At 36.1% G+C, this 108,011-nt stretch overlaps 4 protein-coding genes across 5 annotated transcripts; all 4 read left to right on the top strand.

Annotated features, from left to right (window-relative positions):
- The first annotated feature begins 2,675 nt into the window (after positions 1–2,675).
- Positions 2,676–21,773, top strand: LOC121413798 (dual specificity protein kinase TTK-like). Of its 2 annotated transcripts, none has more exons than XM_041606755.1 (20): positions 2,676–2,734; positions 5,452–5,553; positions 6,206–6,431; positions 7,565–7,671; positions 8,209–8,349; positions 9,078–9,129; positions 9,365–9,457; positions 10,588–10,728; positions 11,310–11,621; positions 12,174–12,387; positions 13,108–13,206; positions 13,450–13,607; positions 14,998–15,149; positions 15,938–16,158; positions 16,745–16,921; positions 17,770–17,854; positions 18,449–18,552; positions 19,226–19,300; positions 20,037–20,258; positions 21,343–21,773. In XM_041606755.1, exons 2-20 carry the CDS (start codon positions 5,484–5,486, stop codon positions 21,352–21,354), a joined length of 2,661 nt encoding a protein of 886 aa, XP_041462689.1. In that variant the 5' UTR covers positions 2,676–2,734; positions 5,452–5,483; the 3' UTR covers positions 21,355–21,773. The 2 variants fall into 2 exon arrangements, with proteins under 2 accessions (XP_041462689.1, XP_041462688.1); XM_041606754.1 differs by having other exon boundaries at positions 2,683–2,734; positions 20,034–20,258; positions 21,343–21,772.
- Positions 21,774–33,168: 11,395 nt separating this feature from the next.
- On the top strand, positions 33,169–35,395 carry LOC121412637 (tubulin alpha-8 chain-like). The gene is made up of 2 exons (XM_041605414.1): positions 33,169–33,406; positions 34,026–35,395. Exons 1-2 carry the CDS (start codon positions 33,205–33,207, stop codon positions 35,150–35,152), a joined length of 1,329 nt encoding a protein of 442 aa, XP_041461348.1. The 5' UTR covers positions 33,169–33,204; the 3' UTR covers positions 35,153–35,395.
- A 7,766-nt stretch (positions 35,396–43,161) lies between these two features.
- On the top strand, positions 43,162–68,386 carry LOC121413799 (transmembrane prolyl 4-hydroxylase-like). Its single transcript, XM_041606756.1, has 10 exons — positions 43,162–43,396; positions 44,543–44,624; positions 48,070–48,352; positions 50,419–50,652; positions 52,058–52,115; positions 56,360–56,496; positions 64,112–64,202; positions 65,479–65,605; positions 66,643–66,751; positions 68,037–68,386. The coding sequence occupies exons 1-10, from the start codon at positions 43,166–43,168 to the stop codon at positions 68,320–68,322; spliced, it is 1,638 nt and encodes a 545-aa protein (XP_041462690.1). The 5' UTR covers positions 43,162–43,165; the 3' UTR covers positions 68,323–68,386.
- Positions 68,387–98,830: 30,444 nt separating this feature from the next.
- On the top strand, positions 98,831–102,516 carry LOC121412638 (biogenesis of lysosome-related organelles complex 1 subunit 3-like). Its single transcript, XM_041605416.1, has 3 exons — positions 98,831–99,223; positions 100,630–100,880; positions 101,397–102,516. Exons 1-3 carry the CDS (start codon positions 98,977–98,979, stop codon positions 101,514–101,516), a joined length of 618 nt encoding a protein of 205 aa, XP_041461350.1. The 5' UTR covers positions 98,831–98,976; the 3' UTR covers positions 101,517–102,516.
- Positions 102,517–108,011: the final 5,495 nt, after the last annotated feature.

A 108,011-nucleotide genomic window follows, 5' to 3' on the forward strand; every position in this document is an offset into this window, starting at 1 on the left:
TAATCTTTTTTATTCGTAAACACCAAGGAAAAACCCTGGCTATGGAGCCTCCAAGAAGAATTACAATGCATGTATATAACGGTAAGATTAAGACCAACTGTCACTCTGGTACATGTAACAAAATAAGATGACAAGAAGGAATGACACCCTGTGATGAATTTGACAACATACTGCAGGAGTGATGTGTACAGGCAACTCAACACAGAACCCTGTTTGGGAGTAATCCGATCCACTCTTTAGGAGGGGGGGGGGGATTACATTAAAGGGATGGACTGCTCTTGGAGTGTAATCTGCCATGTTACACTGCAATGGGTAGTAAAATGTATCACTAATTTCTAACATGAAGTACTTTTTGTACTCGGACATATCTATTAAGAATGTTTGGAAATGATATGTAAACCAGCATTTACCGGTAATTGTTGACCAGAAAACCAGATGCATATTGAAGAGGAATCCAACGTCATAATAATAATTTATGTGAAAGATGAAAATCAGGAAAACAGAATGAGTGAATCATGATAGAAAGAAATCAAAACTGGGGTGAGAAAGTTATGACTTAAAAAAATGAGATCACCAGTTTATTGTGAGTTTTTGAAATTGGCTACTTTATGAGTAAATTGTGACAGTGGGGCAGTAATCAAAGTCATGATATTGTTATATCATTAAAGGGGAATGAAACCTTTGGAACAAATAGGCTTGTGTAGAAACAGAAAAATCAAAGAATAAGAATTAGGAAAGTTTGAGAAAAATCGGACATATAATGAGAAAGTTATGAGCATTTGAATATTGCAATCACTAATGCTATGGAGATCCTCCTATTGGCAATGCGACAAGGGGTGTGTGACTTCACTGATCATGAACAACTTTCCCTTTGGTGGACTGTAAAATACCCTCAAAATGTCTCTCTTTGCTTTTTCTTACGATGATACAAACTTTTTATCCATGATGTATTCTTAAAAAAATATGTATTACATGACCCCATGTAGAAAGAACACATGATCTATGGATAGAAGTGATAAAAGAGGCAATTCAAGTGAAATATATACTAAAGTAATGGGGAGAGTTGTTCACAAGTGACATCACACATCTTTTTCGCATTGCCAATTTGCTATCTCCATAGCATTTATAGTGATTGCAATATTCAAATGCTCATAACTTTCTCATTATTTGTCCAATTTTTCTCAAACTTGATTTTTCTGTTTTCACACAAGCTATCTTGTTCCAATGCGGGCATTCTCCTTTAAAGAAAAGTTTCCTTTTGAGTATGTTATATTATTAAAGAAAAGTTTGCTTCTGAGTATGACTTTGTTAACTTTTTACTTTATAGACATCTCCTTTGTTTAAGCAATTGCAAAAAATAAATAAGTATGGATTTACCTAACTACCGGTAGTCCTATGTCACAATGACATCACTAGCTTTTTTTTCATAAACAACTTTGTATACATTTAGATATTCATGATTTGTGTATCGCTTGTCTAATTTTAGAACTTTCACCTACCTGCCTTCTCTAATCTCTTTTTAGTATTGAAACATTTTTTACATTTGGATTTGGTGGAAAGGAGCAGTCTACTTGATAATATATAATTGTATGTGAATACACCTGATTAAAAAATATAAACAGAAAGAACTTTTTTTTATGTTGATTACGATGGTGATTATGATGATGTTGATGATGGTAATAATGTTTATATTGTCGATGATGATATAATGATGTTGAAAACATGATGGCCACAATGAAAGGGCTAACTGTCCCTAGCAAACTGCACCCTATTATATGCTTTTCGAACAAATTTGCCCATCTTACACAAAAGGTGTTCCATATATTTAACTTAGATTTCTGATTTTTTTTAAAATGCCCTCAAAGCATAATGAAAACTCTACTTTTTTCCCTTCTTCTGCTCCTCACTCTGTCTCTTCTGTCTTCAAATTCTTTATTTTTCTTCTCCCCTCTCCCTGGATCTCCCCATTTTTCTTCTTGGCCTTCGATCGACCGTCTCATCCAACTAGCCTCTTTCTCCCCTCTTCCTTTCCTTCTCTTCTTTTGTTCTCCCTCTTTGCTTTCTTCTTCTCAATCACCTTCTTCCTAACCTTCCCCTAGCTTCTTACCTTCCTTCTAGTCCTTGTTTTCCCTTCTCCCTTTCTTCTTGTTCTCCCTGGCTTGTCCTCTCTTTTTTTCTTCTTGTTCTTTACCTTATTCCCCTCATTATTTTTTCCTTCTTTTTCTTCTTCTTTTTCTTCTCCTCCTCCTCCTCCCCTCCTCCTTCTTATTTTTCAATAATCAAAATTGTAAGGGGATGGTTGATTTTAATTTGTCGTGTATGAGACAACACTTTTTTCAAAAAATGAAGTGATATAAAACAGTAAAAGTGGAGGGACAGTTTAAAAATCAGAATACATTAAATTTGTCTCTTTATGCATGTTTATGTTTCTTCTTTGAATAATAAAAACATTCAGACCCATGAATGATTTTAATTTTCAAATAGGACAATATTCCTGAAAATCAAATTCTTGCGCCAAATTATGGTCCAAAATCTACAACTATGGCGTGACATGGACGAGGACCAAAAAACTACAGCGCTAGCGCGGACTGGTCGTTAAAGACTACGAACAACTACCAATCAGATTCGCTTATTGATATCACATGACTTTTTCAATCTGCGGTGAATTTAAATCGCCGACGGTAAATAAGACTTGATTGACGAAGCCAACTTCTTAGAGAAGAGTTCTCATCATGTAAGTGCACTTTCCTTCTTTTAAAATTTAAATCTAAAGAGTTGTTTTAGATTCTACATTAACTGGGTTTTGTTTAACGTCGGGCCAGATATGCATGTACCGTATACAAGGATTGTAATTTCTGAGCTATTATTTTATTGTCAGCAGCATGCATCATCCTGTGCGATTTTATGGTGATGAGCGACGCCGTCGCCGGGCGGTTTGCGGGCGGCGGCTGGCGGGTGGGTGCCGCAGGCCGGGTGGATGCTATAAAGGCCGGGATGGGGTATTTTTATATGATTTTTAAGTTAACTAATTCAAGCTAAAATATGGATGGCAAAATGTTCTTAGAATTGGTATAGACCAATCAAGTTTTACTAACAATATTTGGAATTCTCATGCTGAGCTGAGTGATCATGATGGCTGGCTGATGGCGTGATGCTGAAGTTGAAATGAATGAATGATGAAAAATTCACTTTTTTCCAGAAGGGCGCAAAATAAGATGACAAATTTGCCGCTCTTTTGTCAATATTTTCACGAATACCGATCTCATCCCATAGAAATTTGCATCATATGATTATAGGGTGATTTTTTAGGTCGCTTTTTGTTTATGATATGAATTATGATACTATAGATAGGCCTAGCGTGCGCGTGTGTGTACTACAGTGTAGGCCTATATTATAATTTAATTAAGTTCTTTTTTTCTAGCGTCTAACTGTTAACTAAATTATAGCCTTAGGTATATTCGAGGACGATGTTAACCCAGACGATTATATGGATGAAGGTCTAACGAGTGGCAGTTTCCCGACATCGAGGCGCAGACTGGAACATCAAAAAACGAAGTTCTGTCGCTGTAGCTCCCCTTCTTCAAAATTCAAAACAAAATGGCCGATCGAGCCCGGGGGCCGGGGCTATACGCGTGCGCAACAGCCTCGGTACCGGTCTCGATCGGCCATTATGTTTTGAATTTTGAAAGAAGGGGAGCTACCGCGACAAAAATGGGTTAGGACGATGTTAGAGAAATTGAAATATTCTAGGTCTAACATTAGGCCTAAAATCCTAAATATGACCATCCACAAATGGCACAATATCCGCGAAAGCTAAGTGTGGAGTTTGACACACTGCCATGAAATAGAACCAGGAAAGGAGTGAGAAGTGAGTTAGATCTAGCTACATCATACCATGATGGGGTGACCATAATTTGCGCACATTTTAAAAATTATCATGAAGTTGATTTTCAAGCAAAAAATTCTCACAGCTCACACAAAATTAATCAAACCCATTAATACCAAAAGGAAGGCAAGATCCCAAAGTCAAATTCGCTTGATGGAATTATAAAGTAGGTCAAGGGTTTCACCGGTATCGCGATCTCAAAATTCCATGGCGATCGACTAGTGCGCGCTCGGCTGAAAAATTGTCATTAAAAAGTGTGACCTTAATTTACGCACGATCGTTTTGCAAGGATTTAGAAAAGAAATCAAGCAGACAAAGGTAAGAGAATTATATCAGATGGAGGTTAAAATGTCATAAATTCGGTTGGTACCACATTTTGTTCAAGTAGAAGATCTAGTAAAGTTAGATATTGATGCCTCGGCTGCATCAAAATGAAATTACAAAAAATTCAGACAAGTCGTAAATTGATGATGGTCCAATTATTGACTCAACCTAATGTCAAAATGTTTTTGTTTCAGTTTTAATGGTGCTCTCGGTCTCATTAAAAAAAAGGTCTAGATCTACATGTAGACTAGGCACCATTCAAAATCACTAGCCAGTGCAGTGAGCATGGGTAGACATGCTGGTCCAAAAAATTTGGAATGTTTCAGACTCGGTGTCAGAAAACAAGGATCCTCAAACTGCTCTTGTCCTTGGTTTATGACTTTATAGATGTAGGCAGGTCTTTTTTCCACTTCCCCTTGCAGGACTTCACATCTAACATGTATGTAGACTGTAGAGGTCGATTACGTGTACAGGAGTTGAGGGTGCCTAATATAGATGCAGTGTCCTCAATCAATCCACTGTTTATCTTTTATTTCTTGCCGTCTCCAAATAATCATGTTACTATAAAACCTGGAGCGGTATTCTGAACTTTGTCTTTTCTCCATATTTTATCTTTTCTCAGAGATAGGACAAAATCAGTGTTCTGGTGGATGTCATAATTTTTGTCACAAAAATTTTCATAAAATTTGTCTCTTCTCTTTTGCGCGCACCAAAAATATGTGGCTTTAATTGCGTGCAACCCCAATATACAGGCAAAAGATATGATGACAAAACTTATGACAGGGTCTACATTGTAGCAGTCATAAATTTGGTCATATCTTTTAGTACCAAATATCCCGATACCCTGCCAGTGTACATTGACTAGCGCATTCGATTGGTATCAGCACTTGACATGTAAATGAACTTTCCTAGATTTCTTATGTCTTTGGAAACTAATGTGAGATACATGTAGGCAGTAAATGGACTGGTACCATAGAACTTAATTTCTGTGATCTGCATGTAATACCTAAATATGTTAATATGCTCTGCCACCATTATAGCAAAGTCTCCAGTTACAGACCTAGTGAAACTACAAGTAATATATATATTATGTAGATTCTACATTATATACATGTAATGTAGTTTGAAACTGTAGATGAGAAAATGAAAATATTCCATATTAAGGTACTTGAAAATGAAATATGTATTATTTTTGTTTTACAAACAATATTCTAAAAATTCCATGTATATTTCTTTAACAGTTATCTGCGCATCATCTCAGGAGACAACCGAGATGAGCGGGAACACACGGGATAACACCACTGGCAACTTGACCAGTCTGGCCAGCTTTCACAGTATGACAGGCAAGTTCAAGTTTAATAATGAATATTATTCATCATACATGTGCCTGCTATGGCCAAGTGTGTATGTTTTCACAGGCCTTCACACTAGGTAGAGCTATATCAAACTGCTGTATCAACTGCATGAGCATTGAGCACCTTTAAAATCACACACTTGACATTTTTGATGCGCTCATTTTTAGAAAATCAGCTGAAATGTCAAGTTTTCATATACTGATTATGTGACACTCATCGTATACCAAACATGCAATATTGTTATCAGCAGCACAGTAGCCCAGGGACACAATGTAAACATTTCATGAAACAAATAATCAGTGATTTTAACTGACTATTTGGTCTGAGCCAATCAGCTGCAAGGATTTCAGTAGCTTACAATAAAAAAAAATCAGTGACAACCACTGACTATTTCATGAAGCTTATGCAATGTTGATTAAAGAAAGGCATGTTGCACTCGATACATGTTAAAAGTGTTATGGCAAAATCAGGCTTCCAAAAATCCCTAAGCATGTTCATTGGTTTTTTTTTTTCTTATTAACACTCATCCAAAAAATAAAAGAGGAAACATTCAAGGTCTAATATGCCTAAGGATATTTGCACCATATGTTAAATATTGTATTGATCAATATAAAACATTAATGTTCTCTTTCATTCACAGACCACACAGAATGGATGTCAGAGCTTGATAGGCATGGCAACAAACCCAGTGAATGGCTCGCTTACCTCTCCCTGGTAGAATCACACACCTTACACGCAGAGGAGACCAGTCGCTTCAGGTTCCTGAGTCTCGCCTACAACCGTGCCACCAAGCAGATCCCCATCGACAAGTACCGCGACGACCCGGCCTACGCCAGGATCTTCATCAAGCTTGCTCACCTCAAAGCGTAAGCATCAGTTGCTCTGACCAAGGAGATATCACCTCTTAGCACTTGCCTGTTAGAGGTGATATCTCCTTGCTCTGACATTCTGGGCCCCATAACACAAAGGTTGGCGATTGATCGCTAATTTGAAAGAGCAATTCTAATTGGTTCTTCGTCGGTCTACTGAACAAAATGTTCATGCAACGATGATCATGACAGGCCATTTCATAGCGATTAATTGCTAGCCTCTGTGTTACAGGGCTCTGTACGTGTATCAAACCTGCCAACAAGTAGGTTTTTGGCATATTTAGTATGTTTTTGCAACGAAAATATGGCAGTAAGTTTTTTCTTTAAAAAATATCTATTGTTTTTTTACAAAATTGTAATTTATTGAGAAAAATCATCTCTATGTCTCTATTTCATAAAACTTAAACAAATATGATTATTAGATCAATGTAATTTCAGATAACTTGTTTTTTTTTTTTTCAATCATTTTGTGAAAACCAGAGTGAGAAATACATTTGTTCCAATGTTTTTTTTTCTTTCATCTGCAAGAGCAGTGCGCATTTTAGCTTGCATGCATCTGAGCACCGCGATGAGCGAGTGCGCCACATATTTTATTATGAAATACACTTTTTTGGGGAAAAATACATTTTTTTTATCACAGAATACAATTTTTCATTCCCAGAGGTTGGCAGGTCCGGTGTATACTCACACAGAGATGCCAAGTTCAAAGGCCAGCTATATGCATGACATTTTCGTGTGGCTCGGCATGAGGTCACAGGAATTGTGTATGTGTATGAGAATAGACTGTGAATGTGATACAGGTGTGAGAAGAAGATTGTAGGGAAACAACAAGAGTCCCAAACTAAAAGGGGGGATACTTTTGCCTTAAGTGTGAGACTACATCTGCTCACAGGTTATGATAAGTTATGATAAGTTATGTTTACCTTACCAGGTCGATGGGAATAAAAACATGTAGAGAAAATCAAGCAGGCATAATAGTGAAATTTCAAAAAAATAGGATGTAAAATATGAAATTTATGTTTATTCTGAAGTTTAACTAAATTTCATAAAATAGTGGTAGATGATTGCACACCGCAGATGATATGTTCAATAAAACGAGGCATAAATCCTAAATCTTGTTTCTTTTCTAGCACCCGTGATGTGGATGACGGACGCTTGATGTTCAAGTTTGCCCGGGCCAATGTTAGAAAGCAAGCCATTGTTCATCTGGAAGCTGCAAAGTTTGAAGAAACCCATGGTAAATAATATTAGAATGGCCAAAGTCCATGATAGTTCATTTCTACATGTGGTAAATCAAGAAAAATTAAACGATTTTCATGTCAGTCCAGGAAGAATTTGGTCATATAAATTACACATGGAATGGGCTCTTGTTTAGGCAAAAAACATTTTGGTATGAGCTTTCTGTATTTTATTTTAACTCTATTTACCCTGTAGATGGACTTGGGTTATTGTTATTTTCATGATATACTCAATTATAAAATGATCTATGAGTGTTAAGTGTGAGATGCATGATTTGCCAATCGGCAATGGCCCACGATCTAAAAAATCATTGCTGCATGCACACCATGTTCAAAAGACCATCCTTGAATCAGTCAGAATCATCGTTTTCTATCAAACATTCCATCGAAACCTTTAACGAGACCCAGATTTTGTTCAAGAATGAGAAGTTGCACATGTCTTTTATTCGTGTTAATTTGGTTCATGCACAATACAACATTTAAAAAAAATGACTGATCAATATTAAATACTGTACTTCATGTTTCTGTCTCCACAGGTGATGTTAAGAAATGTCTGAGTATCCTGGAGAAGGGTCAGAAAGTGACCTCTGACCCAAAGCTGACCGAGGCCATTCACCGAGTCAAGAACGGACTTCCCATTCTCATTGATTCACAAGAACCTATGGACTCCCATGATGGTCAGTTATGTTTTGTTGCATCGACTGCAATCGAGTTCTATATCATTTGTATATCGTCATGTTCGTGCAGGATCGCCTTTAGCATCACACTCCCATGCACCCTATTGGTGCAGAAACGCGCTAGCGTATGCCTTTAAGCGGGCAACTAAGGGAGTTTCTGCGTGCATGCAATGCGTCAAAATATCGTGCCAAGGGCATTCCTGCAACAACACAACAATATAATATATGTATGTGCTGTTGAGTCATTTCTGATGACCTCATGGACAAAATTTTCCCATGCTGCTTCATCTTGAGCTAGCATGCCGCTTCTCCTAAAGATTTGCCATACATACATGTTTTTGCATTTTAATGCATGCAATAGAGTACATCTTATGATCAAGATATAAATGTAATCAGCAATATTAATAAAATTCATTTACTGAAACTTATTACTATTTTTTGGATGGAGAGTGAAAATATGTTCTTTCTGGAGGGTGAGCAAAAGGTATAGTATTCCCGATGCACCCAAATAATTTGGTGATTTTTGGATGACTGTGGGTGTAAGATATAGTTTGGGATCATTCGAGACTAAACTTAACTGTAAATGAATAGGTACAGAGCAAACAAGAAAGAGGGAGGTACTAGTATATGGAATGGAATGAAAGGAATAAAAGAAACTGATGTATTACGTGTATCATATTATTGAAATAGATAATAAATAAATAATTTGTTCTTTTTTTCTTTGTCAGGGCCACAAATGATTAATGTTGTCCCGCCAGCCTTGGTACATCCCTCTCACAAGTGAGTATCTCATAGAAAAATAGATAGTCTCGAAGCTCAGATTTGTTGTAATCTTCATATTTGGATTCTATTCATAACCTGACAAGAAATATCTGTGTTATTTGTATGTAAGAATGTTATGAAAATTTTGTAAATGGAAAGGAAACAAGATTGTGTTACATATTTCTCAAAGAATTTAAAGAATTTCAAGGCAATATGGTAGCATTAAATCTGTCTTCACCCTGTTATTCCACAGTGAGCCGGAAGAGAAGAAATCCAGTCACGTGCCTTGTACTATGGAGTATGTAGACACTACTGTTAGTTTCAGAAGACCAGAGGTTGGATCAAGGTAAAACAATCATATGATTGCTGCTATATACTTTCTGCAAATGATACTTGTTCTTCTTTTCCAAGCTCATCTCCTATTTTTTATAATTTTTTTTACAATATTGTATGAAATAGGTTGTTGGTCTCTTGTACACAGGACAATCGATTGTGTTAGTTTTAATCTATTTGCAATACTTTTCACTCTTACCATTGAATGACAAAAATAGATATATTTACCAAAGGGTAGCCTCTGCAGGTATAGAACAGCTCCAACACAACATTTTTATTTAGTACCCATTTCTACTGTAAATGGTGTGTGCCTAGCTAGAAGGCCGAAGGTGTGATTTTTACAATTCTGTTGTTTGACTCGGTCAGTGATCAAACCCACAACCTTCTCATTCAAGTGCTCTGCCACTGAGCCACTGCCCAGTCAGTCTAAAGATTCAGTGTTGTTTAGTGCTGTTATCATTAAGAAAATTCTCTGTCGATTTATATAAAAATATCTTACCAATATCAATTAACAAAATCATAATCAATGCATATTTTTTATGAATTATAGCGATATCACATATGTTGGTCAAAATTTATATCTGCCATTGTAACAAGAATGCTTTAAATTCTGCGTTCATCAGATATAAATGATTACCGGTACATAACATCTTTAAACAAACACATATGGCATAATTACCTTTCACGTTATTAGCATTGTTTTAGGGTTGGATGAAGTTGTATCGATAATTGGGGGCTTTTTGGACTTTGTTCTGAACAGTTAACGTCTTTTGCCTATCCGCCATTTTGATATTGGGCTATATACATCTATTTTTGGCCTATCTGCCATTTTGATATTGGGCTATATACATCTATTTTTGGCCTATCTGCCATTTTGATATTGGGCTATATACATCTTCGAACGTAGAGGACAGCAACACATGGCTTTGACACACGGCTGTGTGCCAAAACTGCATTCAGATTTGATAAGTGAAATTATTCTTCTGATTTATATGCTTGATAGTAACATAGTTCATTCTCAAATCAAATAGCATTTTGTGTTCTGTAAAACAGAGACATGTATCTTTGACCCACTATTGAGTCTTTTTTTATTATTGTTTATTTATCCTTGGTATTCAATATTGTTTCTGACTTTTGTTCCAGGATTCCTTCCCAGCACAAGTGTGAGAGTAGTGATCATGAAGGGGATACAATGCCTATAAATGCTGGAAGGTACTCTGGCCTTCAGACTCCTGATGTTCAGAACAAGATGAATGTGTTTGGAAGTAGCAGGCGCAAGAGGAGGTAAGCACAACACGCAAAGAATTGTGTAAAAGAAGCTTGCTTTGCAGTATATTTTGAGATTAAAAAGTCTTATTATAGAATAAGGATGGTATGGTGAATTTGGGGGTAACAAGCTCATACATGTACATGTAGTTCAAAGATCACAGAGGTAATTTGAGATATCTAGTTCTAATAATATCTGAAGAGCCATTTGATGGATCAACTTTAAACTTGGCCAATGTTTGTATATGTAAGGATCAGTAATCCAACTTGATTTGGGGCACAAGTGCAAAGGTAATTATATCAATGTCTCATTCTTGTGGTAATCAAATAACCAATTGATTACATCTGGAGGTAAGAAGTTCACAGAGGTCGCTATTCAGAAATTCCAATGGTCGGATATGCGATATATTTTTTTATCTAGCAATTGCAGAGACAAAACTTTTGAGTACCTGCAGCTAAGAATTCATGTTCATGTTAAATTTGTTAACTATTAAAACTAAAAGAAATTCATGTTGATGATGGTTCACCTTAATAATGCACCTCATTTTTTCTCTTTTTTCTCATTTTTCCTTTTCATTTTTCTCTTTTTTTTATCACAGCAACATTGGTATGCCTATGAGAGTCAGCAGAACCAGCCTTCCACAGCTCAAGAAGGAGTCATCCAAGGATGATGACGATGATGATGATGAAGACGACGATGACATCAGACCCCTGAAGAGTAGCCCACCAGAAGTGAAACCTGGACCGCTAGCACCGATCACAGAGAAGACCAATGAGAGCGATTCAGGCGTCCAGACGACGCCTCGTGATATCACCCAGCAAGAGAGGAATCCTTTCCCCTTCAAAGGAAGGACCGTGGAGACGCCGGTAGAATCTACAGTGCCAGGACAATGGGCGAACTTTATGAAAAGGTGCATTATTAATGTACAAAACTTGTTCAAGTTATACTGAATCTATCTGGTTTTCACAAGAACTGTATTAAAAATTAATTGTGAATTTATAATTTAAAAAACAATTACAAAGAAGCAATCATTTCGTACAGAACTCTTTCTTCCAAGCCTACCACAACAGCAACTTTTCATTCAATCACAATACTTATGACTGATTTATTGACCTAAAATAGACTCATAGATGTGTGTAAGACAGTTGATTAATTGATCTGAAATTGTCTTGCAATTAATTTAAATTTCTTTCATCAGCCCCCCCCCCTATTGCGTTTATTCTTTACTGTCGTTTGCTTCAAGTATATCTTACATGACATTAAGGCAGAGGTATTGGTAACTTTGCCTAAGTCAAAGCCATTAGGAAATCTGTTACATGTAGGACCATAGCAATAGGTTTGACTTAGAAGATGTGTTTTGCATAATCAGGTCAATAAATTGTCATGACTTTGTGGTAAAAATTTGATTTTCTATATGGAGGTTATCTGTACATTTGACTATCTTATTTTTCAAATTTTCTAGACAAGAACCTGCAATGCCTGTTCAACAAATGGGCTATGATCAAACGCCACTTCAGCAACAATGGCAACAACAGCCTCAACAGCAACCACTACCTCCACAAATGGGCATGCCACATGTGGATATGCAACAGTTTCAGCCACTCCAGCAACGCCTTTTCCAGCAGCCCGCTCCTGCTGTCATGCAGCCCAGCCAACAATATCCAGCACCACAGATGGTAAGTGATTATATTGTTTATCCTTGTACACCTTTGTTATGGTAACTCCTGCAGAATCACAACTTGGCTGGCCGTCACTTTGCTGCGTTTTGTATAGTCAGGAGACGACGGGAACACACTTGTTTAAACATCCATTTTTGGGTGGTCCTTTTCAGGTCCAACAGTTGCCCAAGAAAGAAAGATACATGGTGTACCGTGAAATCAACTACAGTCTTCTTCTTCGCCATTAGAACCTTCAAAAGTTACATAAATTTTTGCTAGTAACTCAAAGCTGGTTTATAACCACTAACATATAAAACATTTATATCTTAGATATTAGGCATAGTGGCTGACCTTACAGACAACAGAAATTACTCTCATATCTTTTAATCAAAGTGGAGACAATGGCAGAGCGGTTATTCAAACTCGCAACCTTACTATCGTGAGTCCAATGCTCTAACCACTAGATCACACGACCCTTGTATATGTTATCAAAGATATTTCATGAAAATTACAATATAGCCATTGTCCATCTCATTCCATAATTCCCATAGGAATCCAGTATTAACTGGGTTGATTATCAATGTAACAGGAAAACTGACAAACTGACTTCTACCAGGTGCATACTTACTTAAAAATTCGTACAAGCTTTTCCTTGCATGAAAAAAAAATGCCAAAAGTAATGAAATACTAACTCTTAAGTCATATTTGTTGTTGTTTTTTCCATCCATTTGCCTTCAGGTGGCCCCAGCCCCCCAACCAAAGTCTAAGAATATTATACAGGTCAATGGGAAAGGATACTCCATCATTAGACTCATTGGCAAAGGTGGCTCATCGAAGGTGAGGAAATTGATGATTGTGATGATATTATTAAGAATGAATATTATGGTAAAGAAAAATGTTGGATGATGATAGGAGATTAAAGATGATGATGAATTGGTGTCATAATGAGGAAGATGATGATGATTTTGATAATAACATTGATGATGATGATAATAAAAACATTGATGATGACGACGATGATTAATAGTTGGCTGCATTATATTTTCATCATTCCTTCTTTGCCCACATATTTTTTTGTAGGTTTTCCAGGTTCTCAGCGAAGACAGTAAGAAGATATTGGCCTTGAAGTATGTGAAGCTGGACTTTGCTGACGAGATGGCTATTCAGAGTTACATGAATGAAATCACTCTACTTGAAAGACTCAAATCATTCAAAAGGATTATCCATCTCTATGATTAGTAAGGAGACTATTGGAGAGTTTCAAGTAAATGGGAATCAATCAGGGAATGCTATTCGGGGGAGCGTTTCACGAAAGGACTTGTCAGACATTTTATCCGACGAGTCCTGTTTTACCTGACAGTTATTATAGTAACATTGCCTCTCGGTCAATCAGAATGAGGGACAGTTGTCATATTTGACAACTTGTTGAAGAAAAATGTTGATGAAACACTCCCCTGTTATTACATTGCAATTTGCCCCACATTTTCAAAAAATGCTGCACAAAAGTATTCTGTGGAGCGGATTTTTACATACAACTTAATAGAAATTATAATTGAGAGCTTATTTTCTTTTGACCTAAATGCTAATAAAGTTTCATAAGCAAAATTATTCCCTATCAATTACAAATTCACTTGAGGTTTCCAAATCATATATGTGTGATGGTGCAAATTGCTGTTCTGCTTCTTGCGACAAGAGGAGTGTTAACTGATTTGCCCCAGCTAAAATTTATCAATACATTGTTGAATTGCAACACAATGGCACGTATTCTGAACTCGAGTATAAATTAAACTCTGGTTTAAAGTTGTGGTTGTGCTATGGAGAGCCAATGGGGGCACAAATCCCTAACAATACACATCCAATTTTTTAACTCATTTGACACTCAAATTGTTCATAATTGTCTGGGAATGATAACTTCAGTATTTTTAAGTATTTTTCCTCATTATGAAAGAAAAAGGAAACAAATTAGTAAACATACGAAATACAACATAAACAGAATTTTTGAATTTTTGGCTTCCCATAATTTTAGCACAGAGTTAGACCGTAGTCTAAATTAAACCTGACTTCAGAATACGGGCCAATGATTGCAATAATTTTCTTGCAACACCTAAGACTCCTTATCCAAAATTCTAAATCACATTTAGCCCCTGTTTTACTTTAGTTTGAATTCTTGCTCAGCATCTTTTCATTTTCAATTCTCCATTAAAGATGTTTGAACAAAAATCTGCACCATGTTTATTTGCAGCTTTCAGCAAGAGTTCTGCTAAGCCTGTTTTCCTTTCCAACCCCATACCTGCCAATTGTCCCTGTTGAATAGGGACAGTCCAGGGCCCCATTGCATAAATGTTACTACTATGATAACTGTGTCATCCGACTACCATGGTAACGCACAGCCCAACAGCCAATCAGAGTCAAGGATTCTATTCAAATTACCATTGCATGGCAAAGTTACAATAATGGTTGCTTTTATGCAATGGGGCCCCAGATTTTCTTTTTTATCTCTCTTTTTTTTTTGAGAGAGAGAGAGCAAGCCACCCCAATCATTGTGTTCATATTTTTCTGAAAATATATGTTATTAGGAAATTGCCAAATTTATTTACAAAAAAAAACTTTTGCTGCTCTTCATTTCAGTGAGATCACAGAGGACTACATCTACCTGGTCATGGAGTGCGGTTCCATTGATCTGGCTACCTTCTTGAAGAAGAACAAAGATAGCTTTTCTGATCATATGTGGGGATACTGGAAAGAGATGCTGGAAGCCGTTGATGTCATTCATAAACAAGGTAGGTAATTGTTGTTATTATATTATTGTATGATCTTTACTCTGATTTGTGTACAATAAATTGTCTATCAAGATTGTCTTGGTATATTAGGGGTGTGGTGGTGTATGGTTCAATGACCGGGGTTGATGGTATAACTCATAGATCTCACAACTCTTGTTCCTTGAAGTTAGATGATGTCACTGAGGGTGACTATGATCAATGATTAGGAGTAAAGTGTTACTAGCGGTATCTGGGGTCTGTTTCATAAAATACAGGTTACAATAAAAATTGTGCAATAACAGTTACAAGCTACTAAAATCATTCAATCTGATTGGCTGATTCTAAATTTGTCATAGAAATTTCTTTAAAATAAAACAGGACCCTGGTATCTATGAGATTTCCTTGGGTTACATGGTAAAGGCGAGTGGCTGAAAGGCTAACAGGAAGTTTTTTTTATACACACTACATAACATTCATGTACTACACACAAATGTATACAAACACTTCGGTTGTTGTGTTAATGGATCGTATTCAAACTACATGTAATCTTAATATCATCACCACAACTGGTATATATGTGGTGACACAACATTTGCTCCTGCGATAAATTGTTCCAGGCTTTGTCTAAGATATACTGTAGGGTTGAGGTAAGGGTTGCAATTTGGTTATGTTTAGGATAGGGTATAGTTTTAAATCCAGGGTTGAATTTAGTCATTCAATTAATGTGTAGAATTTACAGTGGAGCAATTTTCGTTGGAGCAAATGTCATGGAACCATTTATGCATGTCTTTATCTTTGGTCACTATCAGGCATCGTCCACAGCGATCTGAAACCCGCTAACTTCATCTTTGTTGAAGCCAGTCTGAAGCTGATAGACTTTGGTATAGCCAACGCGATTCAGAATGACCACACCAGCTTGATAAAGGAATCCCAGGTTGGGACACTCAACTACATGTCGCCAGAGGCCATTCAGGACACATCCCCGGTCACAGAGGTCAATGAGTATGGTCACAAGAAACCTAGACTCAAGGTAAAAATAAATTTATTCATGGTGGAAATGTCTTCACACTGTTAATTTGGAGCATTTGAACAGTGTGAACGGTATCTTGATGTAAGTGAATTTAGATTTAGGAGGAAAAAAACATGACGGCAGTCAGAATCGGGTGCATGTACCACTACCAGTTTGTGTGCTGTAAAGTGTCTTAAATTGCACAGGAAAACTTACAGCAAGTAGACCATTATCGTAATTAGTTTTTGCCATGATTTGATATTAGTGATAAAAGTGTTATGTAGCTATGTTAAATCTTTCGATAAATAATATAATGTTTGCAAAGAATGAATTAGGGCAATTCCATAAAATATGTACATCCGACCCCTTTACATGTATATGGGACTGAAATGAAATTTTCTGTCTCTGATTTCTGGTTCTTTTGAAAGTCTGTAATGTTCTCAAAGGACCATCAGTTAATAAAGTGAAGTAAGTCTTGAGAAAAATTGGGGTCGAGTGTACAAAAAGGTTGATCATTCTATGAAATTGCCCGGTAATACATACATGTAAAAAGCAGGATTATCTATGTTGACATGAATGATCCATCTTCATCTCTCCATTCTTACAGATCAACTGTAAAAGTGATGTATGGTCTTTGGGTTGTATCCTATACTCCATGGTCTACGGTCGCACACCGTTCCAGCACATAGTTCACAGGCTTCTCAAGATGCAGGCCATATGCAATCCAGATCATGTCATTGACTTCCCGCCCATTGAAAACAAGCTGCTCCTTGATGTGATGAAGGTATGTATGATCTATTCCTGTGCTAGAAGAAACCAGTTTTGCTTTGAAACTTATGTTTTTGTGATATTATTATCAGTATGTTCATTGAGTTGTTTCAGTCTTTAGAATAAAAGACAAGAAAGCAAGATAAGATATTTCTAGATACACAGTTACATACTAACAGAGAACAGGGGAGTGTTTCCCCATATCCCATTTTAACCGACAGTTACCATAGTAATCATGCTTCTCAGCCAGTCCACTTTAAGGAAAGTTGTCAGATCTGACAAACTGTTGGATGAAAATGTTGATGAAACATTTCCAAGGGTTTTGAATTATATTTACCGTGGGGCTTGTTGCTCAAAACTAAGTTTGCCATCTCAGAATAACTTTCATGCTAACTATGCTCAACGACCAATCAGAATCAAGGTTTTCAGGGAAGTATTAGACTGCAAAGTTACCATAATAATAACTTTTTTGCCCTGACAACCTCGGCCCAATTAAAGTAGATCAGAAACTGAGTGCTAGGAGTATGGTAATATAATATGGTTGAGATCTGGGAAGTGTTTCATGAATGGACTTGTCAGACGTTTTATTCGTTAAGTCCTGTTTTATCTGACAGTTACCATAGTGACAGTGCTATTCAGCCAATCAAAATCAGGGAAAGTTGTCAGATCTGACAATTTGTCAGACAAAAATGTGAAACGCTCCCCAGGTAGAAATCTCTTGTTGGAATGATATTTTACTTGACGTGTTGATGCATCATGTTTGCTTCTTGTGCGTTTACTATCTGCCATTCACTCTCCTGGATGTCGACAATCTCTCGAGATGAAGTTCACTTTCTGTAACTCATTTAATTGATTTCCTTTCAGAAATGCCTTACTAGAGATGTAAAGAAAAGGCCTTCAATTGAGGAGCTGCTCAACCATCCATACCTGAAGAAACCATTTACTGCAGGTAGGATTTGTGTTTTCATTTTCAATGTATTAAATTCAATTCACCTATGAATTTCATAAAATGCTCTAATATACAATAAAGTGTTCCTGGAGGATTGGCATAAAAACATGTGGCTTGCAAAAAAAATCTCAAGACATCACAAAATAATGAATCAAGAAATGTAACAATCAATTCTATTATAAGTCAGTTATGAACAAGTTAACAAACAACAAAACAAACAGGATTAAAAATATTTTAAAAAAGAACCGTAAATCGTATAATTATACAACTGAGAAAAAGAGATTTGTTAGATTCAGATTTAAGACATATTTTGAATGTATACATTTAAAAAAAATCCAGATACAAGTCAACAAAATAGTACATTTGAAGATTTGTCAGTTTCATTGTGTTTCATTTTTTTATTCTTCTTAAGTTCTGGCATTTTATTTCACTATTTTTAATTATGTGTGTGCCTTGCAGTGGAGCATTTCTAAACATTTTTCTAAACACTGCATACTGTTTATACCCTGGCCACTGTTATCAAGTGCTTGAGCATTTAAGGAATTCCTCCCAACCAAGTGAATTGTTTATTCTTATTATGTATCTACTCTACAGAGAAGCCAGCAGCAAGCCTAACCACTGAGCATATTAGTGCTCTTGTCTCTCAGCTTAGCCAGAGTCAAATCAACTCACCTAGGAGTATAGCAAGACTAGCACAGGTAATATATACACATATCTATAGTTGCCAATTGTTCTTAATTGTTATGTACTATATTCCACATACTGAGAATCTTGCTTGCTAGTTTTCTTTCATTCTAAAGCTCTCTCTGAAACCTACAAGGCCTTATCTGCTAATGAAATTATAAAACAGTAAAGTAGGATCGTTGTATAATTTAGAGTGTTGCATATTTTAATGAGAGCAAAGTTAAAAACTGAAAATCAACAAGAACGTCTTGCTGTAGGATTTGTCGAAGGCAATCATGTGATAAAGCATAATTTCATCATCAAACCTGTGGCGATAAAACTTTTGTTTTTTGCTGATAATTGACATCTTGATATTTAAAGTCAATCATGTGATAAAGCATAATTTCATCATCAAACCTGTGGCGATAGAACTTTTGTTTTTTGCTGATAATTGACATCTTGATATTGTCGATTGTCGATAGAACTTTTGTTTTTTGCTGATAATTGACATCTTGATATTTAAAGTCGTTCCTAAGAGCGGAAAACATGGAACTGTTAAAGTAGAAAATTCGGTGTCCAGATGAGGTAACGTAAATTTAACTTTATAAACTTGTATGGACAGTATTCATGTGCAAAAAAGTATGTTATTGTTTCTTCTATGTCAGTGCAGGCTTATATGACAGCACATTCCTCTTATATATTTGACAGGGTGTGGTGGAACAAATCAGTAGAGGGCAGCAGATAGATGTATCCAGTGCAGTGAAGGGCAGTGAGCAGCAGCAGGTAAAAAGTGATATTCCAACATATTTTCCCCTGGAAAGAATAATTGCACCATGTACATAGACTTCTGTTTAATAGTGTAACTGATTATTCTTATCTGAGAACATTGTCAGATTATCAACGTCAATTTTTTTTAAAGTTTTCACTGAAATAAACATTAAAAATTTTACAATATTTTAAAAAGGACTTACGTGATTACAAAAATCATGGAACATTAAAAACATTTTTTTTTCTTGTATTCATACTTCATTTTGTCCCCATTCAGATATTCTAGAAATGTCATTGCCAAAGTATTTGATGTGGCATTTGTGTGCCATTTAGACTTTTAAAAAAGAATGATAATTCTGCGTTTCATGGACTGTGGAATCAATGAATACATGAATAATTATTGTCTTATGGTTGTGATCATTAATCTTTCACATATATGTTGTAAAATCTGTAAACTACTATATCATGACATATTTTAGTCATGATTGGCAATGTGCAATATCTGTGAGTGTACAGTGACTATGTAACACATATAAGCATGAATCCAATACTTGTTTCCATGTGGTGGAAGATGTGTTTTCAGATATCCTAGCTCTATCTTTCCTTGTTGAAGATGTAAACTTTATTACTGTACATCATCTTTGAAGAAATTAATGCGAATGGTGACATTTCTCCGTTGTAATATTCCTATGTCTTGCTCTGTACTAACACTCTCCCATTCTTCTTGGAATTTGCTTTTTAATTACAGCAGATTCCACCAGCTCATCAGCAGTACCAGTACTCAAACCAGCCACACCCCCAACCACACCCCCACCAGCATGGGCAGGCCTCGGGACATGATGGGGGCTATCGGTCACAGCGTGCTCCTCTTCGGGTTATCAACTCATCAGATGTAGCCTCTCATCACTCTCTTCTCAAACCTCTTTCTCAAGCTCCCAAGTATGATATCGGATCCTTTCAAGAAAATAACCAGGTTCGTACTATAATTTTTCCCACATTTTTAATGCATTATTAATTCATTTATTTTTCCATGTCTTTATTTGTTTATTCATTCAGTCAGTCATCTACATGTATTTCATCCATCCATTCATTCATTCATTCATCCATTCTGTGTTTGATGTGTGAATGTATTTTGATTACGTTATGATTATTAGTGATTAGTAGAGTACACTTTGAAAGGGGCAACTGCCTACAAGATTTTAATCTTTTTGGTTGCCTCTTACCATATGTTGATTTTTCCTTTACTTGAATGTATGAATTGTATTTATTAGTTGTATATTTATTTGTTGTATGCGTTGTTATATTTATTCACTTATATATTATGTTATTTTATATTGTAATTTTTACACTATATTTTACATTGTATTTAAATATTTTTATATGGTGAATAAATGAATTGAATTGAATTCTTTCGTTCATTCATTCATTCAATCATACATTTATCCATCCATTCATCATCTATTAATTTATCTTTTTCATTCGTTCATTCATTCATCGATATCTTCATTTAGTTCATTGATTAATTAATTGACTGATTCATTGATTAATTTGAATTACATGAAATCGTTAATGACCCCCCCCCCCTCATTAAATCATGGGATGACATGGGAGGCAAGGCATCTATATCAGCAAGGCTTGTTTAAATTTCTAATGCTCTGAAAAGCTCTGATGATAACATTGAAAAGGTACTACATGTACATTTTATGAAGTTTCTGAATCTGTTGCTTTTATTAGTGATTCTGCAGCTTTCTTGTTTTTCTACCTATTTTTTTTTGGTTAGTATTCACTTTTTGCAAGATTTCAATATCAATATAATTAGATGGTGAATGGTTAATAAATGGAAGAAAACCCAGTCTGATTCAGTATAAGACTGAAAAAAAACACTATCAAGAAATTTGTGATTCTGACTGGAAAAAACAACAATAATTTCCAGTTTTTTTAAAATATTAATAATTCAATTAAATTTATTGAAAGAAGGCACATCTTCATTTGTATTCTTTAGGTGGGAAGCTGTTGATCTTTCTTAATCAATATTTTACCTTGTCTTTTCATTTTAGATGAATACCTGAGTGGATCTTCTGTCTTTTCAACACAATAGATGATTTCAAGTATGGTGGTGTCCTCATGGTGTTGATGTTGGCCATATTTTATATCAACACAGCACCAAACTTACAGTGAAGCTGATGCTACGACTAATCTCCATCAACGTTGTGATATGGATCATATCGTAAACTCAAAGTGGGTGTTGGGGCTTTTGAAGGCAATCTAAATTGTGGAACACTGACACCGACACTAACACCAAAATTGGAAACTGTCAATGGATAAAGGGTGCTGGGCCGTGATCACTGCCTTCAAGGGCAGAAACTATATCTTTAATGTTTGAAGGAACTATTACCCCAGGGGCTTGTCTTACAAGGAGTTATATTTGATCCAATCAATCGTAACTCTATGGAAATCCATCAGTGTCATGATATTTTCTACAGGAAATTTGCACAATGTCCTTTATAAACAACAGGTAATTTTCAAGAAAGCAATGAATGCATGAATATACACCATAGCTAGAAAAATATTTTGAAAAAACATGCATACATGTATTAGATGTTGATGTTGCAGGCCGTCCGTAGTTGCATTTGATCAGATCAATCGCAGCTCTTTGTAAGACAGGGCCCTGATGAGTTCATTGCTTTCATTTAACTTGCACTTCCTAATATATTTGAATGGCAGGAAGAAACAATGACTTGTACATCATATATGCTAGATACATATTTGACTGTTTGGTGAACAGCTACGGGGATAACAAGTTTTCTGAAACAGGGCTCCTGGTAGGCACTTCGTAGAGCTATTTTTAAGTTACGAGCGACCATACAAACAACTGTTGATCCTTTGTTAGGAGTATGAAGCTAATGAAATTTTGGTGCAAATGAATTACCACAAGATTGGATTACCAGTCGTTCGTAAAGACACTCTTAACTAGTGAAACACCAACCCAATTTTATGGATCTGTTTGCACGCTACTTGTATCTATACTTAAAAAAAGGCAGTGTAATGCTAAACTGCAATAGTTACTTGACCAGAGAACACTCTACAAAGTTGCTGGGTGATTTTAAGTTTAGTGTTGACCTTCTGGTGTTAGTGTTTACCAGTTTTTACACCAGCACAGCACCAAACATAAAATGAAGTTGGGTTCTGGAACAAATCTCACTCGGTGTTGAGTTATATCTCTCATCTTTGTTCCATTTCATAAGAGTTTGAAAGCTACCGAAGTAATTTGATTTGATTGGCTTGTTACTTGTTACAGAAAATGTGGATTTTTTTAATATAACAAGTCATTGTGAAATTGGACCAAGGTGTTTGAGTCAGGGAAGGCAGTCTAAGACATCATTCTCACTACCGTCCTAAAACTAGTATACTGGAAACTAGTTTAACATGTAATGAGTCGAAGTGGTCTTGGAAGCGATCTTCCAAGCCAGTTCGGAAAACCACCTCGCGATTTAGTTTTCAAGATTGCTTTGCCTTGTTAAACTGGTTTTCAGTGTGAGGACACAACTGTTCTGCAGGAAACGATTTTACACATTTTGAGCGTGTTACTCCACACACTGTGTGTAGAATGTCTACGCTGCGGTTTCAATTTCGCGTGAAACATATCAACCACTATAGGCTTTCCCATAGCAACAAGACCACTTTCCGTGAAGTGGTTTGAAAACCACTTTCGGCTGATCAAATGGGAACGCTAGCATAGCGATCTTCCAACCTGGTTTCCTGAACCGGTTTCCAGTAATCTAGTTTTAGAAAGTATAATGAGAACGGTGTCTTAATTGTGCTTCCAAGTTCCGACACCAACACTAGCACAAAATTAACACTAAACCTGAAAGCGCCCTCTGTCATTGTGTGCCCATGTAGTGTCTTTGTTTATTTGAATCATGTGCAGCTATTCAAGAATGTACAGTTATGTGTTCATTAATAGAGAAATATATGACTTACCAGTAACCATAATAATTTGGAATAATCAAACAGACGATGCTAAAGGGGGAAAAGTATATGGGGTAGTAGAGTACCACTCTCTTATACCCTTTTTACACAGGCTAAAATTTCCTTAACCCCGTACTATAGGTGGGGCTAAATTCCCATTTAGCCCCACCTATAGTAGTTAAGCTTAGCCCACTTTCTTTTTACACAGCATTTTTGCAAAGTGGGCTAACCCCACCTTTAGTACGGGATTATTTGGCCCTGCAAAAAAGCAGGGTTATCCCAGCAATTGCGGTGCTAAGAGCGATAGTACGGGGTTAAGATTGCTAGTGTAAAACGAAAGTGGGCTAAGCTTAACCCCGTACTATAGGTGGGGCTAAATGGCAATTTAGCCCCACCTATAGTACGGGATTAAGGAAATTTTAGCGTGTAAAAAGGGTACGAGTGAAGTACTTGTACTACGAAGGATCGACAAAAACCACTAGTCTGGGGTTAGCGAGTTTCGTGTGTGAAAAGCAAGCATTCCTTATCCGGGGTTAGCAATAACAATTTGGCATGTGTGAAAAGGAAAAAAAAAGTACGGGGTTAAGGATAGTACGGGGTTAGCGATAGTCCGGGGCTAAGAAAATCCTGTGTAAAAAGGGTATTATAGAGTTGTAGCTAGGCAAGAAAGCAACATGCATGCTGCCTATTATATGTCATGTAATTTACTGAATATCTACAAGCATATCATTATGGATTTAAGCAACAATATTAAGATATAAGGGGGCAAATATTAATGGTCATTTAGAAGCAAATACGATACATTTTAGCCAGTATTCTCAAGTTTTCAATTGTGCCGTGGTACAAAACCATGGACTTTGCAGATTTGTGTACATGATATTTATATTATTTCGTACATTAAGAAAATTCAGTTATGAGTGCGCGTCTGGTTGTATGGGACTCCAACTCCAACCAAGAAATAAAAAGCATCTCCTAAGACTTGAACTGATTGAAAGCAGCGAAATACGAGACCCTATTTTTCTTTCAAATCCTTCTCAATTTTTTTTTGTTTGCTTAATGTTTCAACTTTGTCGATGATGCTCATTTTGGATTCTCCAACAGAATTCATTATAAATGTTTATTGGGTGAAGCTCATATAACAATGTTAATTGATTGCAGCTTAGTAGAAAAACAATAAAATATATCATTAAAAAAAATTGGTAGTATTTATTGAATGTACAGGAATCCATTATGACCGACTGTCATATTTCACAGTAAATGAAGGTTAAGCCCCTTTTACACCTTCATGGAAGCAACACGGATCATCCCGGATTGTCAATCCGGGGTCATCCGTGTACAGTCCGGGACTACCGTGTACACTCCGGCTACTCATCCGGCGCCATCCTTGATGTACCGGCATGTCCGGGAGAAAAATTGAACATGTTCAATTTTTCATCCCGGAGTACATGGACTGATAATCATCCGTGTTCATCCTTGTAGACTCCTTGTACTTCCGTGTAGCTACCGAATGCATCCGGGAGGCTCCTTGTAAGAACCGGGTGATCCTTGTTGATACCGGCTTTATCCGGGGTCAAGTGTTTGTATTGTTTGCGTACATGAACAATAGTCCGTATTCATAACCAAACACGAGCATGCTCCAGATGCTGCAAAAAGGGACGAAACTTCATTCTAGCAAGATGCCGGCGACAAGAAGTGGTAAGGTCCGTGTAAAGACCCAGTAACATCCGTGATCATCCGGGTATTCCGTGTTGGCTCCGGGAGCATATCAAACAGGATCCCTATTGCTACCTTGCCTATCCTTGTAGACTCCGTACTTTTCCGTACATATCCGTGTTAATAACCAGTTAACTCCGTACTCACTCCGGGAATGCTAGGAAAATACAAATTTGGCACCCCGGATCATCACGGACTGAGATCCGTGATGATCCGTGTTGCATCCGTGAAGGTGTAAAAGGGGCTTTACTGAGAGCAACGGAGCCAAGAACACCTTAACAAAAGGAATGTCATTGAAACAATAGAGAAATTAAATTTCATCAAATTGAATATGAAAGTTACAATATTTATCTAGTATTTACATTGTGTTGCACTCAACCCAGGTGAGGTGAATGGGAACCTGGCAGGAATTTATTCCTTGAAACGCAGAGCGTGTAACAGCTGCTCTGCTAAAGCCAGGGTAATTATGCTGTATTACTGTATAGCGCTGAGAGACTTCTGATAAAGTAAGTGTTCAGTGTTGAGCACTATGAAAGCAAGTATAATTACTATTACTGTTTCATTATGGCGTATCATACATGACATGAATTGTATGTAATTTATTTAGCCATTGAAGTCATGAGATTTTATCATCAGCTTATAGTTTTGCTGATGTTGTTTATATTAGTTACCACAAAGTAATGCTTTTAAACATCTGTAACTTTCTTATTTCACATCAATTTTGATGTTTTCAGTATTTACTACCTTTAATTTCACTTTATTAATTATTCCCAATTCAGAATTCATTGAAGTTAGCCCTTGAATATTAGGCAGACATGCACTTTTCATATAACAACTACCTGCAGAAAGCAGACATGGTACACAGACGCCCATACGCTTTTGTTGCAGCATTTTTTGGGGTAAACAACACTGACGTGCTTTGGCAAAAGGAAGCAAGTTACTTATAATTTGTTGTAAATGAGCAATGTGTTTTCGTCATTAACTAATACCGTGTTTACACAGTGACACGGCTCGGGGGTTCGACACGCGAGCCGTGCTCAACACGGCAATTTTATGCTGTGTAAACGCGATCAGTGTGATCCGCGAGCCGTGTCGAACACGGCTTTTTTGATCCGCCAAAATCGTAGGTTTCAACCCGCGAGCCGAGTCAGACTCGGCAATTTTTTCGTGTGTAAACAGAAAGCCGTGTCGAACTCTCTTGACCAGGTCACTGCGCGCGCTTTCACTTTTGGCATTGTTGTTGTTCGCACGGACAAGATTCGATTCCGGCGGTGAATTTCCCGCGTTTAATTTGCGACGTCATAATTCTTCCGTTCGAGATCCGCGAGCCGTGTTGAACTCGCCTTTTTATATGTACGTATAAACGCGATCTCTGATCCCTTCTTCGCAGTGTTCAACCCGGCTCGCGGATTCAACACCCGAGCCGAGTCAATGTGTAAACACGGTAATAGGCATCAATGCAGCATATTTTCTTCAATATCTTTCCCTACAACGATCATTTCTTCCTAAAATTTTGCCTGAACAAAGAGTGTTTCAGAAACAATAATAACTCAAATTTGACTGATGTGTCACTTGCTTCCTTTGCCAAAGTTGGGCAGAATACACGCTTAATTAGTATGCAGTCATTATAATATCTCTTTCAATTTTGTTAAGCGAACCAACATTCAATTTGCCTGACAAGTGGTCAATCTGTCTGTTGCAACCTTTTGGATTGACCTATAAGACATATTTCTCGGATATGATGGATACTGCATAATTGCCATGGTGTTACTGTAATATCGTGTTGGCGTACTTACAGGAAATAATCATCTTTCTGAAAAGAAAGTCCTGAATAGAAATGGAAAAGAATAAACATATTATATCATGTATCTGTGACATAATGTAATCATATGTATACAATTTGTAAAATATATATATAAGCTTTCTACCGATATATCGCAGTTTTTTTTATCATTGTTATTGCGTATGGTATCTGTTTTGTATGTGAGAAGAATGAGGGTTATGATGATGATGATAGTGATGGTGGTGATGATGGTGGTGGTGGTGATGATGATGATGGTGTTTATGATTATGGTGATGATGGTTATCATGATGAATATAATCAATGTGGTTATGTGGTTATGATGGTGATGATGATGGCAGTGATGATAGTGGTGGTGATGATGATGGTGATAATGATGATGGTGATGATGATGGTGGTAATGATGATGGTGATGATGGTGGTAACGATGATGATGAAGGTGATGATGGTAATGAAGATGGTGGTGTTGGTGGTTGTGATGATGATGTTGATGATTATGATGGTGGTGATGATGATGGTGGTGGTATTGGTAATGGCGGTGGTGCTGGTGATGATGGTGATGGAGGTGATGTAATGATGATGGTGGTGGCGATGATGGTGATGATGATTATGATAATCATGGAATTGATTATTGTTATGATGTAATGATGATTATGATGACGGCGACGATAAAGATTATAATGATGGTTAGAAGAAGAAAAATGAATTTAAGATAGAAGAGAAAGAAAGGGGGTAAATGAAAAAATGACGAAATATGGAAAAGAAAAGAAAACGACAAAGAAAAAGGTATGAAAAGACATAGACAAAAAAAATAAAACAACGAAAAGAAGATGAAAAGTAGGAAGCCCGTTGACCCTGTTTTCAATATGGAGAAATGGACGCAGACTTGAAAAAAATGTAAATATATTATATAAAAATAAATCCTGCTTGAAATATTTGTGCTTGTTTGTATGCTGGTATTTGCAATAGACGATGTATTACATGTAAAAACGAGAATGAATAGTCTGTAAGGAAAATGAATGAAATACAATGGAACTGAAACACGTGCTCCTGTTCTCATAGGTTAAGTGTTAAAATCCATATAGTTTCCACACTCCTTAATTATTGAACCACATCAGAAACTATGAAATGTATAATCTGGGCGCGTCCCTTACAACGGTGAAGGCTCATCTACTGATGATAATTTCCTCGAGATTTTTAGGATATCTTACTGCCGGAAAATGGTGAGTTTCATTTTTTTATTATAGTTTTGTTTTGTTTTGATGATTACGTGATTTAATCCTGAAATTACATTTTTTCCCGGTAATTTTTTCATGGCAATATAACTCTAAATTGCTAGATCGGGTTGCGAGAAAATGAATCATGATTCGATTAGATTCACAGTGATCATGACAACTTTATCTCAGTAGTTCTGTAACTATTTTCTAAAAAAATGTTAAATTGCTGAAAATGACGTTTTCTCTTGTATTGTGTATAGGCCTACCAAGAATATGTGGTGTTGATATTCATGATAATGATACTAGATTATATTACACCACGTCGTGTTTGTGACGACACTGAGTGGTAATTTATTTTTCTTTGAAACTTTTTCTTGATAAAAAATCGGTATATACAACAACAATAATCATCACATAAATCACATTTGCAATGGTATAGGATACAACAACATACATTACAGTACATGACAAGTGGGTTAAAAGTTATCTATGTATCAAGGATATAATATTTTTTTTTCAACAGGGGGTCCATTTTTTATATTGCAATCCTTCAATATGCCTCTGTTTTGCGATGAAAGATATTAGACCTCTTAAACATGGCTGTTTGTTTTTACACTTTTCTATGTAAACATATCTCTTGAACATTAGTATCAACATGGACCTATTACATGGACCGTAATAGGTCCATGGTATCAAATGGTTGAGTAGCTAAATTTATGGGGCCTTTCCAATCCATAATGAATCCAAATATCATTGGATGGTCATTTTCATTACTTCCCACGTGATGGGGACAATATTCGGCGCAAAGTAACGAGCAGATTACTTTCTTTATTTTTTGCAGTGTTTCTCTGCATTCACTAAAAACAACAACTAAAAAACAACAATTTCCCATGCTGAAGTAGCATGAGCAAATTTAAAGGTAGTGATGAGATTCAGTGGCGAGTAAAGAGGCAAAAGAATTGAGGGGGTTAAGCATTATGTATACACAGCAAAAACTGTGGTGTTAACCGGTGTACATAGAGGACCACATCAGTTATTTTACACCGGTGTTAAATTGGTGGTGTTAGTTTTACACCTATAGGTGTTATTACAACACCTATGGTTGTTACATTTACACTATTTAGTGTTATGTTCAATCTCTAGGGTGTTATTTTAATACCTCAGGGTGTGGTCCTCTATTTGTCAGTTTTAACACCACCTGAGTTTTTACAGTGTAGAGCAAAACATTTAGCGAGTGAGCAAAAAAGTTACCATTTTATTTACCGTCTACACCTACCCTCACTAAAAACATGACCATGTAACACCTACTCTTAAACATATTGTACTGGCTCCCATTAAATTTCGTGTACAATTCAAAATTCTACTCCTAACATTCAAATCTCTTCATGGACAAGCTCCAAAATATCTCTCTAATTAATCCAGGCATATACTCCCAGTAGGTCCCTTCGTTCTGCAAATCAAAATTTCTTAACATAAAAAAAAACGAAAACTAAACTTTTTGGTGATAGGTCCTTATCAAGCTCTGCCCCACGTCTTTGGAACACTCTTCCAGCTTCCCTCTGTTGTATCCCAAATATCACATCATTTTGATCCAATTTAAAAGACGTACCTCATATAAAGAAAGCATATTCAACATAGCCCCATTTACAGTGTCCTTGATATTTTTTATTTTAGTTATATGATTTCTAATTTCATTTTTTGCTTGTATACTTCGTATGTTCTACATTGTAAAGCGCTTTGATATGGATTTCATGAATAGACTAAGTTATTGATATTATTATTATTATTTATGAGAAGCTAATTTTGACAGTATACATGGTATATTCAGTGGGAAAACATATCGTATTTACCTCTTTTCATTTTTCCCTTTTTATTTTCTTCTCGGTGTTATGACTTGTGTGTGTGTGTGTGTGTGTGTGTGAATGGGAGCATGACCCCAATGCCCAGGCCCGAAACTATATAATTTTAAGCAAGTACAGCTAATACCTAGCGCAAATTACAAGTAACCAATAATTCACCTGTGAAACAAATATTCCAAGCGCTCTGCATTTTTTTTGTCAGGAAAGTATTGGAATTCCCGTTATATACTCGGTGCATAGGCATCTTTTGAATTCTCAAATATAAGTTAATATAAAAGAAGATACATATATATACAGTTTTTTCTTCTAAAAAGATTTTTCAATCGTAAATGATTATAACTTAAAGATATATAAACATATTAAATCGATGAGAAAAAGATTTCAGAACCCCCCTCACATACAACTTCTCAACTGTTAACCATGATATGGTGTGCATGTATATTATGGAATTAAAAGGATTTAAATGACAAGTCAACCGAAAAAAAAAACTCGGGCTTGAAAAGAGAAAATCGAACAATGATGGCGCAAATATTCACTACTGAATGATACGCGCCGTATAAGTTTAAACAACAACAGCAAAACTTAAAATTTCATCGAACTCGAATGTTCAATTGTATATAAATATATTTACGAAATTGTATGAATTTGTATACAATATCTTCACTCCATGGGAAGCATTCCAAAAAGAATTTCCACACTCAATTGCTAGGCATACTATTCATGCGTCCGTATCATACCGTTTAAGCCATTGAATACCTAAGTGGAGAATGGCAACTTGTGAGTTGACACCTTGCCAAGGACGCTGGGCCGCGGTGTGATTCGAACTACGACGTCATAATTATTATATGATGTCCGATATTAATGATATGCTAGCCTGATTTGTCTGATTTCGTTCAAATAAACAGAATATTAGACTGCAGTACAATAGAACCAAAACCCATCTATGTAACTTAACTTATGTATTCTGGTTAATGAAATATAGAAGTATGCCTACATTATGAAACATTGCATATTTTTTTTATACAGTACAAACACAAAGCTTGCTACTTTAGCGAAATTATTGTGAGATCACTGAGCGTATTCCTACATTATGAGAACAATGCATATTTTTTAGACAGTTCAAACACAAAGCTTGCTACTTTATAGCGAAATAATTGTGAGATCACTGAACGCATTATTATCATCGATTTTGACCTTATATCATTGTGAAACTATTGTTTGCAATCACGCACAGCTGTTAAATAGGAATCACGTATTTATAAGGTTACGGGGGGAACTCATGAAAAAGTTTATTCAGTGATTGATACTAAGTCGTAATTTGCTTTAAGCCAATCAGAAGCAAGGATTCACAGTAGCTTATAACAGAAAGTGAAAATCTCTCGCTGAATTGTGTTTGGACCAAAATCTGTTTTGTTACAATAAGTTCGGACTTGTTTGTTGTAGGCCTACTAAAAATAATTTTTGATTTATTTAATTTGATTTATTCTAAAGTATTGATCAGGATTACCAGATCAGTTAGAAAACTGGGTTACATCATGGTCCTGACATAAAATATATTATCATGTAGTCCAGGTATTTCTGGACATATGATTGTCAGCAGTGGCGTACCTAGGATTTTCTAAAGGGGGGGGCAAATTCAACCACAAATAAAGGATTTCGGATTTCGTACCAGAAAAAAAAATTGACAAGCAAAAAAAAAAGGAAAAAAGAAGAAAAGGTCTTCAAGATCAAAGGAGTTCGTCAGGGATCAGCTGTGACTCGTCAGGGGGGCAGTCTGCCCCCCGTAGGTACGCTAATGATTGTAAGACATAATAACTTCGTGTTATAGTATCTCGGGATGAGGTAATATTTTTAACACGGGTCCCCTTTTCGTATGATATCCGATAATCAAATCACTAAAATGTATAGGTTTGGCGGCACAGTACGCCCTGGATGGAGGGGGGGGGGGGAGGGGGGTGTGGTGGTGCTTTACTCATTTCTGTATATGGCTTATTACAAAATTTCGTGTTTGACGTAAGAAATGGTCTTATTTAGCTGAAATTTAAATCCATTCAATTTCGGTTCATTGAATATAAAACATAGGCATCGCTCTGCTTTTAAGACTAATAATGTAATGCTTAAAAACACGAGTTATATCGATTGCACATCGACATTTACATTTTATAGGTTTTAAATCTTGACATTATTAAAAATTGATTGATTGACTTTTAAATCATTAAAAAAAAGAATTACAATTTCCTCCTCCTCTTCCTCCAAAAACGGATTGCACAAGCAAGGAGGGGGGGGGGGGGGGGTTGAGGCGAGGGGTAGTGGTGATGCATTATTTCATAAGCGAGTCACTTTGTTATGTTATTGAGGCATACATGATGCCCCCCCTGATGTCTTAACAGAGTGATATTTTTTGTGACGCTAACAAATTTTGGGCAAATAACCTTTTCACTGATTTTTTTTTTATATAGGCATATATATTCAAATTACATAAAATCATAATTCAACTTCAACTGATTGATACAGCACAAGAACATGTTTCAATGTTCTTAAACATGTAGCGTAACTTACAATCAGCCTTTGAAAACAGCCTTTTTTCCATTCATTTCAGGCACTCAATGTGATTTCAATCATGTTTTGTTATCACTCTTTTTTTACAGCATCTTCCGTGAAAAAAAATCTGGATCTAAATATTCTATACCGTTACGATATTGATAATAATTCAACCGTGACCAGAACCTGTTGTCAATTCGCCGCTGAGACCCCCAAAAGATGGCGACGAGAAAACAGGTTTGTGATAATATAACCCTTAACCCAAATAGTCATAGGTCCAACGATGAAACTAAAATCTTAGTTAACATATCTGTAGGTCTTCTAACATTTAAATGATTTCAGAGCTTCTTCAGACAAACATAGTATAAGAATAAATTATTAACATAATTATTGTAGGCGTATAAGACTTTCACAATGTGCAACCTCAATAGAGACATATGACTACACATAGGCTCGTAAATAATATTATTTTCATGCCATTGCTATATATATAAATAAAATAAACCCTTAATAAAGTGCAAAATGCAGTTGTAGAGTCGATCACGAGATCATGTGACATTCATCCTGAAATGTCCCCTAGACAAAACTTATATTGTTTGTGAATAATATTTTAAGAATTTGGAATAGAACTATTTTACATAAGAATTTATGTATTGACATTTCGATCTGTTTCCTCTCTTGCAATTTCCAGAAATAGAGTATAACATACATGCCTCCTTCTCGTGTCGCTAGTTACATGACATACGAGCAATATTATCAATGCCTTGTATCTTTTAGAGAGAATGTATTTCAATACACATCGGGCAAGCAGGAGTTCAGATGGGCAACTCGTGCTGGGAACTCTACTGCATTGAGCATGGCATCCAGCCTGATGGCCGACTCATCGACAACAGTCGTACAGCGGTGAGTGACGACGAGACAGAGGGCGAGCCTCAACCTTTCACCACGTTCTTCAGTGAAACAGGATCTGGAAAGCATGTTCCAAGGGCGATATTTGTCGATCTTGAGCCTACTGTTATAGGTAATAATTAAGATTTTAGGCATTGTCGTTATAATATTATTTAACGTCATGTATCTTTATCATTATCGTTGTCACCATCGTAACATCACTCATTGGTGCTATCACCATCTTCATTATCACCATCGACCTCATCATCAATATCTTCATCATCATCATCATCATCATCATCTTCATCATCATCCATAGAGTCTTCGTCACCATTTTCACTCACCATCTTTCATACATGTAATCATCATAATTGCTCATTATAAAAAACATCATCGTCATCGACATCATTATCATCACCATCGTCTTGACCCTCATCATCATCATCACTTCCACCATCAACATCATCATCATCATCATCATCACCACCACCAAAACCACCATCATCGTCATCCCCATTACCATCATCGCTAAAATTTTAAGGACACGAGTAAGGCCTACGCTCTTTGAGACTTTTTGTTGTTGTTATGTTGTTAATGTTGCGAAGACTTTGTTAATTGTAAATGGAGAATTCCATACTCAACACAAATATCAAAATCATATGACAATGCGATCTTCATAAAAATTTTGCTGCTTTTCATTAAAAGTCATAACCCCCAAATTCCTGGTGTTTCTTATTTTTCTGACATTGCAGACCAAATTCGCACCAGTACATACCGAGAGCTTTTCCGCCCAAAGCAGATGATCACCAGCAACGAGGACGCTGCTAACAACTACGCAAGAGGTCATTACTCGAACGGGAAAGACGTCATCGACAAAGTCATGGATCAAGTCAAAAGATTGGCTGATAACTGTGAAGGTCTTCAGGGTTTCCTCCTGTTTCACAGCTTTGGAGGCGGGACAGGTTCGGGATTCACGTCCCTGCTGATGGAGCGACTGTCGGTGGACTATGGAAAGAAGACCAAGCTGGAATTCGCCATCTATCCCGCACCCCAGGTTTCGACGGCCGTCGTTGAGCCATACAACACCATCCTCACCACACATAGCACCCTTGAACATTCTGACTGTGCCTTTATCGTTGACAACGAAGCCATCTACGAAATTTGCCACAGAAACCTTGATGTAGAGCGTCCGACGTATACAAATCTAAATCGCTTGATCGGTCAGGTTGTGTCCTCCATAACTGCATCTTTGAGATTCGAAGGCGCCCTCAACGTTGATCTTACAGAGTTCCAAACAAACTTAGTGCCATATCCACGTATACATTTTCCCCTTTCAACTATTGCACCAATTGTGTCGGAAGAAAAGTCTCATCATGAGAGATTTTCCGTGGCTGAAATCACGAATGCTTGTTTCGAGGCTGGAAACCAAATGGTGAAGTGTGATCCAAGGGATGGTAAGTATATGTCCTGTTGCCTGCTCTATCGCGGAGACATCGTCCCTAAAGACATTGCCGCAGCCATCAGCAAGATCAAGACGATGCGCACCATCCAGTTCGTTGACTGGTGCCCAACAGGCTTCAAAGTCGGCATCAACAGCACACCTCCTTCGGTTGTTCCTGGTGGGGATCTAGCCAAGGTCCAACGGGGTGTCTGTATGCTCAGCAACACCACTGCCATTGCCGCTGCCTGGGCACGTGTTAACCATAAATTCGACTTGATGTACGCCAAACGAGCCTTTGTCCACTGGTTCGTTGGGGAAGGCATGGAAGAAGGGGAGTTCTCGGAGTCTAGAGATGATCTGGCTGCGTTGGAGAAGGACTATGAAGAAGTAGGAATGGACTCAACAGTAGGAGATGATGAAGACTTTGATGCCTATTAATATCTTTCAAATCACTTTCTCCAACTCCTTACACTGCAATAGTTCCTTAAATTTGTTTTCATTAGTTAAAGATTATTGTAGATATTTTGGTTTATTTATTCATTTCACTCTTAGCATGTTTAGATTGTTCTAGACATAAGGACATCAGTACTAGTAGGCCTAGAATGACTTTCAAATAGTGTTATATGTATGAAAGGATTTGGAGTTTAAAATGATTTCTGGACATTTAATCAGTAAATTTAGAAGAAAATAATGTTAATGTAGTTAAAACTTTGTCGCAAATGTTTTATTCCCAGACTTTCTTCAAGACATTTGATGGGATTGCTTAAAAGAGTTTATAAACCAACTATGTAAGTTTTTAGAATCAATAATTTAAGTCAATTTGAGAACAAGACACAATTTTGAAGATGATATTAGCTGTGATGTCCATCTGATGTGACACTGGAAATCTCCGTCTGTGACTAAATCCATGTTTAAAACTGTCTAGCGGAGATCCGAGCTCAGATTATCATGATTTCTGTGTAGCATGGAGGCATACTAAGTTGACTACTCGTCAATATTCTATTTATTTCAAGTGTCAGGGATTCCAGATAGAAATGTCAAGCGATTATTAAGAAGTCAAGAAACCCATTTTCTGTAATATATTTCATCGAAAGTTGGTCAACATGCCAAGCAAATTTCTCTTAAGAGACCGTTTACATGCCACTTTAATATGCATTGAAAAAATAGTAAATTTTCTTTTTGATCTTTGAGATAATATGAAAAATTCTTGCTTGGTGTGAATAAGTGGAGAGTAATTCTACAGACACAACACAGTGCACATTTGGTTTTAAATGCCTGTTTTGCTAGTATTAAAGAGAAATGATTTATTACGACTGTATAGATAAGAAGTACAATTGCACGAAAACGTGTCCGTGGCACGCTATGGGTATAAATTAAACATTAAAAGACGCCACAAATCTCATAGCTATTAATGTAGGCCTTTTAACTTTCAAATTTTAGCATTCTCAGCAATAAATTTTTAAACGAGTTCATCGTCTTATATAAATAATAATGATGCTGCCCTCTATTTGAATTATAAGAGATCATGGATTTTTATTTATTTTGATGGTGGAACTAGCTATAAATTGGACAAAACAGAATACTTATGCAAATCGTGTTATTCATCAAACTCTGATTTATCTTTATCATAATTGGAAATATAATATGATACTTTCATTGTTTGTTACTAGGCATTATGGCCTATGGACGAACTCATCAACGGTGGGAATAAATGAAAAGGGGACAAAGGGAATGAAGGACAAGGAAATAATTAAATAAAATAGAGAGAGAGAGCAGAGGGAGAGAGGAAAACAGAAAGATGGAAGAAAGAGTGGGTGGAAAAGAAACAAAGAAAGAAAGAAAGAGAGCGAGAGAGGGGGTATGGGAAAAGAAAATAAGAAACGGCATGGGAATAGGAGAGTAGAATAAAAAGAATAAAAAGACTAGAACTGCAATCGTTTCAGAACGATGTGCATGCATTGACGCCTCTGATTTAATAGAGGGCAAGAAACAGAAGGAGATAGAGAGAAAACTCTAGATGATATACATTCTCAAAATATTAGAGGGCGCTTTTTCTTAAAGGAATGGTCACTGATGCGTAAAACACAGTTGGATTATGTGAAATGATACAATTGGCAAACCCTGAAAATATGAGACAATATGAATTCAAACAAGGAAGTTATGGCAATTCAACTATTTTAAGACTTTGCAATAGAGGGCGCTATTTCTAAAGTTATGGTCACTAATTATGGATAACATGTCTACCAAATTAGAATGAATTTGGATGAGGAACGGTGGCAGGGGAGGACTAACAAAAATTACATGTTAATCAAATTGAATTGTAGCACATTTTGCTCTCCATAGGAAGTTACATTCTGGAGTAAACAATTTTAGACCATATGGCGCCCCATACGTTGTTGTTGAAAATGTGTGCATTGTGAGCAGTATACCATATGTTCAGATTGACTTATCTTGAAATTTTCTATTGTAACCTATGTCGTATTTGGTATCACTGGAAAGAGTATTCCAATGCGGTGACATTGATACCACTTTTATTTGTGCGCAGGCAATAGACCGGAAGTAAATGCCATATAAATAAAGACATTAAAAATGAAGGTTTTGCACAATAATTTTAAGCTGACGTCAGATTTTTGTCAGTTTCTGTTACAAAAGGTTGACGAACGGTTGAAGTATATATCAATACTCATATCAGCCAAGTTAGAAAGAATAAGCTTCAATATTAAGGAAATAAGAGCAAGTTGAAGTTGTGCTGGCATTAAAGTGCATTTTGGGGTATTTTGCTGATTTTTTGGAGCATTTTTCAGATATTTCGTCAGTTGTAAGGTAAATATTTTTTTAAATGGCATGAAAGGGAATATCTTGAAGACCCTAAATTCAAAAAAAGATAATGGTTTGGCCATGCATGACGCAATGAGGAGCATTCGAATGGAAGCGTTTTTGAAACTTTAGAGGGTGCTTTTTCGATGACGGAATATCAATGATACGTGAAAACTCAGTAGCATGTATGTTATGATACCGTAATAAATTCCTTAAAAGATGAGCTCAAAATGAATCAAAACAAGAAAGTTATGGCCATTTTACGATTCTTTTACTTTACATTTCAATAAATATGAAGTTTTTTGAAGGAAGGCTATTTCGGATTTGAATTAAGGACATGAAAATGGCATTTTGGAAGGTCAGGTTATGCATCGCAGATGATAAAGAAACTCTTGGACTATCTATCAGTGGCGGATCCAGAGGGGGGCGCCCCGGCGCGCGCCCCCCCCCCCTATTTTCGCCGGATTTTTTTTTTTTTTTTTTTTGATGGTTATATTTACTGGATTGGTACAATGTAGTCAATTTCAAGGGCTAGATCTAGTCAAAACTATATTTTAACTTACGCTCATGGCCTTTGTGTTCGCACAAATGCACCTCTGTCATACTGTATTGCAATATGTAAATTCCGGAATTCCAGGGCGCGCAAGTCGATTGGTTGGAAAGTTGCACCACTTGTAATCGGGAGTTGCAGTGCAGTGACCAGTGTGAAGATGTTGGATTGGATATCATTTTTCCCCGAAATTTTGTGTTTTTTGTAACATGCGTTTGTCCGTCTTTATGGCAAATACATGTAAATTGTAACAGATCGCGAGAGAAAGTGTCAAATATGCGAATGATAATGTCTATCCCCGAGATTATTCTTCACTCAAAGATGAAGCCCTATATCGGGCGCCACGTGCGCAGCATTATCATTCTGCCTTGGTCATGTACGTTTTCACTGAAATGTATAGGTCAGACATATTTGTATTTAATGTAAACTAACTTTTACACTTTCTGGTAGATTCAGAGGCATATTATCCAGGGCGCCCCAACTAAGTTTCGCCGAAGCAATCATTCCAACGAATTATCAAGGAGCAAAATTGTATATTCTCAATCACCAGTCGACCCCACTCCGCGTTTGCTGTGTATAGGCAGCTATATGTCAGCGTAAGGAGCGAAGATTTTATGAGACGGGGGGGGGGGGGGGGGGGGGGGGTTGGGGGAGAATAAAAATACTTTCGTGCTGGGGAAAAACGTCCCGAGGACACATTGTGTATTGTTAAAAAGTAGAAATTGTGACATTAACCCCCCCCCTTACCCCATTTTTAATGTTTGATAATCTATAGGTTTGCTGATTACAATATATCTTTTAAAAAAAATGCCAGCAAAATCGAAAAAAAAATAGTTTTAAAAATCTAGGGGGGGACGACCTCCCCCGAAATATTTGAGGGAGAACACGTCCCCCGTCCCCCCCGATCGCTGCCGATGATATGCGCGTAAACCAAATCCATCTGACCAAGGAGGTTGGTGGAAGACAGATTTCCCCCTCCCTGATGTGTTACAGTGATTTAAGTGTGCATTTTTCTTCTAAAGGTGCTCTCAAAATACGACTTTTGGACATGATTTTTTGAAAAAGTCCTTGCCGTGGGAGGGGGTATCCCCCCTTCCACACCCTCCCCCCGCTCGGTCGCTTCGCTCCCTCGCCGCTGGCGCCCCCCTATTTCAAAATCCTGGATCCGCCCGTGTCTATAGCAATTTGTTAGAAGTCTGTAGCATGCAGGATAACTGAGATATGAAAGAATGAAGAATGGTATGCAAATGGACTTTAAATGGACAAAATGGCGCCTGGATGGTCATGCATGAGTGATTTTGGAAAATGGAAGACGAGAGGCACAACTAATGATGGTGGACAACATGTGTACCAAATTTGGATGAAGTTGGATGAGGGACGGAGTCAGGGTAGAGCTAACAAAAACCATGTGTTAAACAAATGGGATTTGGTGGAAGAAGAAGAAGAAGATTACGGAATAGGAATATGGAACAAGAACAATGCATTGTCGCCATTGGGCGTCAATGCAAATAAAGAGATGGTAGATAAGAAGAGAGAGAGAGCGAAAGATAGAGAGGGGGAGAAAGAAACGGACACCCGCACCTTTTTTCTTTGTTTTATATAAGGCTTAATTTCTTATTTTCTAAAAACGGAAAATTATTACATTAAATCATAAACAGTAATCAATAATTATTATTAAATTATAAATGTATGCATATTTTCAGTCGAAATATACAATATACATAAATTGTGCAAAAACTCAAAATTCGTTTGTTTCCTTTTCAAATGCAAGACACATTGACAAATGTAATCGTAGATCTATTTCTAAAAAAATGATTCATTATATTATACATGTATATTTGTAAAAATACATATTTTCAATTTAAACATTAGCGAATTAAGAGAGAAAGTTATGAAAATATATTATACGTGAATACAACTCCCCTAATATACCCATTCCCCTCCACACTATCATTTCACTCCCCCTTCATCCCCCATCCCAACAAAAAATATCTATTTCACAGGCCTAATTTATTTCCCATAGACTCGTGTGTTAAAGTGGCACTTTAAAAAAAGTTATAAAAAATAAGGTGGAAATTTGAGGGTTGAGTGTTTACTACCAATTGATAGGATATATGTCTGACATTCCATATCTGACCAGAAAAGGGTTCCTCGACCGGCTCATTTTAAAAATAAATCGGCATTTATGGAGACTACACCTGACGGGATCATGTAGGCCTAAGAAATTTGAAACAGTTGAGCATTTCTTAATCGAATGTCCCAAATATATAACAGAGAGGGCCATGCTACTTACAGAAACAAATCTTTCAACCTCCCAAAAAATAATGGATCTCTTAAAGAGTACTAATGTAGAAACCCAATCTGCACTGGTCCGTTTCGTTCTCAGAACGAAACGACTATATAAAGTCTGAATAAGGAGGAAGAAAGGAGACTTTTGTCCTTCTTTCTTACCCTTGGCTGATTATCCGAGTTTTTTTTTTAATTTGGCGATTCGCCAGGGGGACAGAAAGGAGATAAGGATGAAGAGAGAATTTTCGTTGTTAATTTGTTGGTTTGTTTAGTTCTATTTTCAATTTTTTTTGTTTTGTTTGTTTTTTGCACTTTGCACTTTCATCCTATACTTTAGTTTCGGTTTCCAGAAACCTGGAGTTTTATCAGGCCACAAATCCAGTTTACTTTTGCTTTTTCTGTTGCAGCTTACTGTAGCAGAAGAAAGTCAAACGTGTTGCAAGAATCAGAACGTAATCAAAAGAAAAATAAATTAATTTTTTTTTAAAAGGAAGGGAAACAAAAAAGAAATAAAAAGGAAAAAAAAAGAAAAGAAAAGAGAAAAAGAATTCATAAAAAGAAAAAAAAAGAAGAAATATAAGAAGAAAAGCAAAGAAAACAGAAGAAAGAAAAAGAAAAGAAAAGAAAAGAAAAAAGAAGAAAAAAAAGAAAAGAGAAGACAAAAAGAAAAGAAAAAAACATTAAATGAAAAAGAAAAGAAAAAAGAGAAAAAAATACAAAGAAAATAACAGAAAAGAAAAGGAAGAAAAAAAAAAAAAAAAAAGAATTATAGAGAGAAGGAAAAAAGGAATGGAAAAAAATATATAATAAGCTACTGAAAATGAACAAAAGCTGTGGCAAAAATAGTCAATCCTGACTGGTTGCCAACCAAGGAAAGAAGAAGAAGAAGAAGAAATTCGTCACTTGAGACAGTAAAATGGCCCAAATTCTTCCGCCAGTAAAAAAATAGTTCCATTGTAGTCATACATTTTCCAATATGGAAACAAAGAAGTTACCCTCCCTAAAATCAGTGTTAGATTCTCGGTCATATTCATTCATTTTGGTCAATAAACAATATCAAATTTATAAATTGAGAATGGGTTGGCTCGAATGAATATCTTTTGCCTGCCAGTTGTAGATAGGTCCGTGTAACCTCTATCAAACAAAGACACACACGCACTCTCAAAATAACAACCAAAACAATTACCATTGTCGTCACATATCCAACTCTATATCCAACCGCAGTCACACACGCACGCACATATACACAAATACAATAATGAACCAATTTACTCGCAAACAAAAATAAAATTACAAGGAAAAAAACAAACACAAAATAGTGTTTAACCTTCCTAATTCAATTTTTTTTTAACGTTTCACTAGGAAGGTAAAACAACAAGGAAAGACACACCAAACTGAACAGAAAAGGACACAAAAAGCACATTCTTACACAACGGGATACAAAAATCACAATTCGTGTTGGCTTACATGCAATGAAGAAGACGAAGAAGTAGAAGGAAGAGGGGGGGGGGGGGGGGAAAAGGGAAAGGAAAAAGAAGGAGATAAATATAGATGAGGAATTATTGTTGGAATATTAACCAAATCTTCTTATAAGGGGGTGTATCATTATGCAAGAAATTGCGGCGAGTGAGCGTAGTTAGCGAGTTTTGAAAAAAGTCGCTTCAGTCGCTTAAAATAATATGCATATAATACAGACTGTAGATGATAAGGATAAATTATCAATAACCTAAACGAAAGTACAGTTATATGCACATTCTGGTTGGTATGCAAATGAGGAGACTGATGACGTCATCCATTCACTATTTCTTTTTATTTTTTTCTATGAAATATTCTAATTTTCTCCTCATTATCAAGTGAAACAGTGATTAATTCCTCCCTGAACATGTGGAATAAGCATTGTTTAATACTGTATGATTCAGTCAAGTCGGTCCCTATGGTCAAATCTGTGACAAAGGAAACATTGTATAATTCAAACAATAAAGAAAAAAGGAATAGTGAGTGATGGACATCATCGACTGACTTATTTGCATGTCACTGAGTTGTGCAAATCACTGTTATGTGAAAATATGCGAAACTTTAAAATTTTCAGTGTTATGCTAGTTTGATTTTTCTCTCTTTATTCAAATCAACCTTTTGTTGAGGTGGACTTGACCTTAAAAGCTGAATTAGCTCTTCCTTTTTTAGGGTGTAGAAATGTAACAAACCAAAATAGCTGCTATTGGAACGGGAGGGGGGGTTATAGACAATTCTTTCAATTGTTTCAAAACTAAATCCATAATGGTCCGTAAGCTAGCTATGTCTGACAGTTATTGAACACGTAAGATCATAGTTCTGAGTTACATGTACCTGTTCAACACGTACATGTAGCTAGAATTATGATTTTACGAGAAATAATTTAAATATCAGAGATCATTTAATTCAATTTCAATTTCAATATTCAATTCAATTGTTCCAAAACTAAATCCATAATAGGCTCTACATGATTAGCTATGTCTGACATTTATTGAATAAGGAAAATAGTAGTAAGAACTATGATCTCAAGAGAAACATTGTAAATATCAGAGTGCCCACTGCTGTTTATCGTTAAAATAAGCAGCGATTAAACTCTGCTTCAAATATAATTGCTCTCACTTTTTTCATTGTAATCAAACCTACGCTTGAAAACCTCGCCCGCAACGTGAAGGCGCGCCTTGGCGGACGGTGTGCATATATAATAATATTTTATTAATTGTCATATTGATAAAGATCAAACCAAGCACGAGAGTGACACCTGATGCGACGAGCATACCTGCAAAATGGATTTCAACTTCCTAATGGCAAAGTTATGGTTGATGCTCTGTTTCCTAATGCTCTTTTCTGTAGTAGCCGTTATGTCTGAGGCCGTCGTACTCGGTATCAATGACATCGGTTTAATGAATGAAGGTGTAAGGAAGGACGGGAACGATGTCGATGTTGACAAGACGGGTGACTCCGTGGTCGACGAAGAAGAGGAGAGAATGATTTTGCATCAGTTGGATCCGGTGGAGGTTAGTTCCTGTTGTTAACTCAATAAACACTTTAAAAAAGAACGGTAGTAGAGTTTTAAAAAATCAATGTATTACATTAAAGAAAACTAAATGCAGTGCAATATTGGTAACTGTATTTAATGAAACAGAATAATTATATTCACCGAATAATTTGTTCTGAGTCAATAAAATACAACGATTTGCTTGTAACAAAAGTCATTGAATCTGCCAATTTCATATGTTATTATTATATGACACGGTCTACGCTATATAGGCGTATTACCCCCTCCACACTCATTTAAAAAAAAATCGCGGCTTCTAAATAAGAAGAATAGAACTATATGAGTCTATAACAAATCAGTCTAATTGTTTCGATGCATCATCAACTAAAAGGTAGCAATGAAAATGCACCTGTATGATATTTCTCTGTCTCCTTGTTTGCCAATATTTTTTCTTTGATTTTTATTTGTATAAGATATTATTATCTGGGCCTTTTCAGCGCAGTGTTCATTTTCTGAATCACCTATTCTCTCCTCACTATTTCATTTATTCTTATGGACCTCGATGAATTAATACATAAGCATGTTAACTAATTATAGAAGAGAAAACTAATATCCTAAATCGGACTCTGCCACGCATGGCTAGTTCGAAGTATAAAGCGAACGTAGTCTATACTGCGTCTCCATAGCAACGTTGTGACAAGTTGATATTAATTAAACAATGATAGTGATCGAGCTATTTGAGACCAGTTACGTGTATTCGTAATAAAACAACTTTAAACTCTTTTACAACATTTAACACGTGGCCTAAGTCGCATGCCTTGATACTAAATGGATCGATACTCGATAACAGCCGCGGAAGGTGAAACAATGCAAGAATGGTAAAAGGACTCCCGCTAACTTTGAGCTCTGATTGTCAGTTTTTTTAATGCAATAACAATCATTGCAGAGAGATCATGAATTAACAATGTGTCATACTGCACTTTTCATTTTATTACGACAATTGAACAGAAGTCAGTCAATAGTTGTTCAGAAATAATCAATATTAGTATTTCAATAAACTTAAAAATACCACCTTGCAAAGATCATAATTATACCATTGTGGTGAAAGCCAGGTTCAAAATCTTTCACAGCGTTTATTTCTGTTTGTTTCTCTCAATATATATAGATTGGCTACGTAAGGAATGTAGAAGTTTCCCCGGGTAGAACAGTACAGATGAAGACTGTCGCTACTAAACCACCAGTTTTCGGTAAGTTTGAATTTCAAATATTATGTTTATGTTTAGGAATGAAGTATACAAGACAATTAAAGAGGGTTGCACGGAATCGATTGATTTCAATGATGGGGGGGTGAATGGAATCTTTATAGACATTGATTTTAAATAATTTCATTGAAAAAAAATGCATTGCATCGGTCTTGTGAATCTTGAAGATATATTGCACTATTACCTTGGAAACCAATTTGCTACAATTAAGTAGATTCAATTAAGACTTAAGGAAAAACTTTTTACATCGTACACAGCCTTTATGAACTGCTCCGTCGTAAGAAAAATATATATACGTCACATTCTAACATAAACAGATTTTTATTCTAACAAGCTCAAAATTTTTGCTTTCATGGGACTTTTCAGAAATTAAATCACACACGCCATAATGCACCCATTTTTATTACGTTTTTTTTTTTTTTTTTTTGGGGGGGGTCATAACGCCACTGGTTTACGTCAAAGGCGATCTTCATTTAAGGATTGAAAAATGCCGGTACATCCGATAATGATATATAGAAAGCTAGTCAGCTTTAAAAATATCGCATGCTGATGTCCATCGTATTGTGGGATAATTCAACATATACATCTTTGAAAAAAATAAATCATAAATTATAGGCCCTACGTGATTATCGAGTCAGCTTAATTGAGCGTGATATACGCTCAGACCTTGTCTTTGTCATTGGGAAGACTACCCTGTTTTTTTACAAAACTGAATAAATGAATAAATAAGTATAAAATACAATCTAATCCTCTTTTGTACAATGTGTCTGTTAATGAATACTAAGCATTGTCTTTCGTTTTTCACCACTAAAAAGGCGCTAAATGCTTAATATTATGAAAAAATTATATATCGATCATTAAAAATTGGATGTATAATGGTTTCTTATTTTTCCCATTAGAGATACAAATTTTTACTTTCAATATATCATAATTATGTTAAGGGCAAAGCACAACCATATTTAAAAAATAATAACGTCTTACATCGTAGATATCCAATACTTTGACCTTGAAATGTAACAAATTTTCAAATTAAAGTTCCAAGATTAAGATTCTTTCCAATATTCTATTTCAGATGGGTTAGATTAAATACTCTCTTTGTTCACTAAACAAGGGATGAAAGTTTTAAAAATTTAATTAATGACATACTATCACCACCTGTTTGGTTTAATGAAAGTCATTCGGCATAACAACACTTCCCAGTCACCATCATGTTCTTTATAGCATGTTTATTAAAATTGATGCATGGCTATGTACTAATCAGGTTTTGTACATTATAATACACACATGTATACATCTGAATATTATATGCATGATATATATTCATAGCTGTTGAACGTATGCTACTATATGTATATTACAGAGATACTATCAAATCTTGTCAGTTATATATTGATTATTCTATTTATTAATTCATATCTTAAGTAATTTGATTGATTATTAATTTTTATCTAATTATTTATTCATTTGGACGGATTAATCTGTCATGCCTGTCGAATAACAAATAATGCATTTAATAATATATCATTTTTTGACAGGGCTCTGGTTAAAATTGAACACAATATTGATGGGAACGGCCCAAAGATACACACACCCACTGCCACCCAAACGCCACTTGATTAACACGTCTACACACACACACACACACACCCTCACACATACACACCCTCACTCACTCATCCATCGCACTTGCACAAATTTTATGCGCAGTCACACCAGTGAAAGCAAATCCATATCCATCAAAGCTCTTTACGTTAACGTAATGGTCAATTATCATACATAATGGGTGTGACAGAAACATTACACACACACACCCCACTCACATACACTCACACATGAAAGAAAGAATCTCACATCTATTCTCAACGCTTCCGTTCTCCCCTCTCCCTCTCTGTTTCTACTCCCCCTCTCTCTCATCTCTCTCTACCGCCTAAAATCCAATTATAAAATTGATAATTATCATCAAACCATTCTACCGAATGTAAAACCATCCGTTCAATTATTTGTTAATTCATTCAATCATTCATTTATTTTTCATTACACTAATGATCACTCATTAAAACAACCTTGGAAAAATATAGTTTGAAGTATATGTTCACACTGTTGATAATTTGAACACATGTCCTTTTCATTTGTATGAAAGCTTTGCCAGGAGCTATATCATATACCGCTATCGAACAAAGTCATGACCCGTGCCAATGTTTTTACTTTGATGCCTCACCACACAGGAGGTCGGAACTCTTATAATTATGACGATCATTAATATACTGCTGATTTAATCATGAAAATACAATTGTAATTTAAATAAAGGAAATTTCAATGAGGAAAATAGTGAAATCACAGTAGGGGTGCCACAGGGTTCTAATTAGTGCTTTGTATTTTTGATTATATTGTTGCAGAATGCGCATCTGGGGGATGAGGTGGGGTGTGCTCGCGGGCCTGATCAGAGTATATTCTATTTCAAGCAATAGAAAATGAAAGATATATTTCTATATTAGTGATAAAATGCAATTATTTGATCAACTAATAATAGAAAAAGCTCCAACTTCAGAAGAATTCACAACAAGCAACTAGGTATGCAATAATGTCCAATGAATTGCGGATTGTAAATACGCGCTTGCTTACGCTTTCAGTTTACGAATGAAGTATACACAGTGCAACGACATTATATATAAGATAGTAAGCAAACAATAATTATGTTGAAAGTGATGATACGAATTATCATGAATGTTTCAAGGCATTGTTTGGATGCGAATCTTATGACCCTTGCATAAACTCGCTAATTGGAGTGGGTTATTACACAGTGAAACGACCTTAAGGCGACCGCACACCTTACGATTGGTCTGCGATCCGATTTATAAAATGTAGAATTTGATGTTAATATTGAGACTTGGAATATCTTACTATGTAATGTTCTAAATCATCGCACGAATTCGTATGTTCAAATCTGAGACTATGCAAAAGCGAATTTAATATCTAGTCGTAATGACGTCATAGCAGTCGTACGATTGGCTACGATTTGAAACTAATGTGGTATTTACTCTAAAATAAAGGCTTGTTATTTTTCAAAATGGTTATATTAGTATTCTTTCAATTAATTTCAACTTCAAATAAATCAAAATGTTCCATTCACATTTTAAGAAAATGAGCAAAATGCGATATGTTCCAACATCGTATTGCGAACAGTCGTATAAGGTGCGCGGTGGCCTTTAGATATAATTTAAGTTAGTGAACAGTCTAACACACTCCTGCGCATACCAGTAATCTTGTTATCGATAATGCTGTCTGAAATTGAGCACTCTAAGTTGTTTACTTGAGGGGTAACGTGAGGGATCAGCGAAAAGCAGAGCATTGCCCAAGGTTTTTAGCGCAATTCTACATGTTCAGTTCAGTATTTACGTAATATGGAACACGATTATCTTTATATCAACAGAAATATTTAATTTATTGACCCCTGAAGAGTGTGACCACATGATAGAGCTTGGTGAAAAGAAGGGGCTTCAGATCAGCAAGACTATCACAGGCAGTTTCATGAAGAAGTATGGTCTTTACGCTGATGACGGGATAACGCTGGTGTACAATGTTTCAGAATGGAATCAGACATTTAATGAATTCGATTCCAATCTTGATGGCTTCATAGATTATAAAGAGCTTCACAGATGCTTACCGGTGCTAAAAGATCGTCATGTTGAACTCACCCTGGCACAAGTAGTCAAGTAAGTTCATATTCGGTGGTTGGTGTTACCCGGTGGCACAAGTAATGAAGTAGTCCATAACGGTGTTAGGTGTTACCCAGGGGCGCAAGTATAGTGAAGTTCATAACATTTTGTGTTACCTAATTACACAAGTAATGAAGTAAATTAAAAAAGACTTGGTGTTACCCTACGGCACAAGTAGTGTAGTAAGTTCATAACGGTATTTGATGATACCCAGTGGCACAAGTATAGAAGTAAGTTCATGACGGTGTTTTTGTGTTACGCAATATTGCACAAGTATGGCAGTGAGTCCAAAATTCGCGGACGGTCATTATCTCAAAAACTAGCCAGTATCCTTAAAATCTGACATCATCAACGTGAAAAGCGACCTAAAATTACCCTTAGTTGAAAGTTTCTTTAGGATGAGTTAAGTTTTTATGAAAATATTGGCAAAAGATCGGCAAATTTGTCACCGTTAGCGCCCGTTTTGAAAAAAGCAACAAACATCACGATATCACCATTTTGCAAGCAGAAATCATCAAAAATGTTAGTTAAATGTGGTACTAACCAATTCCATAGCTTTTTGCCATCAATCTGATATAAATATTTCACTTTTTGAGCTTGAGTTTTTGTTTAAATCTCCACAAAAGCTTTGGTGCGCGAAGTTAAATCACACTTTTCCTGAACGGTTTTCCAGCACAGCCCGCATTCGCCGATCGGAATAGAATTTTGAGATCGCGATACCGGCGAAACCCCTTGACCTTCTTTACATTTTCGTCCATGATTTTATAGATTCCGATCTTGCCGTCAATTATGTGGTAACTATTTCTTGAATCGGTTTTGTATAAATTATGAATAGTTTGTGAACAAATTTAAGCCTGATAAATATTTTTGAAAAGCGCGCGAAGTTTGGACACCCCATCATACTAGTGAACTAAATTCACAAAGATTTTTGTTGTTAGGCCATGGCACAATTAGTGAAGTTCATAACGTTGTTTAGTGTTTACAAGTGGCACAAGTAGTGAAGTTCATAACGGTGTTTGCTGTTACCCATTTATATGTAAGCTCGTATTTAAGTATGTTACGATACTGCAAAAAATAAAAAAATGAAAATTTAAATTTTAAAATTTGATTTCCCTTTCTTATATTAGAGGAAATATAACAATCATAAACTAACAAAACATAGATACATATTTATCTTACATCTCTTGAAGTGACAGATCTGAATTTATTTCAAATGATAATATCCAGGTTGGCTGGCACGGTTATTTAAATTAATGTCCACAATGCTGGCGATGATTAAATTCATGTTGAAGCACAATGACGAGAGTCACTGTAGCAAGTTGAAATCTGTGAAGGCGATGTTTGCGATGAAGGCGATGATTAAACAGTCAATTTCAGAAATCCATGGGTTGAAAAGTGTTCATTAAAACAGGTTGATGATCTCGATGAGAACTGAGAATTCCTCTCTCAAAGTAAATGCAAACAGTTCATTGATGGCGTGCAAACATTGGCGGCGGAAGCCAAAAATTAAGGGGGTGTCCACCTGAAATTTGGGATGGACACAGGTAAAAAATTGGAGAAGCGCCCCAAAAAATTTTAGACAAGCAAAAAAAAAATTAAAATAAAAATAAAAAAAACCGCCCCCCCCACCTCAAATTTAGGGGGGACACGCCCCCCCCGCTTCCGCCGCCTATGCGTGCAAATAGTTCCACAGAAGATAAATGTTGTATTTCATTCGGAAATAAACTATGATCTGACATAAAGTCTGGCGTGAAATTTTAAGTTCTGATCTGATATGATCTCTTTGAAGAAACTGCCAGCTTATGTACAAATTATGCACTATTCTGGAAGGTAATTTTCAGCATGTGGTTGCTTAACAAAGAGTTAATTGTGGATTTAAAATCATATAACACGTTGATGATAAGCAAAAATAGTCGACTGCTACGTTCTTGTAATTAAAGTCTGTTTCTAAGTGACACTTTTAGAATTCCATTGAATTCTTTATTTATCTTTTATTCAAACTTTATACTTTGTAAAACTTTACTCTTTGTTAAACTGCCTCCTGGTTCTTATTTCTTTTAAAGGCTTATGGTAGATCTTGACCTAGACTCTGACTCAAATGGTCTCCTTAACCTCAACGAGTTTTACGCAATGATGACTAGGAGCCTGGATGATCTCGTTACCCAGTGGTTGGAGAAACTTGAAATAAACGAAATTAAAACTGAGGAAAAGGTTAGAGGTCGAGATAGGGTCAGTGATCAAACTTGGCTTTTCTTTCTCACTTCAGATGACCAACTTTTGAAAGAGCTTCCATACAGGTGAACACTTAAATATGTGTAGCGCCATTTTCCATTTTAGATAACTGCACACAAAGCGTTATGCATGTCTCTTAAATTAACATGCAAGTAAAATATCGTCCACTATTATTGACGAAATCCTCTTTGACAATCCTTAATGGCGTTTTCTGATTTTTAGTCATACATTATGAGTTTAAGTTTTCAGAAAGTTCTTCTGTTTCAATGTTGTTTTATTACTTTATACAAATATATTGCTTTATATCTTTTCTCTTCCATCTTAACCTACAAAGCAGAATCATCGAAGTAGAAATCAAAGAGCAAAAAAAAAAGAAAAACGAGAAACTTACAGTTTTAAATGGGTCATATCGATACAAGCCAAACACAATTATATACCATCATTACATATTGATTAGTTCAGTACATGTCGGTATAAATAAATTGAATAAACAGAGACGCAAATTTCGTATAAAAAACACAATTGATTTCAATGCAAAAAAATCACAGAAAAAAAGAAAAATGAGAGTATTCTAAAGCAAACGTTGGAAAAGGAGGATTTGGATTTCAGGGAGGATTCACTCATGGTCTTGATGATATTGCTGAAGAAATATGTGAACATTTAAGCACAATCCTAGCTAGATCAATAGTACTTTGGTCCTTGAAAAAAAAAATCTATTCTTGACAATGTCATTCCATTGTAGGCATTGGTTTAATACCAATACTATGTATGTTTTGCATGAAATGGACATATAGGGGTGGTGTTATTTACAGGTAGGGCAGGGGTGATTGCTTCTATGATTTCTGAAATACATGTAGAGAAAAAGCGAAAGAAAACTAGAGAATAGTGTCGAAATAGACGGAATTTTTCGTGTAACTTTATGTTAACCAAGTGTTTTAATTGAGAAAAATAGATAGTCTCTCCACTTTGTCTCAAATACCACTGGCACAACTAGTCATCTGTGCAAACCCTTCACTCAAGTTGAGAGGTATGAATGGACAGCCTTCAATGAATTATGCACTGTAAAAACTGTGGTGTTAAAACTGACACCAATTGGTGTTAATAGAGGACCACACCCTGAGGTGTTAAAATAACACCCTAGAGATTGAACATAGCACCAGAGTGTAAACGTTAACAACCATAGGTGTTGTAATAACACCTATAGGTATAAAACTAACACCACCAATTTAACACCGGTGTAAAATAATTGGAGTGGTCCTCTATGTACACCGGTTAACACCACATGTTTTGCTGTGTGTAAGAAAACATTTCGTACTATTTTTGTGAGAATACCCACTTCTGGATCATAAAGTTTTAATCAGCATGATCAGGGTCTTTATGTATGGATTAGGCACAACCCTGCATCGATCTCAACGTAATGGTTAAAACCACCATTGCTAACAATTTCTTTAACATTCTTTTTTTTTCTAGAATAGCGACATTAACAGGTCTCCACTCTGATATAGTTCGGTCAAGCGAAAGCATACAGGTAAGCATTGGTAATTTAATGGAATATTCATCAAAAGAAATTTTTGGCATATATAGCTTGACAAAAAAAATCGAATATACTACCCCATCCCCAATATGTACACACATAGATTCACACACACACTCACACACACACACACCCACATTTACACACACACACTAACATAAATATATTATATATTTGGCAGAGGGAGAGGGGCGCGCAAATTAAACACTTCAAATTTACGTGAAGCAATGTGTCAGAAAAATTTCCCCAATAAAGCAATATACAAACAAGAAGAGCCTCTCAGTGATAAAACTTATTTGTATGTTATTTTGATCATTTTTTCAACACATCATTTACTTATGTCTAGTATTTAATCCATAATTATGAATAAAGTGTCACTTTGCAGTAAGGAAATTACGACATACCACCCCCCCCCCCTCCTCTATAAACTTACGTGTGAGTATGATGAATTTTACAACCCAGCATTTAAACCCTATTAGTTAGCGATGTTCCAAGTATGTCTTGAGCAATGCTTACCCCTATTTTACACAAAAACGTAAACATTAGGTTAGATAACAGTGTATCTTTCAGTGAATTGGATATGGTAGATCTTAAAAATGATATTGATAACTCTGTTGATAATAAATGCAGATGCCACGAGTGTGTACAAGATGACCATATAATAACAGAAGAAGAGATATGTAATGCAATAGCTACGTTGAATGGGTCGAAAAAAGACGATATTAGTGGATTAATGTCTGACCATTTAATTCATGGTAAAAAGGTTATCAGTAAATATGTTGCTATGTTATTCACAGGGATGATCTGGCATGAAATGACACCTGATAGTATGCTTCGAAGTACAATGATTCCAATTCCTAAAGGACGTTGGGCTAATTTGGGTGATTCGTGTAACTTTCGAGCAATTACGTTAAGTAGTATAATCGGAAAAGTGTTGGAGTTGGTGATTATGAAAAGAGAAATTAATAATCTGTGCACTAGTGAGCTGCAGTTTGGCTTTAAAGAAGGGCTGTCAACAACTATGTGTACCAGTATGGTAAAAGAGACAGTGTCATACTTTGTTCATGAGAAGAGTAATGTATATGGTCTTGTATTAGATGCAAGTAAAGCCTTTGATAGAGTTAATTTTGTTAAATTGTTTAAAATCATGTTATGCAAAGGAGTATGTCCCATGTTCTGTAAACTTCTATTGAATATGTATTTGGACCAAAAGATCCGTCTAAGATGGAACGGTGTTTATTCTGATTATTTTACTGTCTCTAATGGTGTAAAACAAGGTGGAATATTATCGCCCAGTCTATATTGTTTATATATTGATAGACTTCTGTCTAAACTCCAAGATAACGGTGAGGGTTGTTTTATGGGACATGTATTTGCAGGTGCTTTCTCTTATGCTGATGATTTAATCCTATTGTCACCTAGTGCTGTTGCCCTCAACAGAATGATCCTTATTTGTCAGGATTATGCTTCAGAATATGATATAAAATTCAACAGTGAGAAGAGCCAGCTTATCATATTTACATGTGATAGAAAAAAGGTAGTTGACCCACAGATCAAAGTCAGTGGTAGTCCAGTTTAGGTTGTGGATAGAATTTGTCATCTTGGTCATGTCATCAATCAGGATATTTTTAGTGATGATGACTTGTTTCCAAACCCATAGGTGATTTTAATCGTCAGTGCAATATGGTTTTGAGCAATTTCAAACATGCCAAGTGTTATTTGCGTAATATTCTGTTTCAAAAATTTTGTTGTAGTTTTTATGGAACACAGTTATATGCACTATTTGATTCATCTTTAGATGCTCTATTTAGACACTTGGTAACTCTGTTGATAATAAATGCAGATGCCACGAGTGTGTACAAGATGACCATATAATAACAGAAGAAGAGATATGTAATGCAATAGCTAAGTTGAATGGGTCGAAAAAAGACGATATTAGTGGATTAATGTCTGACCATTTAATTCATGGTAAAAAGGTTATCAGTAAATATGTTGCTATGTTATTCACAGGGATGATCTGGCATGAAATGACACCTGATAGTATGCTTCGAAGTACAATGATTCCAATTCCTAAAGGACGTTGGGCTAATTTGGGTGATTCGTGTAACTTTCGAGCAATTACGTTAAGTAGTATAATCGGAAAAGTGTTGGAGTTGGTGATTATGAAAAGAGAAATTAATAATCTGTGCACTAGTGAGCTGCAGTTTGGCTTTAAAGAAGGGCTGTCAACAACTATGTGTACCAGTATGGTAAAAGAGACAGTGTCATACTTTGTTCATGAGAAGAGTAATGTATATGGTCTTGTATTAGATGCAAGTAAAGCCTTTGATAGAGTTAATTTTGTTAAATTGTTTAAAATCATGTTATGCAAAGGAGTATGTCCCATGTTCTGTAAACTTCTATTGAATATGTATTTGGACCAAAAGATCCGTCTAAGATGGAACGGTGTTTATTATGATTATTTTACTGTCTCTAATGATGTAAAACAAGGTGGAATATTATCGCCCAGTCTATATTGTTTATATTGATAGACTTCTGTCTAAACTCCAAGATAACGGTGAGGGTTGTTTTATGGGACATGTATTTGCAGGTGCTTTCTCTTATGCTGATGATTTAATCCTATTGTCACCTAGTGCTGTTGCCCTCAACAGAATGATCCTTATTTGTCAGGATTATGCTTCAGAATATGATATAAAATTCAACAGTGAGAAGAGCCAGCTTATCATATTTACATGTGATAGAAAAAAGGTAGTTGACCCACAGATCAAAGTCAGTGGTAGTCCAGTTCAGGTTGTGGATAGAATTTGTCATCTTGGTCATGTCATCAATCAGGATATTTTTAGTGATGATGTTTCCAAACCCATAGGTGATTTTAATCGTCAGTGCAATATGGTTTTGAGCAATTTCAAACATGCCAAGTGTTATTTGCGTAATATTCTGTTTCAAAAATTTTGTTGTAGTTTTTATGGAACACAGTTATATGCACTATTTGATTCATCTTTAGATGCTCTATTTAGACACTGGAGAATAGCTATTCGCAGGGTGTGGAAAGTTCCTTGGCAAACACACAATGTGTTCTTACCTTTTTTGGCCAAAACGATGTGCATAAAATTGTGGTTTCATAGAAGATGTTTAAATTTTGTCTTGTCATCTCTTAAGGCTAATAACTTTACCGTATCATATATAACAAAAATGAGTCAGTTTGGTTCATTCTCTGTGCTTGGGGGGAATATCAAATACTTGAATAGTAAATATATGATGGACCCTAGACAGGTGAATAGGCAGTGGAATAAGGTTCAGTGCAACTTAGCTAATGTGGATCGCATGGTTGAGCAAATTAGGGAACTCATTACAATGAGGGATGAAAAGGATGTATCCTATTTAACTGAAAGTGAATTGAAGGAACTTATTGACTTTCTGTGCCTACAGGCATATTGATTCATGGTCCCACCTCGGTTTGGTTTTGTTTGTTGTTGAATGGATGTTTTAAAGTGCATTTTTTTTTTTTTAATATACTGAATATGTTTGTTTTGTAAATTGGAAAACACGTTTTTATGTATATGTGCATTTTTATGCGAATAAAGAAGACTTTGAATTGAATTGAATTAGCCTTGATAGACGCTCATACAGTATACAAAACTTGACAAGTGCATATATATATAGTGAATGCATGGGTTTATTTCAAATTCGTCTAATGCCAATTCGTCTACTATCATTTGGTTTACCATCAGTTGGTCCACTCACCACATGGTCTACTTTCATTTAGACTAATGCAATTCCGTCTAATAGCCATTTAGTCCATATACAATTTGGTCTCATTGGACTAGGTGTTAAATTGTGCAAAATGAATGAAAATGAAATGGATATTAGACCAAATAGTTACGAGACGAAATGGTTATATACGAAATGGTGATTAGGAGTGATATGATTGGACCAAATGATTGTTAGAATAAATTGGCAAGTTATCCTTAGACTCACATTTACATTCTAAAATGGGTTTACCCAATATTGGATAAAATATGAACATGCATGTTTGCTCAGTAAAATGATACCAAATACTTTGTAAACTTTACGCAAAGATGCGTTGAAATTCACCCTTAAAACATACATTTTGCCCAATATGGGGGTAAAAAAATACACAGCGAACATGCATGTTCCCTATCTACCGCCAAAATTGATAATTTTTTACTCATTTTTTTTCAAGATATGTGTTCCCTAATTTGATTGGTTAAGAGCAGGTTGCGCGCTACTATCCTGGAGGCTACTACCACGCCCACTACGACTCTTCACCAATCGATCCCTCCACCAGCTGTATTCAAAGTATGATGACTCTGGAGAACGTTAGTCATCTTCATCCGAAAGGAAGGATATGCAGGTAAGACTATACATTTGAAAATCGAATTTCCTTTTCTTTTTAAATCAAAATCATTTTTAAGCTACTGAAATTCTTCAATCTGATTGGTCGATATAGAAGTTGTATATTTATTATCATGACTAGTCTTTATGAAAATGGTACCCAGATATATTCCGGACAATGGACTTCACTTTATGGTTGTTTTTATTCAGTTCCTTGGTACTTCATGCCAAATCCTTTGAAATAAAGATTTAAAACGACACACAAAACACACACATATCCTCTCACCCTCACACACCCGATCACACACACACTGAGCCTACTTCAAATGAATAAGTATTCGAAAAAAATATAGAAAATAATTACTGAAATCTTCAAATTGGCAACGCGATTAAAAGCTCAAATGCTCTACAATTTACATGCATATTTGTTGTTCCTTTAAAGACAGTGTTTATCAATCTCTAGTATTTTTCCTAATCTTCAAAATTGTTTTAAGGTGGGGGGGGGGGCTGTTGCCAAATTGAAAAATTAGAAAAGGATCCGAACTGTCCTTGATGAGATTACAGCAGTGAATTCTCACTAATAATCCTCTGATTAAAGTACACTGACAATGTTACTTCAAAAGAGGGTTTGGGATAATGACAAGAAAAAATGTAATCATAAAAAATACGTCAATTCCCCCTCCCGTCAATTGCTAGATATTTCAAAGAAACGAAAGGAATGAGCACTTAGTGGGGTATGGTGTGTCATCCCGTAGGACTAGCGTGCCAAAATTGATTTTTTGGTTGTTTTGGCTTCAATAGGGTCCCCTTAGACCAAAAACGATGGGGTTCAAATTTTCAGACCCCTCCTTCCCTTTGTGGGGGGTCCTTTTGGGCGCCATATTGGCCTGTACAAAGTCCAATAGGATAATCCATGGTTTTCAACCTTATTTCTCACTTTTCCTCGCCAATTTTATTTTTAAGTTGTCTGAGGTGTACAAGAATGAATATTTGATGATGTTGTGATGTCAGTATATTTTCACTTTTACCATACGGGGGGCGGATTTTGCGAAAAATGCCCCAAAATTGTAAAATATTACCCTAAAAATATAATTTCCCCCTTTTTGGCACTAGAATTAGGACAAAAAATTACAAAATGAAGTGCATATGTCTTGTTGTACAGTCCAAAAACAGAGAAATACATCACATGTAATTTATATGATTATTCTTAGTAAATTAATGTAAAAGTCACCCTCATTTCAGGATTTTATGCAGTGAAATCCTAACTACAACACTAGAGGGCGCCATAACTTATCGTGATGATATTAGTGTGGTACGGTATATCATGACACAGGTCCTGCAGGATTTTTGTGCCAAAATTGTTTTTTTTTATTCACTTGGGTCCAGTCTATCAGGAAATGGTAGGGTTCCAATTTTCCCCACCCTCACCCACTGCCTGAGGGGGGGGGGGTCACCTATATCAAGACTCACTAAAATCAGGAGTATTAGTAATTTTGCGCCCGGTTAAAAAATGAATTGTTTTATGGTATTTTATCATCCCTAGACAGCTAGAATGCCTATATCTGAAGGCTTCAAGTTAGACGAGCATCCTACCAACCATATCCCTTACCCCCCCCCCCCACTGACTGGCATACAACTTTCACCATTCGGCCACTCGTTCTAGAGTACAATTTAAGATTAAAGGACTTCAATTCGAATTGTCAATTATATACTTCTCGGCTAATTTCCAATTACTGATAGACAGAAAGAAACACATAAAATATATTTTGCCCCCCCCCGCACTCATACACGCACACATGCACATAATCATTATTGAAATAACATGTGGTGTTTAGAGAACTTCCGAACTTACCTTGTTTTCAACTGTTTTTAGTACTAATTGATCTCAGGAATAATGTACTAAAAATCTACCAAAATCTGCATCAGGGAAAGTGGTTATTTTCAAGATAGTATCCAAAATGGCCACCATTCACTTAAAATTAATGAATACGACTCACTCATTATCCACCCTAGAATCCTAATTAGTTTCATACTCCATGGTCTAGGAGTTAAAATAATTTGTTGACACAGGATAGAGTGAATATAAGGACCCCAGGATACCTTGAAAATATAAGATGGCATCAAAAAAGGCTACCGAGTGCTAAAAATCCGTAATTTGATTCAATAATTTTAAGGGTAAAGTACTCGTAAATTGGAAAAAGTTACAAGGATAGTGAGTGGTCTGGTGGGTCCAAAAATCCATGATGGCTTCAAAAAAATTTATTCTGAAATGGCTGCTATCTTTAAGCAGACATATCTTATTTCATATCGTCCATGGAAATGTGATTTCAATGTTTAATTTTAAACCACCGGTTTGGGTCAAGTAATATATATAAGGATAAGTTACAAGGACAGTCAGTGGTCTGGTATGTCCAAAAATCAAAGATGAGTTCCAAAAATGATCTTAAAATGGCTGCTGATATTTAAAGCGGACATAGTTCATTTCATATCGGCCTGGGAGATATCAGGTGGGTGTTTCATAAAGCTGTTCGTAAGATAAGAACAACTTTAAAGGTCAAGTCCACCTCAGAAAAATGTTGATTTGAATCAATAGAGAAAAATCAGACAAGCACAATGCACAATGGAGCGTTGTGGCCCAGTGGATTAGTCTCCGGACTTTGAAACAGAGGGTCGTGGGTTCAAATCCCAGCCATGGCGTAATTTCCTTCAGCAAGAAATTCATCCACTGTGTGCTGCACTCGACCCAGGTGATGTAAATGGGTACCGGTAGGAAGTAATTCCTCAAAAAGCTGTGTGCGCCTTAATCGGTTGCCTAGCTTAGCCGGGGTAATAATAATAGCAGTGCCTTTTTAAAGCGCCATGAGCACCGAAAGGTGGACCTGTGCGCTATATAAGTAGCCACCATTATTATTATTATTAAAGATTTCATCAAAATCGGATGTAAAATAAGAAAGTTATGACATTTCAAAGTTTCGCTTATTTTCAACAAAATAGTTATACGAACGAGCTAGTTACATCCAAATGAGAGAGTCGATGACGTCACTCACTCACTCACTATTTCTTTTGTTTTTTTATTGTTTGAATTATACAATATTTCAATTTTTACGAATTTGACAATTAGGTCCTCCTTGCCTAAAGCACAAAATGTTAAAATAATGGAATTTCCACGTGTTTAGGGAGGAATGACAATGACGAGAAAGTCAAAATATTTCACATTTCATATAATAAAATACAAAAGAAATAGTGAGTGAGTGATGTCATCATCTCTCATTTGGATGTAACTGGCACGTTCATATAACTATTCTGTTGAAAATAAGCAAAACTTTAAAATACCATAACTTTCTTATTTTACATCCGATTTTGATGAAATTTTCAGTGTTGTGCTTGTTGAATTTTTCTCTTTTCATTCAAATCAAGTTTTTGTTGGGGTGGACTTGTCCTTAAAGAAAGACTGGTGATCCTTTCTTTTGGTAAATGGTATACACCATAGGCGATGGTTTAGCACGTAAGAAAAGATCACCAGTCGTTCTTAAAGTCACTCTTAACTTACGAACAGCTTTATGAAACGGCCCCCAGTTTGCTGTCTAAACCAATGGTTTCAAGGGTCAAATAAGACATTTGGATAAGTAAATAAGGGCTGTCAGTGGTCTGGTATGTCAAGAAATGCGATATGGCCTCCAAAATGCAGGGTCTAAATTGACTGTGGTTCTTAAAAGTAGACATAGTTCATTAGAAATGCACATTGTGGATTTGATTTTGGTGTCTACACTAGCATTTAAGGGATCAAGTATTGTTACAAGTTGAAAGAACAGTCGGATGTCAAGTTTATCAAAAATCCAAGATTGCTTAAATGACTGCTATTACTTAAAAGTGGATATAGAACATTAAACATACACCTGGGGATATTATTTTGGTGTCTACACTAGTATTTCAAGAGTTGAAATTAAAAATATTTATTAAGGACTGGCTACAATGACTATGCAGTTATCCATTTTGCCTTAAAATCCCGGTGGGCTTAAAAAAAATGGGTTCCAAAATGACTACTGTTACCTAAAAGTGGAGACATTATTCAAACAATACCAACCTGTGAGAAATATTTTGGTGCCTACACTTATATGTATGGGATAAGTTATCATATTGATTCATGAGTTTGTAATAGCACCCACTTGATTTGTTTTATCTACCGTGGATTTTAGACAAAATGGAAAACTAAATATCCTTGTTATTTGTTGAATGTATTATCTAACCCTTTATACCACCATGTAGACATCCAAATTATTCCTCAAATATTAATATTGTATAAACTCTGACCATTATTAATGAGTTTTAGGAATCATTTTAGATGCCATTTTCAAAGTCAAAAGACCAATCCACTGGGCCACAACACTCGAACGGTTGTAACTAATTTTCTGACTTTAAAAATCATGGTTTATACATCAAATCATATATTTGATGGATATTACATGTCCACTTGTAAATAACAGTGGCTATTTTATACTCTATTGTTTAACATACTCGACCAACGACTTTCCTTGTAACTTTATATTCTAATGTACTATTAGACTCACTTTTCCATGGTATTCACACACATTCATATTCCCGGATATTGAACAAACTATATCGGTTTTTCAAGCAGCAACAGCAATTTCAAACTCCATTTTTGGAAGCCATCTTGGATTTTTTAACATACCGGACCACCGAGTGTCCCGGTATGTTCAGTCCAAGATGGCCTCCCAAAGTTAAATAAATAAAAAAGGAAACGGTATTTTTGTCCCAATTTTGATCGTTGAAACCATGGTCTAGACACCGATTCCATCAAGTATATAAAATGTGCTATGTCCATTTAAAGTATCAACAGCCATTTTAAACTCCATTTTTGGAAGCCATCTTGGATTTCTGGGTCCTTGTAACTTTTCCCGATATACTTCTTCACCCTTAAAAATTTTTGAATAGAAAACAAATTAAGTAACAAAAAAAAGGAATCCAGGACTCTTTTATTTTTAGCCTAAGGCGGGGGGGGGGGGGGGGGGGGGGGAGTAGAATCAAACAAATTAGATGCCCATACTATGAATCGGCATTGGAAATAATTGCTCTTGAAATGTGTCAGCTTTCAAATTTATTGATAAAATTACAGTGCCTAGAATTTAATTTTTAAGGGAAGTGCTTATCATAAGTTATGGCGCCCTCTAGTGTTGTAAGGTTTTCACTGCATAAAATCCTGAAATGGGGATGATTTTTACATCAATTGACCAAAAATAATGATATACATTACATGTGATATAGTCCTCTGTTGTTGGATTGTATAAAAATACATATTAATTTCATTTTGTAATCCTTTTGTCCTAATTTTAGTGCCAAAAAAGGGAAAAATAATATTTTGGGGGCAATATTTTACAATTTTGGGGCATTTTTCGTAAATTCCGCCCCCATATGGTAAAATTTAAAAAACATTGACATCACAACATCATCAAATATTCATTCTCATACACCTCAGACTACTTGAAAATATAATTGGTGAAGAAAAGTGAGATATAAGGTTGAAAACAATGGATTATCCTATTGGGCTTTGTACAGGCCAATATGGCGCCAAAAAGGACCCCCCACAAAGGGAAGGAGGGGTCTGAAAATTTGAACCCCATCGTTTTTGGCCTAAGGGGACCTTATTGGAGCCAAAACAACCAAAAAATCAATTTTGGCACGCTAGTCCTACGGGAGCTGTGTCAGTGACCTACCGTACCACACTAAATGGGGAGGGATGATATAAGTAAGAAGATTAGAATAATAACAACTACGACAATCAATTTACTCATTTTCAATGTTGTCATCATTTCATTATACTGGCTCAGGTATAGATCTAAACTTACCGAAGTATGAGCGAATTAACGGTATGCTAAGGGATTACACTGCAATAGTGTTAGTTTCATTGCGATTAGAATTGCACTTCGAAATATGTATTATTTAGGTCTGTACTCTATTTGTACAAAGGCACCTTGATTGTTAAGTCACTTTTACGTAAAGGATCAGTCCTTTTCCGTTTAATAAAATACTACAATTAATGTCTCCTATGAGAGCAATCAATTGTTCATGAAAGTAATATTCCAAGATATCCTCTTTTTTAAAAAGGGAATTAGATATTATTCATAAGGCACCACTCGTGATTGCCTGAATCTAAATGCACGAAAAAATTCTCTGTTTTTAAAGTATGCACAGCATTAGAGGTCAATTGGGACAATTTTCCATTGTTCCACTAAACTGATTTGCCATAAGCTTAAATTTTGGACGTTAGTTTTGTTTTAATAGGGACCACGCCTTCCCTTTCTCCGTTGAATCTAATTCAATTAAAGGGTTTAGGAGAAAGATTGATTAAATGTATGACAAGAGGATAATAGACACCCATCTGTCATATGACACCTACTCCAACAACCTGATTACCAGCCAAATCTGTATATTGACGTTTGTTCACTTATGTTTCATAAAGACTTGTTATGATAAGAAAATCACAATTTCTAATACGGCTTTGCTATCAGCTAATCAAATTGAATGATTTCAGTAGTTATAAATGTTATTGCATATTTGTTATAACACGTTTTGTGAAACGGATCGGGGCAATAGGGGCCTACTCATGACCGATTATGAATAAACATCACTGAACCTTGCCAACATGTAGAATCATTTATTAATGTCATCATCGTGCAATCATTAAGTGTTTTACGTGTGTACCTCAAATTTGATGAAGGATGACAGTTTATTATTATGTCGAGCCAAACCTTTGACGAATAAAAAGTGATTGATTTTTCAATTAGTCAAGTGGATTATTAAATTCGGTCGAATGCAAATAAAGTTACATTATTTTTCATGTGCGTCGCTGGCTGCATATACATCTCTTGGTAAAAAGCTCATGTTTGGATTATCAAATATTTGCATATTGAAAAACGAATCCATCAAAATGTAATGACAACTGTAAGAATTAAACCTACTTTATGTGGCATCTGATGTGGTATTCCTATAATAATTCGCATTTCTTTTAGTACTATGAGGTCATAAAAATGATTGAAACATTTATTTCACAAAAAAATTAAATCTGTAAAACAAATCGCCTTTTCACACGGTAAAAAATATCGTGATTTGAATGATTCCAGTGAAAAATAAAGCTAATGACGAATACTTAGCACGTGTGAAACCAAACTAGCCCATGATTAGAATCACGAAAGGTAATCACAGTCACAATTACAATAGCAATCGTCATTACAATGATTCAAGATTAACGTGTGAAAAGGCCCTCGTTTGGTTTCACATCTGCTAAAAATTCGTCAGTAGCCTTGTTTTTTCACCGGAAGCATCATTCAAATAACGATTTTTTTTACCGTGTGAAAGGGCGGTATATCACATTGGATCTAGACCTGATAAAGTTTATACATCAGCTGCACTTTGTTTATACATCAGCTGCACTTTGTGGAATATTAAAGTCTAACATGAAAACGATCATACTATAGATCGCCAACACAGATATGCAAATTGGACTGTATGTAATTATATTTTGAAAAAATACCAAGTCAACTTTCTAAAAATCAAATTTAGATTCCTTCAACTTGTGTTTAGAAATAATTTTATTATAAATAAAACATTTTGAACAGGTTCATCACCATAATGACATACTTAACAGACGTGGATGAAGGGGGCGAGACGGCATTTCCCTATGCTGATAATGACACATATAGTTCTGAGGTAATTTATTGACCTATATGATTTTTACAAATATAGTACAATGATTCATAACGACAAACGGAAGATTCATTCGAAAAGGTGATATTTTGATTTATTTTTTTATTCAGTCCAATCGAATCCAATAAATATATATAAATGGCACGTTATGAATTGCTGAATTGTTTGAACTTTGATTGTCAACCCACGATATATGATGGGGGTGTCCAAACTTCGCGCACTTTTAAAAATTATTCATCAGGCTTACAATTTTTCACAAAATATTCATTAATTTATACAAAACCAATTCAAGAAATAGTTAACACATTGACGGCAAGATCGTAAACTATAAAATCATAGTAAAAAATGTAAGGCAGGTCAAGGGGTTTCGCCGGTATCGCGATCTCTAAATTCCATTCCGATCGGCGAATGCGCGCTGTGCTGGAAAACCGTTCAGAAAAAGTGTGACCTAACTTCGCGGAACAAAGTTTTTGTGGAGATTTAAACGAAAACTCAAGCTCAACAAATGAAATATTTATATCAGATTGATGGCAAAATGCTATAGAATCGGTTAGTACCACATTTAACTCACATTTTTGATGATTTCTGCTTGCAAAATGGTGATATCTTGATGCTTGTTGAGAAGATCAGATTTCTTCAAAACGGGCGCTAACGGTGACAAATTTGCCGATCTTTTGTCAATATTTTCATGAATACCGTACTGAACTCATCCTGAAGAAACTTACACCTAATGGTAATTTTTGGTCGCTTTTCACGTTGGTGATGTCAGATTTTAAGGATATTGGCTAGTTTTTTAGATGACCGTCCGCGAAGTATGGACACGCGCGAAGTTTGGACTCACAAAAAAAAAATGTAGGCATGCGACTTTCACTGAGTTTCCAAATGCAGGGTTACCAGCGGCGTATTGAGTGAAACATTTAGAAGGGGTCAGATCATATGGCGGATATAGCCAAAATTATTAAAAGACAAGAGCAAGCGAAGCGGGTGGACAAAAATGTCGACCATTCATCATAAAAATCATTTCTTTTAAAATAGATTTTGAAATAGTATTCAGAGAGTAATTTTCCCCTTTCCTATTTATGTTACCCCTTGTTCTTGTCGTTAAACCCCATCTCTAAGCCAATGACGGCTATATAGTTTTTAAACAAAATATCATTTATGAGTAAATTTGCTTGATGACAAAGTAACATCGGAAGAAGTAATAGATGAAATCAATAAGTTGTACTTGTAAGAGTGTATTTGTCCAATCATGATTTAAAAAAAATCTTGACTCATTCAGGTTGCCCGGGAGCAAGATTGGAGAGTGACAGACCTAAAGAACCATTGCCACGACGCCAACCTTGTCATACACCCCGCCAAGGGAAAGACTGTTATGTGGTATAATCATCATATAGACCCCGAAACAGGTATATAATGGTTCCTTCACACCCTGAACTCCCGATTCAATTATATTTTTGTTTCCAGACTTAGTGGCCCGAATTCACAAAGGTGGTTTTGAGAACCTACGGTTGAGTCCATGGTTTATGCAGATTTCCTGCATATATTACGCTTAATTTAGCGCGTATCGGGCGCGTGTATAAAACATGTCCAATGCTGATACGCGCATTTGTCACAGTGCGCCAAATTGACGTTTGTTACCATGGTTAGATACGCCATTTTATTCACGAGTCCACTGTTTTTATTCATGAGTCCATTCTTAAAAAGTGGACTCCTGGGGACCGTTTCATCAACATTTTTGCCTGACAAGTTGTCAGATCTGACATCTTTCCTTGATTCTGATTGGCTGAGAGGCACTGTAACTATAGAAACTCTCGGATAAAATGGGACTTGTCGGATAAAACGTCCGACAAGTCCTTTCATGAAACGCTCCCTGGGGAGCGTTTCATGAAGGGAATTGTCAGACGTTTTATCCGACAAGTCATGTTTTATCTGACAGTTACTATAGTAACATTAGTTCTCAACCAATCAGAATCCAAGAAAGTTGTCAGATCTGACAACTTGTCGGACGAAAATATTGATGAAACGCCCCCAAGAATGAAATTGCGTATGTAACCATGGTAAAATGATGTTACGGGATGTTTAGTGATACTTGATTACTCTAAAGTTTTATGAACTAGATCCATAAACTTCCAATATTATGTTTCGTTGGAATTCAACTTGGTCAAAGTTTTTTGATCATAACTGACATTTGACCTTGGTCATGTCATGTGGCCTGGAACTCAAGCAGGATATCTATAGTGATACTTGATTAACCTTATGTCCAAGTTTCATGAACTATGGTCCATACTCTCTTAGCTTTGATGTCATTCCAAAAACTAGTAAACCTTCAGTTGAGATTTGATGTTGACGCCGCCACCGTCGGAAAAGCGGTGCCTATAGTCTCGCTCTGCTATGCAGGCGAAAAAAAAAAGGTTCAGAAAACGTATTCATTTAAATGTTTCAGGATGGCTTGGAAATCCAAATAACTATTCTTTACACGGAGGATGTGAGGTCACTCGTGGTGTCAAGTGGATAGCAAACAACTGGATAGCCGTTGATGACATTTACAGCCGGTGAGAACTATTTTTTTTTGTCCTATAAAATCAACAAAATTTTATATATACATGTGTATAATAATAGTAGCTGGATTTATATAGCGCTTTTTGCCTGAGGATACAAAGCGCTTACTATTATTACCCCGGCTTTAGCTCGAGCTACCATCACCGGCGCTCAGTGCATGCAAGAGTCGAAACTAGAGATGCTCGGCGGGTCACGCAGCCGAGCACATGTATCCCCGAACATACCGCGTCATCCGTCATTGCGATATATAGAGCTCAACAAGAAATTTGACCAAAAAATACAATTATCATGGCGACAATGACCCTAGTATGCAGGTCCCCCAAGTCCATCTACCATCCAAATGTGGTTGAAAAGTGACTCATGGTTGCGGAGAAAGAGTCTTGCATGTTAACTTCAACGTTGACCTGAAAATGACCTTTGACCTTAACATGTGACCTCCGTCCACCCCAAAATTAAAAGGCTTCTTCGCTATACCATACTCAACCTTCGTGCCAAATTTGAAGACGATCGGAGAAGGAATGCAGCAGATAGAGCGCTCACAAGGAAATCTCTGCGGCGGCGCGACGAGGCCAAATCCGTATCCTCCGAACTCTGTTCGGGGGATAATCCTGCCGGGTACCCATTCAACTCTCCTGGGTCGATTGCATATATCCACATCCATCCAAACTATAAGAATTGATAATAATCAATTGCTTAGTGTTTCATCGAATAGAAATTTATTATGCAGGTTGACGAAATCACAATTAGTTGACCAACAAGATGTATATAGAAAAGTATACATGTATATTTATCAGAAAGTCAATTCAAGATAATAACTACACCACATATTTCGCTTTCAATTAATTTTGAACATACGCAAACAACGTTACGGTAGTAAACACTCTTCAGCGTACAAAAAAAGTGAATTGTCACGTGCATTGTATTTATGAATCAAATCAATGCAATAATTTTTTTTTCTTTTTTCATGATTTTGATTGAGAATTTTTGTAATTTATAAAATGAAAAATAATAAATTACAATTACCTTTCCGAGATATTATTCCCTTTATGAGATTCATGTCAACTTCGAATACAAACTTCGGTGATGTGATCTGATCTGGGCAATGTATATCTACTAAGGCATGTCCATTGTGGTCTCTTGCAAAACGACCACAGATTGCCACAAGCTCAGCTATGTCGGGTAATTTACCTTTTAAACTGCCCTATCTGAATAGCATTTTATTTTCTAATACATAACACATGTGACATCATTACATGAAACTGAATTTTGCATTTGCAGACAAATGAAGTTCCATAAGAAATATTTCGAGAAGCATACACCATCATCGAAGTCGACACAGGCAATGGCTACAGATGAGGTATTGAGGACTGGCGAGGAGCCACTTACCAGCACATCGGCTGATGATATCAATGCTGCAACTTCTTCAGATCCGTCAATCGTAGCGTCAGAGAAAACTGAAGGGCAACGTGAGGGCGCTTTCCAAGATAGAAAACTAACAGATGCTCCCGTTGATGAATCCCATGATACATCTATACGATCTGATGGTGTAAAGGGGGAACTCTAATCGTGTCGGGATCTAGACATGGGTATACACACACACACCCTCACTCACACACACACACACATATATATATATATGGATAAGATAAGACCCATTGAATGCTAAAGCACTCATGTAAACCGGTGTAAAATTATCGATCAAAGTCGAAAGAAATCGCTGAGAAACTCACTAATCACCACCGAAATAAGAACTGAATAAGAAGTGACTTTCAAATATTGTGTCATTTGCAGCTTTTGAATTTTGACCTAGCCCTATATTTCAAGGCACTGCACATCCATTGGAACCATAATCATATAATTGTGGGGTATCATTTTAAAGAGAATTAAATGCTCTATTCATTGATATCAATTACGCATTGACATATACTAAAATCGAGGAGAGATTATCGAGCAAAGTCAGATTTCCAAACTTTTTTTGTTGAGGATTTTAGATTCCGGGCTGGTGTTAAATCAACATCGGAGTTTTTGCAGTGAAGGAGCCACGGCCCTGGGAAGCGGGGGTCTTTCGATGGGAACCACAGCATCACCTTGTGCCTTGTTACCTATCCACTTTTGTCTTTTATCGCCTACACTCTCCATTCCAAAATCTACAGTAACTAGCTTTGCCCTCCAGTCAGAGCACAAAGCGGTAAAAAAAAAACTCCAAGGGGTTGAAAACAATTAAAAAATATAAAATACCTTGTGCCTACCCATCTACTTTTGTCTTTTAGCACCTTCATTCTCTTATGTACATATATTATATCGTGGATCTAGTTAGATCAATTGTGCAATAGTGAAATTTCCTTACCAAAATATATAGCAACTAGCTTTGCCCTCCAGTCAAGATCAATGTGGTAAAAAAAAAATCCATGGAACTTATGTCCAAGTTTTATGAACCAGACCAATATCATTTTAGAGTTATGATGGAATTCAACAAATACCCCCAAAATGGCCAAGTTCATTGACCTTAAATGACCTTCGGTCAGGTGACCTGAAACTCACACAGGATGTTCAGCGATACGTGATTATGTCCAAGTTTTATAAATCAGATCCAAAGCTGAAAATAAAGTAATAATAAAGCAAAAAAAAAGTTTTAGTAACCACCATTAATGGCAATCCTGTAAATCGTGAAAATGGAGCCAGAGTATTGCCATATTTTAAAAAGACATCTCTGTAATGAAGTAAAGATGCGCTAGCGTATTAGTGCAAACGCATTTGAATTCAATATATTGACGAAATATTACTGTTCCATGCAGGCAGATGAATTTGACCCAGTTTTTAAGATATGTTCGAGGTATCCTTTTCTGGACATATATTGAACGTCAGATTTATATTCTTTTAACTGGCAGTAAACATTCCATCCTTGTTTTTTTTTCATTTTAACACACGAGTCTATGGGAAATAGACCTGATGAACGCCTATAAATCCTGAAATATGATGAGTAAAATGCCTCAATATCACACACCCACATACACGACATAAGTGACTATCCACCCCAAAACCGTCTATAAGTCGCCAGGGAAGGTTCTCTGTAATAGTCAAAATAGTAAATTGGTCTTCAAAGAGCCAAATTTCAAATTGTATGATCAAAAGAAGACAAGATACGAAAGTTTGACACAAGTTCTTGCGGAATTGAAATTGCACGTGTGCACATCTCATGCTTGAGTGAACACAATCTTAAACGTTCTCTCATTTTCCTTAACTTCATGCTCTGTTTCTCCTGCATTCAATCACGGACCTATGATTCAATCAAGTATTTCAGTGAGCTATTGTTGATCAATTTTGATGAAATATGATTTTAAAGCTATTGCGGTGCTTTTGCAAACTAGATTAAAATTACAAAATTAATGTGGGCGACTTATTGTTGGTTTTGGGGTGGCTGGTTACCTACGTCTTATAGTACTCTCTCTCCCTCCCAGAACTATTTACGTAATGTGATTGGTTTCGACGAGACAGGGAGGCCATTGTCCTATTCTAATTTTGTGTATATTTACTTGTATAGCTAAACAGTGTTCTTTTATTCTTGCATATTGTAATGAGAACTTGAAATAAATAAAATGAAATCTTTATCAAGTCATTATTTGTGTATTTTCTTCGCCCACTCTAGCTGTAATTTGTATTCAAATATTGTTTTACATGGATTTTTATTTGTTTTTAAGGTGGAAATAAATTAAATTGAATTGAGCAACGGGATGAAACCAATTCACCGGGGGGGGGGGGTGGGCTTTGGGGACCAGTTCAGCTCTCTATCCAAATTATTTTTGTCAGTTTGTGTATTTGTATACCTAAATGTATTTCCATATAACTTAATGCTGACATATTTCTGTGTTATAGTGCATGGGGGCAAGTGGTGTGTAAACCCACCAGACTTGGATGGGAGCTGAGTAGGGGGTGGGGGGGGGGGCGTTGGGCCAGTTTTACACCATGCCCCCAATACAAATTCCTGCTGACAATCTTGATGCACTGGGTACACGAGTGGAGTCCTAACCCGACGGTTACGGTCGAGCCGATCAGCTGACATCTTTTTTGTTAATGGCTTAAGGTAATGCAAGAGGTAACATCTCAATGATACAAGTGGAATGCCTCTGGCCGTCTCACCTGCATCACGCGGTTCAATATAGCAGCAGTGCTGACTTTGAATACTACTCTAACTCGCACAAGATGTTCAGTGATACATGGTTACTCTTATGTCCACTTTTTATGAACTAGACCAATAAACTTACAGAGATATGATGGTTATTCAACAAAAAACCCCAACATGGCCAAAGTTCATTGACCTTACATGACCTGTGACCTTGATCATGTGACCTGAAACTCGCACAGGATGTTCAGTGATACTTGATTACTCTGATGTACAAGTTTCATGAATCAGATCCATAAACTTTCAAAGTTATGATGGTAATTCAACAGATACACCCAGTTCGGCCAAAGTTCATTGACCTTTGACCTTGGTCATGTGACCTGAAACGCGCACAGGATGTTCAGAGATACTTGATTACTATAATGTTGAAGTTTAATGAACTAGACCAATAAACTTTCAAAGTTATGATGGTAATTCAACAGATACCCCCAATTCGGCCAAAGTTCATTGACCCTAAATGACCTTTGACCTTAATCATGAGACCTGAAACTTGCACAAAATGTTCAGTGATGCTTGATTACTATTATGTCCAAGTTTCATGAATCAGATCCATAAACTTTCAAAGTTATGATGGGAATTCAACAGATATCCGCAATTCGGCCAAAGTTCATTGACCCTAAATGACCTTTGACCTTGGTCATGTGACGTGAAACTCGTGCAGGATGTTCAGTGATACTTGATTAACCTTATGTCCAAGTTTCATGAACTAGGTCCATATATTTTCTAAGTTATGATGACATTTCAAAAACTTAACCTCAGGTTAAGATTTCGATGTTGATCCCTCCCACATGGTCTAAGTTCATTGACCCTAAATGACCTTTGACCTTGGTCATGTGACGTGAAACTCGTGCAGGATGTTCAGTAATACTTGATTAACCTTATGGCCAAGTTTTATTAACTAGGTCCATATACTTTCTAAGTTATGACGTCATTTCAAAAACTTAACCTCAGGTTAAGATTTGATGTTGACGCCGCCGCCGTCGGAAAAGCGGCGCCTATAGTCTCACTCTGCTTCGCAGGTGAGACAAAAATGGATTTGACTATAGGGCGGGCTATAGGGCATTCAGACTGCAGCGAGTTATCACGATACTTATATCATTGCGGAGTTTCATACGGTTTTTCTGAACGAGAACAGAAAAAACACACGAAACATAGGGTTGAAGATCGCACAAAACATTGCAAGTCATCTTGCGATTTTTTGCTATCATCTCGTCGAGTGAATTAATCGAGATGATAGAAATGTAAATCCGATCGACGGGCTCTCCGCGATGACATTACGCGCTTCCAATCTTCGTCTCCATGAGATTAGTCAGAATGGGTCTTGCCTCTATTTGCTGGTCAGAAAAATCATTTAACCCACACACCCACACTTTCCCACAGACAGAACACTGTGTTTATCCTCATGATTACCTTGAAGCAGCTCTCACACTTAGAAGAGGGTTCAGGAGCCACCAGGAAGAGGGGGGAGGGGATGGCGGTTTTTGGTAATCCCAAAGACTGAATTTGAAATATCTTTTAGATTCATTTTTACAAACAATACGCATCTCTTAGTCAATTGAATTGATGAAGAGGGTTCAAGGGACGAATTCTAAAATATGTAAAATGTATGTGTATGTAACTGATGGGTGTGTGTGTGTGTGTGTGTGGGGGGGGGGGTCAAAATGCCTGAAACCAACACTTGATGGACATATATTTGATACATGAATAGTGAAAAAAACTGGGGGATAAAGCCCCCACGGGCCCTAGTGTATCTGATTTAAATAAATAATGCGACCACGCATGGTGTAAAAACTGATTTTTTTTTAATGTTTCTTGATTTTTTTTAAATTGACATATAAAGGACTATTTGTTAAGAATATATACGAGATCTTACAGAAGATAAATGGGATGGATTTAGATTTACACGTAGTCATGAATCATATCAACTGTTGCTTTAGTTGTGCAAAGGTGTTACCATTTTAAGGTGCAACGTAACATCAAATATAAACATTGCCAGTTAGCAATTTTTTTATCATAATGTATAAAACATAATTATAAAGTCATATATATGAAAATATAAACCCCTCAAAAAAAGTTTTGCAACTCAGATTTGGGGGATGATATCTCTTTGGTTAATGAAGTATAAAAGATGAAACTGGTTTCATTGGAAAGCTGAATTATTCCTCTTTACAATGACATGCCATTTGCTGTGATTATGTAATCATGGAATATGCAGTCACCATGAACATTGAGAAAAGTCAGAAGTGAAATGTTGCAAAGTGCATTGATTTCTAACAAGAGTCTCCATTTCTATAGAATTTCCACCATGCTGGCCGGCCGGCGACAGTGAATGCACTCGGTCCATCCTCAAAACAATTGGAAATTCGCTATTGGCATGATTGGAAACGATGCATTTTGCAACATTTCATTTCTAACATTGCTGCGTATTATCATGTCTGTGTATTCCATGATAACACTAGCATTACAAATGACACATGATTGTAAAGAGGAATAATCATGCTTTCCATTGATACCACTTTTACACATGATGATGGCACATTAAGAAATTTATTAGCACTCAAACTTGCAGTTTGAGTTGCAGAACTCAAACATGAAATGGCAACGAATTTTGCAACATTTCATTTTTTACATTGCTGCATATTTATCATGTCTGTGTATTTCATGATAACACTAGCATTACAAATGACACATGATTGTAAAGAGGAATAATCATGCTTTCCATTGATACCACTTTTCCATATGATGATGGCATACTAAGAAATTTATTAGCACTCAAACTTGAGTTGCGGAACTTTTTTTGAGGGGTTTATATATATATATATATATATATAATTATCTGTGAGAAATTAAAATAGGCTCATTTTTCAATGGACCTTCGGTCACCAAATGCAACAGTGACTCCTTTGCACATAACAGAGTCACCACGAGAAGGTAGCAACAAGACTCCATGTTAGTAGAAATAAATTCAACCAATCAAACAAATGGTAATTGGGATTAATATAAACAAATTATAGATGATACATGATGATATAGAATACGCACTACATAAAACATAACATTTCAACATGAATAACATATACCTATAACAGACACAAACACAGAGTGGTGAGGGTTGATCTCATCAGGAGGGGTAAGGAAAAACGGGTCAAAGGTCACATTTCTGAAAGCACTTTCAGTCTAAATAAAAATGTCCAAGGTCACAGTTATTTTCAGAAGCACTTTCCATTAAAAAAAATAACATGTTGATTAACAGTAGCACTAACCTGTCAATTTTTTGTTCTGACACAGTAAAAAAAAAAATCTCCGGAAACACATCCCCCATGCACCCCAAAAAAAGGGTAAATTTCCGGAAGCACTTTTCACATAGAACAGTTCTTACAACTCCCCCCCCCAAAAAAAAAAAAAAATAAATAAATAAAAAAAATAAAAAAGACGGAGGAAAATTACCATTTCCGAAAAAACCCCGTCGAAACCATTTCTCGCAAGAAAAGTCGCGGAAAATGGGGAATATACATGACGGATGATCACCGAATGCATCGGAGGTGGTCGCAGAATTACTGTTGCGATTACGGCCGACACGAGCAAAGATAGAGGTTAGCAAGGGTGCCGTCGACGGCAAATGCTGGCACGGAGGTTGGGGTAGAAGGGAAATTGCGGCGGCATGGCTTGGTGCGAAAAACCGTAGGAAAAAAAAAACGCATCACTTACAAATTTTCGAACTGATCATCACTAGATGCATAAAATGAAAACATTTGAAAGTGAACACACGTGAAACACCGCGGCATTTATAAAAATTGAATAAGTTCGCTATGATTAAATAATAATTCCGTCAATATTGACAGACATGAATGGTGTGGTGCATTGTGATAGTTTTAAGCTATTTCAATGGGAAATTGCTATAGATAATGAATAGAATTCAATAATTCGTAAATCCTGTCAATCCTTGTTCCACGTCTTTCCTAGATAATTTCAACCATGAGAAGACAAAATCTTCTAATTCTGAAAAGGAATGGTTGAAAAAATAAATTTGTAAAAAAAGCGGATAATTCACCAAATGAAATCAACACTACCGTAAAATTGTCATCATTACAGCTCTCCTTTATGAACAAAAAGAAATATCAAAATCAATAAGTTGTCATTGCGCATTAGGGGAAAATTACAAACCAGAAACATTTGTCTTCAATGTCAGTATTTGGTTATTGATGATTAAATCAATTTGCACTTATTCACTTAGGAGACAAAGTAAAATAAAATTTGGATCTTTCGTGTGACAATTTATAACACAAAAATAAATATATAAGAATGCACTTGTGAATGAAATACATCTAAACTGGAATCTAAAAATGACTTCCTTGAGCATGAAAGCATAGCCAACAACGCACTCCTGTCCAGTTTTATCCTGCATATAATTGAGAAGATTGAAAGAAACGAGGATCGTACATGATTAGTCATGATTATCACGCGCATTAATTTAAAAAGATAGAAATGAGTATGTCAAAATTATTAAAAAAATGTTTTTCTTGAAAATGACCTAGACAGAATCGAAGCAAAGCGAAAGCTTGCAAGAACAAAAACAAAGGAATAGAATAAAAACATCAAAACACCATAAAATAATATTAAGTAATAACAATAAAAACGTAAAAAGCCATGCAATATATGCATAAAGTCAAAACGAGACATAGATCAATCATAATTCTTTTAAAAACGCTGAAGTATAACTGATTTTCTTTCCCTTGTGGTCCTGTACATCAAAAAGATAAAGAAAAAAAAAATATATATATATACTTTTAAAAATAATCATACAAAATATGGCTATTACGTTACATTAAAAAAAATTATCTCCTTGGAAGTTAAAATGAAAATGCAAATGGTAATTAGGTGAATGACAAATGACTGTATTAGAAAAGAACGAATTTGAGGACATACTTTAAATGACAATATGAAAAAAAAGTTTCGTAAAATCCCCCCCCCAAAAAAAAACGTGCTTCTCCGTCTGTCCCTGTAACAATTACATAAAATTAAAGAAATTGCAAGCGTTGGACATAAGTGGTTTTAACAATCATGCGAGTGATTTCAATGAATACTGGGTGTATACAGCAGAAACAAAGAAAAATTGGAAGATTTCATGTTGAAAAAGAAAATATTGCGTAAAGTTTAAAACAAAACCATTAAGATGCTTCTCTACTCTAGGGCCCTGTACAACATAAAAACGCACAAACTGAAATGGATGTGCATGTATGTATCATATATGAGAAATCATAGCCATTATTAATGTGACAATAACGTCAATAAAATCAAACTAGAAAAATGGACACATTCGAATTTCAATTTGAAAAATAAGTCGTGTAAAATTGCTTTTCTCCCATGGGAACCTGTTCAACATAAAACATACACACCATACAAAAGAAGCCATTTAAAATATGTCATTCATCACTGCGTTTGAAAATTAAAAGAGGAAAATAAGAAACGCAAGCCTTTATCATGATTTCACGGAATTAAAAGGGCAGCTCATATATCATAAAACAGTAATATATAGGTCCGATGTAAAGAAATAGATTGACTGGCACATCTTGAAAAACTGTTCAAAATAGAACTCCTTGATAATGGAATGTTGAATTGCTGATGTGTGCCCTTGGCAATATAATGCTGCCCTTGGCAATATAATGCTGGTCATCGGGAAGCAAGACCAAACCGGACAGGGTGGCTCAGTGGTAGAATTGTGGATTTCCGCCATCTAGCCAGGAAAGATAATGAAGATTGAGTATTAACATGTATGCTCTCTAGGTGACGTGGCTATCCTGGGTAAATGTTACATTTTGATATAAGTATAATTATCAAAATATACCTAAAGAGGGAGAAAATTATAAATAAATGAATAAACTTAACTCTCAAGATCGCTCTCATATATGGCTCTCACTTGTCAATTATTAAGCCTCTTCTTTGGTGATTGTACTGTATCCTGAATACAAAAGTATCAACATCTACAATGTGAAGAACAATGAAGCCCGCTCTGATGACTACATAACTTACTTATAGGAAAACTTTCAGTACTTTTCAGTACTTATCATCATTGGCCATTGTCGCTATAAACATTACTACCATGTTAACATTTTATAAAGAAACCTGCATATGCTTCTCTCCCTTTGCGTCCTGTAATACATAAAATGAACGGGTATATAGTCCTGTAAATCTTGCCAGAAATAATCCTGGAATACGAGTTGTTTGTTAACATGTTGACATAGGCTTTTAATAGGGAGCACCCGGTTCCAGGATCCAATGGGGAAAATAACCAAAACAACTGATGGATGATGGAAATATCGTAAGGCCACCAATGAATCTGTCAACATTGAAGGAGAACAAAGTGGATGAAGTATTTGACGAATGAGTTACAACTTGTTCCAGAAGAAATCGATAGATAGTGAAGAGAATATTAACTTATTGTTTGGGATGGTGATGTAGTTCCCCCTAAATAACTCAGACGCACATATTAATGGGAGCCGAACCTATAAAGTCAGAAAAATAAATGAAAAAATGTTAATATTTTTTTGGTGGTAAATTGGATCCTGCCTCAAACTGGAGTGTAGAATAATTCATGAATCAGCTTTTGAATTCATTCTTGGTCCCTTTCTGCAAAATCATCATAAACATCCTTAGGCACTGCTCTCCTGAGAAAATGAAAAAAAAGGAGCAATAAGGGTGAAATAGACACTAGCATTATTTCAAAAGTTACCTAAATTTGTCAAAATTTCAGGTAAATGGATCTTAATTCATTTTGCTCGACTATCATTTTATGTTTTGTTTTAGAAATCATGAGACATACTGATGAATTAGCAATAACGTTCATAATTAATGAGAAGTATAACTTGCTCATAATCGATCCATTCAGCATGCCCATGTAGTACAAAATCCATTTTGCGGATTTGTCGAAGATTGTTGCATTAAATCTTTCCCTTTTTCATATTAATTAAATAGCGATAAGCAATACCATAAAATAAAGATTGTTTAGTATACCAATGTGAAATTTGAGAATATTTCTCTTCGCTACCACATACCTTTATAATCATAGATGGAGGGTGTAGTGGACTGAAGAAAGGGTGTACTATCGCTCAATTGTCGTACTTAAGTATGTTCAGTCACCCCAGTGCTTGGTAAGATGAGTGGACACGTAGATCTCGAGAATAAAGAAGAGCAAGTAGTTTGATAGTCGAAGTCGATTCCTGGTGAGGATAGAGTACCAAGGGGTCAGAGGAGGAACTTGGCAGTAAGATTGCAGGAAAAAGTGAATTTCTGAAGAGAGAGCCAGAGTAAACATAACTGACGTCTACGATCTTACAAGCTGATCGCCGATAAGGTTGGCTTAGCCCCAAAGGTGTCACAGAACAACCATGCGGGTGAAGATGGCAGAAGAGGTAGGTAGAAACATAACTGACATCAGGATAAGTCTATTGCCGATGAGTGGGTAACCAAGTTAGGAACGTTAATTATCTTGACAGAACTGATTGCAATTACCGAAGAGAACGATCAAAAAATTGAGTGTAAGGATCACAGAAGTAGTTGGGCGAGATAGGGAGCTGATAGAAGACACATGTACATTAACATCATCATCGTTACAAGGTTGGCAGACGGAGTCGACTGTCGATGATTGATGACGAAGTGGCTGCAGAATTATGACATCAAGGGTAGCAAAATGGTTTGATTTTACAAGATGATGGATGACGAAGGACATGAGATGACAGTGAGCCATATGACATTAATGGGAGCAATATAAGAGACAGCATGAATGACAGACGGATCTGACTGCTGAAAAAGGATAATTGACAGTGTTGGAAAAACTATTGCCCGTGAAGTTGGGTAAAAAAGGGAGTCTTGGATGAAACACACCGACATCAGGATCGTCAATGAGGATGGCAAACGATGTCAGTTGCAAATGGGTTTGGTTACAAAGGAAGCTTTGGAAGAAACTTGACAGTACGGATGACACACTATATGCAGGAAGGGTCGGTGATAAAAAAAATAAATAAAAAGAGAAAAGCTAGGTTAAACTATTGACATCAACGTCGTTAGTAAGGATTGCTTGAGGAGTCGATTGCCAATGACTGCTGGTTGCGAAGCAAGTCCGGAGAAACATGTTAGGAAAAGGGGATTACCCGGTAGACCATGTGGAAAGTTGACAAGTGGAAACAGAAGGAACACAACTGACATCAACATAGCCTAGTAATGATAAAAACGAAATCTGATGAGTTGGGTTGACCTGGAGACCTACAAGAATAAAAACCGAGATCAACGCCATTTATAATGACTGCATGAGAATCAAGGGAGCCTGAATATAACTGACATCAATGTCATTATTAAGGATTGAAGTCGAATTCCGATGAATGTAGATAATTAGAGAGTCATAAAAGAAACTTGACAGTAAATATTGCATAAGAAGGGTGACAAGGGCAGCGAGAAGAAACATAACTGACATTAATGTGATTAAGTATTGCAAGAGCAGTTGATTGCCGATGAGGTTGGGTAACCAAGGAAGTCGAGATGAGACTTGACAGTACGGATGGTCGGAGAGATAAGATGACAAAGGGGACCGGAAGAAACATAACTTAACATAAACGTTGTATGGATTGCAGGAGAAGTTGATTGCCGATGAGGGTGGGTAACTAAGGTATTCATAGAAGAAGCCCGACAATAAGGATGGCAGAAGTCGATAGCCGTGTTTGACATGGGAGCTAGAAGAAACATAAGGGACATCGACAGCCTGATAATTTGCAGAAGTCGTTTGGCGATGAGGTCCCGCTACCAAATTAGTCACTAAAGAAGCTTGATATCAAAAACAAGGCAAACGCCAAGCGTTGTCTCGCCTGCATATTGCAGTCATGAAGAGAGCATGTCAAAACTATAGGGCATGTCAATAGTGAAACAAACAGATAAGGTCATGCCATTACTGGAACAAACAGATGCAAAAAGCATCCGAACATACAGTACCAGTCTGATATCTTTCGAAGCTATAGAAAGTTATTGTGTGTACAACACAGCACAGTGCCAGTCATGTAAAGTTCATTGACCTTTGACCTTAATCAAATTCAACTCACATTCGAACTTGACCTGCACCTTCAAGAGATGGACCTCTCGTATGAATATGGCAATCCTACCTCTAAGATATAGAAAGTTATTGTGTGTACAGCACAGCACAGTGCCAGTCATGAAAAGTTCATTGACCTTATTGAAATTCGGCTCACATTTGAACTTGACCTGCACCTTCAAGAGATGGACCTCTGTTAGGAAATTGGCGATCTCACCTCGAAGCTATAGAAAGTTATTGGGTGTACGACACAGTACAATGACAGTCATGGAAAGTTCATTGACCTTTGACCTTATTCAAATTCGACTCATATTCGAACTTGACCTGTGCCTTCAAGAGATCGACCTCTGGTATGAATTTGGTGATCCCACCTCGGAGATATAGAAAGTTATGTGAACAACATAGCACACTGTCAGTCATGGAAAGTCATTGATATTTGACCTTATTCAAATTCAACTCATATTGGGACTTGACCTGTGCCTTCAGGAGATGGACCTGTGATATTAATTTGGTGATCCCACCTCGAAGCTATAGAAAGTTATTGGGCGTACAACACAATTGTGCCAGTCATGGAAAGTTCATTGACCTTTGACCTTATTGAAATTCGGCTCACATCCGAACTTGACCCGTACCTTCAAAAGATGGACTTCTGTTATGAATTTGGCAATCCTACCTCTAAGATATAGAAAGTTATTGTGTGTACAGCACAGCACGATGCCAGTCATGGAAAGTTCATTAACCTTTTGACCTTATTGAAATTCGGCTCACATTTGAACTTGACCTGCACCTTCAAGAGATGGACCTCTGTTATGCATTTGGCGATCTCACCTCGAAGCTATAGAAAGTTATTGGGTGTACAACACAGCAGTCATGGAAAATTCATTGACCTTTGACCTTATTGAAATTCGGCTCACATTTAAACTTGACCTGCACCTGCAGGAGATGGACCTCTGTTAAGAATTTGGCGATCTCACCTCGAAGCTATAGAAAGTTATTGGGTGTACGACACAGTACAATGACAGTCATGGAAAGTTCATTGACCTTTGACCTTATTCAAATTCGACTCATATTCGAACTTGACCTGTGCCTTCAAGAGATCGACCTCTGGTATGAATTTGGTGATCCCACCTCGGAGATATAGAAAGTTATGTGAACAACATAGCACACTGTCAGTCATGGAAAGTCATTGATATTTGACCTTATTCAAATTCAACTCATATTGGGACTTGACCTGTGCCTTCAGGAGATGGACCTGTGATATTAATTTGGTGATCCCACCTCGAAGCTATAGAAAGTTATTGGGCGTACAACACAATTGTGCCAGTCATGGAAAGTTCATTGACCTTTGACCTTATTGAAATTCGGCTCACATCCGAACTTGACCCGTACCTTCAAAAGATGGACTTCTGTTATGAATTTGGCAATCCTACCTCTAAGATATAGAAAGTTATTGTGTGTACAGCACAGCACGATGCCAGTCATGGAAAGTTCATTAACCTTTGACCTTATTGAAATTCGGCTCACATTTGAACTTGACCTGCACCTTCAAGAGATGGACCTCTGTTATGCATTTGGCGATCTCACCTCGAAGCTATAGAAAGTTATTGGGTGTACAACACAGCAGTCATGGAAAATTCATTGACCTTTGACCTTATTGAAATTCGGCTCACATTTAAACTTGACCTGCACCTGCAGGAGATGGACCTCTGTTAAGAATTTGGCGATCTCACCTCGAAGCTATAGAAAGTTATTGGGTGTACGACACAGTACAATGACAGTCATGGAAAGTTCATTGACCTTTGACCTTATTCAAATTCGACTCATATTCGAACTTGACCTGTGCCTTCAAGAGATCGACCTCTGGTATGAATTTGGTGATCCCACCTCGGAGATATAGAAAGTTATGTGAACAACATAGCACACTGTCAGTCATGGAAAGTCATTGATATTTGACCTTATTCAAATTCAACTCATATTGGGACTTGACCTGTGCCTTCAGGAGATGGACCTGTGATATTAATTTGGTGATCCCACCTCGAAGCTATAGAAAGTTATTGGGCGTACAACACAATTGTGCCAGTCATGGAAAGTTCATTGACCTTTGATCTTATTGAAATTCGGCTCACATCCGAACTTGACCCGTACCTTCAAAAGATGGACTTCTGTTATGAATTTGGCAATCCTACCTCTAAGATATAGAAAGTTATTGTGTGTACAGCACAGCACGATGCCAGTCATGGAAAGTTCATTAACCTTTGACCTTATTGAAATTCGGCTCACATCTGAACTTGACCTGCACCTTCAAGAGATGGACCTCTGTTATGCATTTGGCGATCTCACCTCGAAGCTATAGAAAGTTATTGGGTGTACAACACAGCAGTCATGGAAAATTCATTGACCTTTGACCTTATTGAAATTCGGCTCACATTTAAACTTGACCTGCACCTGCAGGAGATGGACCTCTGTTAAGAATTTGGCGATCTCACCTCGAAGCTATAGAAAGTTATTGGGTGTACGACACAGTACAATGACAGTCATGGAAAGTTCATTGACCTTTGACCTTATTCAAATTCGACTCATATTCGAACTTGACCTGTGCCTTCAAGAGATCGACCTCTGGTATGAATTTGGTGATCCCACCTCGGAGATATAGAAAGTTATGTGAACAACATAGCACACTGTCAGTCATGGAAAGTCATTGATATTTGACCTTATTCAAATTCGACTCATATTGGGACTTGACCTTTGCCTTCAGGAGATGGACCTCTGGTATTAATTTGGTGATCCCACCACGAAGCTATCGAAAGTTATTGGGTGTACAACACAATTGTGCCAGTCATGGAAAGTTCATTGACCTTTGACCTTATTAAGTATAGAACTAAGATTCCTGCTACATTATGTTTAGAAATAAAATTCCTGCTACATTATGTATAGAACTAAGATTCCTGTTACATTATGTCTAGAACTAGGATTTTTGTTACATGTCTATAACAATGATTCCTGTTACATTATGTCTAGAAACAAGATTCCTGTTACATTATGTCTACAACTAAGATTCTTGTTACATAATATCTATAACTAGGATTCCTATAGAACTAAGATTCCTGCTACATTATGTCTACAACTAGGATTCCTGTTACATGTCTAGAACTAAAATTCCTGCTACATTATGTCTACAACTAAGATTCCTGCTACATTATGTCTACAACTAAGATTCCTGCTACATTATGTATAGAACTAAGATTCCTGTTACATTATGTATAGAACTAAGATTCCTGTTACATTATGTCTAGAACTAGGATTCCTGTTACATGTCTAGAACAATGATTCCTGTTACATTATGTCTAGAAACAAGATTCGTATTACATTATGTCTCCAACTAAGATTCTTGTTACATTATATCTAGAAATAAGATTCCTGTTACATTATGTCTAAAACTAAGATTCTTCATCTGGTCTTTGTCTTTGCCTTCTCCCTGTTACTAATTTTCTTACTCTGTGTAAGAAACTTGTCTATTTCATTACTAGATGTGTAGGACTTTCTATCTGTATTATTGCAACAATATTAATCAGAACTACGAAATTTGTACAAAACGTATAAAGCAGAAATTAATTTTAAAAAGAGCACATAAAAACATAATCTTCAAAGTAAAATGATGTAAATATTATGAACTTACCACAATAATGCTATCGAATCGAACGAGGCCATGTGAATATGCTGTATTAACCGCTGCGACGGGAACTTCAAACTACAGCGAACGAATAATCGAACGGACACTACTTGACTTACCGAATGGATAAACGAACGACTACAGAATGACTGCACGATTGCACGGCTTTTATAACGCAAATCGTTCCCGCCAGCATTCGTCTGCTAATAATGTACGATTGCAAACTGGTTACAATCTCAGCTGCTTTTCGAAGGAGTCAAGTAGAGGAAAACGTTTATGGAAACAATGCAGCAATCATCTTGACATGAAATAATGAATTAAAATGAGACATGCTAAGTTCAAGTTTACAGCCAGGCACCTATTCCTACTGTGGTCCCTCCTTGTGTAAATGTTTTCCTACAAATCCTGCCAATAAACTCAATCTCACTGCACATCTCATTTGAATTCATAGTGTCATTAAGATCAATTATGATATTGCTGTACTGTTCCATATGCTAATGAGCTACGTATACGAGTTTTGTACTCCTTTCCAGATTCGCATATTGCGCAAACGCTGGGTAGAGTTGTCTCCAGACCTGTAATTAAATGAAACAAGATACCATGTAAATAAAATGCTTCTTTAAATTGCCGTCAGTCTTGATACTTTAATTATGTCTAGATCTAAGATTCCTCTTACATTACGTCTAGAACCATGGAGCTACTAGTCCCATGCTAGAACTAAGATTCATTGTACATTACATCTGGAGCTAAGTTTCTTCTTACATCATATTTTAGAACTAAGATTTTTCTTAATCCTCTAATTATTTCTTTCTTTTTTCCTTTCTTTCCTTTTCCTTCTTCTTCTGCTTCTTCTCCTATATAATGTCAACAACCCTGAGAACTAGATATTGTTCTTACATTATGCCTGGAACTAAAATTCCGCTTCCATTGTTGGCCCTATGTCTAGAACTAAGATTTTCTTGATCTCGTCTTTTTCTTCTAGTTTTCTTCTCCCTCTTCTCCTCTGCCCTCTCCCACTCCTCCCTGTTTACTGTGTAGGAAACTTGTCTACATCCATTTCATTATTAGATGCGTACAGGACTTTCTGTATTATCACAACAATAATCAGAACTACGAAGTTTCACAAAACGTATACCTTCGAGATCAATAATAAAAAGATCGCTAAAAACATAACCCTAAAACTAAAATGATGTAAATATTATGAACTTACCACAATAATTCTATCGAATCGAGCGAGGCCATGTGAATATGATGAGATCCTCATATTTAGCAAACCACGAGAAGGAAACGATCTAGCGAACGAATACTCGAACGGACAATACGCCTTGACTTAACGAATGTATAAACGAATACAAAATATTCATGAACGATTACGCGGCCGGACGAGTACCGTAAAGAATGGTTTTAATAACGCAAATCGTTTCCGCCAACATTCGTCTGATATCCGAGAGTAATCAACACGATTTAATTTACGATTGCAAATTGCTACAACATGTGCTGTTTTCGAAGGAGCGAAGTAGATGACAACTTCTATGGAAACAATACCGCAATCATCTTGACATGAAATAATGAATTAAAATGAGACGTGCTAAGATCAAGTTTACAGCCAGGCACCTAATCCTACTGTGGCCCTACATGTGTAAATATTTCCTACAAATCCTGCCAATAAACTCAATCTCACGGCACATCTCATTTGAATTCATAGTTTCATTAAGATCAATTATGATATTGCTGTATTGTTCCATATGCTAATGAGCTACGTATACGAGTTTTGTACTCCTTTCCAGATTCGCATATTGCGCAAACGCTGGGTAAATAGTTGTCTCCAGACCTGTAATTAAATGAAAGAAGATACCATGTAAATAAAATGCTTCTTTAAATTGCCGTCAGTCTTGATACTTGAACTATGTCTAGTTCTAAGATTCCCCTTACATTACGTCTAGAACCATGGAGCTACTAGACTAAGACTCATTGTACATTACATCTGGAGCTAAGTTTCCTCTTACATTATATTCTAGAACTAAGATTTTCTTCATCTTTTCATTTCTTTCTTTCTTTCTTCTTCTTCTTCTTCTTCTCCTATATGTCTACAACCCTGAGAACTAGATATTGTTCTGACATTATGCATGGAACTAAAATTCCCCTTCCATTGTTGGCCCTATGTCTAGAACTAAGATTTCTCTTCATCTCGTCTCTTTTTCTTTTCTTCTTTTCCTTCTTGTTCTTCTTCTCCCCTCCTCCTCCTCTGCGTCCTACTCCTCCCTGGTACTAGCTTTCCTACTCTGTGTAAGAAACTTGTCTACTCTGTGTAAGAAACGCTACATCCATTTCATTATTAGATGCATAGGACTTTCTGTATCAAAACAATAATCAGAACTACGAAGTTGCACAAAACGTATACCGCAGAAATCAATAATAAAAAGAGCCCCCAAAACATTAACCCTAAAACTAAAATGATGTTGTAAATATTATGAACTTACCACAATAATTCTATCGAATCAAACGAGGCCATGTGAATATGATGACGAGATCTTCATATTCAAGAAACCACAAGAAGGAAACGAACTAGCGAACGAATAATCGAACAGACATTACATCTTGACTAAACGAATGTATAAACGAACGAATACAAAAAATATTCATGCACGATTACGCGGCCGGACGAGTAACGTAAATAATAATGGTTTCAATAACGCAAATTGTTTCCGCCACCATTCGTCTGATATCCGAAAGTAATCGACACGATTTAATTTACGATTGGAAATTGGCTACAACCTGTGCTGTTTCCGAAGGAGCGAAGTAGATGAAAACTTTTATGCAAACAATACCGCAATCATCTTGAGTGATGAAATAATGAATTAAAATGAGACGTGCTAAGATCAAGTTTACAGCCAGGCACCTAATCCTACTGCAGCCCTACATGTGTAAATATTTCCCACAAATCCTGCCAATAAACTCATCTCACGGCACATCTCATTTGAATTCATAGTTTCATTAAGATCAATTATGATATTGCTGTATCGTTCCATAGGTTAATGGGTCACGTATACGAGGTTCGTCCTGGTTCCCCGACTTATATATTGCACAAACGCTTGGTAGATAGTAGTTGTTGATTTTCAGACCTGTAAATTAAACAAGATGTAAATTAAATGCTTTAGTTTTTAAAATTGTTGTTAGTCTTGATACTAAAAGTACGTCTGATTCCATTAACATTGTGTCTAGAACCATGAGGGCTAAGATTCCTCTTACATTTTGTGTCTAAGACTAAGATTTTTTATCTGCTCTTTTTCTTTCTTTCTTTCTTCTTCTGCTTCCTCTTCTCCTATACATGTGTACAACCCTGAGAACTAAGATTGATCTTACATTATGTCTGGAACTTAAATTCCCCTTCCATTGTAGGCCCTAGTATGTCTATAACTAAGATTTTTCTTCATCTCGTCTCTTTTTCTATTTTCTTCTCCTCCTCCCCTGCCTCCTCCCACTCCTCCCTGTTACTAAATTTCTAACTCTGTGTAAGAAACTTGCCCATATTAATTTCATTATTAGATGTGTAGGGTTTTCCATCTGTTTTATCACATTATCTTTTTCTATATTCTTCTACGAAATAGTCTACATCTATTTTTTATTAGATGTAGAGGGCGTTTTATCTATATTATAACAACACTCATTTGTAATTACGAAACGCCTCTTTCATCATGTTCATAACCCAAATGTGCTACCTAGACTCTCTAACGAATGGTATGTAGATCTATTTTTTAATCTATTAATATTAATGAGTTAAAATAATACACAACAATTCCATTCTACTTCTAAAGTGTTATCCTCGTTCAACTACCTCTTCGTCTAATATATTATTCTACTATAGGCCTACATGTACTACTATTTCCAAATTCTTCTTCTGCTTCTAATATTAATACTACTACTACTACTGCTGTTACTGTTACTAGAACTACTACTCTACATTATTATTTATCGAGTAGGTGGATTAATAAGTCTAATAATGAGACTGGGTTTTGATAAATTACAATATCTTTTTTATACAAATGCTTTCTTCCTTTTTTCGTCTTCTTCATCATTTCCTTTCCCTACTACTACTACTACTACTACTACTACTACTACTACTACTTTTACTACTGACTACTACTTCTTTTCTTCTTCGTCTTTTCCTTCTTGTTTCTTCTTCTCTTCTTTCCCTACTACTACTACTACTACTACTACTACTACTACTTTTACTACTACCTGACTACTACTTCTTTTCTTCTTCGTCATTTTTTTCTTGTTTCTTCTTCTCTTCTTTCCCTACTACTACTACTACTACTACAACAACTACTACTACTTATACTACTATCTGATTACTTCTTTTCTTCTTCGTCTTTTTCTTCTTCTCTTCTTTCCCTACTACTACTACTGCTACTACTACTACTTTTACTACTATCTGACTACTTCCTTTCTTCCCAGTCGTCTTTTTCTTCTTGTTTCTTCTTATCTTCTTTCCCTACTACTACTACCACTACTACTACTACTACTTTTGCTACTATCTGACTACTTCCTTTCTTCTTCGTCTTTTTCTTCTTGTTTCTTCTTCTCTTCTTTCCCTACTACTACTACCACTACTACTACTACTACTACTACTACTACTACTACTTTTATTACTATCTGACTACCTCCTTTCTTCTTCGTCTTTTTCTTCTTGTTTCTTCTTCTCTTCTTTCCCTACTACTACTACTACTACTACTACTTCTACTACTTTTACTACTATCTGACTACTTCCTTTCTTCTTCGTCTTTTTCTTCTTGTTTCTTCTTCTCTTCTTTCTCTACTACTACTACTACTACTACTACTACTACTTTTATTACTATCTGACTACTTCCTTTCTTCTTGTTTCTTCTTCTCTTCTTTCCCTACTACAACTACTACTACTACTTTTACTACTATCTGACTACTTCCTTTCTTCTTCGTCTTTTTCTTCTTGTTTCTTCTTCTCTTCTTTCTCTTCTTCTACTACTACTACTACCACTACTACTACTACTACTACTACTTTTATTACTATCTGACTACTTCCTTTCTTCTTCGTCTTTTTCTTCTTGTTTCTTCTCTTCTTTCCCTACTACTACTACTACTACTACTTTTACTACTATCTGACTACTTCTTTTCTTCTTCGTCTTTTTCTTCTTATTTCTTCTTCTTTTCTTTCCCTTATAATACTACTACTACTACTACTACCACTACTACCACTACTACTACTACTTTGATTACTATCTGACTACTTCCTTTCTTCTTCGTCTTTTTCTTGTTTCTTCTCTTCTTTCCCTACTACTACTACTACTACTTTTACTACTATCTGACTACTTCTTTTCTTCTTCGTCTTTTTCTTCTTATTTCTTCTTCTTTTCTTTCCCTACTACTACTACTACTACTACTACTACTACTGACTACTTCTTTTCTTCTTCGTCTGTTTCTTTTTGCTTCTTCTTTTCTTTCCCTACTACTACTACTTCTACTACTTTTACTACTATCTGACTTCTTCTTTTCTTCCCCTACTACTACTACTACTACTACTACTACTACTACCTTTACTACTGACTACTTCTTTTCTTCTTCGTCTTTTTCTTCTTGTTTCTTCTTTTCATCTTTCCCTACTACTACTACTACTATTAGTACTTTCACTACTATCTGACTACTTCTTTTCTTCTTCTTCGTCTTTTTCTTGTTTATTATTTTCTTTCCCTACTACTACTACTACCTTTACTACTGACTACTTCTTTTCTTCTTCGCCTTTTCTTCTTGTTTCTTCTTTTCTATCCCTACTACTACTACTACTACTACTACTACTACTACTACTACTACTACTAATTTTACTACTAGCTGATTACTTCTTTTCTTCTTCGTCTTTCTCTTCTTGTTTCTTCTTCTCTTCTTTCCTTACTATACTACTACTACTACTTTTACTACTGACTACTTCTTTTCTTCTTCTTTTTCTTCTTGTTTCTTCTTCTCTTCTCTCCCTACTACTACTACTACTTATACTACTATCTGATTACTTCTTTTCTTCTTCGTCTTTTTCTTCTTGTTTCTTCTTCTCTTCTTTCACTACTACTACTACTACTACTATTAGTACTTTCACTACTATCTGACTACTTCTTTTCTTCTTCGTCTTTTTCTTCTTGTTTCTTCTTTCCCTACTAATACTACAACTACTACTACTACTACTTTTACTACTATCTGAGTACTTCTTTTCTTCTTCGTCTTTTTCTTGTTTCTTCTTCTCTTCCTTCCCTACTACTACTACTACTACTTTTACTACTGACTACTTCCTTTCTTCTTTTTTTCTTCTTGTTTCTTCTTCTCTTCTTTCCCTACTACTACTACTACTACTACTACTACTACTACTATCTGACTACTTCTTTTCTTCGTCTTTTTCTTGTTCCTTTTTCTCTTCTTTCCCTACTACTACTACTTTTACTACAGACTACTTCTTTTCTTCTTCGTCTGTTTCTTCTTGCTTCTTCTTTTCTTTCCCTACTACCACTACTTCTACTACTTTTACTACTATCTGACTACTTCTTTTCTTCATCGTCTTTTTCTTCTTGCTTCTTCTTTTCTTTCCCTACTACTACTACTACTACTACTTTTACTTCTATCTGACTACTTCCTTTCTTCTTCGTCTGTTTCTTCTTGCTTCTTCTTTTCTTTCCCTACTACCACTACTTCTACTACTTTTACTACTATCTGACTACTTCTTTTCTTCATCGTCTTTTTCTTCTTGTTTCTTCTTCTCTTCTTTCCCTACTACTACTACTGCTACTATCTGACTACTTCTTTTCTTCTTCGTCTTTTTCTTGTTTCTTCTTCTCTTCTTTCCCTACTAATACTACCACTACTACTTTTACTACTATCTGACTACTTCCTTTCTTCCCAGTCGTCTTTTTCTTCTTGTTTCTTCTTATCTTCTTTCCCTACTACTACTACCACTACTACTACTACTACTTTTATTACTATCTGACTACTTCCTTTCTTCTTCGTCTTTTTCTTCTTGTTTCTTCTCCTCTTCTTTCCCTACTACTACTACTACTACTACTACTACTACTACTACTACTACTACTACTTTTACTACTATCTGACTACTTCCTTTCTTCTTCGTCTTTTTCTTCTTGTTTCTTCTTCTCTTCTTTCTCTACTACTACTACTACTACTACCACTACTACCACTACTACTACTACTTTGATTACTATCTGACTACTTCCTTTCTTCTTCGTCTTTTTCTTGTTTCTTCTCTTCTTTCCCTACTACTACTACTACTACTACTACTACTTTTACTACTATCTGACTACTTCTTTTCTTCTTCGTCTTTTTCTTCTTATTTCTTCTTCTTTTCTTTCCCTACTACTACTACTACTACTACTACTACTACTACTACTGACTACTTCTTTTCTTCTTCGTCTGTTTCTTCTTGCTTCTTCTTTTCTTTCCCTACTACTACTACTTCTACTAGTTTTACTACTATCTGACTTCTTCTTTTCTTCTTTGTCTTTTTCTTGTTTCTTCTTCTTTTCTTTCCCTACTACTACTACTACTACTACCTTTACTATTGACTACTTCTTTTCTTCTTCGTCTTTTTCTTCTTGTTTCTTCTTTTCTTCTTTCCCTACTACTACTACTACTACTATTAGTACTTTCACTACTATCTGACTACTTCTTTTCTTCTCCGTCTTTTTCTTGTTTCTTATTTTCTTTCCCTACTACTACTACTACCTTTACTACTGACTACTTCTTTTCTTCTTCGTCTTTTTCTTCTTGTTTCTTCTTTTCTCTCCCTACTACTACTACTACTACTACTACTACTAATTTTACTACTATCTGATTACTTCTTTTCTTCTTCGTCTTTCTCTTCTTGTTTCTTCTTCTCTTCTTTCCTTACTACTACTACTTCTACTACTACTTTTACTACTGACTACTTCTTTTCTTCTTCGTCTTTTTCTTCTTGTTTCTTCTTCTCTTCTTTCCCTACTACTACTACTACTTATACTACTATCTGATTACTTCTTTTCTTCTTTGTCTTTTTCTTCTTGTTTCTTCTTCTCTTCTTTCCCTACTACTACTTCTACTATTACTACTACTACTACTTCTTCTATCTGACTACTTCTTTTCTTCTTCGTCTTTTTCTTCTTGTTTCTTCTTTCCCTACTACTAATACAACTACTACTACTACTACTTTTACTACTATCTGACTACTTCTTTTCTTCTTCGTCTTTTTCTTCTTGTTTCTTCTTTTCTTTCCCTACTACTACTACTACTACTACTACATTTACTACTGACTACTTCTTTCCTTCTTCGTCTGTTTCTTCTTGCTTCTTCTTCTTCTTTTCTTTCCCTACTACCACTACTTCTACTACTTATACTACTATCTGACTACTTCTTTTCTTCTTCGTCTTTTTCTTGTTTCTTCTTTTCTTTCCCTACTACTACTACTACTTTTACTACAGACTGCTTCTTTTCTTGCTTCTTCTTTTCTTTCCCTACTACTTCTACTACTTTTACTACAGACTGCTTCTTTTCTTCTTCGTCTGTTTCTTCTTGCTTCTTCTTTTCTTTCCCTACTTCTATATACTACTACTACTATTAGTACTTTCACTACTTCTTTTCTTCTCCGTCTTTTTCTTGTTTCTTCTTTTCTTTCCCTACTACTACTACTACTACTTCTACTTTTACTACTGACTACTTCTTTTCTTCTTCGTCTTTTTCTTGTTTCTTCTTCTCTTTTTTCCCTACTACTACTACTACTACTACTATCTGACTACTTCCTTTCTTCTTCGTCTTTTTCTTGTTTCTTCTTCTCTTTTTCCCTACTACTACTACTACTACTACTACTATCTGACTACTTCCTTTCTTCTTCGTCTTTTTCTTCTTGTTTCTTCTTCTCTTCTTTCCCTACTATTACTACTGCAACTACTACTACTACTACTACTTTTACTACTATCTGACTACTTCTTTTCTTCTTCGTCTTTTTCTTGTTTCTTCTTTCCCTACTACTACTAATACCACTACTACTTTTACTACTATCTGACTACTTCTTTTCTTCTTCGTCTTTTTCTTCTTGTTTCTTCTTTTCTTTCCCTACTACTACTACTACTACTACTACATTTACTACTGACTACTTCTTTCCTTCTTCGTCTGTTTCTTCTTGCTTCTTCTTCTTCTTTTCTTTCCCTACTACCACTACTTCTACTACTTATACTACTATCTGACTACTTCTTTTCTTCTTCGTCTTTTTCTTGTTTCTTCTTTTCTTTCCCTACTACTACTACTACTACTACTACTACTTTTACTACTGACTACTTCTTTTCTTCTTCGTCTGTTTCTTCTTGCTTCTTCTTTTCTTTCCCTACTACTTTTACTACTTTCACTACTATCTGACTACTTCTTTTCTTCTCCGTCTTTTTCTTGTTTCTTCTTTTCTTTCCCTAATACTACTACCTCTACTACTACTTTTACTGCTGACTACTTCTTTTCTTCTTCGTCCTTTCTTGTTTCTTCTTCTCTTCTTTCCCTTCTTCTACTACTACTACTTTTACTGCTATCTGACTACTTTTCTGTTCTTTTTGTTTCTTCTTCTTTTCTTTGCCTTCTACTACTACTACTTTTACTACTATCTGACTACTTCTTTTCTTCTTCGTCTTTTTCTTCTTCTTTTCTTTCCCTACTACTACTACTACTTTTACTTCTGACTACTTCTTTTCTTCTTCATCTTTTTCTTCTTGTTTCTTCTTCTCATCTTTCCCTACTACTACTACTTCTACTTCTATCTGACTACTTCTATTCTTCTTCGTCTTTTTCTTCTTGTTTCTTCTTCTTTTCTTTCCATACTATACTACTACTACTAATACTTTTACTATCTGACTACTTCTTTTCTTCTTCGTCTTTTTCTTCTTGTTTCTCCTTCTTTTCTTTCCCTACTACTACTACTACTACTTTTACTTCTTTCTGACTACTTCTTTTCTTCTTCGTCTTTTTCTTCTCGTTTCTTCTTTTTTTCTTTCCCTACTACTTCTACTACTGCCTTTGCTACTAATTTTACTACTTCTTCTCCTTCTACTCCTCCTCCTCGTCCTACTACTACTACAGCAATTTCTACTCTTCTGGTTCTTCAATTTCTTGCTTTGTGCAAGAAACATGTCTACATCTAATACATGTGTAGGACTTTCAATGATTTACAATATGATTCAGAAAGTGCAAACCTACCTTTTTCCTTCAACTGTTGCTAGATCTACTCTGAATTTATACTATCAGATTATTTCTTCTCCTTTTCCTGCTCCTCCACCTTTCCCTGTTCTTCAATATCTTGTGTAAGGAACCTTAATTGTCTACATTTTGTATTACATGTGCAGGACTTTCTCATAATTTACAATAATTCCATACAGCTACTTCTATTAAAATCTCCCTTTTCCTTCAACTACCTCTTTCATTTAATTCTTCTACTACTATCACACTACTTCATTGGCTTTCTCCTCCTCTTCAACTCCTCCTCTTTTTCTTTCCCTACCATTTTTATTGTTTAGAACTGTATCCAGCCAGGGTAGTATGTGGGACTGAGCATAATAATGAAAGTTAACAATTGCATAGGTGAATATAAAAAATAATATAAAAGAACATTAAAATGCAGAAACTCACCCTTTAAGACAAGGGATGTTTCAACGAAAGAAGATGCAAACAAAAGCATTTCAACGAGTTGATGCAATAATTTTACTTGCCAAAATTTCGAGACGGGCTCATGGGAAAACCACCGCACGGTTGTAATTTTCTCATAAGGACCGATTCTCAATTGCAGGGGCCATGGAACTGTTTTGAAATTCATGGTAATTTTCATTTTTTAAACATTTATCGAAAAAATGGGTGTGTGTGGGGGAGGGGGGGGGGGGGGTGCTGAGCCAGAAAGGGGGCTGATTAAAAAAAATCACAATCAGATGGCATTTCTTTTTGTGTTTTTTACAGGTTTATTGAAAAATGTGCCCCGGATTCCATGGCCCCTGGATTTTTCGAACCGACCATCGATAACAATAATAACAATTTACAGATATGAAAAAGCTTTACCACCTTTTTGTATGAAAAAAAGTTGTAAAGCTTTCGGCACACAAGGTTCTTTCAAGAAAAAATCAATACAAATTATCCATAGGTCACAACGCAGCAATCTTCTTGATATGACACAATGAATCTTACAGAGAAGGGCAAGTAAGACCAGACTTAAGTCAGGCTCCTATCACCTAACAATTTGGCCTATCTGACTTAAACTACAAATCCTGGCATTAAATTCAGCCTTACAACCCTTTTCTATAAATTTCATAGCTTCATTAAGGTCAGTAATATTGCCGTATTGTTCTATGGATAAAACGACTCACTCAGACAGGAACCTTTTGTTCAGTCTCTCATCTGTTCCCCGTTGATGGCCTTCTGATTGATCCATCCATATAAAAAGGTAACAATCCAAACATGGACATCATCAGTTCCAAAACAAAATGTCCGAGATCCAATGGAGGAGCTTCATAAACATTTCTTCACCCGCAAACATTCACAAAATAAGATATTGATAATCCATGAGTAGAAAAGAACAATCTATACCAAGGTGTTCGGCGGAGACTCATCAACAATCTCCCGGCGTGAGGTTCGGTAGTTCGAACTGGTTGGCGGTAACGGTACAGTTGTCGAGCTCTGGCGCGATCCTTGCCAGCTGACAATGGATGCTGGTAGCCCAGGGCTGGTAGTAAAGTTTCTGTCAAAGAATTCTTTTCAGTCTTCAATTTCCTGTGTTAAAAATCCAGCTATTGAAAGTAAACCATAGAATCATGATATCTGTCTGCAAAACAAACCATTCCCGTACGTTGAGTTTAAACGATTTTGTATGACGTTCAGGTTTCCAGTCTTCCAGTCTTGGTCCGGTCACGGGGAAAATAACGGAATGTTCGCTCACGTGATGAAGATGTGATGACGCGGTTATTTTGCACTCAGTGCAATCGTCTGCAGCGGTCAATACTGGCGCCAATTTACATAACAAAGCATGGAATGTAGCTCAGCGAAGAATGTATCAGAAAGAATGTTTCCAAATGATACCATGCTTTTGTTAGTGAACTTTGTATTCATGGCATTCAAACACTCTAGTTTCACGTGTTTCTAATTCTAGAACACCTGGCGAAATAATTGATATCTTTGATAAAGATGCAAAGAGTACAAGGCTTGTGCTCCTGATGTGGGTCGCATTAAAGAGGATCTTAACATGAATGTCATCTATTTACGTGAATAAATTCTTCTTCATTCATGCATTCCATTTCAGTGAAAAACTGTTAAGAAGAATGGATTAACATAAAGTCAAAAGTCAGTAAATTCATGTTAAAAGGGAGAAAGGTATAGTGATAATTATTACATTTAGTGCAATCATTGCAACCCCCCCCCATTTTTTTTTTTTTTTTCATATGTCATAGTTATCATCAAACGCGTATGGGGGGGTCTTGCCATGACGCCATGACCCGCCGGGTGAATGGGAGAGAAAAAAGGAGAAAAAAAGGAAAGATAAATTGTATGAAAGAAAGAAAAGGGGAAAAAACGGGTAAAGGGGAGTATGAGGGGACAGAAAAAAAGAAATGAAGAACAAATAACAAAAGGATATAGAAAGAGAGAGGGAAGGCTCGAGGGGGAGGCAGCTAGAGAGGAGGAAAAAAATTAGAAGAAAATTGGAGACTAACAGCGGTATGGGAGGGGCGCCAAATAAGATATACACTTTGGCAAGAGTTCCATATGCACCCCCACTAAAATTGAAAATAAAAACATGGAGAAGGTTTAACAATAATGTATCTAGCACTAATATAGATATGATGGGGGAGTGGAAATATATACCAAAATATGGCTTTATTCCGTCAAATTACTTGAAGGGCGTTGCAGTTAATTTCTTTCTTGCACTTTGGTGAGATAATCGAAATCAACCTACACGAAGTTACATTGCTTTCTCTTTGCAAGTAAAACAATTCAAACGGTGAACGAAAGAAACATCACTCTCAATTTTTACCCCAATATGTCCTTGTGCAAATTGATTTTCTTTCCTGAACTTTCACAAGGTTTCCTGTCACAATTAAAAAAAAATACTAAGGGAAACTAAACAACTTACCTCTTTTCCTTCTTACTCTCACCTTCTTCGGGTAAAAATCCTCCTAATATTCATTTTTTGTTGGAAGATTTTTTTTCAACAAACAACAGTTTTATGCAGAAACCACCATTGCTTGCGTGTACTGCGTCTAGTTATAGGCGCGAGCCTATATTGTGTACATGATACGACATGTCAGGCAAATGGCGAATCCCGCTCAAAATGAGCCCCAGTTTATTGCACGTGAAGTGTACTCATGCAAATGAGCCTATAGACTTTGGTTTCAGACACGATTTTGAATTAAGTGAAACTGGAGTGCAAATAATCTAGTTTTTCTGGGCCAATATCTGGAGGTTATTCAGTATAGATTTTAATTCAACGTAGATGTGAAAGAAAAAACTCATCGGATTCTTTCGCATCATTTACGACCCAACTATTTAATTTTCTAGACAACAGGTACAAATTTTATTTTTCCAAGTTTTGCGAGTAAGCCTGAAACGGAAGCCTCAGCTGGTTGATTTCTTTGTCACTGGACATGATTCGTGTGGGTAGGTTTAATGAATGCAAGACTGGGTTGGTATTCTTGACGAACTGATCCATGCACTTCACCCATTTACCAAATCTTGGAAAACAAATAATCTACCTTTTGTTTTAAATTGATTCATTCGGTCAAAATAAGTGGTGTCAGTATTGATTAAAGGAACAGGAGGTGCACCGACATTTATTCTGACCAATTGCAGTATTCAATATTTCTTCATTTATTTAGCCCTATGAATTTTGTTGTGTGACGCACTGTGAAACCCTATCAGTGCCATGTGAACAATATCTTGACTGAGGGCGGTGAAGTAAATTTGACAAGCAGAAAAAAAGAAGAAAAAAGGATTCACTGCGAAATGAAGGTCATTTTAGTCCCGAGAAATTTGACAAAAAAAGGGTCTCACTCAGAAAACACCCCCCCCCCGGAAGAAAACTTGATTCATTAGAAAAGAAAGGTCATTTTGGTCCCGAGAAACATAAAGTTTTCATTTCACTTAAAAATGAAGTCATTTTTAGCCACATTTCGCCATTTTGTCACACCTTCCGGAATTCCAGGGGGTGTTGCCAAATGAAGCACACAAAGGAAATTGCTTCAGCACCCCCCCCCCCGCACCCACGGGATAGAACGCTTCCAGGGCCATGAAACCCATTCTAGTAAGCATCTGATAATGATAATTCACATGGTTTGTATGATTTTTGCACAAATACCCATCCAAATTCATTTTGTAATGTTTTCAATAGGTCTTTTTGATCATGTAGAAAATAGAGGGGGGGGGGCTGCGATCCAGTGGGCATTTTTCCACCCTGTGCTCCCAGCACAAAATCGAACAAACCGTAAAAACGATGAAGAGAATATGAAAAGAAGCGAAAGAGGCCGTTAAAAAGAGGACCCCCAAAAAAAATGAATGGGAAGGAATATGACGTGCTTAAACTATCATTTACATCCTCCTCTAAACCTCCACCCCCTCCAACATAAAAAGAGGAGGGTGAGATAATAATGTGATAATTTAGTTATGATTATAATAATAATTATTATTACTTATTATTTGTACTGCGCTTTTCCCATTAGGCCCAAAGCGCTTACAATGAATTAATTAAATAATAATAATAATTATTATTATGACAATGATGACAATAATCATAATAAATGTTTTAGTGGAGGACGTGATATTAAATGCCTGCCTTGAATGTCATAAAAGAAGACGATCCATTTCTGCTTGCGCTTCGTGAACTAATTTCCCCTTTCATAATTTTCATCTTTTTCATTAGTGCTTAAAACGCCCCCTTAGGTTCGATTATCAAAGAATATTAAAAACTGATGATTAAGTAGATAGAGCTATCGTTAAACAAATAAACAGACATATGAACTGATGAAATTTGTGATGATGCTTCTAGTAGCAGAAAGATGAAAATTTGCAAACCAAATAAAAACATCGCTCGTCGCCCCACGGCCACGCCCACCTCGCGAAGCGCCATCTGTTGACATTATTGTGGAAAAGACCGATTTTCGGAAGGCAGCTATAATAAACTCGAAAAATACTCTGAAAATTTGAAAAATCACTTCTTTAGATAGATTAACTTTCATTTTATATTAAAGAGATTCTTCCTAAACGAGACAAATTGAAGATAATGGCAAGCATTTCTCGAGTTGTGCCTGGAGAGGCTAGCGAATCGGATTCTGACGACGAACTGAGAAGAGCAGCCGAACTTGTTGCGGGGCGCAGTCAGACGTCCATCGGGGAGGAGCTGCGGCAGGCAGGTGTCGTGGTTCAGGGTGAGGCTTCGGAAACGGACAGCGAAGAAGATGAAGAAATGCATCGAGCACGAGCAGAGCAACAGCAATTTCCATCACAGGCAAACATTCCTCCTTTGAAAGGTTGGTTATGAAAATATATATACCGGTAATATTTGATTTTGTTCTTTAATAAACTCCCTTTCATAACTTCAATGCAATCATCATGATGATGATAAAAAAAGATTATCATGCCTCTAAAGTCTAAGGCTCTAGTTCTAGTATTTTTCATGTTTTTAGGCCCCAATTATAATTTAGAAACAGTCAAGATTATTCTCATCCTCCCCTCCTTCTCCTTCCCCTCCTCCTCCTCCTTCTTTTCATCTTCTCCTTCTTTTTCTTCTCCTCATTCCCCTCATTTTTCTTCTTCTTTTTCTTCTTCTCATTTTTCTTCTCCCCCTCCTTTTTCTTCCTCTGCTTCTGGCACAGGGTAGTCCTGTGTTCTTCACACTTGGACTTGGAAATTAATACAGGCAAAAAAGACAAGTTTTAGTGTTTAATAAATAGATATCTGCTTTGTTCCCCTTTTCCATGTCAATTGTAATTAATTTCATTTGTCAGACACTTTTCTGACTAGATCAGTGTCTTTAAAGGGTATACTCTGGGCTTGGTATATTTATCCAAATTAATAGATTAAAAAATTTAAAATTCTGAAAGTTTCATCAAAATCTGATAACAAACAGCAAAGAACTTCATTGAATTTTAAAGTTTGGCAATATTTTTGAAAACAGTTATAATGAAATAAGTGGCAGCAATGATTATGAAATGCATCAGTTAATTGATTTTTTAGTCCTTGGAGGAAGAAATTTGAATAAACCCAATTTAATATAAAATACAAAAGAACAAGTGGGGATATGACATCATCGGTTTGCTCATTGAATATTCATGAAGATGTGCCTAGAACTGTTTAATGCAAATCTTTAAAATGCTATAACCTTGTCATTCCTTGTCCAATTTTGATAAAATTTTCAGTGCTTTGTCTGATTTTTCTTCATCTGTTCAAAATCATACTATTTTCAGCCTGGAGTACACCTTTAAAGGCTTTTCTTTAAAAATAAAGAATGCCTCTTTTTCCACAAAAGTCTTACTCCTAATGTAATGACATGACTCAGGAGTTGTGTTTTACATTAATCAATGTTCGTTATAATGGTAAAAATATGTTTATCATGTTATTCTTTTTGAGATGCATTGTAAAAATATTTGTGAATAAAGAAGTAAATGAAAAAAGTGGAAATGTTTTATTTAATTGGTTTATTGTAGTCCTAGAACCTAATTTGAATTTAACTTCGAGTAGCCATCTGAAGATGATTCACATTAAAGTGATAGTTATTGGCAGAATATATTTTTCCATAAGAAATAGGTGTTTAAAATGCATTATAAAACATGTTTTAAAACAGCATTTAAAGTTTGCCAACCATGGCTATGACCACCCCAACCCATAACATGGTCATTTATGTCATTTTGTTCCCGCCGTGTGTTTTGTCTTGCAGTCAACCGAGCATCTCGTTCGCCATCCATCGGCAGCCAGTCTTCCATCAAATCAGGATCCTCGGCCTCGCAGATCAAGGTGTCACCCCTGGATCCACCCCGCTACGACACCCTCCTACATCGGAAGCTCCGGGAGCGTAACATCAGCCTTCAGATCAACCTGCAGGACGCTGTGGCTCAAGCCATCCAGGCCAAGCACAAGGAGTTCAGTAACACCAACCAAATGCTCACCAAATCACAGATGGTCATACAGGTATGTCCTCAGTCACACCATGGTGAAGCCAACCCCAGACCGTCCAAAGCTACGATGTTAATTCCAATGGCATACCATTGGTCGGTTTGGAGGCGGCTTTTTCAGTGTGACTGTAGCTTAAGGGATAAAATGAACCATGTTCAGCCACTTCATTGAAACATGGAACTTGAACTTGAAGACAAGGAAAGTAGTGCCAATGTGAAAAGAAGATGTGCATCATACAACTAAAATATACTTCTAAATATAAATCTTACATACATGTACATGACCAAGACCCCAAAAGGACGGCTACTGTACATTACACAGATGATAGTGAGAAATATCATAGTTTATCCCATTCACCATTGAATTCTACCATTCTACAGGGACAACTCCACTCCAGTAGGCTTTGGGTTAAGATTTTTATGTAAAAAATATCAAATTGAAATTACGTAGTCTATTTTTTTTTTGGGGGGGGGTCTTCATCTGTCCTTTATATTATAACCTTATAGAAGTTCATGCACCTTTTCATTGCAGGATGTGTGCTACAGTATGAGGCACTTCTCTGACGACATCAAGCGCACCAATGACAAGCTAGATATCATCAGTACCAGCGGGTATTTACCAGAATTTAACTTTCCTTCGAATGGATCATGATGGGGAACATTCCCTGAACTCTCCTATTTTGACGAATGGGATACATTTACCGTAAAATCTGTGTGTAGACACCACCAAATGAGAACAAGAAAAAAGCTGTCTTTTTGAGGAGGTGGTCTTTGCGAGCGAGTTCCTGTATCACATGTGTCAATGGAGAAGTATACAAAGAAAATTAAACATTAAACACATTTCTGAAGCTGATTTGACTGTATCAGTCAATCACCACGACGATTATTCTTGCATGTTTACATGTATATGATCAGGATGGAATATGAAATGTGTCGATCACCCAACAGATGAGGGAGTAAATGTCATTTTTAGGGAGCTGCCTTAATGTGAATGTACATGTACCATTCCATCTTTTGAGGACGTGTCGATCACCATCTAATTTTTTATTGCCTTGGGTTTTATCCAAGCTGGATTGCTAGTTACTTTACAGGATTAGCAGTGTTATACTAAGGAGTAAAAGGCATGTGACCTGGATGGAGTGTCCTTTGTTGATCTGTCTTGCTGTTGAAATACCATCAGTATTATTGATTTGCTTACCAAGCGACCTACAATCTGACTATGACAATGAAGCCTCTATTTCATGAGATCTTGAATCATACTGAAAAGACTTCAAAAGTCTTTAAGTTACAGAATTCTTTAGAAAATTTTGAGCTTTCATGATAACAGATTTCATTGGCCTGTACTCTGAAGTCTGGCTTAATTGAGGCCATGTAGTCTTACTCGGTGCTAAAATTATGGGAAGCCAAAATTCAAAATTTTGTTAACATTGTGTGTTTCTTATGTTTACTGCACACTTTGATTTAATTTGTTCCAGTGCCGTTCAAAGAAAACTGATTCAGATAGACAATTGTAAATGACCTGTGTGTGAGATGAGCTGATAAATCAAATGTGAATTGTTAAAGATTGGCGTCTCAATAGGCTATCCATAGTTAAACCACAACTTTAAACCTGGACACTCCATCCAGGCCCGTATTCTGAAGTCGGGTTTAACTTAAACTCAGGTTTAAAGTTGTGGTTTAAGTATGGACAGCCAATTGTTACATAAATCACTAACGGTAGAGATATCATATTTCAGCTCATTTGGCTCTAAAATCATTCATAATTGTCAAGGAAGTATATATAGATTATAGTCTTCACCATCGATGAATCAGGAAAGAGCTTAGTAAACATAAGAAATGTACAACTTAATAAAAAAATTCCCTTACTTAAACCACAACTTTAAACCTGAGTCTAAGTTAAACCTGACTTAAGAATATGGGCCCCAGAGTTTAAATTTAACCAGAGTTCAGAATATGGGCAATTGTGTTTAAAGTACTTTGAGTACCAGTGCTCTTATGAATAACAGAACCCTAATAACCATAGGGATGTTTCATTAAAGATTATCCATGATTTTGTGCACAGCTTAGTTCTATAAAATCTTCATACACTGTAATAGTGTGACAATATGTCTAATTTGCTCATGGAAAATGTAACAAATTATATTATTTGCATTAAATATGTATGGATAGTCAAAACAGTATATTTCAACTTCAGCCAATGAGAGCTTGAAATTGGGTTATTCCAGTTCTTTTTCTTTTTTTAGTTTGGGTCAAGTACACTCATTATTCCTTTATAGGTTATTGGAAGGAAATCACTTGCGTTTCATAGTAAGTTTTCAGATTTAATATGTGTATTACCTCTTTATTTCTATCATTAATTTTATACTTCATTTTCTTTACTCTCTGCAGTCTGCAAGTACTTTTATAAGAAGTGCAATTTCATGGTAGATAATTTGATAGTGCAATGAAAACAAATGTTATGTATAGTACTTATACTTTTATTAATTATCTTGTCATTTATAAACAAAGGATTTACATGTATACACTCTGCTTCAAAAGTTTCAGGAACTTTGCCTGATAAAGTGATAGGGATTGTACTTATTTTGAATTGATTTTGAATAATGGGTGTTTACTCTATGGAAATTATTTTCTACCTAAAACTCTAGACTTATCTATGGAAAATTAAATCGATCCGTCTGATCATGTATTAGTGAGTGCACATATTGTAATAGCAGAACTGCCTTTTATTGTTAAAGGACAAGTCCACTCCAAGTCTCCAACAAATAGGTGATATGAGTAAAAAGAGAAAAATCCAACAAGCAAAACACTGAAAATTACATTTGAACGATTGTATAATTCAAACGATAAAAAACAAAAGAAAAAGTGTGTGAGGGACATCATCGATTCTCTAATTTGCATGTGACTATTGTGCATGTAACTGTTTTGTGAAAAATAAGCAAAACTTTAAAATGTCGTAACTTCCTTATCTTACATCAGATATTGATGAAATTTTCAGCATAATTGTCTGATTTTTCTCTATTGATTTTTTATTGGCCTTTAATAAACTGGAATGAGTGATTTTTCAGAATTTATTTGGTGAAATTCTTCATGTGGTGGTATCATGAATCACTTGACTCATTCACATACATGTTTCCATTTGTTGATGAACCCAAATTGATGGGGGAAATTCCCTGATGTTCATCCCTCCAAAATTCAGAATTGCTAAATTCTTCTGGATTATTGAGGAAAATAAACTAAAATGCATTTTGTTCAAAAAAAAAATTGTCAGCGATTGATATTACTGCAAGAGGTTAGTTCAATATAGTATAGACCACTGTTGAGCAGGCACACATTGAAATCTATGTCAAGAAAAGCTCATCCCTAGTGAAATTTTTGGATGTAAATTTAAAAGTGAGAGATAAATTTACATGTACCCACAACGGGTGATTAAAAATACAAATGGCTGCTACATTTTCTTTGTCAGTGTACAAGCACAGACATGGCTTTCATGAACATGATTTTTTTTGGTGGTGCTCAAATCATTGGGCTATGCTCTGAAATCACAAAATCATCGTAACATTGTGATATTCTGTTCTGAAGACTAATTTGATTTTCAGACTAAATCAATTGTGTTGAGTGAAGACATATTCATGTACATGTTTGTTCATTTTGGAAATACAGCTACATGTGGTTTTAATTTACTGAATTTCTAATTGATCATAATCCAAATTAATTCAATTTTTTGTCAATGTACATCAGTGGCGGACCGTGACCCGGAAGGGGCACTGTGCCCCTTCCAGGTCACAGTCCGCCACTGATGTACATCGACAAAAATACTGACAGAGCTGCCAAGTAGTACGGATTTTCCGTATTTAGTACTGAAAAATGAGAAGAATACTGATGGTTTCATGCAAAATACTGATTTCTCAAGTTTCATTTTTATGTGTTGTCCTATGGTATTACTTTGAAAATAAAGATTTCCGCGCCAAAATACTGATTTTCAGCTTTAAAAATACTGAAATGTTCTTGTTCAGGTTGGCAGCTTTGGGTACAGCATTGTTCACAAACAATACAGTGTCCCTCCAATGCTTTGTCTTCTCAGGGTCACGGTCCGCCACTGATGTACATGTACAGTATCTACAGTCTGTCCCTTCTATTGAAGTAACATTAAACGTTGCTGCACACCAAAGTTGCAGAATCATGTTTCTTTCCAGTTTCTACAGGATTGCTTTTAGCTGATTTGATGCAGTACTGCAGTGGCCTATACAAGATCCTGTGTGTTAGGAGGCCGTAAGAATGGATACCTGGAAAATAAGTACCTTGTCAAAAAGTCAGAGCTTTCTTTTACATGGGAATCCTGCAAGCTGCATTTCATTTTCTCATACTTCATCATAGACATTACATGTACAATGGGAGCGTTGAGGCCCAGTGGATAAGTCTTCTGACTTGGAAACAGAGGGTCGTGGGTTCGAATCCCAGCCATGGCGTAATTTCCTTCAGCAAGAAATTTATCCACATGCTGCACTCGACCCAGGTGAGGTGAATGGGTACTCGGCAGGATTAATTCCTTGAATGCACGAGCGCTGAAAGGCAGCTCGAGCTAAAGCCGGGGTAATAACAATGACAACGCGCCTCGGAATAGAATATTTCTAGATAGATGGCGCTATATAAATGCTTATCATGGGGAATGCAGGAAAGCTGCTCTAAGAAGATGTAAAGTGCCTTTACATGTATAGCGTGATTGTGGGATTCATGTTCAAAGACACAGCACAAATTTTTGACAAGGTACCTTTATGAGCTCACATTCTTTAGAGTAGCTAAATTGAAGTTTCCGAAGTTACGGTAGTAATGCCATGATTTTGTCTATTTTATCCAATTGCAATGAAATTTTGTCCATGTTGCCTGCCCAGTTTTACACTCTGCCCTGAAACGTAATGCTTAGTGATCGATCGTGGGTGTGATAGTGGGCTGGCATTATAATTGATCCTACACACAATATTATCAATCCATAAAAATCAGCCTACTGATCAATCTCTAAGCTTTGTTACTGGATCCAGGGGGGTGTTTCACAAATATTAAATTATAACTTAAATGCTGATGCGTATACTGGTACATATAATATGTAACACAAAATCTTATTAAAGGGATGCTCTGGGCTGAAGATATTTTTATCTCAATAAATAAAGTTCACAGAGCAAGATGTTTCATCAAAATCGGATAAAAAATAACGAAGTTATTGAATTTCAAAGATTTGCAATATTCCGATAAAACAGTCCAAACATGTCTTCATGAATATTCATTAGATGGGCTGATGATGTCATATCCTTACTTGTTCTTTTGTATTTTATTTGTATGTATGAAATAAGGTTTATTCAAATATTTATACCAAGAACTAAAACAATTGGATTTACAACTGACTAAGTGCATTAGTTATTTCTTGCTGCAGCTTATTTCATCATAAGGGAGACACATCATTGACACATTTATGAAAAAATAAAACAATTATAATTTCATGTAATAACATAAGAAAAAGGAAAGTGGGGAAGTGACATCATCAGCCCACCTAATGAATATTCATGAAGACAAGCCTAGAACTGTTTTACCAGAGTAATGCATAAATTGAAAAATTCAATTAATTTGTTACTTGTTATCTGATTTTTATGAAATTTTCAGCATTTTGCTCTGTGAAGTTTACTCTATTTATTTAGATATGAATATCGTCAGTATCCCTTTAATACACGGTCATGCTTTTATAATGAACAAAACCAGGCATTAAAGTGCAACTCTAAGTCATACTTAGATCTTTGTGAAACACCCCCCCAGAATACTAATCCATAAATTTTTGTTTTTGAATTGTCCAAATAATATATGCAGAAGAGGGCATTTTTGGTGCACTTTTTAGAAATTTGTATACACTAATACAGTGGTGCTTAAAAGTTAAATGAACATATTTACAGTGTTCTGCCATGTTTTTGAGACATGGATTTAATTGTGAAGTCGGGTGATAAAATATTACATTCAGTAAAGTTTTTTTCTCGTCTTAACATTGCAGTACTGTTGCCTCCATTCAACACAAAGGAGTGCATTTTCTGGTGGGGTTCCCTATTAAATGTTTTAGCACCACTGTATATGACACACGTGTTGGTTGATACATGTAGTGCCATTACAACTTGGCAAGTAATCAAGTCAATTAATCGGACACAACAAGAAAAAAAAATGCCCAAAATACATGTATATTAATGCATTGATTCATAGCAAGTTTATTACAGGTACATAAAGGCAGTTCCAGCTCTATCATCACAAAATTTCAACAAATCTTGTACGAGATTATCCCACATGTACCTTGTTTCGTGATATATCACTCAGATAATTTATAACATAGCATTTTATCATTTTATGTTGTAATAGTACCACTTGTAAAATACAATAATCTAGACAGTACTACTGCGTACATTATTAATTTGTTTATAAGTTTGTTTTCTTCTTTCATAGAATATAATTAAATAAAAATTCAATTTCAAATAAACTAACAAGCCTTATAAAGTGTCTGACTTTCTGATCCATAGTTCATCAGAAATATTTGTGTGATTATTTGCATTAAAACGAAAGGAATAGATTGATGTACATGTACTATCATAGAGGCAAGATTATTTCATTTTCCGTATTTACAAAATTTACAATTTACCTTGAACCACTTGACATTACAGTACATGTATAAGCAGCAAAAAAATATAAAAAGCTTAAAATTATCGGAAGATTGGTGTGAAAACTAACTATGGTTTCTTTGTTTCGGGTACTTTCTTTTTCAAAACCATGTACAAACATGTAAAAATCACATGATATTGATAGCGATTTCTTGCTTGTTCAGCCCCATCCCCACTTTTAAAACTGTTCTGCGGCTCCTAAATCAATTCCCCAACTGTTCTCTAGCAATCACATGTTTTACAAAAATTGTGATGTGCCAAGTTTGATGGTCCTGGGGGTGTTTCACAAAGATTTACATGTACATGTAAGTACAACTTTGAGTCGCACTTGAATGCCTAGTTGCGTGCGGTATAAAAGACATCACCGCATTGGTCAGATCATGGCAAATAGATGTGCATGACTGCATACTGATCAATAAAATTGTGCGTTGCATATCATGTATGGTATGCGTTGGCATTTAAGT

The sequence above is a fragment of the Lytechinus variegatus genome, chromosome 4 (assembly GCF_018143015.1).
Source record: "Lytechinus variegatus isolate NC3 chromosome 4, Lvar_3.0, whole genome shotgun sequence".
NCBI classification, from domain to species: Eukaryota; Metazoa; Echinodermata; class Echinoidea; order Temnopleuroida; family Toxopneustidae; genus Lytechinus; species Lytechinus variegatus.

What these genes read in the sequence shown, in the direction of transcription:
- LOC121413798 (XM_041606754.1), top strand. Translation starts at nt 5,484, where the DNA reads ATGAGCGGGAACACACGGGATAACACCACTGGCAACTTGACCAGTCTG. An exon ending in TTGGTACATCCCTCTCACAA is followed by an intron (nt 9,130 to 9,364) that starts GTGAGTATCTCA and finishes GTTATTCCACAG; the next exon opens with TGAGCCGGAAGAGAAGAAAT. An exon ending in AGGGCAGTGAGCAGCAGCAG is followed by an intron (nt 19,301 to 20,033) that starts GTAAAAAGTGAT and finishes TTTTAATTACAG; the next exon opens with CAGATTCCACCAGCTCATCA.
- LOC121412637 (XM_041605414.1), top strand. Translation starts at nt 33,205, where the DNA reads ATGGGCAACTCGTGCTGGGAACTCTACTGCATTGAGCATGGCATCCAG. An exon ending in TCTTGAGCCTACTGTTATAG is followed by an intron (nt 33,407 to 34,025) that starts GTAATAATTAAG and finishes CTGACATTGCAG; the next exon opens with ACCAAATTCGCACCAGTACA.
- LOC121413799 (XM_041606756.1), top strand. Translation starts at nt 43,166, where the DNA reads ATGGATTTCAACTTCCTAATGGCAAAGTTATGGTTGATGCTCTGTTTC. An exon ending in ATCAGTTGGATCCGGTGGAG is followed by an intron (nt 43,397 to 44,542) that starts GTTAGTTCCTGT and finishes CAATATATATAG; the next exon opens with ATTGGCTACGTAAGGAATGT. An exon ending in TTGAAAGAGCTTCCATACAG is followed by an intron (nt 50,653 to 52,057) that starts GTGAACACTTAA and finishes TTTTTTTTCTAG; the next exon opens with AATAGCGACATTAACAGGTC.
- LOC121412638 (XM_041605416.1), top strand. Translation starts at nt 98,977, where the DNA reads ATGGCAAGCATTTCTCGAGTTGTGCCTGGAGAGGCTAGCGAATCGGAT. An exon ending in AAACATTCCTCCTTTGAAAG is followed by an intron (nt 99,224 to 100,629) that starts GTTGGTTATGAA and finishes TTTGTCTTGCAG; the next exon opens with TCAACCGAGCATCTCGTTCG. An exon ending in AATCACAGATGGTCATACAG is followed by an intron (nt 100,881 to 101,396) that starts GTATGTCCTCAG and finishes TTTTCATTGCAG; the next exon opens with GATGTGTGCTACAGTATGAG.